The sequence below is a fragment of the Pristiophorus japonicus genome, chromosome 1 (assembly GCF_044704955.1).
Source record: "Pristiophorus japonicus isolate sPriJap1 chromosome 1, sPriJap1.hap1, whole genome shotgun sequence".
Classification (NCBI taxonomy): Eukaryota; Metazoa; Chordata; class Chondrichthyes; family Pristiophoridae; genus Pristiophorus; species Pristiophorus japonicus.
The window spans coordinates 167800424-167944602 of NC_091977.1; the positions used below are offsets into that span (position 1 = coordinate 167800424).

Here is a 144179-nt window from a genome sequence, read left to right on the forward strand (position 1 = left end):
AGCATCCGCAGTATCCAGCATCCACAGTATTTTTCTTTTTAAAAAGATAGGATGGTAGATAAGCAATGACAAACATTTAAGGAAATGATTCATAATTCGCAATGAATATACATTCCTTTAAGGAATAAAAACCCCATGGGAAAAGCGGTCCAACTGTGGCTCACAAGAGACATTAAAGATAATATTAGATTAAAGGAAGAAGCTTATAATATTGTCAAGTGAATGTCAATATTCTTCTTTATGTAAAAAGGAAGAAATTAGCGAATGTAAATGTGGGTCCCTTACAGGCAGAGACAGGAGGAATTATAATGGGGAATAAGGAACTGGCAGAGACATTAAAAAAATACTTTGCATCGGTCTTCATGTAAGAAGACACAAAAAACATTCCAGAAATAGTGGGGAACAAAAGGTCTAGTGAGAAAGAAGAACTTAAATAAATGAGTATTAGTAAAGAAATAGTACTGGAGAAATTAATGGGACTAAAAGCCAATAAATCCCCTGGATCTGATAGTCTACACCCTAGGGTTTTAAAAGCGATAGCTACAGATATAGTGCATGCATTGGTTTTGACCTTCCAGAATTCCCTAGATTTTAGAATGGTCCCTGCGGATTGGAAGGTAGCAAACAATACCCTGCTATTCAAGAAAGGAGGGAGTGAGAAAACAGGGAACTATAGGCCAGTTAGTCTAAAATCAGTCATAGAGAAAATTCTAGAATCTATTATTAGGGTGGTAACAGCGCACTTCGAAAATCATAATATGAGTGGCCAGATTCAACACAGATTTACAAAAGGAAAATCGTGTTTGACAAATCTGTTACAGTTTTTGGAGGTTTTAACTAGCAGGTAGATGTAGTGTGGAACCAGTGGATGTAGTGTGTTTAGATTTTCAAAAATCATTTGATAAGGTGCCACACAAGAGATTATTACACAAAATTAGGGCTCATGGGATTGGAGTAATATATTAGCATGGATTGAGGATTGGTTAACGGACAGAAAACAGAGATTAGGAATAAATGGGTCAATTTGGGGTTGGCATGCTAGTGGGGCACCACAAGGATCAGTGCTTGGGCCTCAGCTATTTACAATCTATATCAATGACTTAGATGAGGGTACCAAGTGCAATGTATCCAAGTTTTCTGATGATACCAAGCTAGGTGGGAATGTAAGTTGTGAGGAGGATGCAAAGGGGCTGCAAAGGTACACAGACAGGTTAAGTGAGTGGGCAAGGATGTGGCGGATGGTATATAATGTGGAGAAATTTGAAGCTATCCACTTTGGTAGGAAAAATAGGAAAGCAGAATATTTTTTTAAAAGGTGAGACACTGGTAAATGTTGGAATTCAGAGGGACCTGGGTGTCCTTGTACACAAATCACAGGAAATTAACATGCAGGTACAGCAACAATTAGGCAAGCAAATAGAAACATAGAAACATAGAAAATAGGTGCAGGAGTAGGCCATTCGGCCCTTCTAGCCTGCACCGCCATTCAATGAGTTCATGGCTGAACATGCAACTTCAGTACCCCATTCCTGCTTTCTCACCATACCCCTTGATTCCCCTAGTAGTAAGGACTTCATCTAACTCCTTTTTGAATATATTTAGTGAATTGGCCTCAACAACTTTCTGTGGTAGAGAATTCCACAGGTTCACCAGTCTCTGGGTGAAGAAATTCCTTCTCATCTCAGTCCTAAATGGCTTCCCCCTTATCCTTAGACTGTGTCCCCTGGTTCTGGACTTCTCCAACATTGGGAACATTCTTCCTGCATCTAACCTGTCTAACCCCGTCAGAATTTAAACGTTTCTATGAGGTCCCCTCTCATTCTTCTGAACTCCAGTGAATACAAGCCCAGTTGATCCAGTCTTTCTTGATAGGTCAGTCCCGCCATCCCGGGAATCAGTCTGGTGAACCTTCGCTGCACTCCCTCAATAGCAAGAATGTCCTTCCTCAGGTTAGGAGACCAAAACTGTACACAATACTCCAGGTGTGGCCTCACCAAGGCCCTGTACAATTGTAGCAACACCTCCCTGCCCTTGTACTCAAATGGTATGTTAGCCTTTATGATGAAGAAAATGGATTATGAGTAAAGAAGTCTTGCTGCAATTATATATGTTCTTGATGAGACAACACCTGAAGTACTGTGTATAGTTTTGGTCTGCTTACCAAAGGAATGATATACTTGCTTTAGAGAGAGTATAAAGATTGATTCCTGGGATGGGGGGATTGTCCTATGAAGAGAGATTGAGTAGACCAGGTCTATATTCCCTAGAGTTTAGAAGAATGAAAGGTGAGCTCATTGAAATATATAAAATTCTTAAGGGGCTTGACAGGGTAGATGCTGGGAGGTTGTTTCCCCTGGCTGGAGAGTCTAGAACTAGGGTCACAGTCTCAGAATAAGGTGTCGGCCATTTAGGACTGCGTTGAGGAGAAATCTCTTCACTCAAACGGATGTGAATCTTTGGAATTCTCTACCCCAGAGGGTGGTGGATGCTCAGTCTTGAGTGTATTCAATACAGAGATTGATAGATTTTTGGATATTAAGAGAACCAAGGGATATGGGAATAGGGCGAGAAGGTCGAGTTGAGGTCGAAGATCAGCCATGATCTTATTGAATGGTGGGGCAAGCTCGAAAGACGAATGGCCTATTCCTGCTTCTGCTCCTTATGTTCTTATGTTCTTATTGGAAGTGGGAATGGATTACTCAAATTCAACCCCAGTATAGTCTTTACAAATTGGATTCACCATACAAAGTTGCTTACTGTTACATTTCCTCTTAACGCGTGAAAGAAACCATTCTAGCCCAGGAATAGACTCGATTGGCTCTGTAGTTTGGTCAGTTGCTATTGTTTCGGTGCAGGCTCGAAGGGCCGAATGACCTACTCCTGCACCTATTTTCTATGTTTTCTATGTTTTTCTGTTGTCTAATGCAACAAAAATATAACTGGTGGGATTGTTTCCATTAGCGTCTGATCTTGTGGGCAGTGAAATCCGATTTGTTCCAAGGCTGGAGCTTTTGCAATTTCGATCTTTATCTAAGCTTCCATCTATCTATCTAATCCGGATGAAATATGTTGGTTGCTGTCAGAAAAACTGCAAAAACTAACTGCAGATACTGCTTTCTGGAAAACGATTTCTCGCCTGTGAGTATTGGTGACAAGTCAATTCTTATCGTATTTTATTTGCTAAATACACCTGCTCTGAATGCAGCATCGAGTGGGAACATCGGTGGGGACTAGATTTCAAAAAATAATCCTAAAAACTGGCGCTAAATGTCATTTTATTGGTGATGTCCGTGAAGCTAAACGCGTGGTGTCAGAATGTGATGGTTCTAAATGGTTGTCGAGCTGTGTGGATTTCAGCAATGGACAGCTCCTGTGAAAGCTGTGTCACAGCTCTTGCACAATGAATTCCCCACATCGTTTTTTAACAATTCCCCCTGGGGAGCATTTAGTCGATATTGCAGAAGGTACACTGGATTTGACGTCAGAGCGATGCTATACGTAGCATTTGGTGCGTAAACACTGTTTTCCATTCAAGCTCAGAGGTTGCCAATTTCATTTCGTCTGACAGCATCCATCTCATTCGAAGCGTATTTGCTGCCTTCTCACTTACTCACGCAGCATTCCCGGTCCAGGCAGCGTTTGCGACCATTCTGCGGCTTGTCTTTCTCTAACCCTCTTTCCTTTTTTTCGTATCATCAAAATAACGATGAAACAAAAATGTTGTCTTTCGCTGCGATTTGTAGCTGTAGCTGTGTTTACAATTTGCTCTGCTCGGGACACTGCCAATGCAGGCAAGCAATACGTTAATGAATGGGCAGTGGAAGTGGTTGGAGGACCCGAGGTGGCGAGAGCTATTGCCGAAGAACTGGAATATGATTTTGTGGGTCAGGTAAAAATTCATTCTTTTGAACCTATATTAATATATGTACCGGGCAACCCAATTTCTTAAATAAGGAGTCACAAGTGAGGTTGGTTTACAAGACGGTAAATCTGGTAAGCGATAGTACTTGTGTTGAAAATTAATGACTGATGTTATGGCACCTATGTGGAGCGGAAGACTGTAGGAGGTGATATTCTAAATTGCTTTCACAGAAATTTACTCTCACGTTTTACCACATAAACAGAAAGCGACCAGCTCATATTTAATTTTCCATTTCCTTCTGAGATACGGAACATCATTCAGACCAAACGTCCGGCATATTGGTAGCTTAGGGGCTGTCAATATTGTACAGGAGATGACCACAAAGAGATTAGTCTAACAACTTCAAAAGGCAACAATACTGGGCATCAAGAGTGGTCGTTTTATGCACATGATTAGGAGTAAGATTGAATGGTTTGATAACTAAGTATAGAGCGATGTTGCAATTAAGTTAAGTAGGTCTTAGTGTATTCCTATATGCACATGTATATTTATGTATACGCATCTATATCTTAGATATCTTTTCTCATTTTAACCTATAAAAAGCGGGATTCTCTATGGCACGCGGTGTGTTACTCAATCCCTTCGTGAGTTTGTGTTCTGAACTATGCTTGTAATCAATTTCTAGCACTTGATGTGACAATTTCAGTAGCATAGCCCATCGTAGTCCAAATATGTGTTTATGGGATATATGCGAACATGAATAAACGAATAAACCAACTAGAGAGTCGATGAAAGATGGATAGGACGCAGTCTATGACAGTAAAGGTAAAAAAGGGACAGTAAAGGGAAAGAGGTAAAAGGACACTGAGAAGACAGATTAATATTAGTACTATAGTATTCTCACAACAAGTGTTTTTGGGTGTGTATTTAAGAGATTTGGGAAATTTTCGTCTCTTACACAATTATTAATCTCAGTTATACAGAACGGTGGAGCAATGAGGATCAGAGCCCAGCTATATTCATTTATAGAATATAGGTAGAACGGATGAAGATAGGTACAGATTTAAAGTGATGCCGAGGAGACTGTAATTGAAGATGTATGCTGGGAAATGCGAAGATTGTATCATTTTCCACAGGAAATTCGAGTTAGTATTTCTTTTTTATATTTCGTTTATGGTGACTGGAAAGAGATGACTCTTAAGCACGTGAGTGGAAGAAAGATCACCCACTGATCTGACATGTGATACGAATTATAGAAATGCTCAACATTAAGGCGTTAGATAGGGGAATATGTAATCACTTAGATCGCATCTGAAAGAGAAGGGACAGGTGGTGAGGTTCCGGGTGTGCACCCTTCAGCAGAAAGAGGAAACATTATCTTAACCCAAAGAAAGTAGGAGTTCAATATATACTCGATGTAAGTATGTTTTCTTTAAATTGTCGATGGGACGCAGCGTGAATCATACATGTAAGAAATGTTATTAAATAGGTGAATAGTTAGTTGGGACCTAAAAGATTCCAAATCCAATATTAGATCTGGAACCTTACCATCTCTTTATGCTACAAAGTCATGTAATCAATAAATGGCAACGCTTCAAGCTGAACGGCAACCTGATTTTAAAAAATTGACTATAGAAGATGTAACATAGCACGCTGGCATTTCGGATTCCTGGGCTATCCAATCAGATCGCTGGATGTTTAGTTCGGACCCTGTTGACTGGATATTGAAACAGAAGTCCAATCTGGTTATTGAATGGCTCACCTTTCCACTATTATTTTGCTGTGTGGATACAAACCTGGCTATCTGTAACCCTCTTCTCTCTCAGTAGAGGAATGATGGATGGTACATTAATCCAAAAGAAAATAGAGATTTTGTTTAAGTGACGCCAAAACATTTTCTGCTGTGTAAAGTTAGACCTGCGAAAAGAGATCATTGGGTTCATCTAGCCAATAAACATTTATTTGTTAAGCTTTATTGCAATAGTCCATTGATGTCGTTAAATGTTCTCTGTACGAAGTTGTAAAGGCTTTTGGTTTTTTTTTTTAACCTGAATCGTTCTTTATTTACTGGGAACAAAAAATGCAATGGTACAACAACAATCTTTAGGTACTTTCAAACGCCAGCTTTGTACTGATGTCTACATCTGTTGATCAAAACTATGGACTGAGCCAGCTGGGCACAGGTGTTAAAATGTATTAAAAAGCATATTAAAAAAGGTATGTTGACCAGAAATAAGCACAACACTCTAGTGTGCTCTGACCAGTCGATTATAGAGTACCAGTATAACCTCCAAGAACATGGACTCTACTGTTTGGACCATAAATCCCAATATTCCATTTGATTTTTTAAATTGCCTTCCTATGTTGTTCAGAGTATCATAAATCTCAGGTCCTTTTCTGAGTCTTTTTTCCACTTCAAACCCATATACTTACAATGCACATTTTGTTAATCAGTGTGCAATACTTTGCATATATCAATCAGAAAATATGACAAGCTAACTTGCGATTTTGATATGCAGGTCATTATTGTACATTAATGACTTGCATATCGAAACCATAAAATTATTAATGTTAACATGACACGAGATAAACCAACACTGCAAATCAATTACCAGGTATACAACTTTAGCAAGGCATCTTCAAGGGATGAGCTTAAACAATTTGACTGAGGTGGAGGGAAGGAAGAAGGTGGGTAGAACTCAAGAAAAGTTCCACTGAGGAGCAATGAAATACTTTATAGAATATCCTGAACATGCAGGACAAATAAATCTCGAGGATTAGGCAGACTAAACAAACATGACCTTGAATGGACTAACAGTAAAACACACACTTGAAATAAGTATGAAAAGCAAACTGACAAAGTCTGTAGGGAGAAAGGTGAGGGAAACCACTGTGAAGAATTTAGGAGCCTTCACAAGTATGTAAAAGTGACAATAAGTGAACTTTTAATATGTATAGATGCAGAAGCCAACAGTAATACATTCTTACAGTATTTTAACAATAGAATTGTTATTATTGAATAATTGAGATCTTTAAAGATGCAACTGAGAATGAACTAAATATAGTTCACATACTGTTCTCAGGGTGTGGCCACCATTGTTAAGGTTACATTCATTGCTCTTCTGAGTGGCTTGCCTAACCATTTCACAGAGTATTAAGAGTCAATTGGATGGGGGATGGCACTCAAGAAAACACCAGTCACTGATAGGACAGACCAGGTTTTTTTCCTTGAAGGATATTAGTGAACCATTTGGGCTTTTACAATAATCCAGTAGCTTTTATGGTGTTAACCCACAAATTACCAGAATTATTCCAGGAAGTATTCATTAAAGAAGATAGTGCAGTAGTAGCTTGGTATCCATCATAGGAAGTTCTACATCTAAACTTAAGTTACTTTGAAATCATTTAGATGGGCATCTTATACGGATTCAAAGGGCTCAAAACAAATAAATTCCCAGAGACGGATGGTGTATACCCAGGATTAGAAACAAAATCTATTAAGTGCTAAATGAATATTAGAAAGCCCTCCAATGTAGATTTCCAGAAAGCCTTTAATAAAATTAAACATGAAAGACTGCTACACAAGCTTAAGGCAATGGGTATCCTTAGTAAAACTTGGAATTGAATGAAGAATTGGCTGAAATTGAGGGAAGCAGCATGTACATGTTGGAAAGTAATGTTGGGATGTTATACCGATTGGAATGTCCCAGGGATTGGCGCTGAATACCTTACGACTTCAAAGCAGCATAACTGACCTGAATTTAGAAACTCTATCCCAGCTGGTCTAATCTACAGATGAAACTAAACTGCAGGAGGAGTGGGGGAGGGAAGTTGAGTTTGATGAGGCAACCAAGTAACTACAGTAGAACCTCGATAAAATGTTAAAATGGTTGGAACGATGAAAGATGAAATTCAATACAGATGTGTAAAGTATTGCATACTGGAAAAACATAGGAAGCATATTTACACAATGATAGGTGTTGGACGAGCTCAGGGACATGCTAAATGTAGCCTGGGACTGTAGGCTGAACATAGGAACATAGGAACATAGGAACAGGTGTAGGCCTTTCAACCCTTTGAGCCTCCTCCACCATTCAATTACATGATGGCTGATCTATACCTCAATTCCACTTATCCGCCATTGTCTCATAATCCTCCAAACATCTATCGATCCTGGTCTTGTGAGTTGCTGGAATATACTGTGTAGATGGTACACATTGCAACCAGGGTACGCCAGTGGTGAATGTTTAGGCTAATGGATGAAATGATGATCAAGCAGCCTGCTTTCTCTTGAATGATGTTGAGCTTCTTGAGTGTTGCTACAGCTACACCCATCCAGGCAAGCAGTTAATGGGAACTCCAGTGTAAAATGAAGGATAATATTGTCTGATTAGATAGAACACATCAGAAACCTTGGCTGGTATGAGTGCTGTAAATCTTCAATGACATGAACCCTGAATAAGGTGATTCCTGTTCTAAATGTGTCCTGTGGTCTGGCCAATCACATTTTAATTGCTAAATAACAACTGTAGAGGGTAGAGAGGATGCACTTAGGTTCATACCAATAACAATATCCTCAATGCTGAAAATAACCATCATATAAAAGGCCCAACGCGGCGGCAGTCGGGAGCAGTGTCAGGTGCGTGGAGAGGCGTGAGTCCGGAGTCGGCGAGAGGCCGATAAAGGCCCAACGTGGCGGCAGTCAGGAGCAGTGTCAGAGGTGCGTGGAGAGGCGTGAGTCCGGAGTCGGCAAGAGGCTGATAAAAGGCCCAACGCGGCGGCAGTCAGGAGCAGCGTCGGAGGTGCGTAGAGAGGTGTGAGTTCCGGGGTCGGCGAGAGGCCGATAAAAGGCCCAATGCGGCGGCAGTCGGGAGCAGCGTCGGAGGTGCGTGGAGAGGTGTGAGTTCCGGGGTCGGCGAGAGGACTATAAAAGGCCCAGCTTATGCAGCTACAGGGAGAAGGCAAAAAAGAAGTAGAAATAAACAGAAAGGTGACGTCACAATCAAGGGGGTAAGTGATTAGCTGGTGATTGGTGAGTAGTTTTTCTTTTTTCTCTTCTAGAACAGTGAGTAAACTTTAGCATTGTTGTTGCCAATTTAAGTGTATCGAAAGGTTAAGTCATGGCAGGAGAGCTCGGTCACGTGATATGCTCCTCCTGTACCATGTGGGAACTCAGGGACACTTCCGGTGCCCCTGACGACTACGTGTGCGGGAAGTGTATCCGCCTCCAGCTCCTGACGGACCGCGTTGCAGAATTGGAGCTAAGGGTGGATTCACTCTGGAGCAGCCACGATGCTGAGAATGACGTGAGTAGCACATGTAGCGAGTTGGTCGTACCGCAGGTGAAGGGTCCACAGCCAGATAGGGAATGGAAGACCATTAGGAAGAGCAGTGCAAGGAAGGTAGTGCAGGGGTCCCCTGCGGTCATCCCCCTGCAAAATAGATACACTGCTTTGAGTACTGTTGAGGGGGATGACTCATCAGGGGAGGGCAGCAGCAGCCAAGTTCATGGCACCATGGCTGGCTCTGCTGCACAGGAGGGCAGGAAAAAGAGTGGGAGAGCGATAGTGATAGGGGATTCAATTGTAAGGGGAATAGATAGGCATTTCTGCGGCCGCAACCGAGACTCCAGGATGGTATGTTGCCTCCCTGGTGCAAGGGTCAAGGATATCTTGGAGCGGGTGCAGGACATTCTGAAAAGGGAGGGAGAACAGCCAGTTGTCGTGGTGCACATTGGTACCAACGATATAGGTAAAAAAAGGGATGAGATCCTACGAGACAAATTTAAGGAGCTAGGAGCTAAATTAAAACATAGGACCTCAAAAGTAGTAATCTCGGGATTGCTACTAGTGCCACATGCTAGTCAGAGTAGGAATCGCAGGATAGCTCAGATGAATACGTGGCTTGAGCAGTGGTGCAGCAGGGAGGGATTCAAATTCCTGGGGCATTGGAACCGGTTCTGGGGGAGGTGGGACCAGTACAAACCGGACGGTCTGCATCTGGGAAGGACCGGAACTAATGTCCTAGGGGGAGTGTTTGCTGGTGCTGTTGGGGAGGAGTTAAACTAATATGGCAGGGGGATGGGAACCAATGCAGGGAGACAGAGGGAAACAAAATGGAGACAAAAGCAAAAGACAGAAAGGAGATGCGTAAAAGTGGAAGGCGGAGAAATCCAAGGCAAAAAACAAAAAGGGCCACTGTACAGCAAAATTCTAAAGGGTCAAACTGTAATAAAAAGGCAAGCCTGAAAGCTCGGTGCCTCAATGCAAGGAGTATTCGGAATGTAGGAGAGGGCTCTGAGCTAGTTAGAGTGGGTGAGAGCTCAGATGAACAGGACCCCAAGAAAGAATGCAAAAGGCAGGAGGCAACAGAGCAGAGTAGCACTGGGGTAAGTGTAAACCACAAGGTGATAGGAAGGGACAATATGTATGAATATAAAGGGGCTGCAGGAGGGGTCAAAACTAAAAATCATGGTTTAAAAACTAGTATTAAAACACTCTACCTAAACGCACGTAGCATTCGAAATAAAGTAAATGAGTTGACCGCACAAATCATTACAAATGGATATGATTTGGTGGCCATTACAGAAACGTGGTTGCAGGGTGCCCAACACTGGGAATTAGACATACAGGGGTATCTGACAATTCGGAAAGATAGACAAGAAGGAAAAGAAGGTGGGGTAGCTCTGTTAATAAAGGATGATATTAGGGCAGTTGTGAGAGACGATATTGGCTCTAATGAACAAAATGTTGAATCATTGTGGGTGGAGATTAGAGATAGTAAGGGGAAAAGTCACTGGTGGGCGTAGTTTATAGGCCCGCAAATAATAATTTCACAGTGGGGCGGACAATAATCAAGGGAATAATGGAGGCATGTGAAAAAGGAATGGCAGTAATCATGGGGGATTTTAACCGACATATCGATTGGTCAAATCAAATCGCACGGGGTAGCCTTGAGGAGGAATTCATAGAATGCATACGGGATTGTTTCTTAGACCAGTATGTTACAGAACCTACAAAGGAGCAAGCTATCTTCGATCTGGTCCTGTGTAATGAGACAGGAATAATAAACGATCTCTGAGTAAAAGATCCTCTTGGAATGAGTTATCACAGTATGGTTGAATTTGTAATACAGATTGAGGGTGAGGAAGTATGTCTCAAACGAGCGTACTATGCTTAAACAAAGGGGACTACAGTGGGATGTGGGCAGAGTTGGCTAAAGTAGACTGGAAACACAGACTAAACGGTGGCACAATTGAGGAACAGTGGAGGACTTTGAAGGAGCTCTTTCATAGTGCTCAACAAAAATATATTCCAGTGAAAAAGAAGGGCGGTAAAAGAAAGGATAACCAACCGTGGATAACCAAGGAAATAAAGGAGAGTATCAAATTAAAAACCAATGCAGTTAAGGTGGCCAAGGTTAGTGGGAAACTAGAAGATTGGGAAAATTTTAAACGACAGCAAAGAATGACTAAGAAAGCAATAAAGAAAGGAAAGATAGATTACGAAAGTAAACTTGTGCAAAACATAAAAACAGATAGTAAAAGCTTTTACCGATATATAAAACGGAAAAGAGTGATTAAAGTAAATGTTGGTCCCTTAGAAAATGAGAAGGGGGATTTAATAATGGGAAATGTGGAAATGGCTGAGACCTTAAACAATTATTTTGCTTCGGTCTTCACAGTGGAAGTCACAAAAACCATGCCAAAAATTACTGGTCACGGGAATGTGGGAAGGGAGGACCTTGAGATAATCACTATCACTAGGGGGGTAGTGCTGGACAGGCTAATGGGACTCAAGGTAGACAAGTCCCCTGGTCCGGATGAAATGCATCCCAGGGTATTAAAAGAGATGGCGGAAGTTATAGCAGATGCATTCGTTATAATCTACCAAAATTCTCTGGACTCTGGGGAGAGACCAATGGATTGGAAAGCAGCTAATGTAACGCCTCTGTTTAAAAAAGGGGGCAGACAAAAGGCAGGTAACTATAGGCCGGTTAGTTTAACATCTGTAGTGGGGAAAATGCTTGAAGCTATAATTAAGGAAGAAATAGCGGGACATCTAGATAGGAATAGTGCAATCAAGCAGACGCAACATGGATTCATGAAGGGGAAATCATGTTTAACTAATTTACTGGAATTCTTTGAGGATATAACGAGCATGGTGGACAGAGGTGTACCGATGGATGTGGTGTATTTAGATTTCCAAAAGGCATTCGATAAGGTGCCACACAAAAGGTTACTGCAGAAGATAAAGGTATGCAGAGTCAGAGGAAATGTATTCGCATGGATAAAGCATTGGCTGGCTAACAGAAAGCAGAGTTTCGAGATAAATGGGTCCTTTTGGGTTGGAAATTGGTGGTTAGTGGTGTGCCACAGGAATCGGTGCTGGGACCACAACTGTTTACAATATACATAGATGACCTGGAAGAGGGGACAGAGTGTAGTGTAACAAAATTTGCAGATGACACAAAGATTAGTGGGAAAACGGGTTGTGTAGAGGACACAGAGAGGCTGCAAAGAGATTTAGATAGGTTAAGCGAATGGGCTAAGGTTTGGCAGATGGAATACAATGTCGGAAAATATGAGGTCATCCACCTTGGGAAAAAAAACAGGAGAAGGCAAATATTATTTGAATGGGGAGAAATTACAACATGCTGCGGTGCAGAGAGATCTGGGGGTCCTTGTGCATGAATCCCAAAAAGTTAGTTTGCAGGTGCAGCAGGTAATCAGGAAGGTGAATGGAATGTTGGCCTTCATTGCGAGAGGGATGGAGTACAAAAGCAGGGAGGTCCTGCTGCAACTGTATAGGGTATTGGTGAGGCCGCACCTGGAGTACTGCGTGCAGTTTTGGTCACCTTACTTAAGGAAGCAAATACCAGCTTTGGAGGGGGTACAGAGATGATTCACTAGGCTGATTCCGGAGATGAGGGGGTTACCTTATGATGATAGATTGAGTAGACTGGATCTTTACTCGTTGGAGTTCAGAAGGATGAGGGGTGATCTTATAGAAACATTTAAAATAATGAAAGGGATAGACAAGATAGAGGCAGAGAGGTTGTTTCCATTGGTTGGGGAGACTAGAACTAGGGGGCACAAAATACGGGGGAGCCAATTTAGAACCGAGTTGAGAGGGAATTTCTTCTCTCAGAGGGTGAATCTGTGGAATTCTCTGCCCAAGAAAACAGTTGAGGCTAGCTCATTGAATGTATTCAAATCACAGATAGATAGATTTTTAACCAATAAGGGAAGTAAAGGTTCCAGGGAGAGGGTGGGTAAGTGGAGTTGAGTCCACGGCCAGATCAGCCATGATCTTGTTGAATGGCGGAGCAGGCTTGAGGGGCTGGATGGCCTACTCCTGTTCCTAATTCTTATGTTCTTATTTTCTTATGTTCTTATAACCAGTGAGTGATCAGACTGCAGAACTGAGTCACAGCAGAAACCCATTCTTATTTCTAATTGGAATCTATGATTATAACCACAACACACACAAAAAAAATCAGTCATAGCTGTGACTCAGAATCTAGCTTCTGGAGTGAGATTCTGAAAGCTTCCTAGAAATACTCTTATTTGTCTATAGTTATTTTGCAGTTGTGTTTCAAACTATTCAATTGTAAAACATTTCTGCTGTTAATGTTGAGGTTTCTCTGACAGCCTCATTATTATTCATTATAGATGATGATGTCATGGGTCCAGATAGCCAGAAGCAAGATTTCCAGATTAGTTGTTAGAATTTGGATCAGTATATTTTAATGAAAACTGATCCAGATCCAGCATTCTAAAATAAATAACACATGCCGTGAGAATGCAGAAAACAGTTGGAAAACCCAGGCCAGTGAAGGAAAGAAATTAATACATACATGTAAGTAGATAACTAGTACAGCTTATTTTAAAACCATGGACTCTACACTGATGAGTAAATGCATGTTTTTGCCCATAATTCCCTATACAGTTCTTAAACTAATCTGGTAGTGGAGACACTGAACAGATTAATGTCACATCCTGAAAAGAGAGAACAGTAAGAAAGTGATTTAACCAACAATACCATTGCTTTTCTCCTGGAAGCTTGTTCAAGAATGATTTTAACAGAGGTTTGTGAACAGGTCAAGCATGCAAACTCTCGGAAAAACACTGAGCGTGACACAGGTGTGGGAGAAAAAGAAATTTACGAAATGGGGAAATGTTATTTATTTTAAAATAGTCCATCATTGCTGTGCTTCTATGTATTAGATATAAAATAAATATGTCACAAACTTTACACACAAGTTCATCATTTTAGGATTATGTATGTACTCATTACTACTTTCTTCAGCAACTGTTAAGATGGCACAATGGCTGCCATTATTCTGTTCTGCTCCAGACACAACACCTACCCCTCACCTACTGCTGTTATCCACTGGACTTCTGGTCCATACTCACTGTTCAGCTGGCTTCTCAGCTTTATTCAGTTGCTGTGTCAGGTTCTTCGCATGATTGTGTCCCTTTTCTCCTGGGCTGAAATTCAATTTCTCGGCTGTATTCTGGGCTACACCACGAGTTCCATTTTGCTGCTAATTCTTGCTCAGCTTACATTCTGTGCTGGACTCCCTCTATTCCATTATCTGATCTATTGGAAATAAAAATCAGGAGAGATATAAAACGGACTGATTCTATGTCACATTGCCTCCAATTCCATGCACTCTCATTTTCACTAATAATCTATTGTGCAGCACCTGATCAAATGCATTCTGGAAGTCCATGTAGACAACACCCATAGATACTGTCCTATCTACTATTCTGTGACTCTGCAAAAAAAGCAGCTAGATTAGTCAGATATGACTTACCTATCACAAATCCCCACTGATTCTCTTTGGTGCTTGTCCAAGTGTTCAATCATATGACCTCTGATGTTAGATTCCAGTAATATCTCATTTAACTGACCAATCAGTAGTTACCTCATTTCTCCTCCATCCCTTCTTAAATAATAATGACATTTGCAATTTTACAATCCAAGGCACAATTCCTGAGTCGAGGGAGCTCAGCAGATACTTCAGTATAAAAAAATCTTTATGAATAAAATGTAATTTTGCTGTTTGCATTTAATATAATACATATTGAACATCCTCTTCAACCTTTACCTTCTTAGATTGGAGCACTTCAAAATCACTATCTACTTAGGCACAACATTCATCCAAGAAGGTCTCGAAGGAGTGCTGACCACTTTACAAAACGATTATCTGAAGATGAACGGGTATGATTAATTTCTTAAGAATATTAAATAAGACACGATAGATGATATATTCCAACAGTTAAATAAAATTAAGAATGATTAATACTGAATTTACAGGAAAAAATACATACATGATGTAGTATTTACTATTTTACAATTATTCACATCATATATATAAAGCTAGACTTTATATTCACTTTTTGAAGATTTTGCTCTTCACCACTTAGGCGGTAATCTGGCAAGGTGGATCGTCCTCTCTTATAGAACATATCTGATTTCCACTCCATTGAAATCAACGGAATCAGTAGTTCCTAACTAGGAAAAGGGGGAAATAAATTAACTAAGATCCCCACTTGCAACTGTAATGGAAGTGCATTTGTGTGAACATGATTAGTAAAGGATTAAGTTGATCTATGATAGCCCCCATAGTATGTTCTCAGCATGGTATAACAGTAACAGTTGCCTTATTAAATTAATGAAATACAAACTAAAGACCTGGTTGTTACTCACTAAAACTTGTCTTACAAATGAGAATTCAGAAGCAGGAAGTTGTAATATTGATGAGCTTATGTTACTTGCAATGTGGAGACACATTAAGTGATTGAAGCTCCACATCGACCCGGGTACATGGATTGGCAACAGAACTGTAATGATATAAGACTGATTCTGTGACACAGTGGAGCCTTGCAAAATGATCTTTGTATTGTCCAGGCTCACACATCAAGCTGGTATGTTGCGCAATGCAACATAGAACCAATATCACCTGTGAAACTGTACACCAGCATGAATTATCACCTTCAGTAGAGGAGGTACAAGAGAAAAAGATCAGAAAGAAAATTGGAGGAACTAAAGTCATAAAGAAACCATTTTGACAACCCTTGTTTGCACTAATGTGTACAGTTTTGGTCTCCTGACTTGAGGAAGGACATTCTTGCTATTGAGGGAGTGCAGTGAAGGTTCACCAGACTGATTCCTGGGATGGCGGGACTGACATATCAAGAAAGACTGGATCAACTGGGCTTGTATTCACTGGAGTTCAGAAGAATGAGAGGGGATCTCATAGAAACATTTAAAATTCTGATGGGTTTAGACAGGTTAGATGCAGGAAGAATGTTCCCAATGTTGGGGAAGTCCAGAACCAGGGGTCACAGTCTAAGGATAAGGGGTAAGCCATTTAGGACCGAGATGAGAAGAAACTTCTTCACCCAGAGAGTGGTGAACCTGTGGAATTCTCTACCACAGAAAGTTGTTGAGGCCAATTCACTAAATATATTCAAAAAGGAGTTAGATGTAGTCCTTACTACTAGGGGGATCAAGGGGTATGGCGAGAAAGCAGGAATGGGGTACTGAAGTTGCATGTTCAGCCATGAACTCATTGAATGGTGGTGCAGGCTCGAAGGGCCGAATGGCCTACTCCTGCACCTATTTTCTGTTTCTAATTAGTGGTAGTGTTTCATCAGCCCTGTTACATGTAGACTAAAGGAAGATAAATAACTATTCTGTTAATCCAAGGGATTGCATTTCAAATCAATGGCCATATTTAATAATATATGGCTATATTTAGCATTGCTCATCAGCAAAAAAATAAACATTTTTATAAAGTTATGGCTGTGAAGGGGGAGCATTGCTGAGGAAATTACTGGCCCATGTGTCTCTGCCATTTGTAGCATGTGGATAACAATGAAGGATATTTATCCCATTTTTAGACAAAAGAGTAAATGATGTCTCATTGCATTTTTTCTTGCTTGTATCACAGTGCATGTGAATGATATAACAAATAACAAGCTGCAGTTTAGTCACTCCCATGATATTCTTTTGTGTGTTGCTTAATCATAGGTGTCTTGGGCAGAACAACAGTATGAAAAGCAAAGAAGTAAGCGCTCTCCAGCAAGGGACTGTATAGACTGCATGGCAGAGAAAATGTTTAGTGATCCCATGTGGAATCAACAATGGTATCTAGTAAGTGTTTTGATTAGTAGCAGTAAGACAACGTGAATTTAAAGAATTACTGCAAGTGACAGCCAAAGGGTTAAAATTCCATTGTGCCATTCCTGGAGCAGACATTAGGAAATTGTACAGTCCCAGCCCAAGATTTTCCTTCTATTGACTTTAATGAAAGCAAAGTTACAGGCTGGGAATGCAGAATGTCCTAATATGTGCTCCTGGTAGGCACCAGGAGCGGCACAATGGCATTTTTACACCTGAATGAATGGAGAGCAGATACATTCCATGTATTTTTTGGTGGCTCCGCACATACAGCGGAAGCTGCAGTATTTTTGGTGTAACAGATAGTCTGTCTCTATCTCTGTGCCTCTCTGACCCTGTCTGTTGCTTTCGCTGCTTTCTCTTTTCGGTTGATTAGTGCAAATTTGTATCTCACGACTGCCCCCTTTATGCTTGTAAATGGAACAGTGCCAAAATAAATATCGGGGAAAGAAAACAACCGACTGTTGGAGGTGGCCAGCAATCCTGCTGCTAACAGATGGGAGTCTGATTAAAATACTCAAAATTCAACTGCTGTTGTCAGGACTCCATCATAATTTCTGTGTCAATCACTGCTGTTACTGTGACTTCCTCAACCTCCCCACAAACCATGGGCACTACAGGTCGGCAGGTGACCATTTAGCGTGCTATTTAAAGGGATATTTAGCTGCTGTAAGGGAAAGCTATGAGCAGGTCTGGCGCTCATGTTTTCTTCATTCTTTCAAAAGTTTTGACCCTTAAAGGATTCCTTAAGTTCATCTCCTTGCTGCACAATAAATTTCCTTGATGCTGAAATCTGCTTCTCTTATTATCCCCCTCTCCCAATGTTTCCAGCCCTTCCCTTTAAAGTACTGATACAATCCCATGGATAATTTGAGCCCCACTGGATTTCCCCACCCTCCCAAATGGCAAGTTGTTTATAAACAGTTCACCAGTTCTATTTAAATGAGCCCCGATAAGGATTGGGCTTCATGCCATAGCAATCAGGTGGATGGAGTAGTTGTCACGTCCACTGCCCACTCAACTACACTCCACATAGAAATTGCTCTCCTGGTCTCTCCATAGGTGGATTGTATTAGCCCATGAAGTTACACCTGCCCATTCCATCAGATCATCTAGCAAAGTTCTTCCTTACCTTAATCTTGACTTGTGAGCATCAACAGGGTTTTTTTTGACTTTGGGCGATAGTGTCAAACGGTAATTAACTGCCCGTTATACACAGCTCCCAATTTTCATTTCCATTGACTTCAATGGCAGCTGATCCGATAGTCCCTGTTTTACATTAACGCCCAATTTCAAAATTATCTCCAATGTTTCTAAACAGTAACAACCCCAATAACTTTCATCAGAACATCCAATGTATGTCATCTTTCTGATCATAATCGGCCTCATCACTTCTCCCTTTCCTTGTGTTTGTTCAAGGACTCTGTCATTAGTCTTTGTTCCTGTTCAATTAATTTTCAACATATTTCAGCAGCACCATCAGTCAAATACCTCCAGTCATCTGACTTCAACATTCAATGTTCAGCTTTCACATCTATATAATGCTGCTGGCCACACATAAGATATGCATGTTACTTTTATCATTTATGTTTTCAAGTTGTTTGCAATTACTGTCCTTTGTTTAACTTCTTCCTTACTTTGGCCATCTGATGTTACCCAGGAGAACAACTTTACCTACAATCTCTATTTCAGCCATATCAGTGTGCCATTGAATAATGATGTCTTCCATATTAGACATTGTACTCATCAGGTGTTCTCTGAAACTCAGCAGAGCACCACAGTGAACGTACAAGTAACTGAGAAATGGGCGTGATTTTCCCATATGTGCAGATGAGATATCTTGCTTGGGGAATTTACTGTTGTAAGCCGTTTCACCAATATGCTTCAGACCTCTTCCCATAGAGCAACCCGAGTGCATCAGTGCGATATTTCCATTTCCTACAGCATACAATGTTTTTCTGATTGTAGTTGCTAGTTTTGTGCCAATTTGAAGGTTATTTGGTTGTGCTTTTGGTCTCTTCGAGGGCTCAAGTTTCAGCTTAAGTTGCTCCTATTTTTTTTGGAGCAACTAGTTTAGAATGAAGCATCTTAGAAATTGCAATTCTTGGCATTTAGTTTGCTCCAGTTCTAGTCAGTGAGAACAGTTTCATTTTAGAACAGATTTTTTTTTCAAAAGGGGGCGTGTACAGCCACTTACGCCTGTTTTGCAAGTTTAGGCAGCGAAAACTTACTCCAAACTAACTTGGAATGGAGTAAGTGTAGATTTTTGTACGTTCAGAAAAACCTTGCCTACGCTTATAAATCAGGCTTAGGGAACGAAAGATGAGGGGACGGGGGTGGGGCAGAGAAGCTTACAAACATTAAACACTTCACTTTTACAAATAAAGAGCCATCATCAATAATAAATGATAAATAAATCAATAAATCAATAAATCAATCAAAAATTTTTTTAAAAATGAAACATAAAAAAATAAAAAAAATCAATAAATAAAATATTATTTCTACTCACCTACTGTAGCACCAGGAGCCCTCCAACAGTGTGCTAGGATGCCCCCCCCCCCACAGTGTCTTTCTCGCTCTGTCACGGTCAGTAACTCTCTGTCTCTGTCAGTGTCTCTGTGTTTCTGACAGCGAGGGGTGGGGGAGAGAGGGGGGGTGGGGGGAATGGAGGGGAGGGGAGGGGGAGGAAGGGGGAGAGGGAGGGAGGGGAGGGGGAGAGGGCGAGGGAGGAGGGGGGAGGGAGGAAGGGGGAGGGAGCTAGGGAAAGGAGGGGGGAGGGAGTAAGGAGGGAGGGAGGAGGGGGAGGGAGGGAGGGAGAGGAGGGGAGGGGAGAGGAGAGGAGGGGAGAGGAGAGGGGGAGGAGAGGGGAGGAGGGATGGGGAGGAGGGAGGGAGAGAGAGAAGGGAGGAAGGGAGAGAGAGAGGAGGGAGGGAGAGAGAGAAGGGAGTGAGGGAGAGAGAGGAGGGAGGGAGGGAGGAAGAGAGAGGAGGGAGGGAGAGGCTGAACGTGCCGGGCCGGGCTGCCACCGCTGCCGACACTTGGGACAGGGCCCGCCCCCAGCGAGATGCCGGGCAGACCCCGCCACTGACGGGGGGTAAGAAGGGGGGGGGGAAGAGAAGGCGAGGTAGAGAAGAGGGGGAGAGAGAAGAGGGGGGGAGAGAAGAGGGGGAGAAGGGGGGGGAGGCAGCTGAACGGGAGGGAGGTCCGAGTCCCGATCTTCGCCCGGTGAGCCCAGTTGGCCAAGGCTAGGGTCGGGCCCCTCCCACGCAGCCTCATGGGCCTGGAGCTACTGCACATGCGCGCACACCCTAGTGCGCATGTGCAGAGATTCCAGCACTGTTTTCAGCGCCGGGACCTGGCTCCACCCCCGACCCCTTGTGCTGCGCCACGTCGAGCACGAAGACGTACTGAGGAGACCGGAGAATCACAAGGTACGTTTTCGGTGCCCTTTTTATTCCAGAAAGTCGGCGCACCTTATCAAGATGCGCCGTTTTTCCAGAGGGCGGAAACTTGGGCCCCTAGAAACTGTGTTGAGACCACAAACCTGTCATTTGGTGTTAGTAAACCACTCAGCATGAAGAAAGATAATAACAATTGTGGAGGCAGGTGTAATTTAGCTTTTGGCTTTGTTTGCACACCTCAGTATATTTTACTCAACAATGATTAACAGTTTCACATATAGAAACATAGAAACATAGAAAATAGGTGCAGGAGTAGGCCATTCGGCCCTTCTAGCCTGCACTACCATTCAATGAGTTCATGGCTGAACATGCAACTTCAGTACCCCATTCCTGCTTTCTCGTCATACCCCTTGATCCCCCTAGTAGTAAGGACTTCATCTAATTCCTTTTTGAATATATTTAGTGAATTGGCCTCAACAACTTTCTGTGGTAGAGAATTCCACAGGTTCACCACTCTCTGGGTGAAGAAGTTTCTCCTCATCTCGGTCCTAAATGGCTTATCCCTTATCCTTAGACTGTGACCCCTGGTTCTGGACTTCCCCAACATTGGGAACATTCTTCCTGCATCTAACCTGTCTAAACCCATCAGAATTTTAAATGTTTCTATGAGGTCCCCTCTCATTCTTCTGAACTCCAGTGAATACAAACCCAGTTGATCTAGTCTTTCTTGATAGGTCAGTCCCGCCATCCCAGGAATCAGTCTGGTGAACCTTCGCTGCACTCCCTCAATAGCAAGAATGTCCTTCCTCAAGTCAGGAGACCAAAACTGTACACAATACTCCAGGTGTGGCCTCACCAAGGACCTGTACAACTGTAGCAACACCTCCCTGCACCTGTACTCAAATCCCCTCGCTATGAAGGCCAACATGCCATTTGCTTTCTTAACTGCCTGCTGTACCTGCATGCCAACCTTCAATGACTGATGTACCATGACATCCAGGTCTTGTTGCACCTCCCCTTTTCCTAATCTGTCACCATTCAGATAATAGTCTGTCTCTCTGTTTTTACCACCAAAATGGATAACCTCACATTTATCCACATTATATTTCATCTGCCATGCATTTGCCCACTCACCTAACCTATCCACTCTGCAGCCTCATAGCATCCTCCTCGCAGCTCACACTGCCACCCAACTTAGTGTCATTCGCAAATGTGGAGATACTACATTTAATCCCCTCGTCTAAATCATTAATGTACAGTGTAAACAGCTGGAGCCCCAGCACAGAACCTTGCGGTACCCCACTAGTCACTGCCTGCCATTCTGAAAAGTACCCATTTACTCCTACTCTTTGTTTCCTGTCTGACAACGAGTTCTCAATCCATGTCAGCACACTACCCCCAATCCCATGTGCTTTAACTTTGCACATTAATCTCTTGTGTGGGACCTTGTCGAAAGCCTTCTGAAAGTCCAAATATACCACATCAACTGGTTCTCCCTTGTCCACTCTACTGGAAACAGCCTCAAAAAATTCCAGAAGATTTGTCAAGCATGATTTCCCTTTCACAAATCCATGCTGACTTGGACCTATCATGTCACCTCTTTCCAAATGCGCTGCTATGACATTCTTAATAATTGATTCCATCATTTTACCCACTACTGAGGTCAGGCTGACCGGTCTATAATTCCCTGTTTTCTCTCTCCCTCCTTTTTTAAAAAGTGGGGTTACATTGGCTACCCTCCACTCGATAGGAACTGATCCAGAGTCAATGGAATGTTGGAAAATGACTGTCAATGCATCCGCTATTTCCAAGGCCACCTCCTTAAGTACTCTGGGATGCAGTCCATCAGGCCCTGGGGATTTATCGGCCTTCAATCCCATCAATTTCCCCAACACAATTTCCTGACTAATAAGCATTTCCCTCAGTTCCTCCTCCTTACTTGACTCTCTGACCCCTTTTATATCTGGAAGGTTGTTTGTGTCCTCCTTAGTAAATACCGAACTAAAGTACTTGTTCGATTGGTCTGCCATTTCTTTGTTCCCTGTTATGACTTCCCCTGATTCTGACTGCAGGGGACCTACGTTTGTCTTTACTAACCTTTTTCTCTTTACATATCTATAGAAACATTTGCAATCCATCTTAATGTTCCCTGCAAGCTTCTTCTCGTACTCCATTTTCCCTGCCCTAATCAAACCCTTTGTCCTCCTCTGCTGAGTTCTAAATTTCTCCCAGTCCCCGGGTTCGCTGCTATTTCTGGCCAATTTGTATGCCACTTCCTCGGCTTTAATACTATCCCTGATTTCCCTTGATAGCCACGGTTGAGCCACCTTCCCTTTTTTATTTTTATGCCAGACAGGAATGTACAATTGTTGTAGTTCATCCATGCGGTCTCTAAATGTCTGCCATTGCCCATCCACAGTCAACCCCTTAAGTATCATGCGCCAATCTATCCTAGCCAATTCACGCCTCATACCTTCAAAGTTACCCTTCTTTAAGTTCTGGATCATGGTCTCTGAATTAACTGTTTCATTCTCCATCCTAATGCAGAATTCCACCATATTATTGTCACTCTTCCCCAAGGGGCCTCGCACAATGAGATTGCTAATTAATCCTCTCTCATTACACAACACCCAGTCTAAGATGGCCTCCCCCCTAGTTGGTTCCTCGACATATTGGTCTAAAAAACCATCCCTTATGCACTCCAGGAAATCCTCCTCCACCGTATTGCTTCCAGTTTGGTTAGTCCAATCTATGTGCATATTAAAGTCACCCATTATAACTGCTGCACCTTTATTGCATGCACCCCTAATTTCCTGTTTGATGCCCTCCCCAACATCACTACTACTGTTTGGAGGTCTGTACACAACCCCCACTAACGGTTTTTGGCCTTTGGTGTTCTGCAGCTCTACCCATATAGATTCCACATCATCCAAGCTAATGTCCTTCCTAACTATTGCATTAATCTCCTCTTTAACCAGCAATGCTACCCGACCTCCTTTTCCTTTTGTTCTATCCTTCCTGAATGTTGAATACCCCTGGATGTTGAGTTCCCAGCCCTGATCATCCTGGAGCCATGTCTCTGTAATCCCAATCACATCATATTTGTTAACATCTATTTGCACAGTTAATTCATCCACCTTATTACGGATACTCCTTGCATTAAGACACAAAGCCTTCAGGCTTGTTTTTTTAACACCCTTTGTCCTTTTAGAATTTTGCTGTATTCGGGTTTCAGTAAAATGCATCATACACCACCAATAACATGCCTGAATGAGTGGAGCCAAAAGCAGAATTTTTTTATTGAGAGAAAAAGATGTCTATAATATACTCCAATGTGAGGTGGGAAAGAAAAGGATCATGCATTTCAAAGAACAGTCACTATAGATCTATCTGACAGCAGAGCAGAGATGGATGAGTCATGCTTGATGGTAATTTCTGCAGAGACAGGTACATTTGTGCAAGCTATGATTCAGCAGAGCTCTCAACAGCCACCCACAACTTTCAATTATTTATCTACTAATTAATTGCTTGCTGCTCAAAGCTCTTAGCTTCAAAGGAAAACTCATCTTTGAGAGATAGCACTTGGAATAAAAGATATTATCGAACTCATTACATTTTACATATTTCTCTTTCTAAAGCAAGATACAAGGACTTCGTCATCCCTTCCGAAACTGGACCTTCATGTTATTCCAGTGTGGAAAAAGGGAATAACTGGAAAAGGAATTGTGCTCACTGTGCTTGATGATGGATTGGAATGGAACCACACGGATATTCAGGCAAATTATGTAAGTAACACTGAAAAGAATATTTTTAGGTTTACTTGCCTTCATGGTTAATTATACTTTCCTGAAACTGAAATATGGATTCAATAACATTTTATGTAACCAAACCTATTTATGGGCAGTAACAGATGGCCAGGGCTCACGAATTACGTTCTGCGCTGTGGGTTCCAAAATGTCACTTTCGGATTTTCTCTGGTGGGATACTGTGGGATATTGCATTCCCTTTATTATGGAAGTTAAACCTCTGACCTTACAACTAGCTGCTGATTCTTGTATTTAGATTAATGTTTCAAAATTATTTTTATAGATTGTTTAATAAATATTGTCATTGATAAGGATGAGTAAACAGGAATCTCAGTTGTGCTGAGTTGATATGGGGACCCACATAGAGGGTTCAGACTCCAATCATCCAAAACTCTGAATCTGAATTCTAAATAAACAAGGCCTGTGCGCAAACAGTGGAATTCTAAATAGACTGCCAGGGAGTCAGACTCATTCTGCTACTAATTTGCCAGTGTTTTGAATACAAACGCACTGCAAATAGATTACAAGGAAATCTGGTGAATTCTCTTTCAGAGACTACCAAAATTATTTAGGTCAAGAGGGTAGCAGATGAGTTCATAATGGTCAGAAAACTAATCATTGGTTGATCACCTACCAGAATATTATGATAACTGGACACAGACAATGGACCACCACAAAGCCTGGACACACCAACATCAACTTACATTTCTATATTACATACGAAGAGACATCGCAAAGCACTTTATAGGACAGTAGCTATGAAGTGCACACTGAGCTTGAAGAAGGGAGAAAAAAGGTAGACGGTCAGGAAAGACCAAAGCACAGAGCCAATGGAAAACCATAAAAACTGACCATACAGCCATTAAACCACCACAAAAACTGAACACAGCCATTAGATACAATAAAAACTGGACATATAGTCAATAAACAACCACAGACAAGGAATACAGAATTATTATATAATTGTTTGAACTAGACCCTATGAATAATCAGGACATAAAATGCACTACTGTATATTTATTTCTATCTTTCAACAGATGAAAACATGATCAAAAGACATCACCTTAGATAACAGGGATAGTCATTGCCACATTTTCCCTCTACATTAATTATGATACCATTTTTAATCCGAGCCTCCTTGCAGGGGGTCAAATTTCATATATTTGTCACTCCTTCCCCTGTGAGCTTTCTCTCCTTTGCAGTATCCACTGTCCTTTCCTGCAACACAAATCTAGCCTAGGTTACAAGACAGTCTCATTCAGCTCACATGGGGATTTGGAAGTGCACCCAGTTACTGCATGTAGAAGAGGTAGAAATTAACTTGGGCCCGTTTTTGAAGGCAGCATGCACCTGAACCAAAAGGCCAGAGAATCGATAGAAATTGTATATATACATATACAGATATATATATATATACCTTGACATATATCACTAGACTTGTTTTAATATAATAGTTTATTTCCATCAAAATCACGACAAACTCACTTTTTAATACATTTCAATGATCACAGAATTTAAAAAAATGTTAAACCATAACGAACAAAAAATTTAATGTGGACCAATAATATATAGATAGCTATAATATTAAATAATTTAGATCTATAGACTCTCAATGTTTATCACAAACAATTTAACTATACGGATATGATTGAGGCAGTGAATATTGCAGAATTATTTTATTACATTATTTCCATATCTATTGGTCACAATTCCCCTTCGTTTAAATCTTTAAATAAAACCAAATGACTTCCACGATCTATTCAAAACTAAAATAAATTGATGGTACCACAATTCTTTGTGTTAACTGATGTATTGGCAATTTGTCAATATTGAAAATCTATAGTGCTGAAAGCAAAGGTGATGGCTCAGAGACGTGGACCATATACAGTAGACACTTCAAAGCTCTGGAGAAGTACCAGCAATGCTGCCTCCCTGAGATCCTGCAAATCCACTGGGAGGATAGACGCACCAACGTCAGTGTTCTCGCTCAGGCCAACATCCCCAGCATCGAAGCACTGACCACACGCGACCAGTTCCGTTGGGCAGGCCACATCATCCGCAAGCCTGGCACGAGACTCCCAAAGCAAGCGCTCTACTCGGAACTCCTACACGACAAGCAAGCCCCAAGTGCGCAGAGGAAATGTTTCAAGGACAGCTTCAAAGCCTCCTTGAAAAAAATGAAACATCGCCACCGGCACCTGGGAATCCCTAGCCCAAGACCTCCCCAAGTGAAGGAAGTATATCCGGGAGGGCGTTGACCACCTTGAGTCTCGTCGCCGAGAGCATGCAGAAATCAAGCGCAGGCAGCGGAAGGAGTGTGCGGCAAACCAGACTCCCCTCCCACCCCTTCCTTCAACCACTGTCTGTCTCACCTGTGACAGAGACTATAATTCTCACATTAGACTGTACAGTCACCTGAGAACTTACTTTTAGAGTGGAAGCAAGTCTTCCTCGATATCCGAGGGACTGCCGATGATGATGATTGTTGTGTATCTGTAAAGCATGCACTCCCATGTTCTGCCACCAGGGAGTGCATCCCCTGAAGTCCCAAGGGATCCCAGCATCCCTAGGAAGCACTGTATATAAGCCGGCCCCTAAGGCCTGTTCCTCACTCTGGAGTGTCTTAATAAAGACTGGGGTCACTGTTACTTTAACCTCCCCGTGTGCAGTCTCATCTGTGTTAGGAACACAATAATGATGATGCTAAAAATAAGTTGCCACAAGGAGAGGTTGGAGACATTTACACACTGAAGACATGGAATTGTCCTCATCAATACCATTTTTCAATGGACTATAATAACATGGGTAAAGGCTATTCCCCAAACTTCAATTAAAAAAATACTCTGACATTGGGCTATCTAAGTAACTGAGTGGGCAAATGCACCACATAGTGTGGTACTGAGTGATAGAGGCCAGACCTAGATTTTGTCAGTGATGTATGCTACATTAACTGGTACTTGTACTTTGGTCTGAAGTAGTTTATTAATCACAAAAAGATACAATTATTTTTATTACTTATAACCAACTGGGAAATCTTCACACAGAAATTATTACATAATCTACTTGCAAATATCTGTAAATGTTAATGAAATATAATAGTACCAACACCATAAGTGTCAGTTCTTGCTATCGATTGTGATTTTTTTCATTATACTCCAACAGTAAAACTGATTGCATTGATATGAAAATTAATCACAACATTTTAATTTTAAAACAAGCCTTTGTAGACCTGAATTGAAAATATTCCTGAGCAGTATTGCAGTATTCTACCTGTCAAACAAATAAAATATCACAGTTGAAAAAAAATATTTTCTGTGATACTTGACTACTAATGCTTTTATTTTCCAATTTTACTTCTATAGGATCCAGAAGCAAGCTATGATTTTAATGATAATGACCCTGATCCATTTCCTAGATACGACCCAACTAATGAGAATAAGTAAGTTTGCACATATAATAAAACATAAAACACACTGAAACCTCTCACATACCAGGATCTAGATTCATGTTAAGAAAATGCCAAGTTAAATAAAATGGCCAGTAAGTTCCTCTATCCCCATAACTTTGGTGGAAGTACAGGGCAAATTCCTTACCATGCATCTGATGAAGTTACGGCAGCAGCTCTGAGGAATTTTCTGGGGAATTTTGTTTGCTTGTTGACCAATGGGACATGGATTGAAATCAGCTTGCATTAGTAAAGTAAAAGACCACTTTTCTTGGCACTTAAAGCTATCTAATGTAAACTGAGTTTGGAGAGTTTGATCCCAGGCCCAAGTTGGTGTGGGTTCACAGCACCAAGTTGTCCATATTAGCACAAGGATAATATAGGAGTCAGGAGATCCACACTTGCCAGAAGGGGCTTCTGGGGAAGGAGGGTAATAAGATACATGCATCTGGAATTTCCACTGAGCTTCCTCTGATCTACTCCCCGAACTTCAACAAATTGGAGAAATTATGTAAACAACTAAAAACAGCTGTTTCTCCAGGATATCCGCTAAATTTACAGTAGAAGATTGGGAGAACATTGCTGAGATTCTCCCCTGTGATTGGGATAGTGTAGAAAGAGTTTTGCTCTGGTTTTGACCATGATCTAGGAGTACACAATGCTGACACTGAGTGCAAAATGTGAAAACATGTCTGGTCCCCAGCACTCAGCACATTACCTTGATAATTACCAAATACTCAAAAATGTTTTAGGGACTTTTCTTTAAATTACAAAAGCATTTTTGAATTACTGAATCATTAACAGAGTAAAAAAAAATCCTGTCAATAACTTGAGCAAAAAAGTTATCAGTACAAAATAGGCTTTCCATCTTGTACTGACTCTGACTTTTCATTAAAATTACTTACAGGAGTTTTTTTATGCTCATTAGTTTTTGCACAAGGAATTTGCTCTAGAAGTGCAAAGCTAAATCCTGTTACATAATAACAATATAAGAACATAAGAAATAGAAGCAGGAGTAGGCCATCTGGCCCCTTGAGCCTGATAACGTTTTGTGTTTCATATACAAAGACACCCAGATCCCTCTGTACCACAGAATTTTGTAATCTCTCCTCTTTTAAATAACAATTTGCTTTTTTATTTTTCCTATCAAGGTGGATAACCTCACAGTTTCCCACATTATACTCCATCTGCCAAATTTCTGCCCATTCACTTAGTCTACCTATATTCCTTTGCAGATTCTTTGCGTCCTCCTCACAACTTTCTTTTCATCTATCTTTATATCATCAGCAAATTTGGCTACATTACACTCGGTCACTTCATCCAAGTCATTAATATAGATTGTAAATAGTTGAGGACCCAGCACTGATCCCTGGCAACCCACTAGTTACAGTTTGCCAACCTGAAAATAACCCATTTATCCTGACTCTCTGTTTTCTGTTAGTTAGCCAATCCTCTATCCATGCTAATATATTACCCCCAACCCAGTGAGCTCTTATCTTGTGCAGTTACCTTTTATGTGGCACTTTATCAAAAACCTTCTGGAAATCCAAAGTACATGACATCTACTGCTTCCCCTTTATCCACCCTGCTCATTACATCATCAAAGAACTTGTGCAAATTTGTCAAACGTGATTTCCCTTTCATGAAACCATGCTGACTCTGCCTGACTGTATTATGATTTTCTAAATGTTCTGCTACTACTTCCTTAATAATGCACTCTGGCAATTTTCCAATGACAGATGTTAGGCTAACTGATCTATAGTTTCCTGTTTTCAGTCTCTTTCATTTCTTAAATAGGGGTGTTACATTTGCGGTTCTCCAATCCATTTGGATCTCTCCAGAATCTAGGGAAGTTTGGTAGATTACAATCAATGCATCCACTATATCTGCAGCCACTTCTTTTAAGACCCTAAGATGCAGGCCATCAGGTCCAGAGGACTTGTCTACCTTTAGTCCCATTAGTTTGCCTAGTACTTTTTCTCTAGTGACAGTGATTGTTTTAAGTCCCCCCCCTCTCCCTATAGCTCCTTGATTATCAATTATTAGGAGGCTTTTAGTGTCTTCTACCGTGAAGACAAAGACAAAATATTTGTTCAAAGTCTCTGCCATTTCCCTGTTTTCCATGATTAATTTCCCAGTCACATCCTCTAAGGGACCAACATTTACTTTAGCTATTCTCTTCCTTTTTATATACCTGTAGAAACTCTTACTGTCTGTTTTTATATTTCTTGCTAGTTTACTCTCATAAACTATCTTTTCTCTCTTTATTATTTTATTACTTGTCCTTTGCTGGTTTCTGAAAATTTCCAAATCCTCTGGCCTTCCACTATTCTTTGCAACATTTTATGCCTTTGTTTTCAATTACTTCCTTAGTTAGCCACGGATGGTTCATCCTTCTCTTCGAGACTTTCTTTCTCACTGGAATATATCTTTGCTGAGTGTTATGAAATATCTCCTGAAATGTTTGCCACTGTTCATCTACTATCTTATGCTTTAATCTATTTTCCCATCTCTGCCTTAATACCTTTATAATTGCCTTTATTTAAGTTCAGGACACAAGTTTGAGATCTAGACTTCAGACCCTCAAACTGAATTTGGAATTCTACCATGCTATGATCACTCTTGCCAAGAGGATCCTTTACTATGAGTTCATTAATTAATCCAGCCTCATTACACATTACCAGATTTAAAATAGTCTGCTCCCTGGTTGGTTCCACAATGTATTGTTCTAGAAACCATCCCGAATACACTCTATGAACTCTTCCTCAAGGCTACCTTTACCAATTTGATTTGTTCAATCAATATGAAGATTACAATCACCCATAATTATTGCTGTACCTTTCTTACAAGCATCCATTATTTCTTGATTTATACTCTGTCCTACAGTGTAGCTACTGTTACGGGGCCTATAGATTACTCCCACCACTGACTTTTTTCCTTTATTATTTCTTATCTCCGCCCAAACTGATTCTACATTTTGATCTTCTGAGCCAATATCATTTCTCACTACTGCACTGATCTCATCCTTTATTAACAGAGCTACCCCACCTCCTTTTCCTTTCTGCCTATCCTTCCGAAATGGAAAATGCCCCTGAATACTAAGTTCCCAGCCTTGGTCACCTTGCAACCACGTCTCTGTAATGGCTATCAGATCATACCCATTTATTTTTATTTGTGCTTTCAACTCATCTATCTTGTTACAAATGCTGCATGCATTCAGTTAAAGAGCTTTTAATTTTGTCTTTTTACCATTATTCCCTACTCTGACCCCACTTTCTGATGCACTCTTGTGTTTATACGCTCTGTCCCTTCCTGTCACACTCTGGTTATCATTACCCCTATCGTTACTTTGACTTTTTAAATTTCCACTCACCTGATCCCTCCCGCCCCCTACTTCTGTCTAGAGCCAAAAATATTTTTGCTTCACATATCTCATTTTTCTGTAATGCAAGTGATCATATTCAAATTCACTATTTTGGGATGGTAGAATTACACCCTAATGATTCAAATCTCATTTGAACTGTTTCTTGTGCATACCCATTGGAAATTCGATTCACTGCATGACTTCAGACGATCTTCATTGAATCTTTGAACCTAACTGTTTACAGCAGCACAATGACCAGTGTATATCTGCCTTTATTAGAAACCAAGGCCATAAATTTCTTTTCTGCTGCAACAGTAGTGGGTTCTCAGCAGGGTGCAACACCAGTCTTTTGCACCTCAGTCGATCTATTTTCTGGTGTCCAGGGCATTAATGTATTTTGGCAGGTGCTCGCACCATTTGCACTGTAACTAGAATATCCACCTCAGGTGGGAGAGGGGAAACTTTCTGGAGTGCCTTACTGCAGCATCTGTGGAAAACATGTTAAAACTGGCCTGGTTTAGAATGTTGCAGTTCCCCTGCAGTTTTGCTCTGTTGGGAAAATAGCCTTTTAATCTCATTCCCTGAGGTCCTTAACAAGGCTCGATGCCAGAAATGCTCAGATGTCCCTTGCACCCAACATTGCTAACACACAAAGAACATGTTGAAAAATGTAGCACGCTGTATTTGCCTCATTGGCATGGCATCATAATTCCCCCCCTCCACATATGAAGGCTTGCTACATTGGTGAGAACCAAGGATTGCACACCACTCTGGAAATCCACCAGAACAATTCTCAAGAACATAAGAACATAAGAAATAGGAGCAGGAGTAGGCCATACGGCCCCTCGAGCCTGCTCCGCCATTTAATACAATCTTGGCTGATCTGATCATGGACTCAAATTCTCATGTCACCTCATCACATTTACCTCTGTGAGGAGATATAAATGATAGCCATTTCAGAGAATAATTGCAGATTCAGAGAATTATTGCAAATTCAGTGAAATATAAAAGGTGAAATCCTAATCTAGCACACAGCATTGAAAGGGTATTGATGCAAATCAGAGGGAAACTAAACAGCCATTTATCAGTGGGTGCTGAAAAGCTTCTCCGCTACACCAGAGCCAAATACTGCAAACAGAGACTTCTCATTCATTTTCCTGTATAGTCTGTGGAAAGAGCAGGCTTTTCTTGTTCCATGCTTTCTCACGGTCCTGTATACAAATATTGCCACAATGTGAAGGTTTCAGCAGCTGGTATATGGTTACTTGGAGTGCAGGCACTTCATCCAAGTTTAGTATCTATATTGTGATCATATCAACAAATAAGAACTGTGAGCAGCAGCATTTAATGTTGTCTGTTCTCAAAATTTAAATAGACACGAGGAGGCTTTGAAAAATATTCACATGGTTGTCGTATTTACCTCTCCCGAGAGTTAATCTACAGTGATTTAAGCAAGCGATAGAAGGCATGAGCTTGACTGTTTGACCCAATCTTCAAGACAGCTAAAAGCTAAGCAAGGTTTTATTTTTGGAGGCTTTTCTGATGTGCTCTGAAGTTCAGGTTACCTGCCAAGCAGTAAATGTCCTGGGAGGTCACACCAGCTGAGATTGATTATGCTGGATCACAATCAAGAGTCTCACTTTAAGTTTCAATGTTGACCTGATTGTAAATATGTGTTAGTACAGTATTATAGCAGAGTACATTTTGTACTATAAACTCTATATAACACAGCTTGCAAAAAAATGAGGCCACAATTTCTCTTCTGGATTTGACAAGTTCTAATTTATCTCATTATTTTTTTAGGCACGGTACCAGGTGTGCTGGGGAAATTGCAATGCAAGCCAACAACCAGAAATGTGGAGTAGGAGTGGCTTACAATTCAAAAGTTGGAGGTATAGCTGAACGAGAATATTTCAAATTCAATATGTGGGCGAGATATTTATAGCATACTTCAATGGTGGAAGATATAGAATAGCTTTTTTCTTGTCCTCTCATCTAAAATGAACTATTAAACATTCATTATCTCTTTACTGACCAGGCAAACTTATTCAAAGTAATTTGGTTTTGGAATGGCTTCGTTGCTAGCAGGGGCTACTTTGTGATCTGCAGTAACGTTTAGTTGCTTTTCTTTAGTTTGACTGAGACAAAGGATCCCATAGCCCTGCTGAAACGGAAAATTAATTATCCAACCACCAAAACACATTAACTAATCATTTCTCTCATTGCTGTTTTGGGGACCTTGCTATCAGTGCAAATTGGCTGCTGCATTTCCCCTCATTACAATAGTCTAAACTTCAAAAGAATTCATTGGCTGTGGAGAGCTTTGGGACTTCCTGAGGAAATGAAAGGTGCTTTATAAATGCAAGTTTTTTTCTTTTGTTATTTAATTTCCACTATGAAGCTCTGTTTTGCTAACCTGAGAAATTCATTCTCATGCCTCCTACAGCTGAATAACTGCAGACTTCTCTCTGCGTTTGAAGGATAATATCACTCCGTCATGGAAATTACTACGTGTGATGTTATTGTGCAAACACTTAACAAGCTCCTATTAAATTCTTGTTTTTGGTATTTTAATAAGAGACATTAACCATTTGAGTTACGTGTTTATATAACAATATTGCTACATATTTCCTCTTGTCCACAGAATAAAGTAGACAAAATCAATTATTTTTGCAAAAGTTGAGATTTAGACCTACAGATAGAAGTCATGCCGATATCCCAAATCTAATGCCATTTGAGACTGAGCTTAGTTTGTTCTTGTCTGGGCAGCTAGATGGAGCACTTCACTTGGACAAACTAGTCTGCTTGATTGGTGCCTCTATCACTGGACTAAATATCCATCCCTGCCACAACCAGGGGTAACTCCCCTGCTCTTCTTTGAAATAGTGCCATGAGATCTTTTATGTCCACCTGAGAGGGCAGACAGGACCTCGGTTAAATGTCTCATCTGAAAGACAGCACCCCTGACAATGCAGCACTCCCTCAACACTGCACTGGAGTGTCAGCCTAGATATATGTGCTCAGGTTCTTGGAGTGGGACTTAAACCCACAATCTTCTGACTCAGAGGTGAGAGTGCTACCCACTGAGCCACAACTGACAGTACCGTAGAATTCCATAATCATGGAACTCCCTACCTAACCTTATTGTGGGAGCACTATCAACTATCCGGTGTCCCTGACGACTACGTGTGCGGGAAGTGTATCCGCCTCCAGCTCCTGAAGGACCACGTTGCGGAATTGGAGCTGAGGATGGATTCACTCTGGAGCATCCACAATGCTGAGAATGACGTGAGTAGCACATGTAGCGAGTTGGTCTTACCGCAGGTGAAGGGTCCACAGCCAGCTAGGGAATGGAAGACCAGCAGGAAGAGCAGTGCAAGGAAGGTAGTGCAGGGGTCCCCGGCGGTCATCCCCCTGCAAAACAGATGCACTGCTTTGAGTACTGTTGAGGGGGATGACTCATCAGGGGAGGGCAGCAGCAACCAAGTTCATGGCACCGTGGCTGGCTCTGTTGCACAGGAGGGCAGGAAAAAGAGTGGGAGAGCGATAGTGATAGGGGATTCAATTGTAAGGGGAATAGATAGGCATTTCTGCGGCCGCAACCGAGACTCCAGGATGGTATATTGCCTCCCTGGTGCAAGGGTCAAGGATGTCTCGGAGCGGGTGCAGGACATTCTGAAAAGGGAGGGAGAACAGCCAGTTGTCGTGGTGCACATTGGTACCAACGACATAGGTAAAAAAAGGGATGAGGTCCTCCGAGACGAATTTAAGGAGCTAGGAGCAAAATTTTAAAATAGGACCTCAAAAGTAGTAATCTCGGGATTACTACCAGTGCCATGTGCTAGTCAGAGTAGGAATCACAGGATAACACAGATGAATACGTGGCTTGAGCAATGGTGCAGCAGGGAGGGATTCAAATTCCTGGGGCATTGGAACCGGTTCTGGGGGAGGTGGGACCAGTACAAATCGGACAGTCTGCACCTGGGCAGGACCGGAACCAATGTCCTAGGGGGAGCGTTTGCTGGTGCTGTTAAGGAGGAGTTAAACTAATATGGCAGGGGGATGGGAACCAATGCAGGGAGACAGAGGGAAACAAAATGGAGACAGAAGCAAAAGACAGAAAGGAGATGAGTAAAAGTGGAGGGCAGAGAAACCCAAGGCAAAAAACAAAAAGGGCCACTGTACAGCAAAATTCTAAAGGGTCAAAGTGTAATAAAAAGGCAAGCCTGAAAGCTCGGTGCCTCAATACGAGGAGTATTCGGAACCCAGGAGAGGGCTCTGAGCTAGTTAGAGTGGGTGAGAGCACAGATGAACAGGACCCCAAGAAAGAATGCAAAAGGCAGGAGGCAACAGAGCAGTGTAGCACTGGGGTAAGTGTAAACCACAAGGTGATGGGAAGGGACAATATGTATGAATATAAAGGGGCTGCAGGAGGGGTCAAAACTAAAAATCATGGTTTAAAAACTAGTATTAAAACACTCTACCTAAACGCACACAGCATTTGAAATAAAGTAAATGAGTTGACGGCACAAATCATTACAAATGGGTATGATTTGGTTGCCATTACAGAAACGTGGTTGCAGGGTGGCCAAGACTGGGAATTAAACATACAGGGAAATCTGACAATTTGGAAGGATAGACAAGAAGGGAAAGGAGGTGGGGTAGCTCTGTTAATAAAGGATGATATCAGGGCAATTGTGAGAGACGATATTGGCTCTAATGAACAAAATGTTGAATCATTGTGGGTGGAGATTAGAGATAGTAAGGGGAAAAAGTCACTTGTGGGCGTAGTTTATAGGCCCCCAAATAATAACTTCATGGTGGGGCGGACAATAATCAAGGGAATAATGGAGGCATGTGAAAAAGGAATGGCAGTAATCATGGGGGATTTTAACCGACATATCGATTGATCAAATCAAATCGCACGGGGTAGCCTTGAGGAGGAATTCATAGAATGCATACGGGATTGTTTCTTAGAACAGTATGTTACAGAACCTACAAGGGAGCAAGCTATCTTAGATCTGGTCCTGTGTAATGAGACAGGAATAATAAACGATCTCCTAGTAAAAGATCCTCTCGGAATGAGTGATCACAGTATGGTTGAATTTGTAATACAGATTGAGGGTGAGGAAGTAGTGTCTCAAACGAGCGTACTATGCTTAGATAAAGGGGACTACAGTGGGATGAGGGCAGAGTTAGCTAAAGTAGACTGGAAACACAGACTAAACGGTGGCACAATTGAGGAACAGTGGAGGACTTTTAAGGAGCTCTTTCATAGTGCTCAACAGAAATATATTCCAGTGCAAAAGAAGGGCAGTAAGAGAAAGGATAACCAGCCATGGATAACCAAGGAAATAAAGGAGAGTATCAAATTAAAAACCAATGCGTATAAGGTGGCCAAGGTTAGTGGGAAACTAGAAGATTGGGAACATCTTAAACGACAGCAAAGAATGACTAAGAAAGTAATAAAGAAAGGAAAGATAGATTACGAAAGTAAACTTGTACAAAACATAAAAACAGATAGTAAAAGCTTTTACCGATATATAAAACGGAAGAGTGACTAAAGTAAATGTTGGTCCCTTAGAAAATGAGAAGGGGGATTTAATAATGGGAAATGTGGAAATGGCTGAGACTTTAAACAATTATTTTGCTTCGGTCTTCACAGTGGAAGACACAAAAACCATGCCAAAAATTGCTGGTCACAGGAATGTGGGAAGGGAGGACCTTGAGATAATCACTATCACTAGGGGGGTAGTGCTGGACAAGCTAATGGGACTCAAGGTAGACAAGTCCCCTGGTCCTGATGAAATGCATCCCAGGGTATTAAAAGAGATGGCGGAAGTTATAGCAGATGCATTCGTTATAATCTACCAAAATTCTCTGGACTCTGGGGAGGTACCAGTGGATTGGAAAGCAGCTAATGTAACGCCTCTGTTTAAAAAAGGGGGCAGACAAAAGGCAGGTAACTATAGGCCGGTTAGTTTAACATCTGTAGTGGGGAAAATGCTTGAAGCTATAATTAAGGAAGAAATAGCAGGACATCTAGATAGGAATAGTGCAATCAAGCAGACGCAACATGGATTCATGAAGAGGAAATCATGTGTAACTAATTTACTGGAATTCTTTGAGGATATAACGAGCATGGTGGATAGAGGTGTACCGATGGATGTGGTGTATTTAGATTTCCAAAAGGCATTCGATAAGGTGCCACACAAAAGGTTACTGCAGAAGATAAAGGTACGCGGAGTCAGAGGAAATGTATTGGCATGGTTCGAGAATTGGCTGGCTAACAGAAAGCAGAGAGTCGGGATAAATGGGTCCTTTTCGGGTTGGAAATCGGTGGTTAGTGGTGTGCCACAGAGATCGGTGCTGGGACCACAACTGTTTACAATATACATAGATGACCTGGAAGAGGGGATGGAGTGTAGTGTAACAAAATTTGCAGATGACACAAAGATTAGTGGGAAAGCGGGTTGTGTAGAGGACACAGAGAGGCTGCAAAGAGATTTAGATAGGTTAAGCGAATGGGCTAAGGTTTGGCAGATGGAATACAATGTCGGAAAGTGTGAGGTCATCCACCTTGGGAAAAAAAACAGTCAAAGGGAATATTATTTGAATGGGGAGAAATTACAACATGCTGCGGTGCAGAGGGACCTGGGGGTCCTTGTGCATGAATCCCAAAAAGTTAGTTTGCAGGTGCAGCAGGTAATCAGGAAGGCGAATGGAATGTTGGCCTTCATTGCGAGAGGGATGGAGTACAAAAGCAGGGTATTGGTGAGGCCGCACCTGGAGTACTGCGTGCAGTTTTTGTCACCTTACTTAAGGAAGGATATACTAACCTTGGAGGGGGTACAGAGACGATTCACTTGGCTGATTCCGGAGATGAGGGGGTTACCTTATGATGATAGATTGAGTAGACTGGGTCTTACTCATCAGAGTTCAGAAGGATGAGGGGTGATCTTATGGAAACATTTAAAATAATGAAAGGGATAGACAAGATAGAGGCAGAAAGGTTGTTTCCACTGGTCGGGGAGACTAGAACTAGGGGGCACAGCCTCAAAATACGGGGGAGCCAATTTAAAACTGAGTTGAGAAGGAATTTCTTCTCCCAGAGGGTTGTGAATCTGTGGAATTCTCTGCCCAAGGAAGCAGTTGAGGCTAGCTCATTGAATGTATTCAAATCACAGATAGATAGATTTTTAACCAATAAGGGAATTAAGGATTATGGGGAGCGGGCGGGTAAGTGGAGCTGAGTCTACGGCCAGATCAGCCATGATCTTGTTGAATGGTGGAGTAGGCTCGAGGGGCTAGATGGCCTACTCCTGTTTCTAATTCTTATGTTCCTATGTTCTTCTGTTCTAACATCACCACAAACACTACAATGGTTTAAGGAGAAGGCCCACCACTATCTTCTCTGGGCAACTGGAGTGGGCATTGAGTGCAGCCTTTGCAAACACTTATGGTGACAAATTTTTAAAAACAATCTAGGATGGGGCAGACCATTTGAAGAGAAGGAATAGAATGACATTGCCAGGACTGCAAGAGATGGTAGCAGTCTGACTGTTCTACCCTTTGAACTGTTGGAAAGCGAGCCAAATTATCGGGAATGAAATGGCAAAAGAGGGGGTAAAACTAAAGTTAGCAATTAAGGCAGAACAAACCTGCTCCCTCTCTGAAGTTAGATCTGGCAGTTAGCATAGAATCATAGAATTTTACAATATACATAGATGACCTGGAAGAGGGGACAGAGTGTAGTGTAACAAAATTTGCAGATGACACAAAGATTAGTGGGAAAGCGGGTTGTGTCGAGGACACAGAGAGGCTGCAAAGAGATTTAGATAGGTTAAGCGAATGGGCTAAGGTTTGGCAGATGGAATACAATGTCGGAAAGTGTGAGGTCATCCACCTTGGAAAAAAAAACAGTAAAAGGGAATATTGTTTGAATGGGGAGAAATTACAACATGCTGCGGTGCAGAGGGACCTGGGGGTCCTTGTGCATGAATCCCAAAAAGTTAGTTTGCAGGTGCAGTAGGTAATCAGGAAGGCGAATGGAATGTTGGCCTTCATTGCGAGCGGGATGGAGTACAAAAGCAGGGAGGTCCTGCTGCAATTGTACAGGGTATTGGTGAGGCCGCACCTAGAGTACTGCGTGCAGTTTTGGTCACCTTACTTAAGGAAGGATATACTAGCACAGACTAATTTGGCCCATCACACCTATACAGGCATTCTGAAGAGGCTCTCTACTTTGTCCAATTCCCTCTCCTTTCCCCCAAAACCCTTTAAATTATTATTATTTTTAAGTATTTATCCTCTTTCTTTTCTAAAGCTAATTATGGATTCTGTTTCTGGTAGGCCATATCCTAACGATTCTCTGCATAAAAATTTCTCCTAACCTCTCCCTTCATTCTTTTGGTGATGAACTTAAATTTATACCCTCTAGTTACCAGTTTATTAACGTAGAAATAGTTGTTCCCGATTTACCTTATCAAAATCCCTTCATAGTTTTGAACACCTCTATCGGATTCTCCTCTGAATCTTCTTTGGTCTCGTCACAAACTAATTCCTGGCACCATCCTACTGAACCTCTTATGTATCCACTCCAAAGATCTGCTAAGATTCCCACTGCTGGTTGCCATCCTATAAGGCCTTTTGGTGAAGGGGATTAGGAGAGGATAGTTCAGGTTTAGTTGTGTTGCCTCCCATAACACAGTAGCCTGGCAATATTCAATGTCAGCATTGATATGAAGAATGACAAATTGGGCCAAGATACCTGAAGGTTGCCAGCATGAGTCCGCACCCTAGGGAGAGACTAGAAGAAAAGGAGAGAAAATTGGAAGGAGAAGAAAAGAGATAACCAAAATGACTACTGGACCACTGTAAAAATCTTTCAGATATAGTAATAGTTAAAATGTTTAGCAGCCATTTCTGGAAGATTATTTTTGAAAATCTTGCCCCGGTAATAAAGTGCAGTCTCCTTTCTACATCAGGTGCAGTTGGTAATGAGACATTATTGGAGTAGGATCTTGCGGAGACATCGTTGGTGGTATTTCTCCAGCGACTTGAGGTGTCTGTTGTACATGGTCCATGTTTCTGAGCCATACAGGAGGGCAGGTTTTACTACAGCCCTGTAGACCATGAGCTTGGTGGCAGTTTTGAGGGCCTGGTCTTCAAACACTCTTTTCTTCAGGCAGCCAAAGGTTGCACTGGCACACTGGAGGCGGTGTTGGATCTCATCGTCAATGCCTGCTCTTGTTGATAGGAGGCTCCTGAGATATGGGAAGTGGTCCATGTTGTCCAGGACTGCGCCGTGGATCTTGATGACAAGGGAACAATGCTGTGCGGTAAGGACAGACTGGTGGAGGACCTTTGTCTTGTTGATGTTTAGCGTAAGGCTCATGCTTTCGTACGCCTCAGTAAATACGTCGACTATGTCTTGGAGTTCAGCCTCTGTATGTGCGCAGATGCAGATGTCGTCCATGTCCTGTAGCTCGATGACAGAGGTTGGGGTGGTCTTCGACCTCACCTGGAGATGGCGTAGGTTGAAAATCCCCTGGGAGGACAGACGTACCAACATTAGCGTTCTCGACCAGGCCAACATCCCCAGCATCGAAGCACTGACCACACTTGATCAGCTCCGCTAGGCAGGCCACATAGTTTGCATGCCAGACACGAGACTCCCAAAGCAAGTGCTCTACTCGGAACTCCTTCACGGCAAACGAGCCAAAGGTGGGCAGCGGAAACGTTACAAGGATACCCTCAAAGCCTCCCTGATAAAATGCAACATCCCCACTGACACCTGGGAGACCCTGGCCAAAGGCCACCCTAAGTGGAGGAAGCGCATCCTGGAGCGTGCTGAGCACCTCGCGTCTCGTCGCCGAGAGCATGCAGAAATCAAGTGCAGGCAGCAGAAAGAGCGTGCGGCAAACCAGCCCCACACATCCCTTTCCTCAATGACTATCTGCCCCACCTGCGACAGAGACTGTGGTTCTCATATTGGACTGTACAGCCACCTAAGAACTCATGTTAAGGGCGGAAGTGGGTCATCCTCGAGTCTGAGGGACTGCTTATGATTATTGGAGTAATTGGGAAACAAACAGCAAGTTGATCCTGTCTAATCATCAAAACAATGCAGATAGAAAAGGGCTTAACTCAACCTGAAGGGGATCAAATTGACCTTGCATGGATCATTCAATATACCGAGCTACAACACCTCTACACCATCGCTGATTACAACCGCTCAACCATCGGTGGCCCTGCCTTCAGCTGCCTCGGCCTTAAGCTCTGGAATTCCCTCTCTAAACCTCTCTGCCTCTCTACCTCTCTATCCTCCTTTAAAACACTCCTTAAAATCTAACTCTTTGACCAAGCTTTTGGTTATCTGCCGTAATTTCTTATGTGGCTCGGTGTCAAACTTTTGTCTTACAATACTCCTGTGAAGCGCCTTAGGACGTTTTACTTTGTTAAAGGCGCTATATAAATACAAGTTGTTGTTCAACAAATCGAGAGAGTGGTGAAAATAGAGCAAGCAGCTCACAAGCCAATGGTGCTGCCTATGCATGAAGTTGATTTGTTTTACTCATTTTTAAATATCAGTTTGAGAGCCAGTATCTGGTTCTGTTGGTCACTGAGACAGCTTTCAAAAGCATTAAAACCTAGAGGGCATTTAGAGCAGTATCTTGCTGTTCCAATGCAGTATCATGCCCATGACTCAACACATGGCACATCAAAGTGTTTCCCAACAGGAAAAGAAGTGGGTGGAAACAGGATTGAGTCATCCCAAAGTGATTTTCTTCACCACCTAATGGTCAGTTCGTATTCAAAAGCAGAATAGATAGAGCAGATCGCCTGCCTCCTGCTCAGACTGAAATGGTATATGTCTGATAGAATGCTAAAAAGAGACCAGTGGGCAAAATTGGGTTGGGGCGATAACCAAGTCGGGGGGGGGGACTTCCTGCACCTGGCACGGAAATTGGGGTTACCGCCCCTCACAGGAAGTGGAGCGCAATGTCGTGCGCTCCAGTTCCTATTAGGGCAGTGTCTGGGGCGCTATGCGAGCGGGTTCGGCAGCGCTACATAGCACTGACATGTTTCAACGTCTCTCCCCTTCCGTTAAAGGGGAGGACCGCTGCGAACTCTGCAAGCCCTTTGATGGCCTCCACTTGGCCACCAGGGCTGCATGGTGCAGGGCTGCACGATCGTGGTTCGGACCAGGCGACATCGATGGAGCATGGGCCGACAAGTAAGTCGGCCGAAGAAAAAAATTGCCGGCACGGAGTGCAGCGCACTTCCCCTTTAACTTCTGCCCCGAAAGCAGAGGTCGGCCCGGTTTGCAACCTGTGAGGTTGACGCAGGGCACATGGCATTTTATGGGGCGCAAAGGGATCACTGCACACGCCAATGATGTCAGCGTCGGAGGCGCGGCAGCTCCCGGGGCGTGGCACAACCCTGTTCGCGCCTCCGCGAACTCCCGTGCAATTTCGCAGGAACTGATAGCACCCCCCACCCTGGGCGAAAACAGTTTTGTACCCCGTTAGCGCTGCTGGAGGTGCAGAACAGGGCAATTTCGGCCCCAAGGCCTCCCTGCAGGACAACTTGGAACTGGGCTAGCTGACATTGCGTGGGGCCCGACCGGCGAGCTGTATCGGGACGTCCGATTGGAATCCGGAATTGGCCGGGTCAATGGAAATGAGGCACAAGGCCAAATTTGGAGCGAGCCTCGGTCTGATGTCTTTGGGAGCTCATTCCAGGTGCAATGCTTCGCACTCGAAACTGGCACAAAAAAAAATCTTAGCTAGAGAGTCAAAATTTCCTTTGCATGTTTCATTTCTTTTATTTAAAAGAAATTATTTTTAAATGAATTTATTTAGAAAAGGGCAACATTTGTTGGACAAATACATAATTTTAATAAGAATTAAGTTAATATTTGCAAAACTTTGGGGAAAATTTCCAATGGAATGAAAATCGGGGGTGTTCTATAATGGGCAGATTACCATCCACACAGTGAAGATGAAAATTGACCTCATTGTTGAGATAATTAAATACAGAGCATAATGTCAAGTTATGCTCTAATTACTGGAACTTTTCATCCCAGTAAGAAAAAAGTAATCCACCTATTTGCTAATCTACAACACATAGCAACACAACAGCCGCTCGTAAACTGAAAACATAAACTACTTTCTGTCTTTGTTGGATTAGTATTTACAAACGTCACACAAAGTTAATTACCTATGCTGCTGGGGCAACATATAACACTTCATTTGCAATGTTTTAACACCGTGACATAGTACTCTTGCTCATTGCTTCTAGATATGTATATTTTATCTGTTGTGGCAATAGTAGAGGTTATGAAATAGGGTATTTCATAATCTGAGGCACTGCTCCAATATATTACTAATGGTTATAACAGTGATTTATCACAAACATTTATATAATTGTAGGGAAAAATTAAGTGATACGTGTGTCATATGTAACTTTGCACGATAACAGTTGTTTCTGGTAAATAATGTGAACAAGGACTTTGTAAAACTTCTGACAAATCAACAGTTCAAATTTTAGGAAGGTGCTAAGGTCTGTCAATTTTCTACCTGTAGCTGAGATCCACATGTACAACATTTTAAACAGCTCTAGCCATTCATGGAGATTACTAAAACATTCGTAGACCTAGCTATTTATTTCAAATGGGTTAACATCGAGATTTAAATAGTGTAAAGAGGAATTTGATTCAAACAACGGCAACAACAACTTGTATTTATACAGTGCCTTTCACAAAGTAAAACATCTCAAGGCACTTAAAATGATAAATGTGAAATATGTTTGTACTGCTGAGTAATTTCTAGATTTGTAAGTACTTTACTCGAAGAAAACATTCTCTTTGTAGTTTATTTTACACTCTCATTACTCCACCCTCCCCTTCCTTTAATTATCCCCATTTCATACACCACATCCTGAATGAGAGGCCAGACAGGTGATCTGCTCCCAGATTTCTGCAATTAAGTTGAGTACAATGAATCACTTGACAGTGTCCAGCGTGACTCACTCTCCAATCTTCCTCTTTCCCGAGGGCAAACACTTACTGTCATATGGCTAGAAACAGGAACTTGCCACGTATGGCATTCTGGGCACGAACCTACAATTATTACCCTGTAGCACAGCATGTTGGAGATTCAAAACTCTGCAATGCCACATAACCACTTTAAGTATAAAATTAAAATGTGCTGGGTGGAATATGGGCTCAATTTTCGCCACCAGTAGGCATTTAGTTTTTGGCGTCCGCTGATTTTTTTTTGAGCAATCTTGATTTTGCAACTTTCCTCAAGATTTGTACACTGGCAGCAATTGTCAGCGGCGAATTTTTTGTACGCTCGATTTTTTTGCGCAGGTCTAGGTGAAAACTGATTTCTGCGCCGTTTTTGGCCATTTTTGGCCATTTAAGTGATTTTCCCCAACACCGATTTTTTTTTAAGGACGCCGCAGAGTGGCCTTAATTACCGATCAGAAAACCCTACGTTAAGTTAAGGAAATCGGAGCTCAGGTCTGTTTCTTTGCAGTTTAGTCTTATTCATAAAGATAGTTTATAATGACCATGTTTAGTACGTTCCTTGCATCTCTTTACATTAAAGATTACTTACTTGTTCTGGAGTTGGCCCCCGCTCCCTGTCCCGATGCAATGCCGGGCCGAAAGGACCCAGCTCCCGGCCCCACTGCAACCCTCGGGCTGATTGCCCCTCCTGTTCCCAGCCCCGCTGCAATTCCAGGCCGATTGGTCTCCCACTGCAATCCCTGGCTGATTGGCATCCCGCTTCAATCCCGGGCCAATTGCCTCCCACCCCCCCTCCCCCACACCTTCTCTCGGTCCTGCTGCAATCCCGGGAATTCCCCCCCCTGCACCCCCCCCGCCCTCCCCTGCTTCCCTGCCGCTGCAAGCTGTGGAACTTCATCTCGCAGGTAGGTGGTGTTTCAGCCCTCTGTGCGTCTCTCGTTACTCTGGCAATCTCCCTCATTGTGTTTCTCATTACCCTGGCAACCTCAGCTTTTGGCGCACCCCCAGATTTAACTTCGGGTACCGCAGCGCCAAAATGAAATTTTACTTTGGCCAAAGTTCCAACTTTTTTTTTTGGTGCAATCGGGCACAAGAAAAATCATCCGTTAATCTTCCTGGATGCCAAAAATCGACAAAGAGGAAAGTTGAGCCCTATTATAGTTTCTCTGATATTATTGGTATCATTTGAAATTCTTCTAGGCAATTGTCCATTCATTGCTTGAATTTTCCACTCTCCAGTTCATGTCCTATTTGCAGTGTGTGACTGGATGAATTTTCCACGTTAACCAATGTATTTTAATTAAAGCTTAATTTCAGACTAATGCCACTAGCTCACCAATTTTGATGTCTGCACTTTCTTCTAGGCATCAGAATGCTGGATGGCATAGTAACTGATGCAATTGAAGCCACTTCAATCGGGTTCAACCCACAGCATGTGGATATTTATAGTGCAAGCTGGGGTCCGAATGATGATGGGAAGACCGTGGAAGGTCCTGGTAGACTTGCACAAAAAGCTTTTGAATATGGCATTCAGAAGGTGAGTAGGCCACCTTATACCTTGATAGGAATGATGAAGATTTTCTTACCACAGCTTTTAAGGGCTTTTATAAACATATAAAAATTAAAAGAAAAGTTAAAGAGAGAGTAGGACTACTCATGGATGAAGGAGAGAACCTAATTGTGGAAGATAAATGTATGTTGGAGAGACATGAAATACTTGGACAGTTTCCACTGGAGCAGAAAAGGATTCGAGGAGATTTAATAGTACATTTAAAAATGTTGAGAAGTTTTGATAGAGTGAGTAAGAAAAAACTAGTTCCTCTGGGCCCAACCCCTTTTTTTCCCCAACCCCTTTTTTCGGCACACTTACCTAAATGAGCCGACTTTGCGCGCTGGACACAATGCTGAAAAAAAGTGACTCTATCCTGTCTGCTCTGCCGAGTCTCCCGTGTCCTAGCGGCATGCGCAGTGGAGTCTGCGCACATGCTCCTCGCCCTCCCAGCGTGTCCTGCGGGCTGTGAGCAGGACCCGATGCTCGCAGCCCCTATCCCCGGTTGAATGGTCACCCGCACTGGCCGGCCGGCCCGATGACTTCCCAGGCCGAGGTAGGACTTGAGTTTTATTTTTTATTTATTGATGGTTTTGCTTTGTTTAATGAGGAGAGTTTTGATTGGGGGCGGGGTGAGGAGGAAAGTTTTGATGGGGCGGGGGGGGGGGGGAGGGGGTGGAAAAGTATTAGAAACATAGAAACATAGAAAGTAGGTGCAGGAGTAGGCCATTCGGCCCTTCGAGCCTGCACCACCATTCAATATGATGATGGCTGATCATGCAACTTCAGTACCCCATTCCTGCTTTCTCTCCATACTCCTTGACCCCTTTAGCTGTAAGGGCCACATCTAACACACTTTTGAATATATCTAACTAACTGGCCTCAACAACTTTCTGTGGTAGAGAATTCCACAGGTTCACAATTCTCACTGAAGAAGTTTCTCCTCATCTCAGTCCTAAATGGCTTACCCCTTATCCTGAGACTGTGACCCCTGGTTCTGGACTTCCCCAACATTGGGAACATTCTTCCTGCATCTAACCTGTCGAATCACGTCAGAATTTTATATGTTTCTATGAGATCCCCTCTCATTTTTCTAACTTCCAGTGAATATAAGCCTAGTCGATCCAATCTTTCTTCATATGTCAGTCCTGCCATCCCGGGAATCAGTCTGGTGAACCTTCTTTGCACTCCCTCAATAGCAAGAATGTCCTTCCTCAGATTAGGAGACCAAAACTGCACACAATACTGAAGGTGTGGTCTCACCAAGGCCCTGTACAACTGCAGTACGACCTCCCTACTCCTATACTCAAATCCCCTCGCTATGAAGGTCAGCATGCCATTTTCTTTCTTCACTGCCTGCTGTACCTGCATGCCTACCTTTAATGACTGATGTACCATGACACCCAGGTCTCGTTGCACCTTGCCATTTACTAATCTGTCACCATTCCGATAATAATCTGCCTTCCTGGTTTTGCCACCAAAGTGGATAACCTCACACTTATCCACATTATACTGCATCTGCCATGCATTTGCCCATTCACCTAGCCTGTCCAAGTCCCCCTGCAGCCTCCTGGCATCCTCCTCGCAGCTTGCACTGCCAACCAGCTTAGTGTCATCTGCAAACTTGGAGATATTACATTCAATTCCTTCATCTAAATCATAAATGTATATTGTATATGGCAGGCAGTGACTAGTGGGGTGCCGCAGGGTTCAGTGCTGGGACCCAAGCACTGAACCCTGCGGCACCCCACTAGTCACTGCCTGCCATTCTGAAAAGGACCTATTTATTCCCACTCTTTGCTTCCTGTCTGCCAACCAGTTCTCTATCCACGTCAATACATTACCCCCAATACCATGTGCCTTCATTTTGCACACTAATCTCTTGTGTGGGACCTTATCAAAGCCTTTTGAAAGTCCAAATACACCACATCCACTGGTTCTCCCTTATCCACTCTACTAGTTACATCCTCAAAAAACTCTAGAAGATTTGTCAAGCATGATTTACCTTTCATAAATCCATGCTGACTTGGACCGATCCTGTCACTGCTTTCCAAATGTGCTGCTATTACATCTTTAATAATTGATTCCAGCATTTTCCCCACCACCGATGTCTATAACCGGTCTATAATTCCCTGTTTTCTCTCCCTCCTTTGTTAAAAAGTGGGGTTACATTAGCTACCCTCCAATCCATAGGAACTGAACCAGAATCCATGGAATGTTGGAAAATGATCATCAATTCATCCAGTATTTATAGGGCCACTTCCTTAAGTACTCTGGGATGCAGACTATCAGGCCCTGGGGATTTATCGGCCTTCAGTCCCTTCAATTTCCCTAACACGATTTCCTGACTAATAAGGATTTCCCTCAGTTCCCCCTTCTCGCTAGACCCTCAGTCCCCGAGTATTTTCAGAAGGTTGTTCATGTCTTTCTTAGTGAAGACAGAACCAAAGTATTTGTTCAATTGCTCTGCCATTTCCTTGTTCCCCGTTATGAATTCCCCTGATTCTGACTGCAAGGGGCCTACATTAGTCTTCACTAATCTTTTACTCTTCACAAATCTATAGAAGCTTTTGCAGTCAGTTTTTATGTTCCCTGCAAGCTTACTCTCATATTCTATTTTCCCCCTCCTAATTATACTCTGCTGAATTCTAAATTTCTCCTAGTCCTCAGGTTTGCTGCTTTTTCTGGCCAATTTATACGCCTCTTCCTTGGATTTAACACTTTTCCTAATTTCCCTTGTTAGCCACGGTTGAGCCCAGCGGAGTTTTGATGGAGTGGTGGGGGGGTGGCGGCGGGGTGGGGGGGGACTTTAAAAAAGAACTTGTTTCTGGCATAAAGATAGGACTTCTATTTTTTATTTGTTATTGATTGATTGCTTTTTACTTTTTCGCCTTTGTTTAGTGCTTTGTAAGTCTTGGTACTTTAAATGTACTAACCTGCGCCAAATTCTTAACTGCCTGCAATGTTTTTCAGAGCTAGCCACATACGCTGACCTAAGTCGATTTGGATTAAATTTTAGCTTGCCAAAATGGCATAAATGGCCAAAACTGGCATAAGTGGCCGAGAACGCCCCCTTTTGAAAAAAAAACTCAACTAAAACAAATCGTACCTAACTAATTTATTCTGGAGCAAGTTTATTGGGGAAAATGACGTTTTTTAACTTACGCCAGAAAAACTAACTTACTTCAAAAAAATTGGAGCAAGTCTTGACCAAATTTGGGCCCTCTGATTGGGAAGTTGGTGATGTGGGGTCATCAATTTAAAACCGCCACTGAGAGAGGCTAGCAGAAATTTCTCCACACCCAGGATTCTTGAATGTGGAATACTTTGCTGGAGGGAATGGTTGTAGCAGAAATTCTTCTATGAATATATCATTGCATTTTTCAAAGGAAAATTGGACAAATATTTGCAATAGAGGACAATATAAGACTATAAGGAGACAGCATGGCAGTTGGATTAATGCGGATTGCTCTAGTAAAGAACTGGCACATACATGGCCTCCTTCATTGCTATAAACTGCTATGGTTCTATGATATGATGTGGTTGTTGCTAATAATATTGACTTTAAAATGATGTCTTTTCAGGGTAGAGGAGGAAAAGGGTCTGTTTTTGTCTGGGCATCTGGGAATGGTGGTCGTCAAGGTGATAACTGTGACTGTGATGGGTATACAGACAGCATCTATACAGTGTCTATAAGCAGTGCGTCGCAGCAAGGGCTGTCTCCGTGGTATGCAGAAAAATGTTCCTCAACCCTGGCTACAGCTTACAGCAGTGGGGACTACACAGATCAAAGGATTGTAAGTATCTACCACAGTTCTATATATTCCTGTGTAATTAGAATCCACTCCATGTGGTACAGAGGATTTATACACATGGTTTTTCCAATGCAATACACCCAAAATCAGCTGAAAAGATTGAGGAATTTCAAGTACAAATTACGTCCAGCGCAAATCGAGTTTCTGAGATCTTTTGCGCTGGTTTAAGAAATATCGCGCTGGAAGCTGACTCCGCCCACAAATTGGCCATACACCCCCCAGATCGAATTAATCACCGTGGTGAGTTTCCGGTAATTGTTCCCGTTTGCAGATCTTCGAGGAGGCTCTTAAAATTAAGCTGTTTTCTTTTAGGCACAAGGGCACTAAAATCTTTTAAAAGCTTTTAAATATAAAAAAATATTTAATTTATTAAGAAACTGACTACTGTACACCAATGAAACCAATAAATGGTTCTGTATAGCTTTTTTAACGTCATTTTCAGTTATTTAAAATCAGGTTACTCACAGACTAGACAAACTATTAAAAATGCTTATTTTTGTGATAAACCCATTTCCATCTGTATTAATAAAACTTCAGCAGGTTACCACTCTTAAATATATCAAGGAATATTTTTTAGTGCAAGAAAAAAACATAAACAATTACGTTCTAAAACGCTGACCAATTGCACTGGTTCATGGCAGATTTCACATTCAGCGATTTGCAAATGAGTGTGAGCGGAAACCTGAGCAAAAAATTCAATTAAGAAAACTAGCACAATTTTGAGCGCAATTAGTGCCCAGGTTGCTGATTGTTCCCAAAGTGGAAACTGTTCTTTTATCTCTGGACCTCAGTTCAAATCCAATCCTGAGTATTCGGGGCATGAACTTGCCCATCCCGGAAATGGGGAGCACCTACTCTGTTTTCATATTTTACCAGCGTGTTGGATGCAGTGGCCTCTTGAGCGAAATTCCACTCTATGGCTTTTTTCCCCCGGTCATAATGGGGGTGGATGTGCGGCGTTGAGTGGAGGTTTTCACTCCAGAGGGGCGGAAGTTGGGGGCTGGTGTAGTAACCGCTGCTGTCAGTCATCAGCGTAGCGCTGATTACATCATCACAGTGCCACGTCACCTCAGCTCTCCCCTTCACTTAAAGGGGAGAGCCTGCGTGATTATTTAAGTTCAGTCCACTGGGCTACAAGGGGGGGGTTTCGGCCAGGCCAGTGGCCTGGCACCCAAGAGGGGGTGGGGTGCCAGGCTGCCTGTTGGCGGCCCGGCCAAACCCAGGAGCATAATTGTCAGCCCGACATGGCAGTCGACCCACAAAAAAAAAACATGGCGGCAGTGGCAGTAGGTCCTCCCCTTTAATGGGAACCGCATGGCCATTTTGGAAGGATTACAACCTCACTGCACCGGCAGAAAAAAGCAGCTTTTGGCACCGCATGGTGGGAACAAGATTTATTCGGCGGTATTTTGCCATCGCGGGGGGGGAAGAGGACATCGGTGGTGCACGCTCTTATGATGCACTTAGGACAGATCGGCAGCAGCGGTTCACCGCCGGGATACTGCAGGAGCGGAAGTTTAAAAATGGTGGCCATTACACGAGAAATCAGAAGCCATTGCACTCCGCAGCGTGGCCGCCAATTTCCAGCGGTAACAAGCCTTAAGGGAAGGGGCAATTTCGGCCCCTTCCTGTTTATAGTTGCTGAAATAAATTAGGCAGTCTCAAATACATTTCTAATAGCAATGTATTTACAGCACAAAATTGTTCTTTATTCAGCACTAAATTAGCACTTTTATCCAGAGAGCACACAGAGTTACTGGCTGGTGTAAAAATTGCCTTCTGCAGCAGGTCATACACTTGGGCATGCCATACCTGAACTGGGAGTGTCTCATGATGCCAATGGAGGCCTAAATTGGGAAGTTTTTCATTTTCTCACATTGGCATCTTTCACCTAATAAGATATTTTAAAATCTAGATATATCGGCCTCAATTTTAATACTTTGATGGGTTGGGAGCTGGGGGGCTCAGAGGCGGTTGGGAAAGCTGGGAGAATGTGTTTCATACTTCTGTTTCCTACCCGCAGCCAGCCTGTGGCACTAGGCCACAGAGAGGAGGGAGGGAGGGATCGGGTGGGGGAAAATGGAGAATGGGGGGGACTGAAGAAGCACGGGATGTGGGAGCACATCGAGGGACCGGGAGCACATCGGTGGCCAAAGGAGCACATCGGAAGGCTGGGGGAACATAGGCAGGATGGAAGGTGGGAGCTCAACGGGGGACCAGGAGTACATCATGGGACCGAAGAAGCATCGTGTGCAGGGGGGGGTGGGGGGGGGGGTGAAGGGGGATGAAGGGGGAATGGGGTGCAGCGGCCAAAGGAGCATGATCGGGGGGGGGGCGGGGGCGCCGTGGGAGGGAGAGCATATCGGGGATGGGAGGAACATGATCAGGGGCCTTGGAAGGTTGGAGAGTGGCATGGGGAGCAGGCAGAGGTCATCGTCGGGGGGTGGGGGGGGGGTGGCAGATGATTATTGGGGGGCTGGAGGAGCATTGTGGAGGGGGCGGGAGGCAGACGAATTCGGGGGGCTGCATGAAGATGAGGGAGGGAGGCTGGGAAGTCAGTCGGAGGCCTGGGGAGGGATTGGAGGCCTTGTGTGGGAGTCTCCGATCGTGGGGGCAGGGAGTGGTCGGTTAGACAGGGATGCTGCATCCAGGAGGTAAGTGTAAAAGCAATTACCTCCTGTTAAACAATGTTAGCCACCACCATGAGCTTTCAAGAAATAAATAATAATTTTGAAAATAAAAACTATTTTACAATTTACAGTCCAATCACGCTTTTTAAATACATGAACATATCCCAGCATGTGCATATCATGAAATGATTAAGAATGCAACATTGGCTAGTAATACATCTCTGCAGAGCTGACAAAACAATCTTGACAATTTTGTTTCTTTTCATTTTTCAGACAAGTGCTGATCTCCACAATGACTGCACCGAGACACACACTGGCACTTCAGCCTCAGCACCACTGGCTGCAGGGATTATTGCCCTTGCTCTCGAAGAAAAGTACGTCAGTAATCAGAGTAGAATAGTTCCTTTGAAATAGAAAACTTGATTAGCTTTGACATATCTTAAAAGCCACATTTAATACTCCTAAACTGCTGTATTGTCCCTACGAAGGGTGGTTCCAAGCAAAGCTTTTGGTAAATGATTCATCATACAGGTATATGAAAAATGTATTTTAAAAGTATATACTTGGGACTTATTTTCTTACTTTTTGTGAATAAAGGATTCATTTGCCACATTACAGTGATTTTAACAGACCCAAATCACAATGGCAAATGTGTGCCATTTTGCTGCAAGCAATTTTATACAATACAAATCTGTACATAGGATCAAAAAAGCCCCAGCAAATCATGATACACTTGTAATGATGCTGCTTTCCAATTTTTCAAACAGAGAAGTTGCCACTTAGCCCATATAAATGACAAATATTTCATTCATCAGCAGTGGAGTATGAAAACCTTTCAAAGTGGCACAAGAAAAATTCAGGAAGCCTATATTATGGGCTGAGATGGCTAAGTCCTGATTAGAAATAGAGTGGATATTTTGGACTGGGGATGTAACCCAGAAAGTTGTCACCAAGTAGTTCATTTTGAGGTTGATGGCTGCGAGGACCTAGGAAGAAGTCTCCCGAAAGAGAAACTGCATCAAGGTAAGGAAAGGGAATTAAAGAAATCTTCATACAGTCAAAATGAATGGATGTAATGCCAGGTGACACATCAGCCTCTCTTATTAATTTACACTTATTAATTCAAAGAACAGATTTGCATTGAATGGAAGGACAAGGAATGAAATAGATGGTGGACCATCCCAGGTAACATTTTTGACAGCATAGTTAGTAGTGAGGAGGTTCTGGAAAGCACTGGTACTCAGGAGGTTAGAGGGGTGCATGGACCACCAGGTAGATACATTAATCATATAACATTTCCTATATGTGTACCATATGCACATACTGATGTTGCATGCTTCATGACTAATGGAATGAAAATACAATTCCTATATATTAAAGTGAGCTTAGATACTAATAATATTCCATCTGTTCCCTTCACAGAACATGGAGGATCTGGTCTCAGCCGCAGAGGAACATTCACCATAGCATCAAATGCCATCACCTACAATTGAATCAATCAATAGCCCAGATACAGATGCTATTCGTTGATTATTTACTGATAAGAATGAGGCAGGATAGAGTGAAGCTTACCAAGGTCTATCATCTGAGGAAAATCATGAATACCCTTTGTGATTTGCCCTGAATGCAAGGGGTGATTCTGTGAGGTGCCACATTTGTCAGAAGTGTAGGTTGGAGAATGAGATTACAGTGATGTAGCCCTATCTCCAACCTAAAATTCTTTCAAGTGTGGCTTCCCCACTAGGATTGTAGAATAACTCCTATTGATCTAAGTGAGCTTACTTTCTATCAGTGGAGAAGCCATATTCACAGCAGTTCAAGGGCTAGATGAACAGTTTGTCTGCACTGGCATTGAACGTGGAGCATCTGCAGTCAGGCTGGCCATAGGCACAGCAGTGGAAGCATTTCTCATGAATCAACACACTGTTGCCATGGTTACTTTGGAGTCCCAAATCCATGTAACAGTGGAGGGCAGCTTTGATTAGCTTGGAAAATGCTTGCATACAATTATCAGGGAGGAATTTAAAGATCTCATAGGAGCCCACTGTTCTATGCTTAGAAAGATCATTCGGCCTTATGAGAATATGGCCTTCAGTAGTGACATGCAGGAACCTGGCAGAAACACATTGACAGTAATGTCAGTGGCCACTCTGAGCCATTATATTTGCCTTTCATCCAGTGAAGTGGTGTGGCGTCTACCCCTGAAGAAGTAAAAACATTTTACAGTTCCCTTACTAAGTGGACCAATCGGCCATAAAAGACGCCTTTCTGGGGAATGGGGGTTAATGAACTGACCCTCTTGTATAGGCACCATATGCTTTATTTTCCAACCTAACCCCTTTGGTGGCCACTTGAGATGCAAGCCGAGTGGTGCAGGCGCTCGCCTCCCCCTAACCATGCATACTTCGGCACAGTCACTGGTGGGTTCATACCTATACTTATGCTGGGGTGTGTGGCTTGTGCATTTTCAGACCCAAGATCTTTAAATTCCTCAATGATGACTGTCTGTGAGCATTTCCCCAGCAAGTCAAAGGCACCCTCCGTTATTCTGTTGTTGTTGATCATTTTCTTTTATAGAAAAGGAAGTGTCATTTTATTTTCAAATATAGACAAATGTAGTTAATTTTTGGCCAAAGCTGGACAGGTAAAGCAACTAGCAGTTCCCTGACTGACCATGTCTATAACACAGCTATGTTGGATAATTATGGGACTCTCCGGAAGGTATGGGCAGTGAGAACTTCACCTGTCTTCTTGGCTACAGTGGATGGTTCACCGTTGGTGGCTCCTGTGCACCATCATGCCACTGGTTTTCCAAGGCTAGCTGCTGCCCCTCATCTAAGTTCACTGGCAAAATTGTAAATGGGTTCTTTCTGCTCATCTTTTCAATTGTGTTATCAATAGACAACAGCTGGAATGTTCCTGTTTAGAAATCAAGTAAAATGAGATCACTTTTGTCAAATATTAGAAATATGTGCTGCATCAAAATCATCTGAAAACATATGCACAGATACCAAGATCAAGGACGAGCCCTATGTTTTATCAATCATTTTATTTTTAAATCTAATACAAAGTTCCTTCTGCAAAAAATGCAGAAAACGGAAGGAAACATTCCTTCAATTTTTTCCAGATGTCGGCCATTTCTCTGTGAAAGCACAGTCAAAGTAGATTTTACTACCTCCCAGCACTGCCCCGAAATCCACATTATTGTGGAATTTACAAGCTGCGATGAAACATTGAGAAGAAATATATTTGAGCATCAATCCAAAATTAATATGCTTGACAATGTGTTGGTGACAGAATAAAATATATGAGGGATAAATTGGGCTCTTTTGTGCCTTCCGTTAGCACCTTTGGGGGGCGCTAACGGGGCGCAAGTGGGTTTGCGGACGGGTGTGGTGAGATCAGCAACTCCCGCTAAATTCGCCGGGAGTTTTGCGGCGGCGGTACGGCGTTTCGCCCCAATCTCCTTCGCCCGGAGAATGTGACATCATCGCCATGCACATCGCTCCGGTAGCACCCTGGACCCGAAATTACGTTCTGCCCCTTGCAGCATCGCTGGGCGTAAACACTGACAGCTGCAGGTGGCATACATCGGGAGGCCAGACGCTTCGGGAGTGATGTTTAAAGGCAAGGTGGTCGAGGTAAGTTAAAAAAAATGTACCTTGTCTCTTGCAGCTTTTTTCACGGGTTCCTGCCCACGATTGATCAGATCAGCACTCTGCTTGACTGCCGGGATGATCGGGCGGATCGCAACTGCTGTTGCGAGGAAGGTAATTTTTGCTTTCTTTGCAGAGCCTGCAGTGATGGCCCTTCCCTTTAAGGGAGGGAAGGAGCCTTTCAACGCAGCAGCACTGTACGACCCATTGTGCAGCGCTGCTCCACTCACTGCCCCGCCTGCTGCCGATTGCGCTCCAGGAAGGAAGTGGAGCGCCTGATTTCACGCTCCACTTCCTTCCTGGAGCGCAGTCGCCGAATTTTTTAAAGTTTGAAAACATTAGCGCTTGGGGCTAACTTTTCAAACTTTAAAAAGTTAGAGCCCCAATTGGGGCACTCCTGAATTTCTCCCCCATAAAATCGATCCCTTAGTTAGAATCATAGTACATAAAATTTAGGCACTGGTTATAGAGGTCTGGAGGGCAGACCTCCAGGCCTCCATAACCAGTGCCTGCAAAAAGACGCTCGGTCACTCAACCAGGAAACACCAGGACTGGTTTGATGAGAATGATCAGAAGATCCAAGAGCTAATAGATCGCAAGCGTAGGGCATTTCTGAGCCTTAAACAACAACAGCCCAACTCGGGAGCAGTAAGGCAGCATTATAGACGGCTTAACGCCGAGGTCCAACAAAAAACTCGGGAACTAAAGAACAGGTGGTGGATGGAGAAAGCACAGAAGGTACAGCAGCTGGCTGACAGCCATGATGTGCGAGGATTCTTTACCGCAGTCAAGGCAAACACCCAAGGCCCCACCCAACTGCTGGCCGAGAACGGGGAAACGTTCATCAAGGACAGCGAGACAGTCAGGGCCCGCTGGAAGTAGCACTTCGAAGATCTCCTCAACCGAGACTCTGCCTTTGACTCACGTGTCCTCAATTCCATCATGCAGCATACTACCCGTCACCACCTCAGTAAAACCCCCCAACACTGCACGAGGTAGAAAAAGCCATAAGACAGCTTAAAACATCAAGGCTACAGGAGCGGATGGAATCCCCGGTGAGGCACTGAAGTATAGCGGAGAGGCACTGTTGGCGCGAATGCATGACCTCATCGCATCTGGAGGGAGATCTCAGAGATGCAATGATCATGACCATCTTCAAAAAAAGGGACTGCGGCAACTACAGAGGAATCTCCCTGTTATCACCCACTGGGAAAGTCGTCGCTAGAGTCCTCCTCAACCGTCTTCTCCCTGTGGCTGAGGCGCTCATCCTACGGGGCACAATGGACATGATTTTTACAGTGCGACAGCTGCAAGAAAAATGCAGGGAACAGCACTAACCCTTGTACATGTCCTTCTTTCACCTTACAAAGGCCTTTGACACTGTCAACCATGAGGGTCTATGGAGCGTCCTCCTCTGTTTCGGCTGCCCCCAAAAGTTCGTCAGCTGCTCCACGATGACATGCAGGCCGTGATCCTTACCAATGGATCCATTACTGATCCAATCCACGTCCGGACCGGGGTCATCGCTCCAACCCTCTTCTCAATCTTCCTCGCTGCCATGCTCCACCTCATAGTCAACAAACTCCCCGCTGGAGTGGAACTAAACTACAGAACCAATGGGAACCTGTTCAACCTTCGTCGTTCCCAGGCCAGATCCAAGACCAACCCAACCTCTGTCGTCGAGCTACAGTAAGTGGACAACACCTGCGTCTGCGCACATTCAGAGGCAGAACTCCAAGTCATAGTCAACATATTTACTGAGGCGTACGAAAGCATGGGCCTTACACTAAACATCCGTAAGTCCTCCACCAACCTGTCGCCGCCGCACAGCACTGCGCCCCAGTCATCAAGATCCACGGCATGGCCCTGGACAACATGGACCATTTCCCTTATCTTGGCTGTCTCTTTATCAACAAGGGCAGACATTGACTATGAGATTCAACACCGCCTCCAATGCACCAGCGCAGCCTTCGGCCGCCTGAGGAAAAGTGTGTTTGAAGATCAGGCCCTCAAATCTGCCACCAAGCTCATGGTCTACAGGGCTGTAGTAATACCCGCCCTCCTGTATGGCTCAGAGACTTGGACCATTATCAGTAGACACCTCAAGTCGCTGGAGAAATACCACCAACTATGTCTCCGCAAGATCCTGAAAATCCCCTGGGAGGACAGATGCACCAACATTAGCGTCTTTGACCAGGCCAACATCCCCAGCATTGAAGCACTGACCACACTCGATCAGCTCCGCTGGGCAGGCCACATTGTCTGCATGCCTGACACGAGACTCCCAAACCAAGCGCTCTACTCGGAAGTTCTTCACGGCAAACGAGCCAAAGGTGGGCAGAGGAAACGTTTCAAGGACGCCTTCAAAGCCTCCCTGATAAAGTGCAACATCCCCACTGACACCTGGGAGTCCCTGGCCAAAGACCGCCCTAAGTGGAGGAAGTGCATCTGGGAGGGTGCTGAGCACCTTGAGTCTAATCGCCGAGAGCATGCAAAATCAAACGCAGGCAGCGGAAAGAGCGTGCAGCAAACCAGTCACACCCACCCTTACCCTCAATGACTGTCTGTCCCACCTGTGACAGAGACTGTGTTTCTCATATTGGACTGTTCAGTCACCTAAGGACTCATTTTTAGAGTGGAAACAAGTCTTCCTCGATTTCAAGGGACTGCCTATGATGATGATGACATAAAACTAATATATTGTCACTTTTCAAAGTAACGATTTGGAAGTTTGTTCATTTTATATGGATTTAGAATGTTAGCATAAACTAATTGTTGCTTTCTAATTGTAATTAGATAAAATATACTTGCCAATAGATTGAGTTGATAACTTACATTATGTTTCTATAGGGATCAAGGGGTATGGAGAGAAAGTAGGAATGAGGTATTGAAGTTGCATGATCAGCAAAGATCATATTGAATGGTGGTGCAGGCTCGAAGGGCCGAATGGCCTACTCCTGCACCTACTTTCTATGTTCTATGTTTCTATGACATTGAATTTTACTGCAGACTGGGTGAAAGCAGGAAATCCTTAGTCTGCTTGTAGGTTTCATAGGGATAATTATGCCTGCTAAACCATTTGAACAGGTTAACATCAACATTTTACTCATTTGTGTCTGATGTTATAAATAACATACTATATATTCTAATAAACAAAACATCAAGATAAAGGTCATGAACTTTTGTTTACAAACTGTAGATTGTAAAGCACTGCAACTTTTTTGTCCATTTAAGCATAGTTAAGGTGTTATCTTTTTCATTTTGAAGTATTGATATAGGTTGAATTATAGTCACAAAACTTCTGCTAAAAATTGATACCGATTATAGGGCCCAAGTTTCGGGCCGCGCCTAAAACGGCGCAGCCCGGACCTGGACGCCCGTTTTTCGTGCCGGAAAGGACGCCTAAAAAAAAACTTACCTATTCTCCGGCTCCCTGGAGGCCCTCTGAAGCTGGGCGCGGCGCAGCACGAGCTGTAGGGGGCGGAGCCAGGTCCCTGCACTGAAAACAGTGCCGGGACCTCTGCACATGCGCGCTACAGTGGGCGCGCATGTGCAGTAGCTCCAGGCGCCCAAAACTGTGTGGGAGGGGCCCGAAGCACGCAGCCCCTAGCCCTGGCCGAATGGCCTCACTGGGGCTGCGTGGATAAGGCTCCTCCCACCCGACCGGACCTAACCCGACCCGACCCCCGCTCTCCCCCCCTCCCCCACACCCCCGGCGACCCAACCTCCGCGACTCTCTCTCCCCCCACCCCCGGACCTCCGTGACTCTCTCCCCCCGCCCCCCCCCCCGCGGACCTCTGCAACTCTCTCTCCCCCCACCGACCTCCGCGACTCTTCCCCCCCGCCCTGCGACTCTCTCCCCCCCCCCCGGACCTCCGCGACTCTCCCCCCCCACCTCCACCCGGACCTTCGCGACTTTCCCCCCCCCCCCCCCCGCCCTCGCTACTCTCCCTCACCCCCGACCCGACCCCCCCCCCCCCCCCGAGACATGACGCCACCTACCTGTAAATCCAGCCCGAGGTCTTGGGCCTGGCCGTTCAGCCTCCTTCTCTCCCTTCCCCACCCCCTCTCCTTCCCTCCCTCCCTCCTCTCTCCTTCCCTCCTGTCTCCTTCCCTCCCTCCCTCTCTCCTTCCCTTCCTCCCTCCCTCTCTCCTTCCCTCCCTCCCTCCCTCCCTCCTCTCTCCTTCCCTCCCTCCCTCCTCTCTCCTTCCCTCCCTCCCTCCTTCCCTCCTCCCTCTCTCCTTCCCTCCCTCTCTCCTCTCTCCTTCCCTCCTCTTTCCCTTCTCCCCCTCCCCCCCACCCCCCTTCTCTCCCTCCCCTCGTTGTCAGAAACGCAGACACTGACAGACAGAGATTGAGAGACACACACACACAGACAGATAGAGAGATAGAGACACTGACAGAGACACACTGGGGGGGCCATCCCAGCACACTGTTGGTGGACTCCCGGTGCTGCAGTCGGTAAGTAGAAAATGTTTTATTTATTGATTTAAAAAAATATCTATATTTTTTATTAATTTTTTTTGATTGATTTATTGGTTGATTTATTGATGTATTTATCATTTATTATTGATGATGGCTCTTTATTTGTAAAACTGAAGTGTTTAATGTTTGTAAACTTCCCTTTAAACCCCCCCCCCCCATTCCCTACGCCTAATTTGTAACCTACGCCTAATTTTCCAAAGTGTAGACAAGGTTTTTTCGAACGTCCAAAAATCTTCACTGACTCCATTCTAAGTTAGTTTGGAGTAAGTTTTCACTGCCTAAACTTTGAAAACAGGCATAAGTGGCCGAACACGCCCCCTTTTGAAAAAAAAATTCTGTTCCAAAGTGAAACTGTTCTAACTGACTAGAACTAGAGCAAACTAAATGCCGAGAATTCAAATTTCTAAGATACTCAATTCACAGTGGAAGTCACAAAAACCATGCCAAAAATTGCTGGTCACGGGAATGTGGGAAGGGAGGACCTTGAGACAATCACTATCACTTGGGAGGTAGTGCTGGACAGGCTAATGGGACTCAAGGTAGACAAGTCCCCTGGTCCTGATGAAATGCATCCCAGGGTATTAAAAGAGATGGCGGAAGTTATAGCAGATGCATTCGTTATAATCTACCAAAATTCTCTGGACTCTGGGGAGGTACCAGTGGATTGGAAAGCAGCTCATGTAACACCTCTGTTTAAAAAAGGGGGCAGACAAAAGGCAGGTAACTATAGGCCGGTTAGTTTAACATCTGTAGTGGGGAAAATGCTTGAAGCTATCATTAAGGAAGAAATAGCGGGACATCTGGATAGGAATAGTGCAATCAAGCAGACGCAACATGGATTCATGAAGGGAAATCATGTTTAACTAATTTACTGGAATTCTTTGAGGATATAACGAGCATGGTGGATGAATGTGGTGTATTTAGATTTCCAAAAGGCATTCGATAAGGTGCCACACAGAAGATAAAGGTACGCGGAGTCAGCGGAAATGTATTAGCATGGATAGAGAATTGGCTGGCGAACAGAAAGCAGAGAGTCGGGATAAATGGGTCTTTTTCAGGTTGGAAATCGGTGGTTAGTGGTGTGCCACAGGGATCGGTGCTGGGACCACAACTGTTTACAATATACATAGATGACCTGGAGGAGGGGACAGAATGTAGTGTAACAAAATTTGCAGAGACACAAAGATTAGTGAGGAAACGGGTTGTGTAGAGGACACAGAGAGGCTGCAAAGAGATTTAGATACGTTAAGCGAATGGGCTAAGGTTTGGCAGATGGAATACAATGTCGGAAAATGTGAGGTCATCCACCTTGGAAAAAAAAACAGTAAAAGGGAATATTATTTGAATGGGGAGAAATTACAACATGCTGCAATGCAGAGGGACCTGGGGGTCCTTGTGCATGAATCCCAATAAGTTAGTTTGCAGGTGCAGCAGGTAATCAGGAAGGCGAATGGAATGTTGGCCTTCATTGCGAGAGGGATGAAGTACAAAAGCAGGGAGGTCCTGCTGCAACTGTACAGGGTATTGGTGAGGCCGCACCTGGAGTACTGCATGCAGTTTTGGTCACCTTACTTAAGGAAGGATATACTAGCCTTGGAGGGGGTACAGAGACGATTCACTAGGCTGATTCCGGAGATGAGGGGGTTACCTTATGATGATAGATTGAGTAGACTGGGTCTTTACTCGTTGGAGTTCAGAAGGATGAGGGGTGATCTTATAGAAACATTTAAAATAATGAAAGGGATAGACAAGATAGAGGCAGAGAGGTTGTTTCCACTAGTCGGGGAGACTAGAACTAGGGGGCACAGCCTCAAAATACGGGGAGCCAATTTAAAACCGAGTTGAGAAGGAATTTCTTCTCCCAGAGGGTTGTCAATCTGTGGAATTCTCTGCCCAGGGAAGCAGTTGAAGCTAGCTCATTGAATGTATTCAAATCACAGATAGATAGATTTTTAACCAATAAGGGAATTAAGGGTTATGGGGAGCGGGCGGGTAAGTGGAGCTGTGTCCACGGCCAGATCAGCCATGATCTTTTTAAATGGTGGAGCAGGCTCGAGAGGCTAGATGGCCTGCTCCTGTTCCTAATTCTTATGTTCTTATGTTCTATGTTCTTAAACCAGTTGCTCCAAAAAAACAGGAGCAACTCAGGCCGAAACTTGGCCCCATAGATTCCCCAAAAATTCTGTATATTTTCTTCTGCAAATTTCAGTAGTACACCTTCTTAATGTACCAAGATACTAAATTTTCAGCACTTTTGATCAATTGCAAGCTATTTCACCTGGAGGGAGTGTTTGGGACCCTGGACAGTGGGAAGGGAGGAGGTAAAAGGGCAGGTGTTGCATCTCCTGAGCTTGCACGGGAAGATGTCGTGTGAAGGGGAAGGGCTGTGGGGGTGACTGAGGAGTGGATCGGGGTGTCATGAAGAGTGCGGTCCCTTCGGAATGCTGAAAGGGGAAGGGTGGGGAAGATAAGATTGGTAGTGGGATTACGTTGGAGGTGGTGGAAATGGCGGAGGATGGTGTGGTGAAAGGTAAGGACAAAGGGTCCCTAACGTGGTTCTGGGAGGGAGGAGAATGGGTGAGAGTAGAAGTGCAGGAAATGGAACGGACATAATCGAGAGCCATGTCAACCACAGAAGAGGGAAATCCTTGGTTGGGGAAATTGGAGTATTGGAAGACAGCTGTTATGAAACCTGTCAAAAATCTCTTGACAGCCTTTGCTTTCCATCGTTTTTCTCTGCCTCTCTTGAAAGCTAATTCTCAACCTACCCTGAGAAGCATGACATTTCCTTCCTCTGCTTGTCACAAAAATAGAGAAAGTCATGAAACAGGACTAGATGATGGTCTATTCCAGCACCCTCTGGTTTGTGAGATTAGTTATGGGTATGGCCAGGGTCACAAGGTCATGAGGGTCAGAGGAGGAAGACTGAGAGGGATTTTGGAGACTGGAAGGGACATCTGAATCACCAGTAACACTTATAAAAATGAATTAACAGGCCAACGTTTATCAGTTATAATAATGGTTATTTCAACTGTCTCACGACTGCAAATTACTGAATGCATAATTTAACAATTTATGTTACTGCTTTTTCAACAGCGTAAATCTTAATTGGAGGGAATTGCAACATTTAATTGTCTGGACCTCTGAATATGATCCACTGGCCAACAACCTCGGCTGGAAAAAGAATGGAGCTGGTCTCATGGTGAACAGCAGATTTGGGTTCGGGTTGCTGAATGCCAAGGCACTGGTTGATATGGCAGATCCTAAAACCTGGAAGGGGATCCCAGAGAAGAAACAATGCATTGTTATAGATAATAATTTTGAATCCAGGTTAGTGATTACATTGTTTTCTGGCTTCCTTTCATTTGCATATGAGACCTTGGATTCCCTTTCATTTTAGTGTTATGAAATATTAATATATATTCAAATGTTACTGTAAATTATTCTTAACCTCAATGTTCAGTGATCCTGATACTAGAGAGCTCAGATTATAGAATATTATATAAACCAAATGTTAGGAGAAAGGCTTAGCAACATAATGTTGCAGACTACCTAGAGCAGAAACAGTTTTAACTTTTCTTTATAGAAATGAATACAACAACATTGTTAACTAGGCATGGCCCATATTAGCAATTGAGGTCACTTATTACTTGGAAGGTGCGAGTCTAGGTGGGGTAGAGGAACAAAGGGATCTCGGAGTACAAATACACAATCACTAAAAGTTGCGACACAGGTTAACAAGGCCATAAAAAAGCAAACCAAGCACTCGGGTTTATTTCTAGAGATATAGAATTGAAAAGTAGGGAAGTTATGCTAAACCCGCATCGAACTTGGTTAGACCACCCTTAGGGTATTACATACAGTTCTGGTCAATATATTATAAAAAGGATATAGAGGCACTGGCGAGGGTACAGAGAAGATATACAAGGATGATACCAGAAATGTGAGGGTATACACATCAGGAAAGGATGAACAGGCTGAGTCTCTTTTCTCTTGAAAAAAGAAGGCTAAGGGGTGATCTAATAAAGGTCCTTAAAACTATGAAAGGTCTTGATAGAGTGGATACAGAGTGAATGTTTCCACTTGTGGGGGAAAGCATAACTAGAGGCCATCAATATAAGATAGTCAGCAAGAAATCCTATAGGGAATTCAGAAGAAACTTCTTTACCCAAAGAGTGATAAGAATGTGGAACTCGCTACCACAGAGAGTGGTTGAAGCGAATAGTATAGATGCATTTAAGGGGACGCTAGACAAGCATATGAGGGAGAAGGGAATAGCGGGTTTAGCTAATAGATTTAGGTGAGGATAGACAGGAGGAGGCTTAAATGGGGCATAAATGCCAGCATGGACTGGTTGGGCTGAATGGCCTGTTTTTGTGCCGTATATCCTATGTAACTAAAAAATAATAGAGGGAAGATTATGAAAGTAAACTAGCATGAAATATAAAAACCTATATATGGGCTACATTTTCCATTATTCTTGCATGCATACCGCCCACTTAATGTCCATTTTAATGCTAAAATGAGGTGTAACACCCATATATCGCCCATTTAGCCACAAAATGGAAAGTAACGCCCATTTCTCGGTCACATATCACCGAGCTTTTGGCATGTACGTAACGCCGATGAAAAATAATACCGCCCGCCCACTTTTTTGGGGCAAAAAGATCAGAATGGGTGAAACCAACGGCCATAATATCGGCCAGCGTTACTTTCGGCACGCAATTAACGCCGACATTTAATAATACTCCCCAGCCACTATTTTTTGTTGTAAAGATCACATTTGCTGAAACTAACACCCAGAAAATCGCCCAGTGTTACTTTCGGCACCTTGCATACATCTCGCCGACAATATCGCTCGCCGAGAAAACCTCTGTGAAAAAGTTGCTCTCACCTGAACTAATCACAGCAGTATGGACGCCATTTTCTAAATCGCAGGTCGCTTCATTGAAAAGGCTGCTCTGCTTCAACTTCGGGGGAGTTTGGATGTACCCTGGAGGTCTTTTAAGATGTGAACATCTGAACAAACATCTTATCATACTGTGGATGATTGGAATTTAGTTTAGGTGTCTTAGTAGGGATATTTATTGTTTGTGAACAATCAGTGTAATACTGATAGCTATTGGAATGGGGCCTGTCATTTCTCAGCCTGTCTTGATGAGTAGGCATATGCTGCAGACTACAGATGGCAGAGAATATATTCGACAGCATTATGTGCCCAATCTAAGATGTGCCAGACTGATGAGGAGCACCAGACCTTACATCCCCTACACTTACAGGGAGAAGTGGTCTTCCCTTAACTTGTCTGATAACACCTGCCTTACGAGACTGTGCTTCCAGAAGGAGGTTATCAGTGAGATATGCCAGCTCATCAGGAGGGATCTGCAGCCTGCCAGCACCATCAGGACTGCAGTGTCCGTCGAGGTCAAGATCACCGTGGCACTTTCGTTCTACGTGTCGGGTTCCTTTCAGGCCTCAGCTGGTGACATTTGCGCTATATCTCTGCTTGCCACACATTGCTGCATTAGACAGGTCATTGAAGCCCTTTACATAGGCAGGATGGACTTTATCAGCTTCCCCATGACCAGGGAGGCTCAGACTGAAAGGGCTTTAGGATTCTACCAAATTCCTAGCTTTCCCAAGGTGCAGGGAACAATCGCGATGCGGGCAGCTTTTCAGGATGTAGAGATTTTTAGGAACCACAAGGGATTCTACTCCATGAATGTGCAACTTGTTGTCGACGACCAACAAATAATTATGGCAGTGAATGCCAAATTTCCGGGCAGCATCCATGATGCTCACATCCTGCGTGAGAGTGCTGTATCTGACATGTTTACCAGGCAGCCTCAAGGTCAATGCTGGATGCTTGGTGACAAAGGATATGGCCTCACCACCTGACTGATGACCCCTCTGCCTGACAACCACACCGGAGCCAAGAAGCGATAAAATGAGAGCCATAGAGCCACTTGCAATATCGTCGAGAAAACCATTGGAGTGCTTAAGCAGTGCTTTAGATGCCTGGACCACTCAGGAGGTGAGCTCCAATACCACCCTGAGCAGGTAGCTCAATTCGTGGTGGTGATCTCCTGCTGCACAACTTGGCTGTCAGGAGGGGACAAGAATTGCCAGAAGGGACTGCCAGTCCACCTCAGGAGAGAGAGGAAGAGGAGGACGAGGAGATGGATGCTGACCTCAGGGCAGACAATCAGGCTGATGCTGAAACCATGTCCCCACCCGCTCTAAACCGCAGGAATGGGCCCGTGTTGGCTACATAGCTGCAAGACTCTTACGTCAGTAGCTCATAAATTAGCACTTTGCTTTAAAGAACGTTGTTGTTATTTACAAAGCTGTAACACTGCTGGCTGTGCAGGTCATACATCAATGGTATGCATCACCTTGGTGACAGTTAAAGTTTAAGTTGATTCAAGTTCAGTGTAATTCTACCTTTCATGTTAAGTTTTATTTTTTTCACAAAAACTCGGTGCCAACTACCTTCTTTGTAGTAGTAGGTTTTTTGCTGCTGGTGAATCTCCCTTGTGCCTCACACAACAGCCAAAGAAGCACACACCACATCCACACACGCGTTCAGTCCCTCACTGCTCCCGCTCTCTCTGTCTCCTTTTTTGCGCAAGTAATGATGACCCCTGACCTCCTGAAATCAGGAAACGGGGGTTGCCATGCAGTTGCTATGGTCGGCGATTATTTATGGCAGAAGGTCAAAATATTTTATCGCTAACGCCCATTTCAGATCGCTCGCGGTAACGGCCATTTTCAAAAATGGAAAGTTAGGGTTTTGAAAATGGGCGATACTCCGGCGATCTCAAAACCCATATTTACTGCCCACGCTGATCTGCACAAAAGTGGAACGTCTAGCCCAGAGTAAGAGTTTCTACAGGTCCATAAAAAGGAACATCCGCACTGACATCTGGGAGTCCCTGGCCAAAGACCGCCCTAAGTGGAGGAAGTGCATCCGGGAGGGCGCTGGGCACCTCGAGTCTTGTCACCGAGAGCATGCAGAAATCAAGCGCAGGCAGCTGAAAGAGCATGCGGCAAACTAGTCCCATCCACCCCGTCCCTCAACGACTATCTGTCCCACCTGTGACAGAGACTGTGGTTCTCATATTGGACTGTTCAGCCACCTAAGAACTAATTTTAAGAGTGGAAGCAAGTCTTCCTCGATTCCGAGGGACTCCCTATGATGATGAAAAAGGAAAAGAGTGGCTAAAGTAAATGTTGGTCCCCTAGAGGATGAGACTGGGGAATTAATAATGGGGAACAGGAAAATGGCAGAGATGTTGAACATATATTTTGTATCAATCTTCATGATAGAAGACACTAAAACATCCCAATAGTGGATAATCAAGGGGCTATAGGGAGGGAGGAACTGAATACAATCACCATCACTAAAGAAGTAGTACTCAGTAAAATAATGGGACTAAAGGCGGACAAGTCCCCTGATGGCTTACATCCTTAGGTCTTAAAGGAAGTGACTGCTGAGATAGTGGATGCATTGCTTGTAATCTACCAAAACTCCCTAGATTCTGGGGCGGTCCCAGCGGATTGGAAAACTGCAAATGTAACGCTCCTATTTAAAAAAGGAGGCAGACAGAAAGCAGGAAACTATAGACCAGTTAGCCTAACATCTGTCATTGGGAAAATGCTGGAGTCCATTATTAAGGAAGCAGTAGCAGGACATTTAGAAAAGCAGAATTCATTCAAGCAGAGTCAGCATGGTTTTATGAAAGGGAAATCATGTTTGACAAATTTTCTGGAGTTCTTTGAGGATGTAACGAGCAGGGTAGATAAGGGGGAACCAGTGGATGTGTGTATTTGGATTTCTAGAAAGCATTCGATAAGGTGCCACATAAAAGGTAACTGCACAAGATAAAAGTTCACGGGATTGGGGGTAATATATTAGTATGGATAGAGGATTGGCTAACTTACAGAGAACAGAGAGTCGGGATAATTGGGTTATTTTCTGGTTGGCAAACAGCAACTAGTTGTGTGCCACAGGGATCTGCGCTGGGGCCTCAACTATTTACAATCTATGTTAATGACTAGGATGAAGGGACTGAGTGTAATGTAACCAAGTTTGCTGATGATACAAAAAGAGGGTGGGAAAGCAAATTGTGAGGAGAACACAAAAAATCAGCAAAGGGAAATAGGCAGGCTAAGTGAGTAGGCAAAAATTTGGCAGATGGAGTATAATGTGGGAAAATGTGAGGTTATCCATTTTGGCAGAAATAATAGAAAAGCAAAATATAATTTAAATGGAGAAAAATTGCAAAGTGCTGCAGTTCAGAGAGAGCTGGGGGTCCTTGTGCATGAAACACAAAAAGTTAGTATGCAGGAACAGCAAGTAATCAGGAAGGCAAATGGAATGTTGGCCTTTATTGCAAGGGAGTTAGAGTTGAAAAGCAGAGAATTTCTGCTACAACTGTACAGGGTATTGTTGAGGCCATACCGAGAATACTGCGTACAGTTTTGGTCTCAGTTTTTAAGGAAGGATATACTTGCTTTGGAGGCTAGTCAGAGAAGGTTCACTAGGTTGATTCCGGAGATAAGGGGATTGACTTATAAGCATACCTTACCACCAGGGGAGCACTTGCAGGAGACACTCCATACCTGTCCCACTGTGGTCTATAAAAGGAGGTCTCAGGCAAGTGCAGCACTGGAGAGCTGGAATTAAAAGGTGCAGGTCCTGAGTGACCTTGACTTCAGAATGTGTCTCGTGTAAGTCAGTACATTAGAGTCAGGACTTAACAGTGATCTTATTGAAAAGTATAAGATAATGAGGGGGCTCGACAAGGTGGATGCAGAGAGGATATTCCCATCCATAGGAGAAACTAAAACTAGGGGACATAGTCTCAGAATAAGGGGCCGCCCATTTAAAACTGAGATGAGGAGGAATTTCTTCTCTCAGAGGGTTTTAAATCTATGGAATTGTCTGCCCCAGAGAGCTGTGGAGGCTGGGTCATTGAATATATTTAAGGCGGAGATAGACAGATTTTTGAGCGAGAACGGAATAAAGGACAATCCTCCAGTGGCCATCTCCGATCCACTCTCTTCCCCTGCCGATCCCTGGCTGACCACACCCCCCTCCGCTGATCCCCGATTCCCCTGATCCCCAGCTGACACCCCCATCCCCGATCCTCTGCTCCTGCGATCCCTGATCCTGCCCCGCCAATCCCTGGCATTCCCCTCCGCTGCTGCCCGAGCCAGTTGATCCCCGACCTCCCCCCCCCCTGTCAATCCCCGAGCCAGCAGATCCTCAAAACCCCTCGCGTGATCCCCGACCGAGCCAGGCAATCCCCCCATCCCCCCGTCACCCCCACCCCGCAATCCCTCCCCTGGACTGACCCCTTGCTCCCTCTCCGCATCTGCAGGCCTATCCACCCTCAGCGAGCCAGTCTCTCAATCTGGCTGGCTGCGGGCGGAAATCCAAGGCCTCGCATGCAAATCAGGCCCTGCCGTTAAAGTCAGCAGGGCCTGCGGGAAACTTGGTCTCCGGGGTTTCCCGCCTGCTACCAACCCGCCTATCTGGAGAAAATTCCAGCCATATAATTACTTGGCAGAAGGAGAAGTAGTGTGACTGGCTGGCTGCAGTAATTTAAAATAATTCACTTCATTTAAGAGACCATTTTGCATTTCACCCTTGCTGGGAGCAATAATATCACATCCATATGCCGTTTTATTTCTGGAATGTGTTTTATGAAAGATGAGCATTTTTTGGCTTTTGACTTTAGACTTGGCTTCAAATGAAACAGAAATTCAAGAAAGCGAAAGCAAAGACTGTGCATTATTAGTCACAAATGTGTTAATAGAAACATAGAAACATAGAAATTTACAGCGTAGAAGGAGGCCATTTTGGCCCATTGTGTCCACCCGGCTGACAAAGAGCCGCACGGCCCTCGGTCAGCAGCCCTAAAGGTTACATATAAACCTATGAAAAATGAACAATGGCAGAAAGGTAAAAAGCACAACCCAGCCCAACCAGTCCACCCCACACAACGGCAACACCCCTTACATTGAAACATTCTACACTCCACTCCAACTGGAGCCATGCAATCTCCTGGGTGAGGCAAAAACCAGATAAAAACCCAGGCCAATTGGGAGGGAAAAAAATCTGGTAAAATTCCTCTCCAACCCATCTAGGCGATTGAAACTAGTCCAGGAGATCACCCAGTCCATATTTGATTCCCTGCAATACTTACCATCGTATCTGTACCAGCCAACAAGAGGTTATCCAGTCCAATCCCAATTACCAACTCTAGATCCGTAACCCTGCAGGTTACGGCACTTTAAGTGCCCATCCAAGCACTATTTAAATGTGGTGAGGGTTTCTGTATCCTCCTCCCTTCCAGACAGTGAGTTCCAGACCTCCACAACCTTCTGCGTGAAGAAGCCTCCCCTCAAATCCCCTCTGAACCTTTCACCAACCACCTTAAAACTATGCTCCCTCATAATAGACCCCTCTGCCAATGGAAATAGGGCCAGGCCCCTCAAAATTTTGTACACCTCAATGAGAGGTTGTACCCTCTCAACCTCCTCTATTCCAATGAGAGCAAACCCAGCCTATCCAATCTATCCTCATAGCTAGGATTCTCCATTCCAGGCAGCATCCTAGTAAATCTCCTCTGCGCCCTCTCTAGTGCAATCACGTCCTTCCTATAATACGGCGACCAGAACTGCACGCAGTACTCCAGCTGTGGCCTAACCAGAGTATTATACAATTTAAGCATAACCTCCCTGCTCTTGTATTCTATGCCTCGGCCAGTAAAGGCAAGCATTCCGTATGCCTATCCACTTGGCCTGCTACTTTCAGGGATCTGTGGACAAGCACTCCAAGGTCCCTTTGTTCATCTACACTATTAAGTGGCCTATCGCTTAATGTATATACCCTTTCCTTATTAGCCCTCCCAAAGTGCATTACCTCACACTTCTCCAAATTAAATTCCATTTCCCACCTGACCAGTAGATTGATATCCTCCGGCAGTCCATGACTTTCCTCTTCATTATCAACCACACAGCCAATTTTAGTGTTGTCTGCAAACTTCATAATCATACTCCCTATATTCAAATCTAAATCATTGATATATAACACAAAAAGCAAGGGATCCAGTACTGAGCCCTGCGGAACCCCACTGGAAACATTCTTCCAGTCACAAAAACATCCAACTACCATTACCCTTTGCTTCCTACCTCTAAGCCAATTTTGGATCCAACTTGCCACTTTGCCCTGAATCCCATGGGTTTTAACCTTCATGACCAGTCTACCATGTGGGACCTTATCAAAAGCTTTGCTAAAGTCTATATACACTACATCGTATACACTACCCTCATCGACCCTCTTGGTTACCTCCTCAAAAAATTCAATCAGGTTAGTCAAACATGATCTTCCCTTAACAAATCCATGCTGATTGTCCCTAATTAATCCTTGCCTTTCCAAATGTAGATTTATCCTGTCTTTCAGGATTTTTTCCAATAATTTTCCCACCACTGAGTTTAGGCTGACAGGTCTGTAATTACTCGGCCTTACCTTTTCTCCCTTCTTAAACAAGGGTACCACATTAGCAGTCCTCCAGTCCTCCGGCACCATGCCCAAATCCAAAGAGGACTGGAAAATAATGGTCAAGGTCTCTGCTATTTCCTCTTTTACTTCACTCAACAGTCTGGGATGCATTTCCTCCGAGCCTGGGGACTCATCTACTTTCAAAGCTATTAAACCCCTTAATAACTCCTCTCTCATGTTTATTTCATCCAGAATTTCGATAGCAGTATCTGCAATGCCCCTTTCCTTTGTGAAAACAGACGCAAAGTATTCATTAAGAACCATACCAACATCTTCCGCCTCCACACAAAGCTTAACCTCATCGTCTCGAATAGGCCCTACCCTTTTTTAGTTACCCTCTTGCTTTTAATATATTTATAGAACATCTTTGGGTTTTCCTTAATTTTACGAGCCAATAATTTTTCATGCTCTCTCTTAGCATTCCTAATATCCTTTTTAATTTTACCTCTTAACTTTCTATATTCCTCCAAAGATTCTATAGTATTTAGCTGTTGGTATATGACATAAGCTTCCCTTTTTTTCTTTATCCTCCCCTATAAATCCCTAGACATCCAGGGGGCTCTCTAATTGTTATTCCCACCCTTTTTCTTTAAGGGCACATGTTTGGCCTAAGCCTTCCGGATCTCCTCCTTGAATGCCTTCCACTGTTCTGCACTGATTTACCCACAAGTAGCTGTTTCCAATCCATTGTGGCCAAATCACTCCTCAACTTAGCAATGTTAGCTTTTCCCCAATTTGGGACTTTTATTCCAGGCCTATCCTTGTCCTTATCCATAACTAACTTGAATCTGATTGAAGTATGGTCACTGGCAACCCAAGCGCTCTCCCACTAATACCCCTTCAAACTGCCCAGCCTCATTCCTCAAAACTAAATCCAAAACCGTCCCCTCTCGAGTTGGGCTTGTTACACACTGACTAACAAAGTTCTCTTGAATGCATTTTAAGAATTCCACATCCTTTATACCCTTCACACTATATTTGTCCCAATCAATATTAGGATAGTTAAAATCCCCTACTAATACCACCCTATGGTTTTTGGACTTCACAGCAATTTGCCTACATATTTGCTCCTCTATCTCCCTCCCAATGTTTGGGGGCCTATAATACATGCCCAGCAGTGTGATCGCCCTTTTTTATTTTTCACTTCGATCCACATGGCTTCATTTGATGATTCCTCTCACCTATCATTCCTTATCACTGCTGTAATAGTTTCTTTAATCAATACCGCAATCCCCCTCACCTACATTTTACCCCCCCTCTCTATCTTGTCTAAAAAATCCTGTAGCCAGGAATATTGATCTGCCAAAACTGCTCCTCTTTTAGCCATGTCTCTGTAATGGCTATAATATCATACAGGTGCAACGTCCAAAATCCGGAGTTACGGAATCCAGAATGAATCCGGACTCCCGACCGATTGGTGGCATGGTCGTCCGGAATCCGTAAAATATTCCGGAATCCAGACCCGCCGACTCTGCCGACCTCGAGGTCCCAATGCTGCCTGACCTCGAGCCTCGCTTCGCCGCCGCTGCCTTTACCTCGCTGCTGCTGCCCTTACCTTGGGGCCTCCTCGCTGGCCCGCCTGAACACCTCCTCCGCGACAGGCCCCGCCCGAACAGCTCCTCTTCAGTGTGGCCCCACCCAACCAGCTCCTCTTCGACGGGGCCCCACCCGACCCGCTCCTCTTCGGCGGGGTCCACCCGAACACTTCCTCGGCAGCGGGGCCCTCCCGCATCCTCATCGACGAGGCCAGCGGCCCGCGCAGCTCCTCGGCGAGCACCCCGACCCCCCTTTCTGATGCCCTGAAATCCGGAAATACCTGAACCTGGGCTCGGGTGTTTCAGGATTCCTGATGTTAGAAAAACGTTCCGGAATCCGCGTTTTTCCGGACTTTGGAACGGCCTTGGTCCCGAGGATTCCGGATTCTGGACGCTGCACCTGTACTCCCAAGTGTCTACCTGTGCTCTTAGCTCATCCACCTTATTCGCTATACTCCTTGCATTAAAGTATATAACATTTAACACAGGAAGATCTCCTTGATTACTACCTACTAACCCTGTTTCCTCTGTCTTCCAGATTCGCTTTCTAAATTCTTGCTATCCAATTACGCTGGCCTAAGTTAGTTTGGAGTAACTTTTAGCTAGCTAAACTTGCTTAAATGGCTAAAACAGGTGTAAGTAGCTGGTAACGCCTCCTTTTGAAAATAAAACTAAACCAAAAAAAAACCTAACTAACTCACTTACACTGGCACAAATTAAATGGCCAGAATTGCAACTTGATTTTTCTGGAGTATCTTTTTAGTTGTAATTCTGGCCATTTAATTTGTGCCAGTGTAAATGAGTTAGTTAGGTTTTTTTTTGGTTTAGTTTTATTTTCAAAAGTGGGCGTTACCAGCCACTTACGCCTGTTTTAGCAATTTAAGCAAGTTTAGCCAGCTAAAAGTTACTCCAAAATAACTTAGGCCAGTGTAAGTGGGCACTTTTGTACGTTCAGAAAAATCTTGCGGTGACTTAAGAAATCGGCGCAGGCAGCCAGAGATAGTGGGGGGAAGGGGACCTTGCAAAGCACTCATATCATCATAGGCAGTCCCTTGAACGAGGATGAGTTGCTTCCACGAGAGTTCACAGATGTTTCAATGAAGGAATGAAGGACCCGTTGTTCCAGTCCTGAACTCCAGTTGAGGGGGTGGAAGATGCCTGTGCATGAATTTTTTTTAACGTGTGGTGACCATTGCACATCAGCCAGCACAACACCTTCACAACAACATTAAAGATGCATAAATACATTTAAAGCACCAAGCACTAAACAAAGCAGTACATTTGCACCAAGCACAAAAAGTAATAAGCAATTAATTAACAAATAAAAAATAGAAGGAACCCTGCACCTAAAGCACCAAACCAAAGTAATAAGCAATCAATCAATCAGTAAATAACAAATAAAAAATAGAAGTCCTACCTTAGGGAACGCAGCGGGCCATCGATGAGAGAGCCCATTCAGCCAGGGCTAGGGACGGCGTGCTTTGGGCCCCTCGCACACAGCTTGCAGCGTGCACTCACAGATTCGGCCTGCCAGGAGCTACTGCACATGTGCGCACACTCTAGCACGCATGTGCAGTGGTCCCGGCACTGTTTTCAGCGCCGAACCTAGCTCCGCCCCCAATCCACTGGGCCATGCTACGCCACCACCGAGGAGAGGCTGGGGAGCAGCCAGAATCGGGAGGAAGATTTTCGCCGCGCTTGGAGGCAGACAAAAGCAGCGCACCTCGGGTGAGTGCGCCAGAAAAAGGGGTTGGGAAATTTGAGCCCATTAATACAGCAGAAAATGGGTTTTTCACAAAAAATAAGCGTTTTTAATCAGAGTGTCTAGTCCACCACCCGTGAGTAACCTGATTTTAAATAACAGAAAATGACTTTTAAAAAAACTATCCAGAAACATTTAATAGTTACATTGATGTACAGAAGTCAGTTTTTTAGTAAATTAAATAAAATAATATTTAAAAGCTTTTAAAACATTCCTTACACCTAAAAACAAGCTTAATTTTAAGAGCCTCCTCGAAGGCCCACAAACATTAAAACATTATAGCTGTAGGATAGGCTTTGGTGTGTGGCTCAAATAAGCATTCTTTATACAAATGCATGGAGTATAAGGAATACATTGAATAAACTGCAGGTGCAAATTCAAATTGGAGGGTATGACATGGTAGCCTCTACTGAGTCATGGCTGCAAGACGGGCAGGACTGGGACCTAAATATACCAGGTTATAAGGTCTACAGGAAAGTTAGGGAAAATAGCAGGGAGGTGGAGTAGCCAGAATGATTAAGGAGGAAATCACTTCAAAGATAAGAAAGGATATAACGAGAGGCAAGCAGGCAGTGGAGACTTCAGCCGGGGGCTTCCCTGTGAACGAGTGGGGTCTCGTGCGGTAGCTGAGCAGTACTCGGGACAGGCGGGTTTGGAGTGAGCCTTCCGAGACTCGTTTAAGGCTCTGTTTGATGTTTTGTACTGCCTGCTCTGCCTGCCCATTGGAGGCTGGTTTAAACGGGGCCAAGGTGACATGTTTGATCCCATTGCGGGTCATGAATTCTTTTAAATTCGGCTCCTGTCACTGACCAGTATGTCAGGCAGGTTGTGGGTGGCAAACATGGCCCTCAGGCTTTCAATGGTGGCGGTGGAGTTGCTTCCTGACATTATTTCACATTCAATCCATTTTGAAAAAGCATCCACCACCACCAGGAACATTTTACCGAGAAACGGGCCCGCATAGTCGACATGGATCCTTGACCATGGTCTGGAGAGCCAGGACCATAAACTTAATGGTGCCTCTCTGGGCGCGTTGCTCAACTGAGCACACACGCTGCATTGCCGTACACAGAACTCTAAGTCAGAGTCGATACCGGGCCACCACACATGGGATCTGGCTATTGCTTTCATCATTACTATACCCGGGTGTGTGCTGTGGAGATCCGAGATGAACGTCTCCCTGCCCTTTTTTGGCAGCACTACTCAGTTACCCTACAACAGGCAGTTTGCCTGAATGGACAGCTCGTCCTTTCGCCACTGGAATGGCTTGATTAGCTCTTACATTTCAACGGGGATGCTGGCCCAGCTCCCATGCAGTACACAGTTTTTTACTAGGGACAGCAAAGGATCTTGGCTAGTCCAAGTCCTAATCTGGCGTGCCGTGACAAGCGATTTATCATTTTCAAACGCTTCCATGGCCATCAACAAGTCTGCGGGCTGCGCCACCATCAACAAGTTTGCAGGCTGCGCCATTTCCACCCCCGTGGTGGGCAATGGTAGCCGACTGAGAGCATTCGCACAGTTCTCGATGCTTGGCCTGTGGCGGATGGTATAGTTATACGCTGATAGCGCGAGTGCCCACCTTTGTATGAGGGCTGAGGCATTAGTATTTATCCCCTTGTTTTCAGCGAACAGGGATATGAGGGGCTTGTGATCGGTTTCCAGTTCAAATTTGAGGCCAAACACGTACTGATGCATTTTCTTTACCCTGAACACACACGCTAATGCCTCTTTCTCAATCATGCTGTGGGCCCTCTTGGCCTTAGACAAGCTCCTGGGGGCATAGGCGACAGGTTGCAACTTCCCCGCAACGTTAGCTTGTTGTAATACACACCCGACTCCATACGACGACGCATCACATGCTAGCACAAATCTTTTACACGGGTTATACAATACAAGCAGCTTGTTGGAGTATATAATGTTTCTGGCTTTCTCAAAAGCAATTACTTGGTTTTTTCCCCATACCCAGTTTTCACCTTTATGTAATAACACATGTAGGGGCTCTAATAGGGTGCTTAACCCCGGTAGGAAGTTACCAAAATAGTTGCGGAGTCCGAAGAACGACCGCAGCTCCGTGACATTTTGTGGCCTAGGCGCGTTCCTGATAGCCTCTGTCTTGGCGTCTGTCGGCCGAATGCCATCTGCCACAATCTTTCTCCCCAAAAACACCACTTCTGTTGCCATGAAGATGCATTTCGACCTCTTCAGCCGCAGCCCTATGCGATCCAGTCGCTGGAGGATCTCCTCCAGGTTTTGTAGGTGCTCGACGGTGTCCCAACCCAGGACCAATATGTCGTCCTGAAAAACCACCATGCCTGGTGCCGACTTGAGTAGGCTCTCCATGTTTCTCTGGAAGATCGCTGCAGCCGACTGAATTCCAAATGGGCATCTTTTGTAGATGAACAGTCCCTTGTGCGTGTTGATGCAGATGAGGCCCTTCGAAGACTCCTCCAGCTCCTGCATCATGCAGGCCGAAGTCAGGTCGAGCTTGGTGAACATCTTGCCTCCTGATAGCGTCGCAAATAGGTCGTCTGCCTTAGGTTGTGGGTATTGGTCCTGTAGCGAGAAACGATTAATAGTTACTTTATAATCGCCGCAAATCCTGACCGTGCCATCACTTTTGAGTACTGGAACAATCGGGCTGGCCCACACGTTGAATTCCACTAGGGAGATGATGCCCTCGCATTGCAGCCTGTCTAGCTCGATTTCCACTCTCTCCCTCATCATGTGAGGTACCACTTGCGCCTTGTGGTGAATGGATCATGCCTCTGGGACCAAGTGGATCTGCACCTTCACCCCGGAAAAGTTTCCAATGCCTGGCTCAAAAAGGGAAGGAAATTTGTTGAGAACCTGGGTACCTGAGGCCTCATCGACATGTGATAGCACTCGGATGACATCCCAGTTCCAGCGGATTTTGCCCAGCCAGCTCCTTCCAAGCAGTGTGGCGCCATCGCCCGGGACAATCCAGAGTGGCAGTTCGTGCACCGTGCCTCGTAGGTGACCTTGACCATGGCGCTGTCCAGGACAGTGATAAGCTCTTTGGTGTACGTTCTCAGTTTCGTGTGGATGGAGCTCAGGGCTGGTCTGAGTGCCTTGTTGCACCCCAGTCTCTCAAACATCTTTTAACTCATGAGGGATTGGATAGCGCCAGTGTCCAGTTCCATGGCTACGAGTAAGCCATTCAATTTTACATTTAGCATTATAGGTGGACATTTCGTCGAAAATGTGTGCACCCCGTGTACTTCAGCATCTGCCTCCTCTCTCTGAGGCTTGAAATTGCTTAGATCCATCATGGACCGATCTTCCTCTGCCACGTGGTGGTTAGCAGGTTTTGCAGAGCTTGCAGCTCATCTGCAAGCTCATTGGAGGTGACCCATTGTTCCACAGCTCTTGCAAACATTGCCTTGGAAGTGGCATGAATAGGCTCAATGGAAGCCTCCACAATGCCAACAAGGTGTGAATTGCCTTGCATTCATCCTTTGTTGCGGACTCTGAGTCATCTGGGTCACCTGAGGCCTGTTGGCAGTTGCAGACTTGTGGTTTCTGTCCTGTACAATTTTGCTCGCGAACACAGTTCCAGTTAATTTATGAACATTGCTAGCACTTGTGTGCTTAGAGATTTGCTTGGTGTTATCACTGGTGGACATAAACGCCTGTGCTATCGCAATGGCCTTACTGAGGGTCAGTGTCTCTACAGTCAAAAGTTTTCGTAGGATGGTCTCGTGGCCAATGCCCAGTAAAAAAAGTCTCTGAGCATTTGCTCCAGGTAGCCATCAAACTCACATTGTCCTGCAAGTCGCCTTAGCTCGGCAACGTAGCTCGCCACTTCCTGACCTTCACATCGCTGGCATGTGTAGAACCGATACCTCGCCATCAGCACGCTCTCCCCCAGGTTAAGATGCTCCCGAACCAGTGTACATAGCTCCTCATACGACATATCTGTTGGTTTCACCGGAGCCAGAAGATTCTTCATGAGGCTGTAGGTCGATGCCCCGCAGACTGTGAGGAGGACCGCTCTCCTTTTTGTAGCGCTTCCTTCTCCGTCCAGCTCGTTGGCTACAAAGTACTGGTCTAGCCGTTCGACATAGGCTTCCCAGTCCTCACCCTCCGAGAACTTCTCCAGGATGCCCACAGTTTGCTGCATCTTTGCGTTGGATTCGTATACTCATCACCAGTTATTGTGTTCCTAACACAGATGAGACTGCACACAGCAAGGTTAAAGTAATAGTGACCTCAGTCTTTATTAAGACACTCCAGAGTGAGGATCAGGCCTTAGGGGCCGGCTTATATACAGTGCTCCCAAGGGATGCTGGGATCCCTTGGGACTTCAGGGGATGCACTCCCTGGTGGCGGAACATGGGAGTGCATGCTTTACAGATACACAACATCCATATCATCAGTCGGTTTCCTCAAAGGGAACATGCGCAAATTAATTTTGACATTTGGGCTGTCAGTGTTCTACAGCATTGAGGTGTTGCAAACATTGATAAGCTTTGCACAAAGGTGCAGAGCTATACCCAGGCAACAAGCAGATAGTTTCTCTTCCTTTCCAATGGGTGGAAGAGACTACCCCAGAAGTCCAACATAGCCTGGTTGCACATTGCACGGGAGGTACAAGCAAGGATGTCATCAGGAGGACCAGGCTGCAGTGGTGCAAGCCTTTCAATTATCTCAATAGATCATGAAATGTTACTGCAAAGCCACACTCAATATCATCCTGCTCTGCCACTCATCATATCCCCATCACTCTGCCTTCCCTACCCTACTCCTGCACATCCTTACTCACACCAACTTACCTTGCACCTTCACCCATCCTTTTCTATCTATATTACTTCCCCATTTCACTAGCCACCCCTCACACTCACCCTCATCCTAATGCAATCAGACCAACTAACAACACACAAGGGTAGGCAATGTTCATGTGAAGTTTCTGTTAGTGTGCTGACAAACATTGACCTCTTTATTTTCAACACAGATTTGTGTGCACCTTCGGAAATGGCTTTGTGAGTTGTCGTGAATGGTGAAACGTAATGGTACCCGCCCTCCCCCCCCACCCCCCGCCAATGGTGATGAGTGTGAAAGGAATGGCTTGGGTATTTTAGGGATGCTTTTATGGTGTTGGTGTGGGGTGGTGCCAACCTGGTGCATCATGTGGCAGCCAGGGTGTACAGCGTCAAGTGAAATAAATCTGGCCACGGTGAGGCCATCTCTGACATCCCGGGCAGCAATGTGGTCGGGTACTGATGCCCTCTGTCCTGTTCAGCATCAGGTGATTGCGGAGATGATGTTGTTGGTACTGCAGGTGTTCCTGGTGATGCTGGTGTTGCGGCTGATTGTGGTGGGATTCTGAGATCCAAGGTGCGACAGTATAAAGGGCACCGATGCTGATGGAATAGATGGCTTGTAAAGTAGAGGTGACAGAAGCAATCTGTCAATGGTGAGAGAGGTAATGAGGTCAGACTGGATGGATACTTATGTAAAGATTTCCAGCATTCTGAATCGGTAGTAGAAATGCAGTTTAGAGAAGCTCGTGCCTAAGGAAACATTTCTCAATCAACTGAGAGCTATTCTTGACATTTGAAGTTGTGAACTCATCAGCTGATTCAATGGCAAGTGACCTCCCACCTCAGCTTCACTGATGAGGTCTAGGCTGTAAAAAAAACGACTAATTATTTCAGTGGCCTCTCCTGCCGCTGCATGTTGAGTCTGCTGATCGCTACTAGACCCGACATTTGGCGGCGCTTTGAAAGTGGGGTCCAGATCCACTGTCAAAAAACTCCTTCCCACCCGACCTGCAACCGATTGTGCCTGCTGGCCCCCTGGAAAATTCTGCCCTAAGTGTCTGGGCAAAATTGTGGCAAATGGATTTCAATTTAGGCAAATGTGAGGTCATTCACTTTGGACCTATAAAGGATAGAACAGGGTCCTTTCTAAATAGTGAAAAGCTAAAAACAATGGCGATCCAACAAGACTTGGGGTCAAAGTACATAAATCATTAAAATGTCATGAACAGCTACAGAAAATATCAAAAAGGCTAATGAAATGCTTGCCATTATATCCAGAGGATGAGAATACAAGGTGTTACATATGTATACCTGTATTTATTCTGTACAGACACCAAAGGGCTCATCCCCTGGAGTCCCAAGGGATCCCATAATCCCTTAGGTATTTAAGGAGGCTTCACAGGTTGGAGAGGCACTCTGGAGGCCTGCAATAAAGACTACGGTCACACTTTACTTTGAGCTCACAGTATTCAGTCTGACTCTTTCTCCATACACAACAACTGGCGATGAGATACAGATAGCGAACCCAAAGATGCAGAGAACAGTGGGCATCCTAAAGAAATTCTTGGTGGGAGATGATTGGGAAACTTTTGTGGAGCGACTCGACCAATACTTCGTGGCCAACGGGCTAGATGGGGAAGACAGCGCTGCCAAACGAAGGGCGATCCTCCTCACCGTCTGTGGGGCACCAACGTATGGCCTAATGAAAAATCTGCTCACTCCAGCGAAACCCACGGAGAAATTGTACGACGATTTGTATACACTGATCCGAGAGCATTTGAACCTGAAGGAAAGCGTTCTGATAGCGAGGTACCGGTTCACACCAGAAAAGGTCTGAAGGCCAGGAAGTGGCGAGTTATGTCGCTGAGCTAAGATGCCTTGCAGAACATTGCGAATTTGAAGGACATTTGGAGCACATGCTCAGAGACTTTTTCGTCTTGGCATTGGCCACGAAACCATACTTTGCAAACTTTTGACTGTAGAGACCCCAACCTTGAGTAAGGCCATAGCGATAGCCCAGATGTTCATTGCCACCAGTGACAATACAAAGCAAATCTCTCAGCACACAAGTGTTGCTAAAAGTACTGTGAACAAAGTGATGTTGTTTTCGAATCGTAATGTACAGAGCAGGTCACACATACCTGCAGCTACACATGCACACATGTCTCAGAGTCCACCATCAAGGATGATGAATGCAAGGCCATTAATACCTTGTTGCACTGCGGGGGGTGATCATCGTTTCCATTCATGCCGATTCAAAGAGTACGTTTGCAAGTTTTAACTCCAGTTCGCACGAAATTAAGAACTTTCATGAAAGAACTGATTCCTGTAATCGGGAGTTCTACCGTAAAGGTCTCCTACGATGGAGCGGTGCACAAGCTACCACTCTGGGTGGTACAGGGCGATTGTCCCACGCTGCTCGGCAGGAGCTGGCTGGGAAAGATATGCTGGAACTGGGACAACGTCCGAGCGCTATCGCCCGCTGACGATATTTCGTGTGCCCAGGTCTTAAACAAATTTCCTTCGCTGTTCAAACCAAGCATCGGGAAAGTCCAAGAAGCAAAAGTGCAGATCCACCTAATTCCGGGGGCGTGACCCATCCATCACAAGGCGAGAGCAGTACCGTACATGATGAGAGAAAGGGTAGAGATTGAGCTAGACCGGCTGCAAAGAGAGGGCATCATTTCCCCGATCGAATTCAGCGAGTGGGCCAGTCCTATCGTCCCAGTCCTCAAGGGAGATGGCACTGTCAGAATCTGTGGCAATTACAAAGTAACTATCAATCGTTTATCCCTGCAGGACCAATACCCACTACCAAAGGCCGGCGACCTCTTTGCAATGCTGGCGGGAGGAAAGACGTTCATGAAGCTGGATCTGACTTCAGCCTACATGACACAGCAACTGGAGGAATCATCAGAGGCCCATACCTGCATCAACACGCAGAAAGGTCTTTTTGTGTATAACAGATGCCCGTTTGGAATCCGATCGGCGGCGGTGATATTCCAGAGAAACATGGAAAGCTCACTGAAGTCGGTCCCGCACACCATGGTCTTCCAGGACGACATCTTGGTCACAGGTCGGAACACAGTCGAGCATTGCAGAACCTGGAGGAGGTTCTTAGTCAACTCAACCGTGTGGGGCTCAGGTTAAAACACTCGAAGTGTGTTTTCCTGGCACCTGAAGTGGAGTTCCTGGGAAGGAGGATTGCAGCGGATGGCATCAGGCTCACCAACGCAAAGATGGAGGCAATCAAGAACGCATCGAGGTCACAGAACGTGACGGAGCTTCAGTCGTTTCTGGGACTCCTGAACTACTTTGGTAACTTCTTAGTGGGTCGCAGCACACTGTTAGAACCACTGCATGTCTTACTATGAAAAGGGGATGAATGGGTTTGGGGCAAAAGCCAAGAAAATGTTTTGTAAAAGCTAGGACATTGTTATGCTCAAACAAATTGCTTGTGTTGTATGATCCATGTAAGCGTTTGGTACGAGCATGTGATGCATCGTCATATGGCATCGGGTGTGTATTGCAACAAGCTAATGATTTCTGGAAACTGCAACCGGTTGCTTATGCATCCAGGTGTCTGTCTAAGGCTGAGAGAGCCTGCAGCATGATTGAGAAAGAAGCGTTTGCGTGTGTCTATGGGGTAAAGAAAATGCATCAATACCTGTTTGGGCTAAAATTCGAATTGGAAACTGACCATAAGCCACTTATATCTCTGTTCTCCGAGAGTAAAGGGATAAATACCAACGCATCGGCCCGCATCCAGAGATGGGCGCTTATGTTGTCCACATACAACTACGCCATCCGCCACAAGCCAGGCACAGAAAACTGCGCCGATGCTCTCAGTAGGCTGCCATTGCCAATCACGGGGGTGGAAATGGCGCAACCCGCAGATTTAGCCATGGTTATGGAAGCATTTGGGAGTCAGCAATCACCCGTTACTGCCCGGCAGATCAAAACCTGGACAAGCCAGGACCCCTTATTATCTCTAGTCAAAAGCTGTGTGCTTCACGAGAGCTGGTCCAGTGTCCTAGTGTAAATGCAGGAAGAGATAAAGCCATTGCAGCGGCGCAAAGATGAAATGTCTATACAGGCAGACTGCCTTCTGTGGGGCAATCGAGTAGTGGTCCCCAAGAAGGGCAGAGATACCTTCATCAATGACCTCCACAGTACTCACCCAGGCATCGTAATGATGAAAGCGACAGCCAGATCCCATGTGTGGTGGCCGGTATCGATGCAGAATTAAAGTCCTGCGTTCAAAGATGTAATACATGCTCGCAGTTAAGCAATGTACCCAGGGAGGCGCCGCTAAGTTTATGGTCTTGGCCGTCCAAACCATGGTCTAGGGTACACGTCGACTATGCAGGCCCGTTCCTGGGTAAAATGTTCCTTGTGGTTGTAGACGTGTGCTCCAAGTGGATTGAATGTGAGATAATGTCGGCTAGTATGTCCACTGCCACCACTGAAAGCCTGTGGGCCATGTTTGCCTCACACGGCCTACCCGATGTCCTGGTGACAACAACGGGCCATGTTTTACCAGTGCTGAGTTCAAAGAATTCATGACACGTAACGGGATCAAACATGTCACATCTGCCCCATTTAAACCAGCGTCCAATGGTCAGGCAGAGAGAGCAGTGCAAACCATCAAGCAAGGTTTGAAGAGGGTAACTGAAGGCTCACTGCAGACTCGCCTATCCCGAGTCCTGCTTAGCTACCGCAAGAGACCCCACTCACTCACTGGGATCCCACCTGCTGAACTGCTCATGAAAAGAGCACTTAAGACAAGGCTCTCGTCAGTTCACCCTGATCTACATGAACAGGTAGACAGCAGGCGGCCTCAATAAAGTGCATACCATGATAGCACAAATGTATCATGCAAGATTGAAATCAATGATCCTGTATTTGTATTAAATTATGGACAAGGTCTCAAGTGGCTTCCCGGCACTGTCGTGGCCAAAGAGGAGAGCAGGGTGTTTCGGGTCAAACTTTCAAATGGACTCATTCACCGGAAACACTTGGACCAAATCAAACTCAAATTCACGGGCTATCCTGAGCAACCCACCTTGGACCCTACCTTTTTTGATCCCCCAACATACACACCAGTGGCAACTGGCACCACGGTTGACCATGAAGCAGAACCCATCATCCACAGCAGCCCAGCAGGGCCCAACACACCAGGCAGCCCAGCAAGGCCAGCAGCCCAGCAAGGACCCAACAAATGATTCAACAACACCAGCTTTCACACCGAGACGATCAACCAGGGCAAGAAGGACCCCAGATCGAATCACATTGTAAATAGTTACACTATTTACTTTGGGGGAGAGTGTTGTTATATATGAGTTCAGCCATGAACTCATTGAATGGCGGTGCAGGCTAGAAGGGCCGAATGGCCTACTCCTGCACCTATTTTCTATGTTTCTATGTTTCTATGTTTCTATGTTTCTATGTATACTTGTATTTACTCTGTACAGCCACCAGAGGGCTCATCCCCTGGAGTCCCAAGTGATCCCATAATCCCTTGGGAGCACAGGTATTTAAGGAGGCTTCACAGTTTGGTGAGACACTCTGGAGACCTGAAATAAAAGACTAAGGTCACACTTTACTTTGAGCTCACAGTGTTCATTCTGACTCCTCCGTACACAACACAAGGGGATAGAAGTTATACTGCAGCTAAACAAAGCCCTGGTTAGACCACACCAGGAGAACTGCGAGCAGTTCTGGGCACTACACCTTAGGAAGGATATATTGGCCTTGGAGAGAGTGCAGCGTAGGTTTACCAGAAAGATATCTGGACTCCAAGGATTAAATTGAGAGGAGAGATTACACAACTTAGGGTTGTACAGGTTGTATCTCTCCAGTCTGGGACTCTCTAATCCGGAAATATCAGTGGTTTGGCATTAGTTGGGCCTGAGGGAGAGGAGGGTTTATTTTAAAAAAAGGGTTGATTGGCGATCAGCTGGAATGGCTGTCAGCCAGTCATTGTGTCCGCTGATTGGCTGGAATGGCTGTCAGTCAGCCATTGTGTTCGGCTGAGGGAGCCGCCCACAGGCTGCCAGCACGCGCACACAGGAGCCCGGGGGCTGTCGACAAAAAGGGACTCCTTGATTGGCTTGCAATATGGTCAGTCCAATATTATTGGAATGTATCTTTCAATATGGTCCATCCACTGATTTTGCTTTGTCTTTGAAATGTGATGGTCTGGATGTTAATGATACAAAGGTTTCATATTGGGAGCAATGTTTCATACAGAAATTGCTTGGATTTGAATGAGAATCACTTGCTTTCATTTTGAACTCAGCTTTTCATCTGTTTTGGTATAAACAGCCTAAAAAGAAAGGGTTTTCTGCAATTTGCGAGGAGGTTAAAATACCACCTAGAGATTTCCATTTGGAGTGCTTTCAGGTGATTGCTAAAGAAGTGTGAATAAATGTTTTATATCAACATACTCTTTTTGCCGATTTTGTATTAACCAGCCTTTATCTTCTAATTCATGGTGATATTACAGTATCAGATGTCAGATATGGTGGCTGCAGTGACCACCCATGGTTTGGAAAATTCTCTGTTCCGGCACTGGTCAAGACCCGAGGGTGCCAGACCAGAGAGGTCCAACTGTATTCTCTAGAATTTAGAAGGTGATCTGATCGAAATTTTCAAGATATTAAGGGGAACAGATAGGGTAGATAGAGAGAAACTATTTCCGCTGATTGGGGATTCTAGATCTACAGGGCATGGTCTAAAAATTAGAGTCAGACCCTTCAGGAGTGAAATTAGGAAACATTTCTACACAAAGGGTGGTAGAAGTTTGGAACTCTCTTCTGCAAATGGCAATTGATGCTAGATCAATTGTTAATTTTAAATCTAAAATTGATAACTTTTTGTTAATCAAAGGTATTAAGGGCTATGGGGCAAAGGTGGGTATATGGCGTTCTGTTGCAAATCAGCCATGATCTCATTGAATGGCAGAACAGGCTCACGGAGCTCAGCGGCCTACTCCTGTTTCTATGTTCCAATTAGCGTAAACTCCCAATGATGATTCATTTGATCTGGGGTATGGTGAGTTTTGTGGGGGGGGGGGCAACTTCTAGCGCGATAGATCGTGGGAACTCGATTTGCACTGGACATAGTTTGCACTTGAAGTTCCTCGATCCTTTGTGCTGGTTTGGCCAATTTGGGGCAAAATGCACTGAAAAAACAGTGCAACCTAGCAGAAACCCCAGGCCAGTATGTGAACTAACAACATTGGCCCAATAAGGCTATTAAAATATAGGGGTCCTGAGTATTTTCACAATATTAAAACTATGAAATTGTCCATTTTTGTTTTTGTAAACTCACAGTTTTAATTGTACAAATTACTTCAAATCACTTGGAAGTATAAATGTGTGGTGATTTATGCCACTAGATATTTAATAAATAGACTGATAATCCTTTAACGTCCTACCAGGTCTTTAAAAGATCAAATAATGGTACTGTTTTGGTTCAACTTCTGAAAAGATGAAATAATATGTCCACAGAACCTGAGTGAGGGAAAACAGCATTTTAATTTTAAAAATTGCTCGGAAAAAAACCATGTTTACATATTCATTAACTTAGATTATATAATAAATTGTATCCATGGCTCCCTCCCAAATCCAGCTTTAGAAAATGCTTCAGAGCAAATAAATGACTGGCATGCACTGTGAATCATGGATCACATTTGTTGATAATTGTCTTATGCCAATCATTTAATACATTTTTGCAGGGCTTTGAAAGCTGGTGGAGAGATTACAATTGAAATCCCCACCAAAGCTTGTGAAGGGCAGGACAATAATATTAAAGCTTTGGAGCACGTCCAGCTGGAGGGAACTATTGAATACACCCGGAGAGGAGACCTTCACATCACTCTCGCATCTCCTTCAGGTAAGTCAGCTCTGCACTCTGCGCAGGGGTTGCACTGCTGAAAGTGATGTTCAGACTAATTGCGGGAGAGCTTCAATAGAGAGAAGTTTTCTCTGCATTTACTTGTGAGCTGGGTGGGCTCAATGTTGACGCACATCTCCCGCACTGCACTGCCCAGCACTGACATCTCTCACCTCAATCAGCACAAAAGTTCACAAAAAAGGTACTATATATATATATATATATATAATATATATTTCATTCAAACTGTCAACTCAGTGGGTAGCACTCCCGCCTCTGAGTCAGAAGATTGTGGGTTCAAGTCCCACTCCAGAGACTTGAGTGCAAAAATCTAGGCTGACACACCAGTGCATTATTGAGGGAGTGGTGCACTGTCAGAAGTGCTGTATTTCAGATGAAATGCTAAATGGAGGCCCTCTCTCAGTTGGATGTAAAAGATCCCATGGCACTATTTTGAAGAAGAGCAGGGGAAGTGTTCTGGCCAATATTTATCCCTCAATTAACATAACAAAAACAGATTATCTGGTCCGTATCACATTGCTGTTTGTGGGAGCTTGCTGTGCGCAAATAGGCTGCCCCGGTCCCTACATTACAACAGTTACTACACTTCAAAAGTACTTCATTGACTGTAAAGCACTTTGGGTTGTCTAGTAGTCGTGAAAAGCGCTATATAAATGCAAGTATTTATTTCCTTCAAAATATAGATTATTCGGAATGGATTTGATATAATTATGGGATCTCTTACTCTGGAGGTGTGTAATACAGCTCTCACCATTTTTATTCCAAATGTTATAAACGTGTCGATGCAGTGTCAAATTCCAATGTGTTTTCAGACATTGGGATTTGAAGGCTGTTATTAGGAACAATCTTTGTCTTGTGCAGTAATATTTCTATAACCATTCCGTTTATTGTTTACATCCAGCATATTTGTGAGGCAGATGTGGGCTAATTTTACTGGTACACTGATGGTTGTAAGTTGGCCGCCCGTTTTAATCTCTGTCCAATTCTCCTTTCAGTGGAACTGATACTTGGGCAGGAAGTATAATGGACAGTTGATCCGCAGCCACCAGTTTACTGCCCACGTCAAAAGTGAAAATCAAACCAAGACATTATTTTAGCGGAAAACATTGGAAACACTCAGCAGGGCAACATCTGCCGAGAGAGCACATGTTGACATTTTGGATGTTCAACCCTTTGAACGGGAAGATATTATAGATGAATGCCATTTTTTTAAAAATAGAACAAAGGAAAGGAGGAACAAGTTGAAGTTATTCAGCCCACCTGGTTCACCTTGTCATTTAGGTCCATATTTGGGACTCACACAGACCATTTTCATTTCCTCTTGTCTTGGCAATTGCTGCCTGTTGGATCCAATTTTACTTTGAATGCTTCACTAAGTGCACATTCATTGCACGAGATAGCAGCCAATCCCATAAGTTAGCAACACACGAGTTTAAGTACTCACTGCTTGAGTCATGTTTAACACGATAATTTATTAGTGTATAATTAAGTCCCCTACGTCTTGCACACATTCTGAATTCATCTTCTCCCTTCTAATACTCCTGGTCAAGTTTCCATTTTGGCAATGCAAAATAATCAGTTGACAGCAGTTTTTCTTTTGTTGACCTAATCCCAAGTGGTTATAAATGAAGCAAGCAATTAAATACACACCACTACCTCATGTAGTTGAGCAAGAACAAAGATAATTTCATACATTGTTTGAAAATCACCTGGCAAGGATAAATATTCACCTGGGCAACAATCTCAGATAGTCCATTAAGGATTTTCAATAGCATCACAACTAAGTTTGCACTAAAAATAATGCACCACAATATTAATAACGTTAACTGCTTAAAGGTAATTTCCAATTGTGTCTATGGAGTTGAGATGTTAAGCTGGCAGCCCAACACTAGCACAGCAACTTTCTTTCTTGCAGAAAACAACAGAAAGCATTCATAGAATCATAGACTCTTACAGCACAGAAGGAGGCCACTATGCCCATCGTGCTTGTGCCAACTCTTTAAAAAAGCTATCCAATTATTCCGTGGTTGACACAGCTTTCGACCGTGTCCGGCCTGTTTCCTACACTTCTGCTCTCACCCCTTCCCCTCCCTCCCAGAACAACAGTAGGGTTCCCCTTGTCCTCACCTTTCACCCACTAGCCTCCACATTCAACTAATCATCCTCCGTCATTGCCGCCACCTCCAGCATGATCCCACCACCAAACACATCTTTCCCTCCCCATCCCTTTCAGCATTCCGAAGGGACCGCTCCCTCCACGACACCCTGGTCCACTCCTCAATCAGCCCCCAGCACCCCTCCCCTCCCACAGCACCTTCCCATGCAAGCACAGGAGATGTTAACACCTGCTCTTTTACCTCCTCCCTTCCCACTGTCCAGGGCCCCAAAAATTCCTTCTAGGTGAAACAGTGATTACTTGTACTTCTTGCTATTCAGTATACTGTATTCGCTGCTCACGCTGCGGTCTCCTCTACATTGGGTGACCGCTTTGCGGGATGCCTCCGTTCAGTCTATAAGTGTGATCCCGAGCTTTCGGTCGACTGTCACTTTAATTCTCCTCTCCACTCCCACTCTGAACTCTCTGTTTTTGGCCTATTACACTGTTCCAATGAAGTTCAATGTAAGCTTAAGGAACAGCACCTCATCTTTCGATTAGGCACTTTACAGCCCTCGGGACGCAACATTGAGTTCAACAATTTCAGACCATAACCTCTGCCCCCATTTTTTCACATGGCAGCTGTTGATTATTCTGCCATTCACATTTACACCTCTTCTTTTAAGGTTAGGGTCTTGACTCATCTTTTGTTTCTTTACTTGTCCCATTACCATCTTCTTTTGCTTTGTACTATCATACCTTTTGTCATTTAATCACTCCACCCTATCACAGACCTTCCTTTTTGTTCTTTCCAGCCCACCCCCCTTTCCCTGCCCCTGCTTAAAATCTGCTGAGTCTCTAACTTTTTCCAGTTCTGACGAAAGGTCATCGACCTGAAATGTTTCTCTCTCCACAGATGCTGCCTGATCTGCTGAATATTTCCAGCATTTTCTGTTTTATATCCACTTATTTTCACTCTTACGCTCTTTCTCCATAGCCCTGCAAATTTTTCCTTTTTAAGTGTTGCTCCAATTCCCTTTTGATAGTTACTATTGAATCTGCTTTCACAACTGTTTCAGGCTGTGCATTCCAGATCATAGCAACTCGCTGCGTAAAAAAAGGTCTCCTCATCTGTGTACTATTTTGTAGCTGTTTTTCTATCCAATTTGCTACCTGGTCCCCTCACCCATACACCCTGACCTTTATATTCAGTCTCTTATATGGCACATCATCAAAGGCCTTCTGAAAGTCCATGTAGACCACATCCACTGCATTACCCTGTCTACCATTCTTGTTACTTCTTCAAAGAATTCAATAAGGTTGGTAAAACCTTCCTTTTAGAAATTCATTCTAGTATATTTTCTACCACTGGCATTAAGTTAACTGGTCTTCAGTTCCTTGGGATAATTCAATCTTCTTGTTTGAAGATAGAAATTATATTTGCTGTCATCCAGCCCTCTGTCACTTTTTCTTTGTCTATTAAATTGTAATATTGGACACTTGCATCTCTGCTATCTCCTCCCTAGATTCTTTTGAGTATCTGCGGGTGCAATCCATCTGGACTCAGGGTTTTGTCTGCCTTCAACTTGGCTAGTTTGTCCAGTATCACCTTTATTTCTATCTTAACTGATGTATATCCTTCTGGATTTCTTTTAATGTTGTCATTTCCTCTTTGTTAGCTTCTTCTGTGAAAACTGAGGCAAAGTATCTGTTCAATATCCCTGCCATTTCAGTGTCATCTGCTGAGCTTTTCTTGCTCATTGCTATTTCTATTCCTATTCCTATAACAGAGAGTCTGTAACTCTGCTTTGTTCCTTTTGTTGAATGCAGGAACCAAAACTGTGCTCTTGGCAGAGCGTGAAAGGGACTCCTCACCCAATGGCTTTAAAAACTGGGCATTTATGTCAGTGCATACATGGGGAGAGGATCCAGTGGGCACATGGGTTCTGAGCATTACTGATGTGGTAAGTCTGGTCATTCTCTTCCGTGGTTAGTTATTTTGAGCATTGAACACCTCAATATACTTTGATAATAGTTTAGTGAACTCAGCGGGAATAGAGCTGAAGAAATATTTTTAAAAAACAGAAGTATATAACCCACCGTTGAAGATACATCACTATGTTACTATTGTGTTGCTTTCATAGGTTGATTAATCAATAAGGGATAGATGATATAAAATAGTTTTAGACCTTTTGTGTGTTGATGCTTTAAATGATAATTGATTGCAAATTTCCCTGTAATCTACTGCAAATTATTTTCTGATAACCCTTTGGTAATGGTGTTACAGAGTGGTATAGTATCCTTCTGTGAAATGGCCAGCAATCCTAGACTTAAATATATCGCACTAAAAAAACAGATATCAAAGGAATAATTTTCTGATTTCACAATCCCAAAGTGGAGCCCTGCCCTCTAGAAGTTTAGATCAGAAACTTGAGAGCATGCTGCACATGATTTTTCAATGGTCTGACAATCACGTGCAGTGGCACTTAAATTTCCAATATGTACTCCCAACGGGTGAGCAAAGTCAGAAAATCACACTTTAAAGATTAAATCTGTAACCTAACCATAAGAGGTCATGTAATCCCTATAAACTGCTTTTGTTTCATTGTCAAAGGTTGTGACATTTCTTCAACCATGTTCCCCCTCCGCTCCCCCACGCCCCCCGCCCCTCCCCGCCCCCCAGCCCCATTTATGCCATTTTTTCGGAGTTTTTGCAACTCTTCCTTCCAAGTTACAGCAAGCAAGTGGGAGACGCCCGTGGAAATTCACCCCCAAAAAACTGAGTGTACTACAGGGTATACCTTATTTATAATGGCAAATGGGTGCTGAATCAGCTATTTACAAAAAAAACTTTGCAATAATGAAACCCCAATTTCTTTGTCATTCTTGTTTATTTAACATTCCATGAGTGCAGAACTTCTGCTAAGGTAGGTGAAATGCTCCATAAGCAAACATACAGCAGAGTGTCTTCAGCCTTTTTGTTTTTGTCCTGTAGCCTTTCTGCTGATTTCACTAGTTTATATGCTACTCATCTTCGTAGGAGAGATGGGAGCAGCCTAGTAATGGCTCAGATAATTTCCCCTCCTCTCTGTAGGGAGGTGCCTGGCCTCTGCAGAACATATCCCACAGATGTCTGGCTGAGACTGAGTAAAACAGTCCACCAGGCCTACAGTTGCATACTGTACCATCAATTTTGCTGAGTGATACTTTACAATGGTTGAAAATGTTCTCGTGAATCGGATCCATGACAGGTGTCCCAAGGTTTTCAATCTTCACCACTGAGAAAGAACGCCAGCAACTTGTATTTATACTGTGCCCTTAACGTAGTAAAATGTCCCAAGGCACTTCACAGCAGGGTAATCACATAAAAATTGACACTGATCCCAAAGATAAAATAGATCTGTGCTATGCTGTGTGTATATTGTATGGTTAAATATTTCCTGAAAATTTCTGCAGCTCCGGGAGGTATGAAATTTCACATCACTTATTTGAGAATATTACTAATATGAACTATAGCAGGAAACAAACTTGTTGGATTGAACAGGACCTTTGTTCTTCAGTCTACAAGCTTAAGGAAAGAGTAGGGCCTATTAAAGACCAAAAAGGTAACCTGTGTGTGGAGGTGGAAGACGTGACATGATTCTTCATGAATACTTTGCGTCTGTCTTCACAAAAGAGAGGGACGATGCAGATGTTGTAGTTGAAGAGGGGGACTGTGAAATATTAAATGATAAACATAATGAGAGAGGAAGCATTAAGGGGTTTAGCATCTTTGAAAGTAGGTAAATCGGCTGGCCTGAATGAAATATACCCCAGACTGCTAAGAGAAGCAAGGGAGGAAATATCAAAGGCTCTGACCATCATTTTCCAATCCTCTCAGGCTACAGGTACGGTGCCTTAGGACTGCTAACATTGTACCATTATTTAAAAAGGGAGAAAAGGATAGACCGAGTAATTACAGCCCAGTCTGCCTAAGCTCGATGGTGGGAAAATTATTGGAAAGAACACTGAGGGACTGAATTAATTGTTATTTAGAAAGGCACGGATTTATCAAGGACAGTTCGCATGGATATATTAAAGGCAGGCTGTGTCTGACTAACTTGATTGAGTTTTTTGAGGGGTTAACAAGCTTCGATGAGGGTAGCACATTTGATGTAGCCTACATGGATTTTAACAAAGCTTTTGACAAGGTCCCATATGGCCAACTGGTCAGAAAAGTAAAAGCCCATGGGATCCAAGGGAAAGTGGCAAGTTGGCTCCAAAATTGGCTCAGTGCTGTTGCCAGTGAGGATCCACAGGACTGTTTACCAGGCCTCTTGCTTTTTGTAGTATATATCAATGATTTAGATTTCAATGGAAGGGAGCATGATTAAGAAGTTGCAGAGGATACAAAAAATGGCTATATGGTTGATAGTGAGGAAGAAAGCTGTAGACTGCAGGAAGATAGCAATGGACTGGTCAGGTGGGCATAAAAGTGGCAAATGGAATTGAATCCGGAGAAGTGTGAGGTAATGCATTTGGGGAGGGCTAATAAGACAAGGGAATACATATTAAATTGTAGGACACTGAGAAGTGTAGAGGAACAGAGGGACCTTGGAGTGCACGTCCACAGATCCCTGAAGGTAGCAAGCCAGGTAGATAAGGTGGTTAAGAAGACATACAGAATACTTCCTTTATTAGCCGAGGCATAGAATATAAGAGCAGGGAGGTTATGCTTGAACTGTATAAAACAACTACAGTTCTGGTCACCATATTTCAGGAAAGGTGTGATTGCACTAGGAAGGGTACAGAGGAGATTTACAAGGGTGTTGCCAGGACTGGAGAATTTTAGCTATGAGGAAAGATTGGATCGGCTGGGGTTGTTTTCTTTTAATCAGAGGAGGCTGAGGTGAGACTTGATTGAGGTGTATAAAATTATGAGGGGCCTAGATAGAGTGGATCGGAAGGACCTATTTCCCTTAGCAGAGAGGTCAATAACCAAGGGTCATAGATTTAAAGTAATTGGTAGAAGGTTTAGAGTCAAGGTGAGGAAAACCTTTTTCACCCTGAGGGTGGTGGGGGTCTGGAACTCACTGCCTGAAAGGATGGTCGAGGCAGAAACCCTCATCACATTTATAAAGTACTTGGATGTGTACTTGAAATGCTGTAACCTACAAGGCTACAGACCAAGAGTTGGAACATGGGATTAAGCTGGATAGCTCTTTTTCATCTGGGACAGACATGATGGGCTAAATGGCCTCCTTCTGTGCAGTAAACCTCTATGATTCTATGATCAATTACATCCTAATATTGATATCTAGAGGCCTAGAAATTGGAACCTTTAGTGTGGGTTTTGAAGAAGAAATGGCGGTCGCCTCGCTTCCGCCCACTTCTGGTGCGGAACACGATGCCGCCATATTGGGCAGGTAAGCAGCACTGCCATTGCCTCAAATATTTTAATGATCAAGCTCGTGGCATCAATCAGTGTGCCATGCCGAATTGATGCACACTGAGCGACTTTGGACATCACCGCTCTTTTTACTGCCCTCTTGAAAGCACGCCCATGCATGTAGCCATTGCCACAGCTTAGACCCAGGAGAAAGTAGAGGAGATCTATAGATCTCTGCGAAGTCTTCAATAACTCTGCAGAGCATGTGCAGCCCAACCAAACCCAGCCTCTATGACAGGTTTGCATTCTTCACTGATCACAGTTTCATATAATTTTGACATTGTTTGCACTAGACGATATAATCAGAAATTTTATGACACATGTTACATGAATTTTCATAACTTGAAGTATTTGGAACCTCAAACTGCTAGAATGATTCCATCCAAATTGCAGTCATTTTATCAGTTAATAATGACCTGTTTTGATTAATAATTGTACTTGACAAATTAGCCAGCAAAATATTTGAGAGTGTCAGCAGTTGAATTCTGCAGGGGGTCAGTGGAGACACGTCTTTCAAGCTGAGGTGGGAGTTCAGTGGCCATTCGATCGGTTGTTGAGTTGACAGCTTCAAATGTAAAAGTAAAAGCTCCTACTTTACAGAGATATCTTCCCTCAGCCACAAGATCTTCCTCACTGCATTTCCACAACAGATTCACCATGCTGTCACTCTTTATACAAGTCCATCCAGTCTCATCTCATTACCTCTCTCACCATTGACAAATCACTTCTGTCATCTCTACTTCACCTGCCATCTATTACATCACCATGTGTGCCCTTTATACTCTCTCACCTTGGTCCTCAGAATCCCATCACAATCAATCCCAACACCAGCAGCACCAACAACAACACTGCAATCAACTGATGCTGCACAGGACAGAGGGCATCAGCACCCGACCACATTGCTGCCCAGGACACAAGGGATGGCCTCACTATGGCCAGATTTACTTTACTTGATGCTGTACACCCTGGCTGCCACATGATGCGTCAGGTTTACACCACCCCACACCAACAACATAAAGCATTCCTCCAATGCCCAAACCATTCCATTCACACTCTGCACCATTGCGAGGGGTATGGGTCACCATTGTGTCTCACCATTCACTGCAACTCACTAAGCCACTTCCAAAGATGCACACAAATCTGTCCAAGAATGCAAAGTGTTGAAAATAAAGGCTTCAATGTTTGACAGCACATTAACAGAAACTTTACATGAACATTGGATAAAAGACCCGCATCACTACCCTTGAGTGTTGTTAGTTGGTATGATTGCAATAGGATGAGGGTGAGTGTGAGGGGTGGCTAGTGAAATGGGGACGTGATAATATAGCTAAAGAGGGATGGGTGGAGGTCACAAGTAAGTTGGTGTGAGTAAGGATGTGCAGGAGTAGAGTAGGGAAGGCAGAGTGATGGGGATGTGATGAGAAGCACAGCAGGATGAGGTTGAATGTGGCTTTGTCCTAATGTTTCGTGATCTACTGAGATGATTGAAAGGTTTGCGACACTGCACCTGGGTCCTCCTGCCCTCCTCTACAATGTGCAGCCAGGCTGTGTTGATCTCCTGGGGAGGTATCTTCTGCCCATGAGAAGGGAAGAGGACCTCCCTGCATGGTTGGAAGAGCCAGGGTGCAGCCGTGCACCTCTGCAGTGCTGATCAGTCTTTGCAGCACCTCAATGCTGTTGAACACTGACAGCACAAATGTCAAAATAAAGTTGGCCACGGTCCGCTTAAGGAAACCAGCTAATGACCTGTCATCTAATAATGTTACCAGATACACGTCCTCTAATTGGCTGTGAAACGTGCTGGGTGGGCTTAACAAGCCCCATCAAGGTCAATTCATTTCATTTCACCCTCCACCGCCATTGCCTGCTACGGACCCGCTGAGATCAGCAAAATTGCAGCCTGTAATTTCAGCTAAACAGCAGGTTGCATTCTTTAAAATCTGACAGATTAGTGTATATTTAGGCTTTGAATTCTGCGGGGGGGTCAGCGGAGACTATGTCTTTCAAGCTGAGATGGGAGTTCAGTGGCCATTGGATCAGCTGTTGAATTGACAGCTTCAAACGTAAAGTAAAAGCTCCTACAAAATATTAGAAACATAACCAGAAACATTACACTTCACTTTAATAAATTAAAATTTCCAGAGAACACCACACAGATAGATCAGCCTCCTGCTGATTTCACCACCTGAAAGATTGCACTGCACAGCAGGTTCTGCACTGCGCTCATTTAAATCAGCACCAAAATAACAGTGCGCTCTTTTTACAGGTGGGAATTATCCTCATCCCACGATGGCACTGCCCGCTTTTGGGCTTTAGCAATTTTTTAGGCCTTAGACCTTTACTCTTCATGAATTGTTGGATATGCAAGTGATTTTTTTGATTATTACCTTCAAAATGCAATATATATATTTTTTAATTGTCTCTGCATTTATCCCCCAAGTCTGGAAGAATGGAAAACAAAGGGGAAATCATCGACTGGAAACTGATTTTACATGGTACCTCCACCAAACCCGAGCACATGCAAAAACCTAGGGTGTACACTCCTTACAATGCTGTTCAGAATGACAGGAGAGGTGTGGAGAGAATGGAAGAGTTTTTAGAGGTAAATAATAGCTCTTACCGAGAATTAGATCATCTTTTTAATGAAGTATTTTATAACATTGTTGGTTAAAATATATTTGCAGGGAATAACTTTTTTATGTAAGAAAAGTTCTGGCAGGAAAGCATGATGCTTCAAAATCATGTTACAGGGATAGAGTGGGGGAGTGGGTCTAATTGAATAGCTCTTTCTTAGAGCTGGCAAGGCATGATGGGCTGAATGGCCTGTGCTGTAACATTCAATGATTCTATGAACTATTTTAGTATCACTGGAGGGAAAAAGGTCAATGAGCACTCAAAATATTATAATTACCAACATTTACTCTTTTAAATATTTACAGTGGAGTCCCATTGAACAGATATAATCATTGAGATTCTAATATTACATTAAATTTGATCATTTTTATAATCATTATTACAATTGTGAATGATACTGTGAAGTCCTAGCTATCTGAGGATGTAAACGTGCTGGCCAGAAGTACATGTGCTGCACATATTACTGAAATGTAAACTAACTAAGGACAGACAGGTAGGTGCTATAGCTAGATAATAAAATTTTCCTCATACCATACGCTGTAATGTTGCCTATTCTCTAGTCCCACAGTGCCAAAGTTATGGCAGAAGAGTGGGAGAACCCCACGGAAATTTACATGGTATAAATGCACCCTATAGTTAATTGTTTGATCCTGAGGTCTTCAATAAGATTGAATGATTGTTTCCCATCCGTCAGAACCTTGCACATTGCATAACCATGTAGCACTTTCTAATTACACTATTGTGATTAAATACTGTAAATGTACAATAGATTTGTAATATTCCGTAGGGGTAATTTTATTAATTTGCTTTTTGTTGTGGCATTTAACTCCACCTGGAGTATATACCAGGGATTTGCACATGCACACCCAATAATTTTCCATCTAATACATTTATAAAATTATCTCTTATATGAATAGTAGCTTATAGTTATATATCAGTTTAGCTCAGTTATTAGGAGTCTCAACTCTGAATTAGATGTGCACTCAAGTTCCATGCCAGAACTTGAAGATATTAAATAAAACCAGAAAATGCTGGAAATACTCAGCAGGTCAGGGAGCATTTGTGGAAATATTAACAAGGTTGGCAGTTCAGGTGGATGTTAAAGATCCTGTAACAGTATTTGAAGAAAATATTAATGCATGTTTTAATTGGATACTAAACAAATATGTCTATCTAGTCTATTACAAGCTGATCTAAGGAAACTAGAAACATTGTTTTGCATTGTCCATTTTGCTGTTGCAGGATGACATTTCCAAGAATGGTGAGCATGTAAATCTACACACGAAGGAGAACACCAGCAATGAAGATGTGAACATGGAAGACAATCGAGAAGAAGTAGCCTTACGTCCTGCTCAAAAAACATTCGACCAACAAACTCAAGATAATAACGCTATGCACTTTTTCCAAAACAGTAGATCCCATGAGGATATGAAAGTACCTATTCAGAGCTTGTATCAAGCCATTGGAAAATTAAACAAACAGTCCCAGTTGAAAGACTTAGAGGACAGTGAATACAGTGACCAGCTTTATGACACCAAACCTTATAAACATAGAGATGATAGATTGCTTCAAGCTTTATTAGAGATGCTGGCAGAGAGCCAATAATTATTAGGATGTGGACAGGTTTTATGTTAAGTAGGGAATTTAATTGTTTTGTCCTGTGATTCTGTGAATTTGGAGAGAAATAATCTTGACAGAATTTAAATTATATTTTCATTATTTATTTATAGTTGGTCTATAATGTTCACAATATCCATCAAGTACCATGTGATTATGTACAGTACATTTTGTTTCATGACTCTAATGACACAAACACTGAGAACACATACAGAGATTTGAAGTATGATACCAGTAAAATATAGTCTAGCAGAATCCAGCCCATCATTGGGATGTTATCAGTTAATAGGTTATAAGCAAATTATTAATATAAAACAGTAAATACTATAGAATTTTTGTTAAGATGCATTTATTTTGCTAATGATGGGCAAATGATTGAGCACTGGTTTCATAAAATTGCATTGGTTGCTTGATTTATTAATTGTTTGATGATCTGTAAAGCTTGACAATCAAACACAATTTTACACAAAATATTTTTCATAAAAGTAAGCTTGATTTGCCTCAGCCCTGACCGTTGTTGTTTACAACATTGGTTTCCCAACCAAATAGCCATAGATCTTAGTCTCAGAGTAGTTTGCCGTTCTCATCTATTGTTATTAATGGGATGACTTTCAATGCCACACAGCTAGTTCACTAAACAAAGAGTGCCTCATGATCATGAAGTAGTCAACCTAAATGGAGGCAAAATGCTGGAATTGGATGAACCCAGAGCGACACAGGCTAAGTTGAGGACAGATTCACAGCTTGGCTGACCCTCACCATTCCATCTGATGTAGGCCACAAAGAGCCTTCTGGGAGGGGGTGGAAACTGAGGAATAATTCACTTAATAAAAAAATAAATGGAGCCAGCAGTCTTATTCACTGTTAAATAAATGGTGTAAGCATGTAATATAAGAGCTGGAGAATCCCACACGTTGATGATTAAGAAGTGACTTTTTAAACCATCATAAATAATCCTGTAACTCAGAAGTAAGTGAATCCAAATTTAAGTTTCAAGTTATTTACATATTAGATAAAAGTCATTTTTACCTCCCAACATGTGGATTTCTGGTTATATAACAAGTATGGTATTTGTTTATTTAAGCTAAAATGCATTGGGGACTGGGTGACATTAAATTGGTACATTATCCTTTCACTTCTGGAACTTGGGGTTAAATCCAACCCAGACCAATGGGATGAGAGTTTTCTTTATCCCACTCTCTTTTCTCTACGAAGGTCCTGCATAAAATGGATTGGTCAGTGTCGAATTACTGGGTGTGAGTAACCAGCAGCAATCACCCTGTTGTGTGGCATTATCCAAGCAATCTAACCTAAAGCAATGGTGTGGGCAATAGAAATGTTTCACTGCAGCAGTAGGTGGAAGGGGGATGTTTCAGGTTGAGATTCAGACATATTTTGGACCAAAGTAGAAAGAGCCTGACTCTGCTCTCACCACTGCAGTAGCTGGTCTGTGAATGCTTGATACTAGTTCTGAAGACCCAAAAGTGGAAAAGTGTTTCAAATTTCAGCACTGACAACCATTACCTTAATGAGCATATAATTCAGTTTATATTATTTTTATTGAGTATCTTGAATGTTATGTTTGACCAGTCTGTGAGATATGAGATAAAATGATCAAACCACTGATTGAAGGGTGGTTTTACTCATTTTCCTGACAAAGATTGTCAACAAGTAATTACTTTCGAAAGAAATGTAGCAAAGAAAACCCAATCAAACCACTAGAATATTATTGCACCTATCAGATTTGATCAGTCTAGAAATATTCCTGTTTCCAATCAGTTTCTAGATTTCTAAAAGTTTATTATTAGATATAGGAGTTCTCCCCTCAGTGTTCAAAGTCCCCCTTTCCTTTATAAAATTTAAGCAGCATATTGCATAAGGCTGCAGTGTCCTTAATACTATAACAAGCTGGGAGAGAATGTGGTGAAATGCTATGGTTAGTGGTTGTGGTCACTTGAAATAATTCTGATATAAAATAGTGAATGTAAAGCCCAAGCAGAAAAGCTATATTATTAGCCTGAAAAAGAACAGGCAGTACCCTAGCAGGTGACAAGAAAAGATGGTGCTAGGCTATCTTACTCAGCAACATGGGTGAGCAAGGATGTTTAGTCCATGCCTCAGGATATTTTCGAAGAAAAAAATAATTAAAAAAGGAAAAGTAGGAGCTCCCTGCATGGCTCAGTTGCTAGTATACTCTCCAGCACGAATGGCTATAGTCAGCGAAAGTAATATTTGTGAATATGTGTACATATTTGCCAAAATAAATCTCTTGTGGCAATGTTCACAACCATTACCATATTATCTATAACTGGATCACAAGATCAGATACATTTATGTAAAAGGGAATGTCTCCCTATTTGTTTAGTCGAAAGAGGGAGAAAGAATGAGATGAAGAGTCAGAAAGAGAAAAGGGTTGGGTTTAACTGACCCCACCTGCCATTTAAAATGGAGCAGGGGAAGGACCCCCTCCCCTTCACACGCTGGCTGACTGCAATTTTAAATTGCAGGCGGCAAGGACATGTGCTTCAAACTGGCGGACTCCTCTTTAAATATGCAGATTGGGCTCAGATTACATTCTTGGGTCCAATCTGCTGTTTTAATCTGAGTCCTGAGCGGGGAGGAGTGATGGTCAGACCTGCCGAGAACATGAGCCAGGGTTAGAAGAAGCCCAGCGGAGTAACTTTAAAAAAAAACATTTTGGGGTTTCCTTGTGGGTCATGAGAAGCAGAAGTGCTCCTCCAGGCCACACAGGAAATCTTGAACTTCTGCTACCGTGGAGATTCCCCATCCCTTTCCCCCAACCAGGATTCCCCTCCTGGAACACTTACACTGTACCGGGGACAATTCCTGTGGGCCCTCGGTGGCAGCCTCCTGCCCGATTTTAATGGCTGCGCAGCATTTCCCGTCGAATTCCCAACCGTCAAAGTTGGAAAGTCAGCAAGCAGCATGCTAATTGAGGCCCGGTTGTTAAAATCAGCAGAGCCTGCTTGCTGCCGATCCTGGTTGGTTTTGCTGTGTTGCTGTCCGGAAGTTAAAATCGAGCCCCACGTGTGTGATAGGCAGACAGAGCAAGGGGCATACTACTTTTTAAATAAGAGTAATTATGTAATAAAACAGAAATTATTATTTACAATACAAATATCACACAATACAATTCTGTTTAGCAGCATGTAGTGGGGCTATAAGGAAATCTTGAAGAACCTTAGAATTTAAATAATAGTTAAATAATAATTCCACATGGAATCACCTTTTATATATGAGTTTATATAGCATCTACCATATAATGTGAACATAAAGTTTCATTTGTGATCCCAATTTAAAAGTTATTATTTGATAGGAAACAATGTCATAATAATTACTCTGATATCTTATTCAGCACACCATAGATTAGGATAACTCAGTGTATAACTCTTTCAGGAAATTTAAAATTAGCTTTTCAAATTAAATTTAAAACTAGTTAAATCTAAATTTGTATGTGTGGTATAGATAGAACATAGGAACAGGAGTAGGCTATTCAGCCCCTCAAGCCTGCTGCACCATTCAATTAGATAATTGTCTTAACTCAATCTACCCGCCTTGGCTCCATAACTCTTAATACCCTTGCCTATTAAGAATTTCTCGAACTCATTTTTGAAATTTTCAAAAGTCTCAACAGCTTTTTGCGGAGAGAGATCCAGATTTCCATTAACCTTTATGTGAAGAAGTGCTTCCTGACATCACCCCTGGGAAAATGAAACATTGGGGGTGGTGGGGGGAGGTGGTCTCTCATAGGCTATGTGCCTTCCTTATTTATTGAATAATCTGTGCATCCCATTGTTCCCTATTTGCTCTGTTTATCCATTAGGATTGCCCATAGGGATTTAATAAACCAATGAAAGTATAACTGAGAATGAGCATTTTGAGCACCTCAGGATACTGCATTCTTATGTAAACAAAGTCAATCAATCTTGCATCTTGTTGCTGCTGGCTAGCATTTTTCATAGATAAATCAAACTCTAGTCAAAGAGGCACAGTTATCATCCAGGTGCAATCACTTTTTACTGCTTTGTTCAAGTAAAACAGTTCCCTTTGCTCTTTGAGGGCCCATTTCTGGCATTAGATTTGCAAACATATTGGAGACCAGGAACCTTTACGATTATAGAGATCATTTGTCAATAGCACTAATATATTTTTACTAATAGTATTAAAATCCGGGTTTTGCAGTATTTTTCAGAGGATGATTTTCTTACCTTAGATATGGTAGGCTAGAATGATATAGCTTCTGCAGGGAGCAGTTTAATGAAAAAACATTCCTTTAATTTAATTTGTGAGCTTTGTCACATAATATTCTGAATGACTCTTGCTCTCAGTAGTACAGTGGAGACCTATTAATGCCACTTTTGCTACAGCCTGAATACATAAAAATTACATTCAACAGGATTTGAAAATAACAAGGTTTCACACTAATTTGACATCTTTTTCCTCAAAGAATCAACAAATCTACTATGTAACAAGGCAAAATAAAGTAGCATCCTGCAGTTTTGTGGTTTTGATTGTGTTACCCATTTAAAGACTGCACACAGTGCTTGTATCTGAAGTTAACGTTTGGGAGAGCTGAACAGCAAAAAACGTGCAGGCTTGGATCAGCATACCCAAGTACTATGAACTGAGTTTTGTACTGTCAGGGTAACCGTGCTGTTTCAATTGTGTGGACTGTATGCAATTATTTTTCCTTTGTAATTGTGTAATTTTTACACGAGTTTTGTGCAGTCTTCAAACAATGGTTGAATGTGATTATCTTTAAATAACTCAGCTCAAACCTCTTTCACGTTGCATATAGAAGACCTGAAGTGTCAAAAATTAATAAAGTTTGTTTGTGCATGAAACTTATGTGTAAAAAGTGATGCTAGGTGAAAATTTAAAATAAAAAGTGGCATTAGCAGATCAAAAGTTAAAGTGAATGGGTAAATTCTGAGAAGAGTAGCAATCAAAGAGATGGTAATGAGTGGCTCCACTGTTACTGTACTTCACCTCTCACTGCCTAATTTTCCTTGGTTACTTTGGTTGTGTTTTATTTTGCTCTGGATAGATATACATTTAGGAAACTATTTTTAGAGAATTATTCATAAACCCATGTACATACTAATTCAATATAAATATTAACCACTGATATGCCCATATATGATACATTTCACTAATGGCTAATAAATCAGAAGCAAGTATTTTAAATTATGGATGATTCTCATATTCTTGGCTGGACATTACTAATAATGATATGGTTATTACATGAATCTTGGATTACTAAGATGAATACAATAATACCCTAGCGGCACTGGCGAGACATAATGCACAATCCACAGACATCGATTATAAACAGGAGTTGAAGTTCATAATAGCCCACTGATCCACACCATCAAACACATGCCTGATGATTAATTTCAATTATTAAAAAGCTTGATTGGCTGTTTTTTATTGTGTAGAGCCTGTCCTACATGCAGCGTTTAATCTATTAAACTGGTTTTATTTTTAAATTGCAAAATTTGTCCTACTTGCACCTGATGTAGGTCATTACTTTCTTCAGAAATATAGCAGCCTTGAAGTCAGAAGGGTGAAATTTGCTCACATATGGGGATCAATAATACTGGGCTTGGTGCCAGTAAAACTGCTGCACATTGGAGTCAGGTGACTCATATTATCCGGTGGTGAGGCCTGCTATCCACCTATTGCACAATATATAAAGCACTGAGGAAATAGTTGTGCATTAGGGGCCAAAATTATATTAATGTGGTGGCCCTATAACACAGGCTCAATATATGAAACAGATGTTGGATAATAGGTCAAGTTTGTTGATTTTTTTATTTTAAAAGTTTAGAATGATGAAAATATTGCAAAGGAGAAGACTGAAAGGCACTATGGGGGACAAATTGCTCTGTGACCCAATTGGGGATGGTAATCTGCTGGGGCCGGGACTTCTTGTATCCAGCGCAGAAGTCCCACCCCCACCACTGATTTTGACTTACCGCCCCTCAAAGGAAGTGGAGTGCATTCCCACGTGCTTCACTTCCTTCAGGGGCGGGTCCCCGGCCACTACTGGGGCCAGTACTGCAGCACTACACAAATGCTCCACGTAGCGCTGATGCACTTCAATGCGCCTCTCCTTCAGTTAAAGGGGAGACCCACTGTGCACTCTGCAAGGCCTCTGATGGCCTCCACTAGGCCACCGTAGCAGCACGGGATTGGGCCTGCAGCCTGGCAACTAAAACGGAGTGCGGGCTGCATGATGGCGCAAAAGAACAGGTAATGCAGCTGACCGGAGAGTCTGTAAAACATCTAAGATAGTGGCGCGGGGCGCGGGGCGCGGGGCGGGGGCCGGAAGCCGAACTGAAGGGATAAGAAATCTTAGGCTATATAGCAGCTTCAAAAGAAGATCAACCAAGTGAAAATTTGACTAATACAAACCTATGACCTAGAGTCATCCTAGCACAAAGGAAAATGCTTATGATTGTCGGAGGCCAATCATCACAGCCACAGGACATTAGGAGTTTCTCAGGGTTTTGTCCTAGGCTCAACCATCTTCATCAATGACCTTCCCTCCATCATAAGGTCACAAAAGGGGATATTTGCTGATGACTGCACAGTGTTCAGTTCCATTCATAACTCCTCAGATAATGAAGCAGTCTGGGCATGCATGCAACAAGACCTGACAACAATGTTCCTCTAATTTTATTTTGGCCCACATGGCCCCTTTAAAAGCCGGCTCACCAGCTGCAAGAGACCTGCAGAGTGTTGCATGGCTGCGCGACTTAAAGGGATCATTGCTGGACAACATTCAGACTTGAGCTGATAAGTGACAAGTAACATTTGCGCAACATAAGTGCCAGGCAATGACCATCTCCAACAAGAGAAAGTCTAACCGTCTCCCATTGACATTCAATGGCATTACCATCATCTAATTTCCCCCCCTCCCCCCGCCCCACATCAACAACCTGAGAGTCACCATTGACCAGAAACTTAACTGAACCAGCCACATAAATACAGTGGCTACAAGAGCAGGTCAGAGGTTGGGTATTATGTGATGAATGGCTCATCTTCTGACTCCCCAAAGCCTTTCCACCATCTCCAAGCTACAAGTCAGGAGTGTGATGCAATACTCTCAACTTGCCTGGATGAGTGTAGCTCCAACAACACTCAAGAAGTGACAAACCATTCAAGCAAAGCAGCCCACTTGAATGGCTTTCCATCCACCATCTTAAACATTCACTCACTCCACCACTGGTACACCGTGGCTACTGTTTGTACCATCTGAAAGATGCACTGCAGCAACTCGCCTAGGCTTCTTCCGCAACACCTCCCAAACCCGCATCCTCTACCACACAGAAGGACAAAGCCAACAGGTCCATGTGAATACCATCACCTCCAAGTTCCCCTGTAAGTCATATACCATCCTGACTTGGTAATATATTGCCATTCCCTCATCGTTGCTGGGTCAAAATCCTGGAACTCCCTACCTAACAGCACTGTGGAATTACCTGCACCACATGGACTGCAGCAGTTCAAGATATCGGCTCACTACCACCTTCTCTAGGGTAATAAATGCTGGCCTTGCCTGCAATGCCCACATCCTGTGAATGAATAAAAAAAACTTATCCCTATTATCTACCCATAAATCTGATCAAAGAAAGTATTTTCATTTATATAGCGCCTTTCACTTCCTTAGAACATCCTGAAGCACAGCAGAGCTAATGAAGTACTTTTGAAGTGGACTCACTGTTGTAATGTAGGGAGACATGGTATCTAATGTGTGCAAAACAAGATCCCACACAGAAATGGGATGAATGGCCAGTTAATCTGTTTTTGGTGGTGTTGGTTGAAGGATAAATGTTGCCCAGAGCACAGTTGGATCTTTTACACCCTCCTGAGAAAGCAGATTGAGCCTGAGTTTAACATCTCATCTGAATAATAGCACTTCTGACAATGCAGTACTCCCTCACTACTGCACTGGAGTGGCTTGAATCCACAACCTGCCACCTCAAAGGTGAGAGTGCTATCAGCTGAGCCGAGAAAGTGTTGGAGGTCCCCGCAGGCATGACCCGAATATAACTACAGGGATATCTGCTGGTGCATCTTCAGGGTTTATCTGTTCTGAAAGCCACATGAAATAACGCACTGTTGGATATATAAGGGATAAAGGGGATGTAACCGGTATTGTTGCTTTCCAAATTTTATCACTTCGCATTCATGACAGATTTGTCCATGACATTAGCCGGAATTTGGCGACAACAACTTGCATTCGTATTGCACCTTTCATGTGGGAAATGTCCCGAAATGCTTCACGTAGAAGAAATGCTGCTGAAAAACATAAAACTTAGGAGAGACAATTGAAAGAATGGTTGGAAAGATAGATTTTGAGATGTAAAAAGTAGAGAAATTTAGGGAGGGAGTTCAAGAAAATAGGCCAAATGACTGAATGATTTACCACGAATGAAGGAATGAGCAGAGGAGGATGCACAGGATGCCAGAGTCAGAGGACTGAAGGGTATAGACAGGGTGTAATATTGGAGGCAGTCACAGAGGCAGGGTGTGACAAAGCCATGAACTGACTTGTACATGTAGATAAGATGTTTTGAACTCAATACAGAGAGCCAATGGTGGTTGGTAAGAATAGGTGGAGCTGGGTGAGTGTGACTTAGTTCAAGACAGTATGTGGGTGGCAGAGTTCTAATTATATTGGAGTTTATGTAGTGTAGAAGTCATGATTTTGCTGAGGAGGGGATTGGAGAAGATGGGAAAACAACTGGTTAGTGCCCAATTACAGGCGTGAAATGGGAGGCACAATAGTGAAGGGGTTGGCCCTAGGATCTCCTGAAAATGATCTTCAGGCCTCATTAACATGAAATGTGTGCACTGTGGGTGCCAATCTGGTGTCATGGTGCAACTCGCTGGTCAGGCCAGGCAGGATCAGATGACTCAGATGCTAGCAGCAGCCTTCAGGTAGCTTCTGAGAGGGTGGGGGACGGGGAGTGGGGGTGCAACAGGAGGTGGGTGAATGTGGACCCTCGGCGACCTGCAGTATCACTGTGGAGTCAGGAGGAAAACTCCCGCTCCTCTTGGCTCCACATATACAACAACAACGTGTATTTATATAACACCTTTAATGTAGTAAAACGCCCCACAGCACTTCACAGGAGTATTATAAGACCAAATAATTGTCACCGAGCCACATAAGAAATCATGGCAGATTGGTCAAAGAGCTAGGTTTTAAGGAGCATCTTAAAGGAGGAAAGAGAGGTAGAGAGGCAGAGAGCTCAAGGGCTCAATTTTGCCCAAGCCCGTTTTCTGGCATATTGCCAGAGTTACGCCAGTTATTTAGGTCCAGAAATGCGCCAGAAAAACATGTCCAAATTTTCCCCGATGTTTATACTGTAATCCGGAGCTGCGCAGTGTGGCCAGTCGCCTCATGGGGTGGAGCCTGCTGTCTGCGCCGAAAAATGCAGCTGGGCCTTCTGCGCATGCGCGGGAAAAAAAACTTAGGTTTTTGACGTCGCTGCAATGGACGCGCACGCGCAGTACAGCTCCGAGTTGGCAATCGAGAGGCCTTCAGACTGGGACTGGGATCAGCCATGATCTTGTTGAATGGCGGAGCAGGTACAGGGGCTAGATGGCCTACTCCTGTTCCTAATTCTTATGTTCTTATGGGATTTCAAGCGGGTACAGCTAGATATCCAGGGTAAGCATAGAGTAAGGAAAGAATGGGATGGTTTATGGTCACTTTTAAGTTGTTTGTAATTAGTTATTCATGGAAATTATAGTCAAACAGAAAACTGTAGACTTGTGTCACGCTCGGTTATTCATTCATGTTATGTAGGTTTGGATGACCATGTAGGGCCAAAGAATTCCGATGTGATGTGATGATATAGGATAGGTACTGGATTAAAGGACTGGTAATTTTTGTGAAGGTGGGGTTAAATGATGACAAAGGGAGATTGTTAAACAGTTGCAAACACTTTATTGATCAGTTGAGTTTGGATTCGTGCTTCTGCCATCACTGAGGAGTTATCTGAGTCATGGTCCTCCTGATACTCCATGTTCTTTTACCTCCAAAACAGCTATGGCACTTCCAGAGGCACCTCCATGCCCAGGTCTTTCTGGATAAAACAGTTGCTCCCTCCCCCGCTAACCCTCTCCGGTCCCCGAGTGAGTGCTTTCCCGGTCCGCTCCGCTTCCCACCCCTAGCCCAGGCCGAAGGGCTTGCCGGTCAGTGCGCTCCCTCCCCCGCCAACCCTCTCGGTTCTCCGAGTGAGCGCCGGTCCTGGTCCGCTGTGGCCACAGGTGAGTGCCGGTCAGTGCGTTTCCTCCCCCACCAACCCTCTCCGGTCCCCGAGTGCCAGTCCTGGTCCGCTCCACTTCCCGCTCCTAGCCCAGGCCGAATGGCCTCCGATTTACTTACCTGCACCGATTTCTTTAACTCTCCGCAAGGATTTTCTCGAGTGGCCACATACGCTGACCTAAGCAGAATTGGAGTAACTATCAGCTGGCCAAAGTTTACTAAATGTTGGCATAGGTGGCTGGTTACGCCCCCTTTGGATGAAAAAAAAACTTATCTAAATAAAACGTAACTAAATAAGTTATGCTGGTGCAAATTGATTGAGGAAACTGTGCATTTTTAAGTTAGGCCAGAAAAAGCAGCCTGCTCCAAAAAAACAGCGCAAATCACTGTGGAAAATTGAGCCCTTTCGGAGGGAGTTCCAAAGCTTACTCAAGGCAGCTTAAGGCAGGGCCAACAATGGTTGAGCAATTATAATCAGGGATGCTCAAGAGGGCATAATTAGAGGAGCGCAGATATCTTGGGAGGTTGTGGGTTTGAAAGAAATTATAGAGATAGGGAGGGGCAAGGCCATTGAGAGATTTGTAAACAAGGATGTGAATTTTGAAATCGAGGCATTGCTTAACCGGGAGCCAATTGTAGGTCAGCGAGCACAGGAGTGATAGGTGAATGGGACTTCGTGCAAGTTAGGACATGGGCTGCCGAGTTTTGAATGACCTCAAGTTTACGTAGGGTAGAATGTGGGAGGCCAATTAGGAGTGCATTGGGATAGTCAAGGCTAGAGGTAACAAAGGCATGGATGAGGGCTTCAGCAGCAGATGAGCAGAGGCAAGGACGGTGACGCACAATGTTATGGAGGTGGAAATAGACGGTTTTAGTTATGCTATGGATATGTGGTTGGAAGCTCATTTCAGGTTCAAATATGACACCAAGGTTGCGAAAGTAAGTGAAAGCAAGTGAAACCAACTGGTTATGGTAGTGTAGTGTTTATGTTACTGGACTCGTAATCAATGTTCCCTCTAATTTTTTCCTTGCACGGGCCCTTTAAATTTGCTACATGTCAGCTGCGTGCATGCATAGTATCGCTTCCAGCGGCAGCGCTGGTGAGCAGGCTGTGCGAGACCTTGTGATCGGTGGCCACGCACCTCAGATGGAACATTGCTAGTAATCCTTGTCCTTCTACATGAATCACTGAAAGTTAACATGCAAGTACAGCAAGCAATTAAGAAAGCAAATGGTACGTTGGCCTTTATTACAAGAGGATTTGAGTATAAGAGTAAAGATGTCTTACTGCAATTATATAGGGCCCTGGTGAGACCACATCTGGAGTATTGTGTACAGTTTTGGTCTCCTTACCTAAGGAAGGATATACTTGCCATGGAGGGAATGCAACGAAGGTTCACCAGACTGATTTCTGGGATGAGGGGATTGTCCTATGAGGAGAGGTTGAGTAAAGGTAAGGCGAAGGTTCATGAGGCATTCGTTAACCCCGCAGGGGGAGTCTTTGAGGCGGCCAACCAGTTCATTTTTGATGGTGAAGTCAACTCCGTGAAGGCGGCGTTCTTCCTCTGGTCTTCCTTTCCAGAAAAAGATTTAACCTCTACCATGTTCCTTGAGCTGGCCTTCCCCTGCCTGCTGGGTCTCGCTTAGGGCAGCGATGTCGATGTTAAAGCGTCTAAGTTCCCAGTCAACTTTGGTGGTGCGGCATTCTGACCTGTTGCTGTTGGAGTTGTCCATTAGGGTCCTGACGTTCCAGGTCCCAAAGTTCATATTAGATGAGTGGAAAAGGCCTGTGCGTGAGTTCTTTTAGTGTGGGGTGGTCGTTGCACACCGACTAACCACATGGGCTTAGCTGAGCAAGGTCTTGGTCCAGTGGCAAGGGGGTCCAAGACGACTGGAGACCAGGCACTGCTGTATGAGCCTAATTGCCTACGGCGAGATGTTGGCCGCAAGCTCGCCGCTGAGTAGGGTAGGGTGGCCTGCTGCTTGGTTGGGGGCAGGCATTGAGAGGGTCAGCGGTTCACTGGAGTTCAGTGTGGAAGGTCAGGGTGGTCACAGCCATGGTACTCACCACGTTCTGGGGGAGAAGAGACCAGGTCACCGACGGGAAGGAGAGACCCAGTCGTCGCTGAAGGGGAGGAGGCCCAATCACCATTGAGGAGGCGAGGTCCAGCCGCCACCGATGGAGGAGGAGAGGTCAGCTGTCATCGCCGAAGAGGACGAGGCCCATCACTGCTGAGGAGGAGAGGCCCAGCCGCCGTCGCTGGAGGAGACACGATCGCCGCTGGAGGGAGTCCGATCGCTGCTGGAATGCAGCAGTGGGCAGCGTGAGGTAGACCCCAAACTTGTGGTCGGAGGCTCACTGGGATCGGCGGGCGTCGTCGGGGATCGGGTGGAGCAGCAGAGTTGGCCACGTCCAGTCGGGAGCGTGAGGTGAGCCTGTGGGGCTCGTGGGGAAGAGCAGGTCCGAACGCCGCTCAAAGAGAAGAGATCCAGTCGCCGCTGGAAGGGAAGAGGCTCGGTCGCTGCTGGTAGGAGGGTGGAGGTTGGTTCGGTCATCGCCGATGGGTGGAGGCTCGGAGGGAAGGCTCGTGCCTGAGGTAGGCTCAAATTTGTGGGATTTGTGTTTGAGGGTTTTAGGGTAAGAAATGCACCCCCTATTAGGACCTATTAAGACCAGGGCAAGCTTAAACAGTAGAAGGGGGGAGATTGGGGGTGAAAAGGTGTCGAGTTAGCAAGGATAAGGTTATTTGGCAGGGGAGATCCGTCGGGAGCTGCCATCCCGACGGCCATCTTGTTGATCCCCGTCGCCGCTGGAGGGAGTCCGATCGCCACTGGAGTGGAGCAGCTGAGTTCAGGTCTTTGGATTAAGAACATAAGAACATAAGAACTAGGAGTAGGCGGAGGCCATTCTGCCCCTCGAGCCTGCTCCGCCATTCAATTAGATCATGGCTGATCTTCTACCACTCCACTTTCCGGCACTATCCCCATATCCCTTGATTCCCTTAATATTCAAAAATCTATCAATCTCTGTCCTGAATATACTCAATGACTGAGCGTCCACAGCCCCCTAGGGTAGAGAATTCCCAAAGATTCACCAACCTCAGCGGCTCTCCCCCACGAGCCACACAGGCTTACCTCACGCTCCCGACTGGACATGGCCGACTCAGCTGCTGCACTCCAGTGGCGATCGGACTCCCTCCAGCGGCGATCGAGTAGACTAGGCCTATATTCTCTAGAATTTAGAAGAATGAACGGTGATTTCATTGAAACATACAAAATTCTTACAGGGTTTGGCAGGGTAGATGCAGGGAGGATGTTTCCCCTGGGATGGGGAGTCTAGAACCAGGGCTCACAGTCTCAGAATAAGGGGTCGGCCATTTGGGACTGAGATGAGGAGAAACCTTCACTCAGAGGGTGGTGAATCTTTGGAATTCAGAGGGCTGTGGAGGCTCAGTCGTTGAGTATATTCAGGACAGAGCTCGGTAGATTTTTGAATATTAAGGGAATCAAAGGATATGTAGATAGTGCCAGAAAGTGGAGTTGTGGTAGAAGATCAGCCATGATCTTATTGAATGGCGGAGCAGGCTCGAGGGGCCGAATGGCCTCCGCCTGCTCCTAATTCTTATGTTCTTATGTTCTTATGTTCTTAATCCAAAGATCTGAACTCATAACCCCACCATGGAAGTTTGAGAATCTGAATTCAGTTAAAAAATCTGGAAATAAAATAGTAAGTATCAGTAAAAGTGAAATCAATTATTGTAAAAATCCAAATGGTTCACTTATGTCCTTTTAGGGAAGGAAATCTGTTGCCCTTACCTGGTCTAGCCTATATGTGACTCCAGTCTCACACCAACATGGTTGACTCTTAATTCAGGGCAACTAGGGATTGGTAATAAATGCCGGCCTTGCCTGTGAAGTTTACATGCCGCGAATCAATATATAATTAGTTTACTTGGTGGCCTTCAGTGCGCAGAGAGGGAGCAATCAATGCAATATGTTGGTGAATTAGAATGAACAAGGTTAATAAGAAAGTGAATAATGCAACAACAGAGGAAATAACTAATTCATCTTTTCACATTGAGCCTTAATAAATACAAGAAATCAAGTGCAAAAGTGAATAAGAGGAATATTTTTTAAATCCTGTGATCTTTGTACTAGCAGCAGTTAAAATGACTTATTACTTCTACTACCTTTAATATTCATTTTCACAGTTATGTACTCAAGACATGATGGGCTTTTATCAATCAAACAGTAAGGAATATTAATGTTTACTGTTTGAGTAAATTGACGGTTTATTTATTAATAGAAAATAAAAATCTACAATTGATTGTTATTTTAATCTCTGGGAAATAAATGATGCTGATAAAACTTAGTCACACTTTTATGTTTTCAAACTCAAATTAAGATCAAAGACATTACCAGCTATCTGAATAAATAATTGTCAATTTGACATGTTGTTGCAAGCGCAGATGTTTAAATGAGCTTCCGAGACATCAGGATATGTGAAATGTTTACTAGAGGAAGCAGTCAGAGATAACAATGTTGCAATAAGATATAGTGGCCAAAACCCATGGCTCTTTCAGTGCAATCCCACACAAAGATGCAGAAGTGCAGTGGAAGAGATATGATTTAGGTTGGGATGGGAGTTCTGGTCTTTCCCAGCAGTTTCCACAGGGCGCTGTTGGACTGAACTTCCACCCAAGCTAAACAAGATCAGTGATATAGGAAGTGCTATGGCTGGTGGATGGGTGTCTCAGGCCGAAAGTTCCTCTGCCCTGATGTATTGGAAGAGTGCTGGGCTGGTACACTGAGAGAGACCAGGTATGCCAGTCTGTCAATGTGGTACCCACCTAGGAATCCAGGCCAATGATGAGTCCTGGACCTGAAAGATAGAACATTTGTAGACATTGTAGCATTGCATCTGAGGCGGGGGGGAGAGGGCCTGGACCCCCTAAACCTAGTAACCCAGCCTGCAACTTCCAGCTGCTTTGGCAAGTAGGCACTCGAGATGTGTCCTCAGTTGCCCTCAGAGAATGTTTCCACTTGAGGGGAAGGGCATAACTAGAGACCATCAATATAAGATAGTCACCAAGAAATCCTATAGGGAATTCAGAAGAAACTTCTTTACCCAAAGTGTGGTGAAAATGTCGAACTCGCTACCGCAGGGAGTGGTTGAAGCGAATAGTATGGATGCATTTCAGGGGATGCTAGACAAGCCTGGGGGGAAAAGGGAATAGAAGGTTATGCTGATAGATTTAGATGAGGAAAGACGGGAAGAGGCACAAGTGGAGTATAAATGCCAGCACGGAGTGGTCGGGCCGAATGGCCTGTATCTGTGTCGAATATCCTATGTAATTCTATGCAATGTAGTTGCATGGCTGCCTGGTGGCCCCACATATTGTGGGTGAATTTCAGGCAAGAGTTGCACCTCTGATTAGTATCTCAGTATTAGTATTAGTTTTAGTATCTTGGGCATTAGGGGCAGGAAATGATGTGCTGTTGCTGCAGCTTAAAAGGGCATTCTATATGTTCTGGTCAAGAGGGGAGAAGAACTAGTGAAGCTTTGCTGACAATTTTTTCAGTCATTAAGGGAATGGCTAGGTGACTCACCCAACCTAACTCAAGCAAGCTCAGCTGAGGAGAGACATCATCTTCACTTTGGATGGTTGCAGTGTCCTATGGAGAGGTGGTGAAAATACTTGCCAGAGTTAGCCACCCATGTGAATGCCAACAGCACCATTCCAAGCACCTTGCTACGGGCCACAAAACGTTCAATCATTTCAGTAGAGTGCCAAGATAGTAAACAGCACTGATCTTTTAAAAATATGAATTCTCAGGATGTGGGTTACACTGGTAAGATTGCATTTATTGCTCATCCCTGTGGCCTTGAGAATCTGGTGGACCTTCTCTTTTAACAGTCCTTTAAATGCTGCAGTCTTTGTGGTGATGGTACTCACACAGTGGTGCAAAGTAGGGAATTCCAGGATATTGAACCTGTGATGATTGTTGTGAATGAATAAAGAGTCTGACTGGATACTGTAAGCTCAAAGTAAAATGTGACCTTAGTCTTTTATTGCAGGTCTTCAGAGTGCCTCTCTAGCCTGTGAGGCCTCCTTAAGTACAGGTGCTCCCAAGGGATTGTGGGATCCCTTGGCACTCCAGGGGATGAGCCCTCTGGTGGTTACACAAGGTATTTACAGATTTACAAATATAATAACACTCCCCCCCCCCCCCCCCAAAGTCAATAGTATAACTATTTACAAGGTGAGTCGATCTGGGGCCTTTCTTTCCCTGGTTGATTGTCTCGGTGCAAATGCTGGTTTTGGTGAGTTATTTGTTACATAAGAACATAAGAATTAGGAACAGGAGTAGGCCATCTAGCCCCTCGAGCCTGCTCCGCCATTCAATAAGATCATGGCTGATCTGGTCGTGGACTCAGCTCCACTTACCCGCCCTCTCCCCGTAACCCTTAATTCCCTTACTGCTTAAAAATCTATCTATCTTTGACTTGAAAACATTCAATGAGTCAGCCTCAACTGCTTCCTTGGGCAGAGAATTCCACAGATTCACAACCCTCTGGGAGAAGAAATTCTTTCTCAACTCGGTTTTAAATTGGCTCCTCTGTATTTTGAGGCTGTGCCCCCTAGTTCTAGTCTCCCCCACCAATGGAAACAACCTCTCTGCCTCGATCTTGTCTATCCCTTTCATGATTTTAAATGTTTCTATAAGATCACCCCTCATCCTTCTGAACTCCAAGGAGTAAAGACCCTGTCTACTCAATCTATCATCATAAGGTAACCCCCTCATTTCTCGAATCAGCCTAGTGAATCGTCTCTGTACCCCTTCCAAAGCTAGTATATCCTTCCCTAAGTAAGGTGACCAAAACTGCACGCAGTACTCCAGGTGCGGCCTAACCAATACCTTATACAGTTGCAGCAACACCTCCTTGCTTTTGTACTCCATCCCTTTCGCAATGAAGGCCAACATTCCATTCGCCTTCCTGATTACCTGCTGCACCTGCAAACTAACCTTTTGGGATTCATGCACAAGGACCGGTCCAGGCAGCGGGCGGTCGAGGGGGTCGTTCAACCTGACTGCCTGCCTTTCTTCCGCTCTTACATCCGGTCCAGGGTGTCCTTGGAGATGGAGCACGCGGTGTCCACCGGTACGTTCGCGGCCTTCCGCGAGAGGTGGGCACCGGAGGGACTGGAGTGCATCATCACGCCCGGCAACCAAATTTTAATTTGATTTTACGTTTTTAAGTTTAATTTGTTTTAATTGCCGGTGCTTTTAGTGTCCCCCTTCCCTTTTATAGGGGGCACTGGGGAAAATTGTGATTTTAGTGCCCCCAAAAAAAAACCAAAAAAAGAAAAACACAAAAAAAAAAAAAAAGGGGGGGGAAAAAAAGGGCCTTGTAAATGTCTGGAGTGTCACCCAGGTCGGGTGGCACCGTTTAATGTTTTATGTTTTGCAGGTGAACTCCAAAAAGAGTTTCATGCACAAGGACCCCCAGGTCCCTCTGCACCACAGCATGTTGTAATTTCTCCCCATTCAAATAATATTCCCTTTTACTGTTTTTTTTCCCATGGTGGATGACCTCACACTTTCCGACATTGTATTCCATCTGCCAAACCTTAGCCCATTCGCTTAACCGATCCAAATCTCCTTGCAGCCCCTCTGAGTCCTCGACACAACCCGCTTTCCCACTAATCTTAGTGTCATCTGCAAATTTTGTTGCACTACACTCTGTCCCCTCTTCCAGGTCATCTATGTATATTGTAAACAGTTGTGGTCCCAGTACCGATCCCTGTGGCACACCACTAACCACTGATTTCCAACCGGAAAAGGACCCATTTATCCCAACTCTCTGCTTTCTGTTCGCCAGCCAATTCTCTATCCATGCTAATACATTTCCTCTGACTCCGCGTAACCTTTTGTGTGGCACCTTATCGAATGCCTTTTGGAAATCTAAATACACCACATCCATCGGTACACCTCTATCCACCATGCTCGTTATATCCTCAAAGAATTCCAGTAAGTTAGGCCCTTGCTGGGCTGCCTGGTGTGGTGAGTCCTGCTGGGCTGCTGCGGGTGATGGGTTCTGCTTCGTGGTCAACCGCTGTGTCGGTTGCCACTGGTGTGTGTGTTGAGGGGTCAAAAAAGGTAGGGTCTAATGTGGTTTGCTCTGGATAGTCCATGACTCTGAGTTTGGTTTGGTTTCCTGTCGATGAGTCCATTTGAAAGTTTGACCCGAAACACCCTACTCCTCTCTTTGGCCATAACAGTGCCGGGAAGCCACTTGGGACTAGTCCATAGTTCAACACAAATACAAAATAATTAATTTCAATTTTGCATGACCCATTTGCGCTATCATGATATGTACTTTGTTGAAGCCGCCTGCTTTCTACCTGTTCGTGTAGGTCAGGGTGGACTAACGAGAGCCTTGTCTTAAGTAAACTTTTCATGAACATAGAAACATAGAAACATAGAAGATAGGTACAGGAGTAGGCCATTCGGCCCTTTGAGCCTGCACCACCATTCAATAAGATCATGGCTGATCATTCCTTCAGTACCCCTTTCCTGCTTTCTCTCCATACCCCTTGATCCCTTTAGCCGTAAGGACCAGATCCAACTCGCTCTTGAATATATCCAATGAACTGGCATCAACAACTCTCTGTGGCAGGGAATTCCACAGGTTAACAACTCTCAGTGAAGAAGTTTCTCCTCATCTCAATCCTAAATGGCCTGCCCCTTATCCTAAGACTGTGTCCCCTGGTTCTGGACTTCTCCAACATCGGGAACATTCTTTCCGCATCTAACCTGTCCAGTCCCGTCAGAATCTTATATGTTTCTATCCTTCTAAACTCCAGTGTATAAAGGCCCAGTTGATCCAGTCTCTCCTCATATGTCAGTCCAGCCATCCCTGGAATCAGTCTGTTGAACCTTCGCTGCACTCCCTCAATAGCAAGAACGTTCTTCCTCAGATTAGGAGACCAAAACTGAACACAATATTCCATGTGGGGCCTCACCAAGGCCCTGTACAACAGCAGTAAGGCTTCCCTGCTCCTATACTCAAATCCCCTTGCTATGAAGGCCAACATACCATTTGCTTTCTTCACCAGCTGCTGTACCTGCATGTCAACTTTCAAGGACTGATGAACCATGACACCCAGTTCTTGCTGCACCTCCCCTTTTCTTAATCTGCCGCCATTCAGATAATATTCTGCCTTCGTGTTTTTGCCCCCAAAGTGGATAACCTCACATTTATCCACATTATACTGCATCTGCCTTGTATTTGCCCATTCGCCTAACCTGTCCAAGTCACCCTGCAGCCTCTTAGCGTCCTCCTCACAGCTCACACCGCCACCCAGTTTAGTGTCATCTGCAAACTTTGAGATATTACACTCAATTCCATAATCTAAATCATTAATATATATTGTAAAGAACTGGTGTCTCAGCACTGAGCCCTGCGGCACTCCATTAGTCACTGCCTGCCATTCTGAAAAGGACCCGTTTATCCCGACTCTCTGCTTCCTGTCTGCCAGCCAGTTCTCTATCCACGTCAGTATATTACCCCCAATACCAGGTGCTTTGATTTTGCACACCAATCTCTTGTGTGGACCTTGTCAAAAGCTTTTTGAAAGTCCAAATACACCACATCCACTGGTTCTCCCTTGTCCACTCTACTAGTTACATCCTCAAAAAATTCCAGAAGATTTGTCAAGCATGATTTCCCTTTCATAAATCCATGCTGACTTGGACCAATCCTATCACTGCTTTCCAAATGCGCTGCTATTTCATCCGTAATGATTGATTCCAACATTTTCCCCACTACTGATGTCAGGCTAACCGGTCTATAATTACCCGTTTTCTCTCTCCCTCCTTTTTCAAAAAGTGGAGTTACATTAGCAACTCTCCAGTCCATAGGAACTGATCCAGAGTCAATAGACTGCTGGAAAATTATCACCAATGCATCCACTATTTCTAGGGTCACTTCCTTAAGTACTCTGGGATGTAGACTATCAGGCCCTGGGGATTTATCGGCCTTCAATCCCATCAATTTCCCGAACACAATTTCCCGCCTAATAAGGATATCCTTCAGTTCCTCCTTCTCACTCGACCCTCGGTTCCCTAGTACATCCGGAAGATTATTTGTGTCTTCTTTTTGAAGACAGAACCAAAGTACTTGTTCAATTGGTCTGCCATTTCTTTGTTCCCCATTATAAATTCACCCGAATCCGACTGCAAGGGACCTACGTTTGTCTTCACTAATCTTTTTCTCTTCGCATATCTATAGAACTATTGCAGTCAGTTTTTATGTTTCCGGCAAGCTTCCTCTTGTACTCTATTTTCCCCCTCTTAATTAAACCCTTTGTCCTTCTCTGCTGAATTCTAAATTTCTCCCAGTCCTCCGATTTGCTGCTTTTTCTGGCTAATTTGTATGCCTCTTCCTTGGTTTTAACACTATCCTTAATTTCCCTTGTTAGCCACGGTTGAGCCACCTTCCCCATTTTATTTTTATTCCAGACAGGGATGTACAATTTTTGAAGTTCGTCCATATGAACTTTAAAGGTTTGCCATTGCCTATCCACCGTCAACCCTTTAAGTATCATTTGCCAGTCTATTCTAGCCAATTCATGCCTCATACCGTCAAAGTTACCTTTCCTTAAGTTCAGGACCCTAGTTTCTGAATGAACTTTGTCACTCTCCATCTTAATAAAGAATTCTACCATATTGTGTTCACTCTTCCTCAAGGGGCCTCGCACAACAAGATTGCTAATTAGTCCCTTCTCATTACACATCACCCAGTCTAAGATGGCCAGCTCTCTGGTTGGTTCCTCAACATATTGAGGAACAGATCAGCGGGTGGAATTCCAGTGAGCGAGTGGGGACTCATGCGGTAGCTAAGCAGGACTCAGGATAGGCGAGTCTTCAGTGAGCCTTCAGTTACCCTCTTCAAGCTCTGTTTGATGCTTTGCACTGCTCTCTCTGCCTGACCATTGGATGCTGGTTTGAATGGGGCAGATGTAACATGTTTGATCCCATTGCGGGTCATGAACTCGTTGAACTCGGCACTGGTGAAACACGGCCCATTGTTGCTCACAAGGACATCAGGCAGGCCGTGCATGGCAAACATGGCCCGCAGGCTTTCAGTGGTGGCAGCAGACATGCTTGCCGACATTATCTCACACTCAATCCAGTTGGAATACACATCTACAACTACTCGGAACATTTTACCCAAGAACGAGCCTAAATAGTCGACATGGACCCTGGACCACAGTTTGGAGGGCCAAGACCATAAACTTAGTGGCGCCTCCCTGGGGTGCATTACTTAACTGTGAATATATGTTACATTTGCGCACACAAGACTCTAAGTCCGCATCGATACCGGGCCACCACACGTGGGATCTGGCTATTGCTTTCATCATTACAATGCCTGGGTGGGTACTGTGGAGATCCCTGATAAAAGTGTCCCTGCCCTGTTTGGGTACCACTACCCGATTACCCCACAGAAGGCAGTCTGCCTGTATAGACATTTCATCTTTGCCCCATTGGTACGGCTTTATCTCTTCCTGCATTTCTAATGGGACACTGGATCAGCTCCCGTGAAGCACACAATTTTTTACCAAGGACAGTAAGAAATCTTGGCTCGTCCAGGTTCTAATCTGTTGGGCGGTAACGGCTGATTGCTCACTCTCGAATGCTTCCATTACCATGACTAAATCTGCGTGCTGTGCCATTTCCACCCCCATGGTGGGCAATGGCAGCCTACTGAGAACATCGGCTCAGTTTTTTGTGCCTGGCATGTGGCGGATGGCGTAGTTGTATGCGGACGTGAGCGACCATCTCTGGATGCGGGCCGATGTATTCGTATTTATCCCCTTACTTTCAGAAAAGAGGGATATCAGTGGTATATGGTCAGTTTCCAATTCAAATTTGAGCCCAAACAGATATTGATGCATTTTCTTTACCCCATAAACACACGCCAACACGTCTTTCTCAATCATGCTGTAGGCCCCTTCCACGTTAGACAGATTTCTGGATGCATAAGCAACCGGTTGCATTTTCCCAGATTCATTAGCTTGTTGCAATACACACCTGACACCGTATGACGACGCATCACATGCTAATACCAAATGGATCATACAACACAAGCAATTTGTTTGAGCATAACAGTTTTCTAGCTTTTACAAGGGCATTTTCTTGGCTTTTATCCCATACCCATTCATCTCCTTTATGCAGTAAGGCGTGCAGTGGTTCTAGCAGTGTGCTGAAACCCAGTAAGAAGTTACCAAAGTAGTTCAGGAGTCCTAGAAACGACCTCAGCTCCGTCACGTTCTGTGGCCTTGGTGCGTTCTCGATTGCCTCTGTCTTCGAATCGGTGGGCCTGATGCCGTCCGCCGCGATTCTTCTCCCAGAAACTCCACTTCAAGCACCAGGAAAACACACTTCGAGCATTTTAACCTGAACCCCACGTGGTTGAGCCGACTAAGAACCTCTTCCAGGTTCTGCAGATGCTCAACTGTGTCCTGACCTGTAACCAAGATGTCGTCCTGGAAGACCATGGTGCGCGCGATCGACTTCAGTAAGCTTTCCATTTTCCTCTGGAATATCGCCGTGGCTTATCGAATCCCAAACGCGCATCTGTTGTAAATGAAGAGACCTTTGTGCGTGTTGATGCAGGTGAGGCCCTTCGATGATTGCTCCAGCTCCTGCGTCATATATGCTGAGGTCAATTCCAGTTTCATGAACGTCTTTCCTCCCGCCAGTGTCACAAAAAGGTCATCTGCTTTTGGTAGTGGCTATTTATCCTGCAGGGAGAAACAATTGATAGTTACCTTGTAATCACCAAAGATTCTGTCGGTGCCGTCTCACTTGAGGACTCAAACAATCGGACTAGCCCACTCGTTGAAATGATGCCCTCTCGTTGCAGCTGGTCCAGCTCGATTTCCACCCTCTCTCATCATGTACGGTACTGCTCTCGCCTTGTGATGGATGGGTCGCGCCCCTGTAATTAGGTGGATCTGCACTTTTGCTCCTTGGAACTTCCCGATGCCTGGTTCGAACAGCGAGGGGAACTTGTTTAAGACCTGGGCACATGAAGTGCTGTCGACGGACGAGAGTGCTCGGACGTCATCCCAGTTCCAGCGTATCTTTCCCAGCCAGCTCCTGCCGAGCAGCATGGGACCATCGCCCGGTACCACCCAGAGTGGTAGCTTGTGCACCGTTCCATCGTAGGAGACCTTTACAGTAGCACTGACGATTACAGGAATCAGTTCCTTTGTGTAAGTTCTCAGTTTAGTGCGAATAGGAGTCAGGACTGGCCTTGAGGCCTTGCTGCACCACAATTTATCGAAAGTCTTTTTGCTCATAATGTACTGGCTCGCACCCGTATCCAGCTCCATTGACACCGGGAGTCCATTTAATTCAACCTTCAGCATTATCGGGGGAAACTTTGTGGTAAATGTGTGCACCCCATATACCTCTGCCTCCTCGGTCTGAGGCTCTGATTTGTCGTTATCCACCGTGGATCTGTCCTCCTCTGCAACATCGTGGTTTGCAGGATTAGCAGGGTTTGCAGCTCGCCTCACATACATTGTTCCACAGCCCTTGCAAATGGCTGTGAAAGTCCTTTGAAGCGGCATGAATGGAAACGATGATTACCCCCGCAGCGCCAATGAGGTGTTAATGGCCTTGCATTCACCACCCTTGATGGTGGACTCTGAGACATCTGCGGACGTGCAGCTGCAGGCATGTGAGGTCTGCCCTGTATGTTGCGTTTCAAAAACAACATTACTTTATTCACAGTATTTGTAGCAGCACTCGTGTGCTGAGTGATTTGCTTGGTATTGTCACTGGTGGCAATGAACGATTGGGCTATCACTATGGCTTTACTCAAGGTTGCAGTCTCTACAGTCAAAAGTTTGCAAAGTATCACTTCATGGCCAATGCCAAGTACAAAGAAGTCCCTGAGCATGTGCTCCAAATATCCGTCAAATTCCCAATGTCCTGCAAGGCATCTTAGCTTGGCGACATAGCTCGCCACTTCCTGGCCTTTAGACCTTTTGTATGTGTAGAACCAATACCTCGCCATCAGAACGCTTTCCTTCGGGTTCAGATGCTCCCGGACCAGTGTGCACAGATCATCGTATGATTTCTCTGTGGGTTTCGCTGGAGCAAGCAGATTTTTCATGAGGCCATTCGTTGGTGCCCCGTCAACGGTGAGGAGAATCGCCCTTCGTTTGGCAGAGTTCGTTTCTCCTTCCAGCTCGTTGGCCACGAAGTATTGGTCGAGTCGCTGCACGAAGGTTTCCCAATCATCAGAAAATTTCTCCAGGATGCCCACTGTTCTCTGCATCATTGGGTTCGTCATCTGTATCTCGTCGCCAGTTGTTGTGTATGAATAAAGAGTCTGACCAGATACTTTGAGCTCAAAGTAAAGTGTGACCTTAGTCTTTTATTACAGGTCTCCTGAGTGCCTCTCCTACCTGTGAGGCCTCCTTAAGTATAGGTGCTCCCAAGGGATTTTGGAATCCCTTGGGACTCCAGGGGATGAGCTCTCTGGTGCTTACACAAGGTATTTACAGGTTTACATATATAACAATGATGAAGGGATAATGATACATATTCAAGTCAGGATGATATGTGATTTGGTTGGGAACTTGCAGTTGGTGCTTTTCTCTTGAAACTGTTGCACTTGTCCTTCTGGTGGCCGATATTGCAGGGCAGGATGGTTTTTTATCAAAATAAGCTTTATGAGTTGCTGTAGAGCATTCTGTACATCATACATACTGCAGCCACAGTGTGCTGCTGTGTGGAGCCTTGAAAAAAAACCACGATTTCTCCACAGGCAGTGAGATTGGAATGGCCGGGGTCGAAGGAGAGTGGAAAACGCGCTCACAGATCCATCCCACCTTCTCTCTCGAATCTTGGGCTTCCCGGCCAATTAAGCAGCATTGAGGTGCTGCAGAACACTGAGAATCACTGCACAAAGGTGCACGGCTGCACCCAGGCTCTCCCATTACTCCCTCCAGATGCTAAGGGAGGGAGTCACAGCACACAGGGAGGTCCTCTTCTCTTCCCATGGGTGGAAGGGACCTCCCCAGAACACCAACGCAGTCTGGTTTCACATTGCACAGGGGGATACAAGCAGGGATGTGGTAAGGAGGACCAGGCTGCAGTAGCGCAAACCATTCAACAACCTTTACCCTACCCCTGCATATTCTTTCTCACACCAACTTACCTAGCACCTCCACCCATCCCTCTCTCTCTCTATCTACATTATCAGTTCCCATTTCACTAGCCACTCCTCACACTCACCCTCCTCCTTGTCCAATCATACCAACTAACAACACACAAGGATAGGCACTTGGGTCCTTTAGCCAATGTTCATATAAAGTTAATGTTGATGTGTTGTCAAACATTGAAATCATTATTTTCAGCACTTTGGGTTCTTGATCAGATTTGTGGGCACCTTTGGAAGTGAAGTAAATGTGGCCATGATGAGGCCATCACTGGTCGCAGCATTGTGGTCGGGTGCTGATGCCCTGTGTCCTGTGCAACATTAGGTGATTGTGGAGAAGGTTGGTGTTGTTGGTGGTGATGCTGGTGTGTTTAGTGATGTTGGTGTTGGGGCTGATCGTGTTGAGATTCTAACGATCAAGGTGAAATTTTTTCAAGGGCACCGATGCTGCTGGAATACATATCTGGTGAGGTTGAGATGACAAAACTGCCCTGTCAGTGGTGAGAGAGGTTGTTCCAAGGAGGTGACAGTGAATAGAGAGTTCACTGCAAACACTTCCAAAGTGCATACAGCACAAAAGTCTCTTCCAAAACCCTGAAAGGTTCAGCTTCTGAGATTGGAAAGTGAACAGCTGTGAAATGTTAGCTTTTATACCACTTCGCTGTCAACTAGCCAAAATGATGGAGCGCCACTGAGAACTCCAACTCCATTTACTTGGCATGAAACCTGAGGCAAGGCAAACCTGTCAAAAGATTGGTAAAGTTGGAAGTGCCTGTTTTTAACCATCTTAACTACCATTTAAGTACCTTTTAATTATGTAAGTTACCTGTCCCACCGGTTACTGGCGGGTTTGCGAACCAAACGCAGACCTGACAGCTGAGAAACTCAGTTAGAGGTTGAATTAGAGCGGGATTTCAACGCGTTGTCAATCAGGGCCATTTTGATAATGAGCCTGCCTCCAAACCCACACTCACAGGGCTGGGAAGATTCCGGCCTGGAAATGGGACTAAAAAAGAAGAAACATTAAGGGGTCAATATTAACACAGAGGTAGGATCTTTTCAGGGGCAACGATAGCGGGCGCAAAATGCAGTAGATCGTGGGAAGGGTGGGAATGTCTGATTTCAACACAGATGCCTCATTATTAATTTACTTCTGGCTTTTGTTTCTCCAATGAGTGTGAGCAGGCATGATATGCACCCGAAAAATGCGATTTCACTTGATTTGACTATTTAAAGGCCTCCAATACCAAGGGATCAGAGCAACCTACCTCCACCTCTGCTGAAACCTCATGGGTTGCACCATGTAGGAACGGCAGGGAACGAAAAAGAAAAACTTTGTCATTCACCAAGGTTATGCACATAGGGGTTTATGAAAATATTGTGTTAGTAAATTGATTTATCTGATCACATTTGCAACACTTTCCCATTGTTCACCATTCTTGCCTGGCGAGTGCCAAAATGAGTTTTCAGTTGCTTGGTGATGAAAGTGAAGACATGAATGGACTGAGACTAATTGGTCCATGTGCAATCGGATGATTGGTTACTGGATTACTTTGTGTCAGTAGGGGTGGGCGGTGAGAGAGCAGGAGAGGTAATAGTTACTTTCGTCTAGTGTGAGTGACTAACTGAACCTTCGAACTATTAGAGCAAGGCGGGTCTGGCATTGGATGCCCCATCTTCCTCTTCCTCCTCCTCGTTGCCCTCCTTTTCTCTATTGAAATCCTTATCAGACGTGACTCCAGGATGGTATGTTGCCTCTCTGGTGCCAGGGTCAAGGATGTTAGCGAGAGGTTGCAGGGCATTCTGGGGGGAGAAGGTGAACAGCCAGAGGTCGTGGTCCATATTGGGACCAATGGCATAGGTAGAAAGAGGGATGAAGTCCTGCAGGCAAAGTTTAGAGAGCTAGAAGAGAAATTAAAAAGCAGGACCTCAAAGGCAGTAATCTTCGGATTACTCCCGATGCCACGACCTAATGAGTACAGAAACAGGGGGATAGAGCAGATGAATGCGTGGCTGGAGAGATGGTGTAGGAGGGAGGGCTTTAGTTTTCTGAGGCTTTGGGACCGCTTCTGGGGGAGGTGGAACCTGTACAAGCCGGATGGGTTGCACCTCAACAGAGCCAGGACCAATATCCTCACCGGGGGGCGGTTGCTAGTGTTGTTGGGGAGGATTTAAACTAGCTTGGCAGAGGGATGGGAACCTGAAAATAGATTCAGTAGGGAGGGGAGTAAAGCTAGAAATAGAAAGCAAAAATAAAGAAAGTGAGTTTGAAGGAGAGAGGAAACAAGCAGGAAAAAAGGGTAAAAAAAAAAACAAATTTAAAGTTCTTTGTCTAAACGCACATAGCATTCGTAACAAAATAGTTGACAGCACAAATAGATACAAATGGGTACGACCCGATAGCCATTACAGAGTCATGGTTGCAGGGTGACCAGGACTGGGAACTAAATATTCAGGGGTATTTGACAGTCCTGAAGAACAGACAGAAAGGAAAAGGAGGTGGGGTAGCTCTGTTGATAAAGGATGGAATCACTGCAATAGTGAGAAACGATATTGGCTCAAATGATCAGGATGTTGAAACAGTTTGGGTGGAGATAAGGAATAATAAGGGGACAAAGTCACTGGTGGGCATAGTCTATAGGCCCCCGAACAGTAGCAACTCTGTTGGTCGGAGTATAAACTAGGAAGTAGTGGGGGCTTGTAAAAAGGTAACAGCAATAATCATGGGTGATTTTAACCTTCATATTGATTGGACAAATCAAATTGGTCAGGGTAGCATTGAAGAAGAGTTCATAAAGTGCATAAGGAATGGGTTCCTTGAGCAATATGTAACAGAACCAACCAGGGGGCAGGCTATCTTAGATCTGGTCTGTGTAATGAGACAGGATTAATAAACAATCTCCTAGTAAAGGATCCCCTTGGAATGAGTGGCCATAGCATGGTTAAATTTCAAATTCAGATGGAGGGTGAGAAAGTTGGATCTCAAACCAGCGTACCAAGCTTAAATAAAGGAGACTACAAAGGTATGAGGGCAGAGTTGACTAAAGTGGACTGGGAAAATAGATTAAAGTGTAGGACGGTTGATGAACAGTGGTGTACATTTAAGGAGATATTTCACAACTCTCAAGAAAAATACATTCCAGTGAGAAGGAAAGGGTGTAAAAGAAAAGATAGCCATCCGTGGCTAACTAAAGAAATAAAGGACGGTATCCAATTAAAAACAAGGGCATACAAAGTGGCCAAAACTAGTAGGAGGACAGAAGATTGGGAAGCTTTTAAAAGCCATCAAAGAATGACTAAACAAATGATTAATAAAGGGAAGATAGACTATGAAAGTAAACTAGCACAAAATATAAAAACAGATAGCAAGAGTTTCTATAGGTATATAAAAAGGAAAACAGTGGCGAAAGTAAATGTTGGTCCCTTAAAGGACGAGATCAGGGAATTAGTAATGGGGAACATAGAGATGGCAGAAACTCTGAACAAATATTTTGTATCCGTCTTTACGGTAGAGAACACTAAAAATATCCCAACAGTGGATAGTCAAGGAGCTATGGGGGGGGAGGAACTTACCACAATCACAATCACTAAGGAGATGGTACTCAGTAAGATAATGGGACTAAAGGCGGATAAATCTCCTGGACCTGATGGTTTGCATCCTCGGGTCTTGAGAAGAAGCGGCAGGGATTGTGGATGCATTGATTGTAATTTACCAAAATTCCCTGGATTCTGTGGAGGTCCCAGCAGATTGGAAAACTGCAAATGTAATGTCCCTATTTTTTTTTAAAAAGGAGGCAGACAAAAAGCAGGAAACTATAGACCAGTGAGCCTAACATCAGTGGTTGGGAAAATGTTGGAGTCCATTATAAAGAAACAGTAGCAGGACATTTGGAAAAACATAATTCAGTCAGGCAGAGTTAGCATGGATTTATGAAAGGGAAGTCATGTTTGACAAATTTGCTGGAATTCTTTGAGGATGTAACGAACAGGGTGGATAAAGGGGAACCAATGGATGTATTTGGATTTCCAGAAGGCATTTGACAAGGTGCCACATTAAAGGTTACTGCACAAGATAAAAGTTCACGGAGTTGGGGGTAATATATTGGCATAGCTAACTAACAGAAAACAGAGAGTCGGGATAAATGGCTCATTCTCAGGTTGGCAATCATTAACTAGTGGGGTGCCGCAGGGATCAGTGCTGGGACCCCAACTATTTACAATCTATATGAACGACTTGGAAGAAGGGACTGAGTGTAATGTAGCCAAGTTTTCTGGCGATACAAAGATGGGAGGAAAAGCAATGTGTGAGCAGGACACAAAAAATCTGCAGAAGGACATAGACAGACTAAGTAAGTGGGCAAACATTTGGCAGATGGAGTATATTGTTGGAAAGTGTGAGGTTATGCACTTTGGTAGAGAAAAATCAAAGAACAAGTTATTATTAAATGGAGAAAAATTGCAAAGTGCTGCAGTACAGCAGGACCTGGGGTACTTGTGCATGAAACACAAAAGGTTAGTGTGCAGGTACAGCAAGTGATCAGGAGGGCCAATGGAATCTTGGCCTTTATTGCAAAGGGGATGGAGTATAAATGCAGGGAAGTCTTGCTACAGTTATACAGGGTATTGATGAGGCCACACCTGGAATACGGCGTACAGTTTTGGTTTCCATATTTACGGAAGGATATATTTGTTTTGGAGGCAGTTCAGAGAAGGTTCACAAGGTTGATTCCGGGGATGAGGGGGTTGACTTATGAGGAAAGGTTGAGTAGGTTGAGCCTGTACTCATTGGAATTCAGAAGAATGAGAGGTGATCTTATCAAAATGTATAGGATTATGAGGGAGCTTGACAAGGTGGATGCAGAGAGGATGTTTCCACTGATAGGGGAGACTAGAACTAGGGGGCATAATCTTAGAATAAGGGGCCGCCCATTTAAAACTGAGATGAGGAGAAATTTCTTCTCTGAGGATTGAGGATCTGTGGAAGCTGGATCATTGAATAAATTTAAGACAGAGATAGACAGTTTCTTAACCAATAAGGGAATAAGGGATTATGGGGAGCAGGTAGGGAAGTGGACCTGAGTCCCTGGTCGGATCAGCCATGATCGTATTAAATGGTGGAGCAGGCTCGAGGGGCCGTATGGACTACTCCTGCTCCTATTTCTTATGTTCTTATGTAATAGTGTTGAATGTCAATGCTGAGTGACTTGTTTCTCCTGCACCTCTAGTCTTTGCTGCTGCGCTAGGTTGTGCAGAACACAGCACACCGTGATTATCCTGGAGACCAATTTTCCATCTAAAAAAATGTTTTGTGCGTGGTATCTTTAAATTTGCTGTGCAGCAGCTGTGCGACCACCTGCACAATCATGCACGTGTGATATCTTACATGCGAACAGCTTGTGAGCGATCTGCGCGGTACCGTCCTGATTGCCGCACACGTGCGCAGTTTAGAGAAGCATTGCTGGGGAACCTGGCTGGCAAGTACTGAAGGGTGCCTCTAGGCCTGTCCAGGCAATTGAATCGCATCTTGAACACGCCTATGGCCACTGGTAATGCATGGTCGCCAGGTCTAGAAGCCAGCACGTCTTTTGCTAAGAGGCTACAGATATCTGCGACCACCTGACGTGACAACCTTAGCCTTCAAAAGTACTACTCTTCTGAGAGAGCAAGAAAGCTGAGCCGCTGTCAGTAGATCCTATTCGGTGGGTAGGGTCTCCTGCGAACTTGACCCCTCTGTTGCACCCCTCTCTGTCCACCTGCAGCTCCTTCCACAGCACATCCTTGCTGCAGTGAGTGCTGATTGTCTTCCTCATCCGATGTCCAATCTAAAGCAGGTTTGCGGCTTTCCATCATGATGTTCTCTTCTTGAACACCTCCAAACTTTACAATTAAGTCACTCAGAAAAACGTTTCCCAGAGGAATCTGAGAAAGCAGCCCGGCACACTGAGTCTTTATTCATATCAGGACGCCTGACCTTTAGCCATCCGCATGAAGAACTGTTCAATCTCTCCTCTATTTCACTGGTGCATTTCTCGAACCCCGGGAAGCCCATTCAGGAGGCAGTAATTTCAAATCACTGCCAAAATCTCAGGAAAGGAGCCGCATTTAAATATTATAATGACAGACCCGCCTCTCCAGAGAGGTTTACTCAGATAGTTGCCACAGTTAAAACGGAAACTGGCGTGTGCGCAGTATGTTGACGTCAGGATTTGAAATTTGGCGATTTAACCACCCCTCCCCCTGCCGAACCTCTCCATCATTGTGGGGTGTTAAAACTTCCCCTTGGGACTGAAACTAAAAAAAAAACCTAAACGGTGGGAGTGGGACTAAAAATACCCAGAAACTTTGGTCAGGATTTTGCTGACGTGGCAGGTCCGGGGCAGGCAACATCGGTGGCGGGTCCCAACCCTGCTGCTGGCTCCATCCCGCTCTGTGAAATGACTTTCCATTGATAGGGTTTTTTAAGCCCGCCTAGCACCTTTGCCGGCCCAATTAGAGGAAGCGGCTCTGATGATGTCAGTTGATGACATCAGCCGATTTCCTTAACAACTTTATTTTGACATTTGGGCTGTCAGTGTTCTACAGCATTGAGATGCTGCAAACACTGACAGAGGTGCAGGGCTGCACCCAGGCTCGCCCATAACTCACTTCATATGTGTCATGTATGTAACCTTCATGTAACTGTAACCTTCATAACAGCACTACATATTGTATACACCTAAGAAATGCACACCTTGACCAGAGGGGGTAAACTTGTGGGAGACACTCCTCACCTGGTCATCTAGGTATATAAAGGGAGGTCCCACACAGGGTCATCACTTCTTGGTCCTGTGAATAAAGGTTCAGGTCACAGAGTGACCTTGTCTGCAGAATGTGCTTCGTGTGAATTTATAGTAGTGTGTAAGAACATTACACTTGGCGATGAGAAACGGGAATCAACGACTCACGAGAATGGCCACCGGTAGCACAGAGGAACGGTACTATGTTGGTGAGGACTGGGCCGATTTCGTTGAAAGGCTCCAACAGAGCTTTGTCATGAAGGACTGGCTGGGAGATGCAGTGGCTGACAAGCAAAGGGCGCATCTACTGACCAGCTGTGGTCCTAAGATGTACGCGCTGATGAAAGACCTGCTCGCACCCGAGAAGCCGGCGGACAAAACCTTTGAAGAGCTCGGTGAGCACCTCAAACTGGTGAGCAGTATACGCATGGCCCAACACCATTCTATATGCACCGACGTCGGGAAGGACGGAGCATATCGGACTTCGTTGCGGACCTTCGGCACTTGGCCAGCCTCTGTAAGTTCACAGATGCCTGCAGGCGGGAGATGTTAAGGGATTTCTTTATTGAGGGCATTGGTCATGCTGGGATTTTCAGAAAGTTAATTGAGACCAAGGACTTGACCTTGGAAGCGGTGGCGTTGATGGCTCAGACCTTCATGGCGGGGGAGGAGGAAACCAAGATATTATACGCGTGCAACTCTGCTTCCAACATGGCGATGGATCAGGGAGGTAACATTGTAAATGCGACTCAGAACCCCGCAGGCAGGCAAGGGCAATTCGACACCACCCAGGCAGTAACAGACTCTAGAGTGGGTCCTCAACAGAGACAATGGCAGGTTGAACGGACATTTACGCCATCACAGTGGACAATGCGTCCCGGGATGGGGCCATTGACACCCATTAACAGAGTGCTCAAGAGTAATCAAAGAGACAATCAGAGAGGAATGCCTGGTAACAGTCCTTTTGTTCACAACGATCTCAGCTCCTGCTGGAGGTGCGGGGGCAGACATGCTGCAAAAATCTGCAGGTTTCAACGATTTATCTGTAGAAATTGTAACTTCAGTGGACATTTAGCCAGAATGTGCAGGAAGCCCGCAGCGAGGCTAATTTACGAGGCAGGTGAACCACAAGAGGGGTCTGCAAGGCAGGTTTATGCTTGGGACAAAGCAATGGACACTGAAGTTCAGCGGGTTCATGTGGCAAACATCCACAGCTCATATACCAAAATGCCACCTATGATGATGAAAGTCCTATTAAATGGCATCCCAGTACGCATGGAGCTGGACACAGGGGCCAGCCAGTCACTTATGAGTGTCCAACAATTCGAAAAATTATGGCCACTCAGAGCTAGCAGACCCAAACTAGAATGCATTGACACACAATTACAGACATACACCAAAGAGATCATCCCAGTGCTGGGCAGTGCAATGTTGGTGGTCACACATAATGGATCAGAGAACCGGCTGCCACTCTGGATTGTCCCGGGAAATGGTCCCGCGCTTTTGGGGAGGAGCTGGCTAGCCGAGATGAACTGGAAATGGGGTGGAGTGAAGTTCATGCTCACAGGTCCTACAGAAATTTGAGTCACTATTTCAACCTGGTGTCGGGACTTTCAATGGTACCAAAGTAGTGATACGAATAACCCCGGAGGCCAGACCAGTGCACCACAAAGCCAGAGCTGTGCCATATGTGATGCGGGAGAAAATTGAGAGTGAGTTGGACAGGTTGCGCTAAGAGGGCATAATTTTGCCCATTAATTTCAGCGACTAAAAACGGATGGCTCGGTCAGGATCTGTGGCGACTATAAGGCCACTATCAACCGAGTGTCACTACAACACCAATACCCGCTTCCGAGAGTGGAGGATATTTTTGCCACGCTGGCAGGCTGTTCACCAAGTTGGACCTCACTTCAGCCTACATAACCCAGGAACTGGCCAAAGAATCCAACCGACTGACCACCATCACCACGCACAAGGGGCTGTTTTTCTACAACAGGTGTCCATTTGGCATTCGATTAGCGGCCACTATCTTTCAAAGGAACATGGAAAGCCTGCTCAAATCCAACCCTGGAACAATCGTATTTCAGGACGACATCCTTATCATGGGTCGAGACACCGAGGAACACCTCCACAACCTGGAGGAGGTGCTACGCCGACTGGACCGGGTAGGTTTGCGACTAAAGAAGTCCAAGTGTGTGTTTTTGGCCCCATGGTCGAGTTTTTGGGCAGGAGGGTTGCCGCATCCAATCCAAAACAGAGGCAATTCATCGTGCGTCCAGGTCCGGCAGCACGTCGAAGTTGCGTTCATTTCTGGGACTCTTGAACTATTTCAGGAACTTTCTGCTGAACTTAAGCACATTGTTGGAGCCGCTGCACATGCTCCTGCGTAAGGGCTGTAAATGGTTTTGGGGGGACTGTCAGGAACGGGCTTTCAATCTGGCGCAGAACCTGCTTTGTTCTAATAAGTTGTTGACTCTGTACAACCCCTGTAAGAAATTGGTTTTGACATGTGATGCATCATCCTATGGGGTTGGGTGCGTGTTGCAGCAGAGTAATGATGAGGGCCAACTCCAACCTGTGGCTTATGCCTCCAGGTCACTCTCCCAAGTAGAACGGGGATATGGGATGTTTGAAAAGGAAGCACTCGCATGTGTCTATGGGGTGAAAAAGATGCACCAGTACCTTTTTGGCAGAAGGTTCAAGTTAGAAATGGACCACAAGCCGTTAACATCCCTGTTGTGAGACAGAAAAGCTGTCAATGCCAATGCGTCAGCTCGCATACAGCGATGGCCTCTCACGCTGGCTGCGTATGACAACACCATACGGCACCGGCCAGGCACCGAAAATTGCGCTGACGCGCTCAGCAGGCTTCCACTGGCCACCACTGAGGGGGCAGCGGAGCAAAGCGCTGAGATGATCATGGCCGTTGAAGCCTTTGACAGCGCAGGCTCCCCCATCACAACCCACCAGATCAAAATCTGGACCAACAGAGATACCCTCCTTTCCTTGATTAAGAAATATGTCCTGACTGGGGATTGGGCGTCCGCACATGGAGCATGCCCTGAAGAGGTCAGACCGTTTCACAGGCGGATGGATGAGCTCTCCATCCAAGCCGACTGCCTACTATGGGGCAGCCGGGTAGTCATGCCCCAGAAAGGAAGGGAAGCATTCATCAGGGAACTCCACAGCGAGCACCCAGGCATCGTTCTAATGAAGGCCATTGCCCGGTCACATGTATGGTGACCGGGAATTGACTCAGACCTGGAACACTGTGTTCGCAGGTGCACGACGTGTGCCCAGCTGGGCAATGCCTCCAGGGAGGCCCCACTCAGCCCGTGGCCCTGGCTCACCAAGCCATGGTCACGTATTCACGTAGACTACGGAGGCGCGTTCATGGGAAAAATGTTCCTCATTGTTGTTGATGCGTACTCAAAATGGATCGAGTGCATCATATTGAATTCGTGCACGACATCCATCACTGTGGAGAGTCTGCGTGCGGACTTTTCAACCCACGGCTTGCCAGACATCCTGGTTAGCGACAATGGCCCGTGTTTCACTAGCTATGAATTCCAGAAGTTCATGACGGGTAATGGCATCAAACATTTCAGGACGGCACCGTTCAAGCCGGCTTCCAATGGCCAGGCGGAACGTGCAGTCCAAATCATAAAACAAAGCATGCTCCAGATTCAAGGACCCTCCCTTCAATGCCGCCTATCGCGCCTCCTGCTGGCCTATAGGTCCCGACCGCATTCGCTCATGGGAGTCCTGCCTGCGGAACTACATATGAAACGTACACTTAAAACTCGGCTGTCCCTCATTCATCCTGTCCTGTCAGACATTGTTGAGGGCAAGCGCCAGTCCCAAAATGAGTGCCATGACCGTAACTCAAAGGGGAGATGTATAGAAATCGATGACCCTGTATTTGTTCTTAATCACGCTTTGGGGCCCAAGTGGCTTGAGGGTACTGTAATTGGCAAAGAAGGGAATAGGGTCATAGTGGTCAGACTCAACAACGGACAGATATGCCGCAAGCATCTGGACCAAGTAAAAAAAAGGTTCAGCATGGACACTGAGGAACCTGAGGAAGATCATGAGATGTTGCCCACACCACTGCCAGTGAACGAGCAACAAGAACATTCAGCAGCATGCACAGTCCCTGCGGCCAGCTCGGACAAGCCGGAATCACCACAGGTGACAGAGACGGATGCCAAGGCTCAACAACCAGAGCCCCAACTGCGGCGCTCCACGAGAGAGCGTCGACCGCCTGAAAGACTTAATCTTTGACCCCATAAGATGTTGGTGGGGGGGAGGTGATGTCATGTATGTAACCTTCATGTAACTGTAACCTTCATAACAACACTGCATACTGCATACACCTAAGAAATGCACACCTTGACCACAGGAGGTGAACTTGTGGGAAACACTCCTCACCTGGTCATCCAGGTAGATAAAGGGAGGTCCCATGCAAGGTCATCACTTCTTGGTCCTGTGAATAAAGGTTCAGGTCACAGAATGACCTTGTCTGCGGAATGTGCCTCGTGTGAATTTATAGTAATGTGTAAGGACATTACAATATGCATATGAAGGGAGTTACAACATGCAGGGAGGTCCTCTTCCTTTCCCATGGGTGGAAGAGACCTCCCCAGAACACCAACACAGCCTGGTTGCGCATTGCACAGGAGAGCATAAGCAGGGATGTCGTCAGTAGGACCTGGGTGCAGTGGCGCAAACCTTTCAATTATCTCATGAGATCATGAAACGCTACTCCAACACACTCAACCTCATCACATTCCCATACTCTGCTTTTCCTACCCCACTCCTGCACATACTTACTCACACCAACTTACCTTGCACCTCCACCCATCTATCTCTCTCTTTCTACATTATCATATTCCCATCTACCCAACCACCCCACCTCACTCACCTTCATCCTAGTGCAATCATACCAACTAACAACACACAAGAGTAGGCACTTGGGTGTTTTATGCAATGTTCATGTAAAGTTTCTGTTAATGTGCTGTCAAACATTGAAACCTTTATTTTCAACACTTAGGACCCAGGTTTCCCTAAAAAAAAATGGCGTTAACTTACCTGGATGTTCATTTAAAAAAAAAATGAAAATGCATAGTTTCCTCACTATATGCGCACCCTCTGGCGCCGGAGCTAACCGATCTGACTCTGCAGGGCGGAGCCCTTGCGCATGCGCACAAAAAAAGACCCATTTGCACATGCGCAGTAGAAAGTATTAAAAAAACAGCACATGTGGGGACTGTGTGGATCACCATTGAGAATCCATTGATGGCAGAGGTAGATTCGCAGGTAGGAAATACAGCTTCGTTCACGAGATGGCTGCAATGGAAGGGCGCAGAGAAGGCGAAAAGGCCAGGGATGGAGACGGGGATACCATAAGGGCAAAGAGGTTTCACGTGGAAGAAATTGAGCCCCTGGTAGACTTAATCGAGAGTAGATGGGGAGTTCTTGAGAACAAGGGGAGCTTCGGAAAAAATAAGTTTAAACCATCTGCACTCGCAAAAATTTGGGACCAGGTCGCAGTCGAGTTTAATGGAATGTCCATTACCCCGAGAACCGGTGCGCAGCTGAAAAAGAAGTGGCAGGTCCTCAGCAAGCAGTGACTGCAAGTAATGCGTTAAACTTACATTTGCTTGGGCTTTAAAATATATGTATATTTATGCACCGCGATAACATGTAAATGTGATCCGTGTGAGTGTGTGTGTGTGTGTGTGTGTGTGTGTGTGCATGCGTGTGTTCAGAAGGACCCTTAAAAAGTTCCATTTGCATCTTTCCAGAAGATGGTGTCATAGATCAACCGAGAATGGTCACAAATTGGAGGAGGTCCACCAAGTAGGCTGCAACTAACAGCCGTGGAGCAGAGGATAGTGTCAATGATTAAATACCACAGGAGAAGACCAACAATCAATGCGGAAGCTGGGCCCAAATTTCCATGAGGTGGTAAGCCCTGCAAATCGCACAGTCTAGGTTGGCTAAATGCTATGTCATGCATTTGCTTCCTATGCTTCTCTTCCTCAATGCTGCTAACCAAGCATCTATCTTTTGTTTCGCAGAGGTTGAGCATCAGAAGGAGACAGAAGCTGCACTTGAAGTTGAAGGAGAGAATGTTCAAGAAAACGCCACGCCAGATATTCCAACTTAGGATAATGATGGGCAGCAAGAAGTCAAAGACGAAGAGATGGTTACCCTGGATTTGGAGATGCTAAACCCCTCAAGGATTCCAAGCCCTTTCATGAGCGAATCAAGCGAGAAGACTTTTCTAGGTGTGATGTCTGAGGCTGTGGGTACAAGTGTGTTGCAGTAAGCCACACCTGCGAAACTTCGTAGGAGGGCGAACTCCAGACCTGATGCAGAAACACTGGACTCTGAGAACATAGGACATTTTGTTGGAATGAACGGGGAGAACATCCAACAATCTCGATTGCTCCTGGAAGCCTTTGGTGGGATGAGGGCAGAGTTGGCGGAACTGTCATTACAGGTTGAAAGACTTTCGGGACAGTTGAACGAGGCAGTATCGGCAATAGGGAGGCTCACCCAGGCTGTCCTTAATGCGAGGAGCGCTTTCCACTCTACACCAAATACAAGGGTTGATCCTGAGGATGAGGTTGACTACGAAGAGGTACCCTGGCATTCCACTATGACACATTTTGGCTCAGTCCCTGTTGTAGCTCAGCATCAAGAAACGCCGTGCCGGAAAAGAAACAGACTACACCTGGAGGCACGGAGGGCAAGGAAGCAGAAGTCTGCAACTACGGGCATGTGCAGGGGTAGTGGCATCTACTGGGGTAGGATTGGCGTACAGCGCTAATGAAGAGGATAGATGTCTTGTTTGTTTTTTGGTTGTTTTAGTTGACTGTTCTTTGTCAAGTTTGCCACAACTTTGAATAAAGTTTTTAAAGTTATGAAGGTTTAAATATGAGTAAAGTCAAGCTAATTACAACTGTGCTTAATAAACATTTTAAATTTGGACTTTTAACCTGACTCTTGTACTTCATCTTTTAATGCTGCACTAATAAATATTACAGGATAACCGGACTGAAAATGTAAAATGGCCTCACCCCTTGCAACCTATTGGTTTAAATGTTACTGGGGCAGGTTCCATACGAAGGTGTTCATGGATCCTGCCTTGTTCTGGGTCACTGATACATGCAACAAAGTACCATGGTGCATATATCGGTGACCCTCTGGATCCATGAACAACTTAGTCTTATTGTCTATCTAAGCACTCCAACACTCCAAAACTCCATTAAAACATACAGGATTTGTGGTGGGAATATTTAATAACCATTATATAAGTCCACCTAAGCACGCCAACATTCCTTTGAAACATAAAAAATTTATGGTGGTAAAATTTAATATAAATGATTTATTTTCCACTTAAGCACTCCAATACTCCATAAAAACCTAAAAGATTTGTGATGGGATTATTATTTTGTCTCAATGTAATGTTCCACCTTTAATAGAGATCACGAGTGCTTGCCTTTTGAGCCTGGAGTGTCTTGCACTGTCCTTTGTGTGCAAACCTTCGGCCTGGGCTAGCAGCGGCTCCATTCAACGTCCAGGAGAGTGGGAAGAAGGATGCACTGGATGCCAGAAGAAGAAGAGGATCGGTATGCTGATTCTTCATTTTTGGAAGTTTATAATGTTTTCCCTCAACTATTTGGAGTATTTTGGGCCGTGAGGACATCGATGTAAAAAGGTAAATTTTTTTTTTTGCCTTCATTCTTTTTTCATCGCAGGAGCAGCAGTATGGGTAAGTGTTATGTATGTATGTTAATGTCTGTACTGTAACACCTAACCACTGAATCTACCTTCACCCTGTATACACTATACCTGTACCACCAGAGAGTGCTGCTGCTGGAGACCTAAGGGTCACCTGTACACAGCAGGTAACCAATTATAAAAGGGAGCTCACCTCGTGGTGTCCTCAGTCTAGGAGCTTCAATAAAGGACTATGGTCATGACTGTTCAAGTACAATACCCTTACCTCGTGGAGTTGTTATTAGAGTGCTTGCATATACAACAACTGGCGATGAGGTTACGAATTTCCACGCACAATATGTCTAACTGAAGCAACTTCCAACAATTCGCTGAAGGGGAAGATTGGGATGCCTTTGTGGAAAGGCTAGAACATTTTTTCATCGTGAACGATCTGGCTGGGGATTCATCGGCCTCACTGGCGAACAAGCGCAGAGCCATCCTGCTCAGCAGTTGTGGGCCCAATGTTCACGGCCTCGTCAGGGACCTGCTAGCCCCAGTGAAGATGACAACCAAGACCTATGCAGAGCTCGTAACTTTAATACAAGAACAACTCAAACCCAAAGAGAGCATCCTAACAGCCAGACACTGGTTCTACATCCACCGGCGGCTCGAAGGCTAAGAAATTGCTAAATATGCTGCAGATCTGAGAAGATTGGCTGCACCATGTGATTTTGACGACCACCTCACCGAAGCACTAAGGGACATCTTTGTTATTGGAATCAGCCACGAGGGCCTCCTCCATAAACTGCTCACTGCGGACACTATCGTCACCCTGCAGAAGGCAATCAAAGTGAGGCAGGCATTCATGATTTCGGTCTGTGACTCCAAAATGATGATGACTCACACCCAGGACTCTAACCTGACCCAGTGAACTGAATGGCACCTTTCAGAGGCAAGCCTGCTGCCCCGAGTCCCGCAACCCTGAGTCCGTCACATGGGGCCAACCGGCTAGCCCCGTGCTTGTGCTGTGGAGGAAACCACAGGGCCCACCAATACCGCTACAAAGACTATACCTGCAAAGACTGCAACACTAAAGGTCACCTTCAGCAAAAGTGTTCGAAGAAGTTTTACTCACAGAGTCGCTGAAGAGTTGGCCGATCACCTGGGCTCCATCGCTGATGAAGACGAAGCTGCTCAGCCCCTGGAAGAGGAGTACGGAATATATACCTGCTCCACCGAGAGTTCCCCGTGGAAAATGGAAGTAGAAATCAACAGGGTTCCAGTCTCAATGGAGATTGACACAGGGGTGAGCCAGTCATTGATGAATCAGGCGGCCTTTGAGAAACTCTGGGACAACCCTGCCAAATGACCCAAAATGTCCCCAATCCAGGCAAAGCTGCTCACCTACACAAAAGGTACCATCCCAGCGATGAGGTCCAGGTATTCCATGGCGGCGTGATGCACAAGCTTCCCTTGTGGCTCATTGCCGGTGTTGGTCCAATGCTGCTGGGAAGAAGGTGGCTGAAGCAAGTCCAAATCTGTGGGAACGACGAAGACCTCCGGGCCCCGGCGATCGACATCCTACCCAGTTCCAAACTTGGATACATCGCAGCACCTGAAAATCCTACCATCCGACTCAACTGCACAACTCAACGGCGAGATGAGCCAGCCTGAACGACCAGACCTCACCTTCCAGGCTCCAGTGGCAGGACTCCGAGGGAAGAAGATCGGCGCAGAAAGTAGATTCCTGGTGTCCGTGGCAGAACCTAGGGAGAGAAGGATCAACGCAGTCTAACTCGTGGAGAGAAAGAAGATGGTGCCCGCGCCACGAGGCGAAGCACCTGGAATCAAATGCCAAAGGGAACCCCCCATGGGAAACACCCAGGTCCAGCGGGCCACCTGATCATGTAGCCTGCACTTCCGGGACCAAGTTGATACCCCAGGAAGGGTTCACACACACCCAGTGGGAGCATACCCACTGTAGGGACAGCGGTCAATGGGCAGCACAGCCACCACCACTGGCAACCTGCCCCAGATCGGCCCTACCCATCCGCCCGGCCACCAGGGCCAGCACCGGGAGCAAGAGGCCAGTATCCTCCAGCTTTCCCGGCGGAACCTGGAATGACCAGACTGCCACCACCAATGGAGGATAAGGAGGCCACACCACCCTGTGGCCCTGCCCACCATTAAACGTCACTACCTACCCATTCACCAATGTATGTACCTTACCCATAACATCATGTACTTGCTCCACCACTGTGGAATCCTCCAACAGTGACACCCACATGGTCTATGTGTGCGGGGTGAGGGGGGGGGGGGGGAATGGATGTGTGCAGCCACAAACCCACTGTCCACTACTGATCACCTCCCCATGTCATGGCAATAAGGACTTGGGAAAGGCTCAGGGGGGAGTGTTGTTATGTATGCATGTTAATATATGTACTGTAACACCTAACCACTGAATGTACCTTCACCCTGTATACACTATACCTGTATCACCAGAGGGTGCTGCTGCTGGAGACCTAAGGGTCACCTGTACACTGCAGGTAACCAAGTATAAAAGGGAGCTCATCGCTTGGTGTCCTCACTCTAGGAGCTGAAATAAAGGACTAAGGTCACTACTATTCAAGTGCTATACCCTTAACTCGTGGAGTTGTTATTAGAGGGCTTGCATATACAACAATAAGTTTATATTTATTTTTTATTTTATACCTGCTTATAGTTAAAATTTGTTTTTTAAATTCCTTAAAGCTTAATTGTAAGATAAATGGAAGTCCCTTCGGCCAGGGATAGGAGCGGGCCAGCACGGATTCTCTAACTGCAGGTAAGGGTTTTTCCTACGATGTTTCTAGGGTCTGTGCGGCGGTTTGAAAAATTTCATTGGTGGGGAAAGTTTGCCTTATATAAAGAAATGGCGCGCAACCTTCTTTTACAGGTACGGCAAACATTCTGCCGCTGGTAGTAGACGCCAGCGCCCCAACACTGGGGAATCTTTGGACTGAGCTTTGGCGCCAAAAAATTCACTGTGCACTGAAAAAACAATGCCCAATGATGGGCAAAATTGGGGCCTTAGTGTTCTTGGACAGATTTGTGTGCACCTTTGGAAATGGCTTAGTGGGTTTCTGTGAATGGTGAGACATAACAGTATCCCCTTGCAATGGTGATGAGTGTGAAAGGAATGGCTTGGACAGTGTAGGGATGCTTTCTGGTGTTGGTGTGGTTTGGTGCCAACCTGGTGCATCATGTGGCAGCTAGGATGGACAGCGTCAAGTGAAGTAAATTTAGCAATGGTGAGGTCATCCCTGGCCTCCTGGGCAGCAATGTGGTCGTGTGCTGATGCCTTGTCTCCTGTGCAGCATCAGGTGATTGTGGAGAAGGTTGGTGTTGTTGTTGGTGCTCCTGCTGTGCCTGGTGATGTTGGTGTTGGGGCTGATCATGGTGGTGCCAACTTGGCATATCATGTGGCAGCATCAAGTGAAGTAAATCTGGCTATGCTGAGGCCATCCCTGGCTTCCCGGGCAGCAATGTGCTCAGGTGCTGATGCCCTCTGTCCTGTGCAACATCAGGTGATTGCGGAGAAGGTTGATGTTGTTTTTGGTGCTGCTGGTGTGCCTGGTGCTGCTGGTGTTGGGGCTGATCATGGTCGGATTCTGAGGACCAAGTAAGACAGTATAAAGGGCACACATGTTGATGGCAGGTGAAGTAGAGATGACAGAATCATTCTTTCAATGATGAGAGAGTTCTTTCAAAGAGGTGGGAGTGGATGGAGAGTGGAAAGTGGAAAGCCTGCTTTTTCTGTGCTGGAAATAGACTGAGAAACAGCTTGTGGCTGAGGAAAGTGAAGATCTGATGTGGCAGCTTTTACTGTACATTTGAAACTGTCAAGGAATCAGCTGGAGCAATGGACACTGATCTCTCACCTCAGATTGACAGTGTGCCCCCTGAACAGCATGGTTCCCATGGCCATGAAGTTAAAATGAAAAGATAAGTTAAAAAAGTCTGTTACTGATCTGTTAACATAGCAATAATAAGAACATAAGAAGATAAGAAATAGGAGCAGGAGTAGGCCATTTGACCCCTCGAGCCTGCTCGCCATTCAATAAGATCATGGCTGATCTGATCCTGGCCTGAATTCCACTTCCCCGCCCACTCCCCATAACCTTTGACTCCCTTATCGTTCAAAAATCTGTCTATTTCTACCTTAAATATATTCAGTGACCCAGCCTCCACAGTTCTCTGGGGTAGAGAATTCCAAAGATTCGCGACCCTCTGAGAGAAGAAATTCCTCCTCGTTTCTGTTTTAAATGGGTGACCCCTTATTCTGAAACTATGCCCCCTAGTTCTAGATTCCCCCATGAGAGGAAACATCCTCTCTGCATCTACCCTGTCAAGCCCCCTCAGTATCTTATATGTCTCAATAAGATCACCTTTCATTCTTCTAAACTCCAATGAGTGTAGGCCCAACCTACTCAATCTTTCCTCATATGAAAGCCCTTTCATCTCAGAAATCAGCCTCGTGAACCTTCCCT

At 44.4% G+C, this 144179-nt stretch overlaps 1 protein-coding gene across 1 annotated transcript; it reads left to right on the plus strand.

The window, feature by feature from the left end:
- The first annotated feature begins 3679 nt into the window (after nt 1–3679).
- Nucleotides 3680–99651, plus strand: pcsk1 (proprotein convertase subtilisin/kexin type 1). The gene is made up of 14 exons (XM_070866414.1): nt 3680–3889; nt 14986–15090; nt 16906–17028; nt 24095–24241; nt 27625–27701; nt 32875–32963; nt 45475–45647; nt 49244–49456; nt 52378–52478; nt 63343–63576; nt 87641–87798; nt 91745–91878; nt 97783–97944; nt 99219–99651. Exons 1-14 carry the CDS (start codon nt 3707–3709, stop codon nt 99579–99581), a joined length of 2262 nt encoding a protein of 753 aa, XP_070722515.1. The 5' UTR covers nt 3680–3706; the 3' UTR covers nt 99582–99651.
- The last annotated feature ends 44528 nt before the right edge of the window (nt 99652–144179 follow it).

Bases quoted from the DNA above. Each gene is read 5' to 3' on its own strand.
- pcsk1 (XM_070866414.1), top strand. From the start codon at position 3,707: ATGAAACAAAAATGTTGTCTTTCGCTGCGATTTGTAGCTGTAGCTGTG. The intron at 32,964-45,474 runs GTATAGCTGAAC...ACTTTCTTCTAG, and splicing joins TTACAATTCAAAAGTTGGAG to GCATCAGAATGCTGGATGGC. The intron at 91,879-97,782 runs GTAAGTCTGGTC...TTATCCCCCAAG, and splicing joins TTCTGAGCATTACTGATGTG to TCTGGAAGAATGGAAAACAA.